This window comes from Eumetopias jubatus, unplaced genomic scaffold, assembly GCF_037043125.1.
Source record: "Eumetopias jubatus isolate StellerSeaLion01/CBP00866 unplaced genomic scaffold, mEumJub1_p1.0 scaffold_4, whole genome shotgun sequence".
Taxonomy (NCBI): Eukaryota; Metazoa; Chordata; class Mammalia; order Carnivora; family Otariidae; genus Eumetopias; species Eumetopias jubatus.
In genome coordinates, this window is record NW_028274810.1 from 84,145,207 (window position 1) to 84,289,057 (window position 143,851).

Sequence of the window (143,851 nt, forward strand, 5' to 3'; positions counted from 1 at the left end):
GGAGTCCAAATCCAGCGTCTACCACCTACTACTAGCTGTGTGACCCTGGGCATATTACTTAACATCTCTGAACCTTATTTTCCTCATCTACAAACTGGAAATAATAACATCCACCGAAAGGGTTGTTGTGAGGGTAAATGAGATCAGACATGGAGAATGCTTAGAACAAAGTCTGATGCTTGCAAGCTCTAGGTATGTGCTGACTCAGGAATATGTTTTTCTTTTTGTCTGTTCGGCATTTTTTTTCTTTGGAGTCAGGCTCTGTTCCCATCCCTGCCTGTCCATCTTCACAGCCCAGAGCCAGTGCATTTCCTTTTATGCTCAGCTGCAATGAGCAGGGTTCAGCCAAATAGCCTTGACCCACACCAGCCTGGTCTGCCTCTGCGGCTGAGCAGGTCCCTTCCTGCTCTTAGACCTGAACTTTCCACTGCAGCCCCACTGACTGGTCCCTTGAATACACGCTATTCCTAACCTTATGCCTATTTTTCCTCGAAGTCGTCTCTCTCTGGAACGGCCCCCTTCCAAATTCTTGTTCTGCCCAAATGCTGCACATCCTTCAGGGCCCCAGTAAGTTCACAGACCTTGACCCTTAGGTTGGGGTTTCTCAGACTCAGCCCTATTAACATTCAGGCTAGATTATTCTTCTTTGGGGGCCAGCAGTCCTATGCATTATAGGATGATTTGTAGCATTCCTAGCATCTATTTCCTACATGTTAAGAGCATCCCTGAGTCACAACAATTGAAAATATCTCAAGAATTTGCCAAATGTCCTCTTGGGGGGTGGCAGAATCCCCCCTGGTTGAGAGCCACTGTTAGAGGGGATATAAATCTTTGTCCCTGTTCCACCCCTTACTTGCTGTGTGGCCACAGACTTATTTCTGAACTTCTCAGAGACTTGATTTATTCATCAGGCTGGTGCAGATGGTAGCATCCATTTCACAGCGTTTGGAAACGCACTACATTGATCATTCAAGAGAAGGCCTGGTGCCGAGTAGATGCTCAGTAATTATCAGAGGTTGTGATGGGCTCACAAAAGCCAGTGTTGCCATGGGGCTTCACCTCCAGAAGGGCAGGCTCCAGCCCCGACGAAACCTCAGCCTGCAGCCTCGCTCTGGGAAAGAGAAATAGACAGTATTCTAATTCCAAAGTGCAAATGGCAGAGGCTTGGGAAGATTTCTGGAAATAAACACTGTATGGTAGAGAGGAAAGGAAGGTGGGAGAGAAAGGAGGGGATGGAGGCAGGCCCCATGTTTAAAAATTGGGATCTCACCCATAAAAATCAGATTTCCTTTTCTCCTAAAAAAATCGGGAGATCTGACCCGCCCTGGGTATGAGGGGGCAGTGGGCTGCAGCTCCCTCCACAGAGACCCCCCCTTGGGCTCTTTGCTTAGACCCCACCACTCCCGACAGCCCCTCGGCTCTGCGACTGAGCCAGCATCATGTCTTCCCTGCTGTGCTCCTGTCACCTGAAAATGTCACCCCCTGACCTTGGGAGGATTCCAGGTGGTGAGGCTGGGCTGGAGAATCAACCTTGAGATCTGTCACTGTCTCAGCTCAAATGTCACCTCTTCTGCCCGTCGTCCCGCTGCTCCTCCAGGACGTGGCCACAGCGGATGGGCTGGCTGCCCCTGTGTCAGGCTTCGTGGGAGCGGAGTGGCTGCTGGAGGACTGTCCCCACACTCAGGGCAGAAGAGGATTCGTTCCTAGCCGAAGGCCGGTGACACAGCACAGAAATCAAGATACTGTTTCCTACCTCTCTGGAAGCTGGTCTTGCAAAACCCTCTGACGGATACGCATTGAGCCCACAGTGCTTTAGCTTTTTTGGCTAAAATACGCAGAGTCCAGACATCCCCACAATCACATTCCGTTGTCTTTTAAACACACTTGGGACCAGACCACGGGCTCCAGGGGGCTGGGGGTCACACAGAACTGGGAGGACTGGCGGCTGGCATCATCCATCCACGTTTTAGTTATGACCTGATGGTGCTCGAAGGATGCTCACCACTACCTCTGTTTCACTTTCAGAAAAAAATAAATGAGCTCGAAGGAATCCAGTTTGGGTGGGCTCAGACTCCCAAAGGGCAAAAAGGAACAAGAAAATTCCTCAGGCTGTCCCTTAATGGTTCAGAAAAAGAGACTCAGGTTCTTGAAGAGGCAGGAAGCAGGGGCTTAGGAAAAGCAAGGAGGAAGTAGGTTTTAATTTTCTGGAATGTAAAGAAAATATTTATGTAATTTTCTGGACTGTAAAGAAAATATTCAAATTCTTGAAAACAAAAGACAGGGCATTGAGGGACTTTAAACTTTCTCTTCAAGCTGATAAGAGAATCCAAGCCAAAAGTTTAAAAAACTTCTGTTAAATTTCTTATTACAAGTCATACCCCAAATTTCAAACAGTGTATGGATTATTTTTCCCCACCCCAGTCCTGCAGGGAGGATCATTTCCCATTCAGAATCCAAGTGCCCTTTAAGAACCATGGACTTCTGTTCATTATTTTTTAAATTTTCACTGTCAACAGTCTATAGTCTTTTTTTTTAAAGTAATTTCCACTTTGGTTTATTCTAGCTTGAGTTCCACCCCCGCACTCTTCAAGAAAACAAACCCCCCCAAACCCCCCCTTCCCCCACAAATTACTAGTTCAACCTCCATAGGTAAACTCAGTATAGAAAAGTGGGAAGATACAAAAATCTTATCACTTAGAAACTACCAAGACTAACACCATGATGTGTTTTCTTCTCTAAGAATCCAGAAGAATAAAAACCAAACAAGATGGGGATAAAACACACTCAGACAGTTTGGTGTGCAATCTTTTAAAGAAACTATGTTTTTTTTTTTTTTTTAAATTATAAGTGACAGGAAAATTGGTGATTATATATGTTAAGCCAAAATTCTGGGTAGGAAACCTCTCCTGTGGGAAAGCATGTATACAGACTGTATAAAAACACACCAAATATCCAGAGCGATTATCTCTGGGTACAAACCGCGTCATACTCTGTACTGTTCACCTTCAACAACAAATAGGCTCTATTTTAAGGATCAGGAAGAAAATAATGCTCCTTGGAAGACAGACAATGGGAACCTTATATTTCCAAGTAATGGGGCTCAGAAGTTCTCAACAAGTTCTAGATGTTTTGTTTCCAAAGCCAAGTAATGGGCAAGGAGGGGGAGAGGGAGCGGCGCGCCTGCCGCAGGGAGCATCTGGGGCGGGAGCACAGGGGGCATTGTGATGCGCATGGGCGAGTAAGGCCCTCGCCAGTGGGGCGGGGAGCGCGGGGGCGGGGTCGGCATTGGCATTGTGATGGTTGCTGGCGCTGGCGTGTCCTGGCCCATCAACGCGGGGGACACTGTGACGCTCCCTGGTATGTAAGGTCCTGCTGGGACCGCCCTTGCCATTTTGCTTGCACCCGCCTGGAGCTCACGGTCCTTCATTCCCCGGAGCACAGAGCGCGACAGAGGGACCATGGGAAGAGGGATGTTGATCAGGCTTCAGTTGGGGCTGCTGTTTCTGGTGCTGCTCCTGTCGCAGGAAGTTTCTTCCCAAGCCCAGTCGGCCACCACCCCCGCCAAGGCCCCCAGCACTACCACCACGTCCGGCGTCTGCGCCCTCCAGTCTACTGTGAGTGTGCTCATGGTTTCGCTCTTCCTTCTTCTACGTCTTCACTGTTGAGAAACTCAGGCCGAAAAACATTTTCACTTTCCCAACTCATCTTTAAAAACCCAATCCCAATGGCTCCTGCATATCTAGTATGGTAAGGAAAGTAACAGGCCCTCGTGAAATCTACGAATTCCACTCCTTATTTTCCTGGCGCAATGTTAAGAATTGTCAAATTCGGTTTGAAGAGCATCTGAGGAAGTTGACTCGCTATTCAATCTGTGGACCTTTGTTAACAAGACTGAAAGGATCGCTAACAGCCAAAATTAGTGAACAACCTTGTGAGTGGGGGCTTAAGGAATATGGACTCTTAAAATTCTACTATGAAAATAAGAATTTCACCTTGATCTAGAAAAAAAAAGGGATGAGGTGTGGAGTGGAGATGTTTCATTTCGATTCACTGAATCTGCAAGGCCATTAAAACAATTTGGTAATACCAAAAGCTTCTGTGATTCTTTTTATGAATGTTGCAAGGGGCCTCCGGATGTTACTGGAAATTAGTGCTAATTTGATGCCATAAAGTTTTACATTGTTAAGCGTTCACCATTTCCTTGGGAACTGAACTCTTTCCTGGGTGGTTTTAGATTTAACATTACATCTGACTTTATGTGGAGCGATTGCCATGTGTCAGAGCAATGATGGATTGGAATCTACCCCAAATCCAAGCATTATGAGTACCTCTCGCTAAGGCCCTTATAAGATTTTTTTTTTAAATTTACTTATTTGAGAGAGCATGAGCAGGGAGGGGGTGGGGGGGCAGAAAGAGAGAGAATCTCAAGCAGACTCCCCACTGAGTGTGGAACCCAATGCGGGGCTTGATCCCAGGACCCCGGAATCATGACCTGAGCCGAAGGCAGACGCTTAACTGACTGAGCCACCCAGATGCCCCGCTAAGGCCCTCATAAAGGCAAATTGTAGACACATGCCATCATATAGTTCCATCCAACAAGAGTGCCAGATTCATTTAGCTACCATATTTAACCTGGTTCTAAAGACTAGAAGTACATTGACTTTCACTAAACTTAACATGCTGCTTTTCATGAATAGATAGGGCCCTGCTTTCTCTGAGCCATGCTAACAAGAGTCATACACCGTGGAGGTAGGTGGTGGTTTTTTTCATTTCTCAGGAGAAGTGACACTTATTCCAAACACCATCTCTAGTCATAGGGTTTGATCTGCAGTGTTTGTTCTGCTGAGCAAAAGCCTGGGTGAGAGTCCAGAGGGGCCACGAAGTGGGCACTAGGCAGTAACCAGACAAAACATCAATATACAATTGTGGGATCCCCCCCATTCATGAAGCTGTAACCTCACATGCTGCTCACAAGCCTTCTGTGACCACATCACCAGACCCATGGTCTTTCAACAACCCTTTTATGAGGGTTTTTCTATTAGTTCTGCTTTTTTGGATGTAGTTTTTAGAGGTTCCTCTATGGTTTACAATATGGGACTTTAACATAGTATGGTCTGTCTTCAGATAATATCACACCACATCACAGGTCATGGAAGAACCTTATAGCAGTACACCTGCCCTTCTGCCATTCCTCCTGCCCCTCATGTTCCTGCCTTTACTTTGTCATGTTCTAGATCCTGCAATACGTTATTACCACTTTTGGCTTTTAAGGGTTATCTTTTCAGGAAATTCTAAAAATGAGAAAAATATCTTTTATATTTATTCACATATTTACCATTTCCAGTGTTCTTCCTTCATTTGGTAAATCTCAGATTTCATTTGTCGGCATTTTCCTTCCTTATCTATGTCCAGTCTGCTGAAAAGCCCACCAGAGGCATCTCATTTCGGTGTTTTTGATCTCTAGCATTTCCTTTTGGTCCTCTCTCAGGATTTTTCTCTCTCTGCTTTATACTGCCCACCTGCTCTTGTGTGCTGTCTACTTTATCCGTTAGAGCCCTTAGAATAGTCTTCAGACCTGTTTTCAATTCCTGGTCAGATAATTCCAACATCCCTGCCGTGTCTTGTTCTGACGTAGGTTCTGTCTCTTTAAATTGTTGCTTTTGCTTTTTAGCATACATTGCATTTTGGTCTTGACAGTCCAGTGTGATGTACTGGGTAAAAGGAACTGCTCTCAATAGGTCTTTAGTAAAGTGGTGGTGAGGGGTGGGCGGAGGGGAAGGTTCTGTTGTCCCATGGTTAGGGCTCAGTCTGTTAGTGAGCCTGTGCCTCTGGACCATGAACTTTGTAAGTATTTCTGAGTTTTTCTTTCCCCTTATGGGTGGGACAAGAAGGCTAGGGCTAGAATGGAGGGAGCTGGGTGTTTCCATTCCCCTATGCCAGGCTCTGATAGTACCTGCTGGGGCAGGTGAAGCTCTGGTTAGTTTTTTGGGAGGGTGGGCTTTGTTAATGGAGTTCCCCAGTGTCTTTCAAGATGGGTCCATTTTCCCCTCCCCCTGCCAGAGGCATGAGGGAATTTTTCTCTGGTATTCACTGTGAAAACCCGGGCTGAGCACCTGAAGGTAAGACTCATGAAAGTGTGGATGCCCTCCTATGGCAGGGTTCCCCTGTAGCTTTTAATTCTCTGAGTTGTCCACACTCAGCTGTCAGCAATTCATTACAGTTCAGCTTTTCCTACCCAGGCACTGGTTTCCATAGCGGTGCCCAACAATGAGTCCCTGCCTGGGAAGCTGTGATCACCTCTAATCCCTCTCTGTCTTTCCAATCATGGGGGCAGTGGTTTGCCCTATGTTCTCTTCTCTTTTACGTCTAAGAAAAATTGTTGATTTTTCAGTCTGTTCACCTTTTTGGGGGGGGATTTTGGGATGGAATAGGGACATCTAGTCTCCTTACAATGGAGCAGGAAATCCCAACGTTTTCCTTCAACCTAAAGAACTTTTTTTTTTTAGAGAGTTTATTTATTTATTTGAGAGAGAGAGCGAGAGAGAGACAGAGAGCATGAGCCGGGGTGGGGAGAGGCAGAAGCAGTTTCCCCCTGAGCAGGGAGCCCGCTGTGATGCGGGGCTCGATCCCAGGACCCTGGGATTATGACCTGATCTGAAGGCAGATGCTTAACTGACTGCGCCACCCAGGTGCCCCAACCTAAATAACTTTTATTAACATTTCCTGTAGGGCAGGTCTGGTTGCAAACCATTCTTTGGTTTTCGTTTGTCTGAAAGAGTTTTTATTTTGCCTTCATGTATGAAGGATATTTTCTCTGAAGTTGGAATTCTAAGTTCTTATGTTATGTATTTATTTTTGTGGCACGGCAAAGATGTCATTCTGCCTTTGCTTAGATTTTTTGGCTTGTGTTGTTTCTGACACAAAGTCTGTGGTCATTCTTAAACTAGTTCTCTGCATATAAGGTATCTTACTGCTCTCTCTGCTTAAAGTTTTTCTCTGTCGCTGTTTTTTCAGCAATTTATAATGTGTGTTAGTGTTGTTTTCTTTGTATTTACCCTGTTTGGGGTTTTTGAGATCTTTGGGTCTGCGCATTTATAATTTTCATAAAATCATATTTTATTAGACAAAATTCAGCCCTTAAGTACTTCTTCTATACTTTTCTCCCCTTTCTGGAACTCCAGTTTCACAGATGGTAGACCTCTGATAGTGTCCCACAGGTTACTGATGCTCCATTCCATTTTTTCTTTTAAGTTGTCTTTTCTAGGTGCTTCGGTTTGCATAGCTTTTATTGCTTTAGCTTCATATACGTTCAACTTTTCTTCTGCAGTGTCTCTTCTGCTGCTATTCCCATCTAGTGAGATTTTCGTTTTGCTTCCATTGGGCCCTTTTTATTTTTTTTAATTTTTTGATTGTTATGTTAATCACCATACATTACATCATTAGTTTTGGATGTAGTGTTCCATGATTCATTGTTTGTGCATAACACCCAGTGCTCCACGCAGAACGTGCCCTCTTTAATACCCATCACCGGGCTAACCTATCTCCCCAACCCCCTCCCCTCTAGGACCCTCAGTTTGTTTTTCAGAGTCCATCGTCTCTCATGGTTGGTCTCCCCCTCCGATTTCCCCCCCTTCATTCTCCCCCTCCTGTTATCTTCTTCTTTTTTTTCTTAACATATATTGCATTATTTGTTTCAGAGGTACAGATCTGTGATTCAACAGTCTTGCACAATTCACAGCACTCACCATAGCACATACCCTCCCCAATGTCTATCACCCAGCCACCCCATCCCTCCCACCCCCCACCACTCAGGCAACCCTCAGTTTGTTTCCTGAGATTAAGAATTCCTCACATCAGTGAGGTCATATGATACATGTCTTTCTCTGATCGACTTATTTCACTCAGCATAACACCCTCCAGTTCCATCCACGTCGTTGCAAATGGCAAGATCTCATTCCTTTTGATGGCTGCATAATATTCCATTCTGTATATATACCACATCTTCTTTATCCATTCATCTGTCCATGGACATCTTGGCTCTTTCCACAGTTTGGCTATTGTGGACATTGCTGCTATAAACATTGGGGTGCACGTACCCCTTCAGATCCCTACATTTGTATCTTTGGGGTAAATACCCAGTAGTGCAATTGCTGGATCGTATGGTAGCTCTATTTTCAACTGTTTGAGGAACCTCCATATTGTTTTCCAGAGTGGTTGCACCAGCTTGCATTCCCACCAACAGTGTAGGAGGGTTCCCCTTTCTCCACATCCCCGCCAACATCTGTCATTTCCTGACTTGTTAATTTTAGCCATTCTGACTGGTGTGAGGTAGTATCTCACTGAGGTTTTGATTTGGATTTCCCTGATGCCGAGAGATGTTGAGTACTTTTTCATGTGTCTGTTGGCCATTTGGATGTCTTCTTTGGAAAAATGTCTGTTCATGTCTTCTGCCCATTTCTTGATTGGATTATTTGTTCTTTGGGTGTTGAGTCTGAAGATTATTTATTTATTTATTTATTTATTTGAGAGAGAGAGAATGAGAGAGAGAGAGAGCACATGAGATGGGGGGAGGGTCAGAGGGAGAAGCAGACTCCCCGCCGAGCAGGGAGCCCGATGCGGGACTCGATCCAGGGACTCCAGGATCATGACCTGAGCCGAAGGCAGTCGCTTAACCGACTGAGCCACCCAGGCGCCCTGGGTGTTGAGTTTGATAAGTTCTTTATAGATTTTGGATACTAGCTCTTTATCTGATATGTCACTTGCAAATATTTTCTCCCATTCTGTCCATTGTCTTTTGGTTTTTGTGGACTGTTTCTTTTGCTGTGCAAAAACTTTTTATCTTGATGAAATCCCAATAGTTCATTTTTGCCCTTGCTTCCCTTGCCTTTGGCGATGTTTCTAGGAAGAAGTTGCTGCGGCTGAGGTCGAAGAGGTTGCTGCCTGTGTTCTCCTTTAGGATTTTGATGGACTCCTGTCTCACGTTTAGGTCTTTCAACCATTTGGAGTCTATTTTTGTGTGTGGTGTAAGGAAATGGTCCAGTTTCATTCTTCTGCATGTGGCTGCCCAGTTTTCCCAACACCATTTGTTGAAGAGACTGTCTTTTTTCCATTGGACATTATTTCCTGCTTTGTCAAAGATGAGTTGACCATAGAGTTGAGGGTCCATTTCTGGGCTCTCGATTCTGTTCCATTGATCTATGTGTCCGTTTTTGTGCCAGTACCATACTGTCTTGATGATGCCAGCTTTGTAATAAAGCTGGAAGTCCGGAATTGTGATGCCGCCAGCTTTGCTTTTCTTTTTCAAGATTCCTCTGGCTATTCAGGGTCTCTTCCGGTTCCATACAAATTTTAGGATTATTTGTTCCATTTCTTTGAAAAAAGTGGATGGTATTTTGATGGGGATTGCATTGAATGTGTAGATTGCTCTAGGTAGCATTGACATCTTCACAATATTTGTTCTTCCAATCCATGAGCATGGAACGTTTTTCCATTTCTTTGTGTCTTCTTCAATTTCTTTCATGAGTATTTTATAGTTTCTGAGTACAGATCCTTTGCCTCTTTGGTTAGATTTATTCCTAGGTATCTTACGGTTTTGGGTGCAATTGTAAATGGGATCGACTCCTTGATTTGTCTCTCTTCTCTCTTGTTGTTGGTGTATAGGAATGCCACTGATTTCTGTGCATTGATTTTATATCCTGCCACTTTACTGAATTCCTGTATGAGTTCTAGCAGTTTTGGCGTAGAGTCTTTGGGTTTGCCACATAAAGTATCATATCATCTGCAAAGAGTGAGAGTTTGACTTCCTCTTTGCCGATTTGGATGCTTTTGATTTCTTTTTGTTGTCTGATTGCTGTGGCTAGGACTTCTAATACTATGTTGAATAGCAGTGGTGAGAGTGGACATCCCTGCCGCGTTCCTGACCTTAGGGGGAAAGTCTCAGCTTTTCCCCATTGAGAATGATATTCACTGTAGGTTTTTCATAGATGGCTTTTATGATATTGAGGTATGTACCCTGTATCCCTATACTCTGAAGAGTTTTGATCAAGAAAGGATGCTGTACTTTGTCAAATGCTTTTTCTGCATCTATTGAGAGGATCATATGATTCTTGTTCTTTCTTTTGTTAATATATTGTATCACGTTGATTGATTTGTGGATGTTGAACCAACCTTGCAGCCCAGGGATAAATCCCACTTGGTCGTGGTGAATAATCCTTTTAATGTACTGTTGGATCCTACTGGCTAGTATTTTGGTGAAAATTTTTGCGTCCATGTTCATCAAGGATATTGGTCTGTAATTCTCCTTTTTGATGGGATCTTTGTCTGGTTTTGGGATCAAGGTAATTGTGGCCTCATAAAATGAGTTTGGAAGTTTTCCTTCCATTTCTATTTTTTGGAACAGTTTCAGAAGAATAGGTATTAATTCTTCTTTAAATGTCTGATAGAATTCCTCTGGGAAGCCATCTGACCCTAGGCTTTTGTTTCTTGGGAGATTTTTGATGACAGCTTCAATTTCCTTAGTGGTTATGGGTCTGTTTAGGTTTTCCATTTCTTCCTGGTTCAATTTGGTAGTTGATACAGCTCTAGGAATGCATCCATTTCTTCCAGGTTATCTAATTTGCTGGCATAGAGTTGCTCATAATATGTTCTTATAATTGTTTGTATGTCTTTGGTGTTGGTTGTGATCTCTCCTCCCTCATTCATGATTTTGTTGATTTGGGTCCTTTCTCTTTTCTTTTGGATAAGTCTGGCCAGGGGTTTATCAGTCTTGTTAATTCTTTCAAAGAACCAGTTCCTAGTTTCATTGATCTGTTCTACTGTTCTTTTGGTTTCTATTTCATTGATTTCTGCTCTGATCTTTATTATTTCTCTTCTCCTGCTGGGTTCAGGCTTTATTTGCTGTGTTTTCTCTAGCTCTTTTAGGTGTAGGGTTAGGTGTAGTTGAGACCTTTCTTGTTTCTTGAGAAAGGCTTGTATTGCTCTATACTTTCCTCTCAGGACTGCCTTTGCTGTATCCCAAAGATTTTGAACAGTTGTGTTTTCATTTTCATTGGTTTCCATGAATTTTTTTTAATTCTTCTTTAATTTCCTGGTTGACCCATTCATTCTTTAGTAGGATGCTCCTTAGCCTCCATGTATTTGAGTTCTTTCCGACTTTCCTCTTGTGATTGAGTTCTAGTTTCAAAGCACTGTGGTCTGAAAATATGCAGGAAATAATCCCCATCTTTGGTACCGGTTGAGACCTGATTTGTGACCTAGGATATGATCTATTCTGGAGAATGTTCCATGGGCACTAGAGAAGAATGTGTATTCTGTTGCTTTGGGATGGAATGTTCTGAATATGTCTGTGAAGTCCATTCGGTCCAGTGTGTCATTTAAAGTCTTTATTTCCTTGTTGATCTTTTGCTTAGATGATCTGTCTGTTTCAGTGAGGGGGGTATTAAAGTCCCCCACTATTATTGTATTGTTGTCAATGTGTTTCTCTGCTTTTGTTTTTAATTGCCTTATATAATTGGCTGCTCCCATGTTAGGGGCATAGATATTTACAATTGTTAGATCTTCTTGTTGGATAGACCCTTTAAGTAGGATATAGTGTCCTTCCTCATCTCTTATATACAGTCTTTGTTTTAAAATCTAATTTGTCTGATATAAGGATTGCCACCCCAGCTTTCTTTTGGTGTCCATTAGCATGGTAAATGTTTTTCCACCCCCTCACTTTCAACGTGGGGGTGTCTTTGGGTCTAAAATGAGTCTCTTAATGACAACATATTGATGGGTCTTGTTTTTTAATCCATTCTGATAGCCTGTGTCTTTTGATTGGGGCATTTAGCCCATTTATGTTCAGGGTAACTATTGAAAGGTATGAATTTAGTGCCATTGTACTGCCTGTAAGGTGACTGTTACTGTATATTGTCTGTGTTCCTTTCTGGTCTATGCTGCTTTTAGGCTCTCTCCTTGCTTAGAGGACCCCTTTCAATATTTCTTGTAGGGCTGGTTTCGTATTTGTAAATTCCTTTAGTTTTTGTTTGTCCTGGAAGCTTTTTATCTCTCCTTCAATTTTCAATGACAGCCTAGCTGGATATAGTATTCTTGGCTGCATATTTTTCTTGTTTAGTGCTGTGAATATATCATGCCAGTCCTTTCTGGCCTGCTAGGTCTCTGTGGATAGGTCTGTTGCCAATCTAATGTTTGTACCATTATAGGTTACATATCTCTTCTCCCGAGCTGCTTTCAAGATTTTCTTTTTGTCTCTGAGACTCGTAAGTTTTACTATTAGATGTCGGGGTGTTGACCTATTTTTATATATTTTGAGAGGGGTTCTCTGTGCCTCCTGGATTTTGATGCCTGTTTCCTTCCTTACATTAGGGAAGTTCTCTGCTATAATTTGCTCCAATATACCTTCTGCCCCTCTCTCTCTTTCTTCTTCTTCTGGGATCCCAATTATTCTAATGTTGTTTCATCTTATCGTATTGCTTATCTCTCGAATTCTGCCCTCGTGATCCAGTAGTTGTTTCTCTCTCTTTTTCTCAGCTTCTTTATTTTCCATCATTTGGTCTTCTATATCGCTGATTCTCTCTTCTGCCTCATTTATCCTAGCAGTTAGTGCCCCCATTTTTGATTGCACCTCATTAATAGCCTTTTTGTTTTCGATTTGGTTAGATTTTAGTTCTTTTATTTCTCCAGGAAGCGTTTCTCTAATAACTTCCACGCTTTTTTCAAGCCCAGCTAGTATCTTTAAAATCATGATTCTGAACTCTAGGTCTGACATCGTACTAATGTCTGTATTGAGTAGGTCCCTGGCAGGCGGTACTACCTCTTGTTCTTTTTGCTGAGGTGATTTTTTTCATCTTGTCATTTTCTCCAGAGGAGAATAGATGAATGAAAGAACAGAATGCTAACAGGTTAACAATGTCCCCAGCAAATATACTCTATACAAATCAGGAAAGACCTGAAACCAGGGGAAAAGAAGGGAAAGAAAGAAAAAAGAAAGAGAGAAAAAAAAGGAAGAGAAAAAGATAAAAACAAAATGAAAAACAAAAGATAAAAAACAAAAGAAAGAAAAAAACAGAATATGATCAAATATGATCAGGCTAGTGCATAGATCAGTGCCACACACTAGATTTTGGGTGTATTTTGGTCTGTTAGAAGAAAGTGCCTCCTAAAATTTTAAAGGAAGAAAGACTTATATATGTACAAAATAAGGGTTGATACAATGAAGGGATGGAAGACGACTGTAAAGATGAAAATTATAAAAGATTTTATAGAAGGAATTGATAAGAAGTTGTTTGAAAAAAGAAGAAGATTTAAAAAAAAAAAAGAAAAAAAAGGGAGAGAATGTGATCAGGCAGGAGACTAGAACTTAGCCATACACTAGGGATTTAGGGTATATTTTGATCTGTTAGAAGAAACTGTATCTCAAAATTTTAAAGAGAGAACAACTTATATATATATGCCAAAAATAAGGGTAACTACTATGAAGGGATAGAATGTGACTCTAAAAATGAAAAATAAAAATGTTTTTGTTTTTCAAAAAGGGATTGATAAGATGTTGGTTGAAAAGGGAAAAAAAAATTCAAAAAAAAAAACAGGTAAAAAAATTAACTTTGAAAAACCAATGAATCATGGTAAAAAAGCCATGAATTCTATGTGCAGTATTCCCCTAGCGCTGGAGTTCTCCCGTTCTCCTTGATCGGTAAACTTGGTCTTGGCTTGCTGGCTGTTCGTGCTGATCTTCTGGGGCAGGGGCCTTTTGCCGTGGTTCCCAAATGTCTTTGCCGGAGGCAGAATTGCCCCGCCCCTGCCGGTCTGGGTTAAGCAATCTGTTCGGATTTGCTCTCGGGAGCTTTTGTTCCCTGCAATTTCTGGTACAGCTTTGGAGGACGAGAGTGAAAATGGTGGCCTCCCAATCTCCATCCAGAGGAGCCGAGAACTTGGGACCCCGCTCCTCAGTGAGCTCCCAGAGAAAAGCAGTCAGTCACTCCCGTCTCCCCGGTCTCCAGCCGCACTCCGTGCTCACCCAGCCAGTGACCGAGCATTTCTCTCTCTGGCACCCGACCCCATGTGGAGTCTCCAAACCCAGCAGATCCCTGCGGTGCGCTCCTGCGCCGCTACTCCCCAGGGGAGAAAGGGGAGTCTCCACGGATCTGCCGCTTGTTGGCTCCTTGCTGGAGGAGCAGTGGCCTGACTGTCACCGATCACAGTTTATGGCAACCCCGAGCTGAGAGCCCGCGCCTCAGCTCCATCTCTGCAGCCGGCTTCCCCACTCTGACACCTGGGAGCTCTGCCGCACTCAGGCACCCCTGGTCTTTCTGTGACCCTGAGGGTCCTGAGACCACACTGTCCCACGAGGGTTCCACCCCTCGCTTAGCCACTGGAGTGACGTCCCTCAGCGGAGCCGACTTCTAAAAGTTCTGATTTTGTGCTCCGCGGCTCTAGCACTTGCCAGAAGCGGCTGATGGAGGCCCCCTCCCCCGCCATGTATCCTCCCGAATATCGCCTCGGATTCACTTCTCTGCACGTCCTACCTTCCAGAAAGTGGTCGCTTTTCTGTTCAGAGAGTTGTTGCTATTCTTTTCTTCGATCTCCTGTTGAGTTCATAGGTGTTCAGAATGGTTTGATCCCTATTCAGCTGAATTCCTGAGACCAGACGAAATCCAAGTCTCCAACTCCTCCGCCATCTTGCTCCACCCCCTCTCCCCATTGGGCCCTTTTTAATAGGCTTCATTTTTTCTTCATTGTGTACATATCTTACTTTAGGGCCGTGAACTTATTTATATATAGTTTTTTTCCCCTCCACCCTTAGTTTTTAATTTTTTTTCCTCCTCCCCTATGTGGGAAAACCCTTTCTGTAGTTCTAATGTAATACCGCATGTGACAATTATTTTAAAATCCTAGGCTGCCAATTCTATCATTATTATTCTATCTATCTATCATTGCTATTTCTTAGTTGGTCTCTATTGGCAACCTTTTTCTTCTGGTAGTTTTGGGTTACACTTTTGTGTTTCTTCGTATGTCTGGTAACTTATGATTGTATGCTTGACATTTGAATGTTTTGTTTTTGACTTTCTGGATTTTGTTGTCTTCTTTTAAGGAGCATTGAAATTGTTTTGGCAAGTAGTTCAGTTACTTGAAAATCATTTTGATTTATTTGGGCTTATTTTATAGCTTTATTATGATGGGCTAGAGTAGCTTTTATGTAAGGGTTAATTTAGTCTCACTTTTAAAAAAAAAGATTTATTTATTTGAGAGAAAGAGAGAGGGCGAGAGAGAATGAGAGAGAACAAGCAAGTGAGGGAGCAGCCGAGGGAGAGGATCCTAAGCAGACTCCACACTGAATGCAGAGCCCGATGTGGGGCTCAATCTCACAACCTTGAGATCATGACCTGAGCAGACATCAAAGAGTCGGATGCATAACCAACTGAGCCACCCAGGTGCCCCTAGCCTCATTTCTAAGGCATTGCCCTTAAAAGGCTTTACTTATTATCCCAAATATTCAATAAGGTCTCTCTTTACCCCAGATGGTCAGACTCAAGTCCTGCACAGCCCTGTGAACACTGAGATTTGTGCTCTGAAGTTATTCTCTGCTTGATTGTATGGACTTTCCTCCTGTGCCTGCCCAGCTTGGTGTTCAGAAACAAACTCAAGAGGCCATCTCTGCAGGTTTCTGGAATCCTTTCTCTGTGTAGTTCCCTCTTCTCTGCTACTGTCCCTGCAGATTCTAGCCATCTCTGTCTCCCCAAACTCAGATCTGCCTCTTTGACTCAGTGAAACTACCCCTTTCTAGAAAGCTCTTTTACCCCTTCCTGGGCTGTGGCCTGAAAAGTACCTATAGGCTGGAAGCTGGTGTGCTTTTAGGCTCATCTCATTTGTTTCCCTTCTCTTAGAGATCACAGTTCTTCACTGCTTGTTGTCCAATATCTGGCATAGCTGTTTCAATGTGTCTTGTCCACTTCTTCATTTATTTATAGGGACGATGGTAAGGAATGTACAGTAATCTATCATGACCAAAGCAAAAGTCAAAAGCGTAGGTTTTTAGCATCTAACACACTTGAGCTGATTCTGACTCTGCCAGTTACTTGCTATGTGACCTTGGGCATATCACTTGGCTTCTCAACCTGTATTTTCTTGTAATGTTAAATAGTCTCTGCCTCTCAGTATTATTGTAGAGATGAAATGACATGTCAAGGGCATCACATGCCTGGTGCATAGTAGGGAAGTGTTCAAGAGATGAAAAGCATTATTGTGCATAAGAATGGCCCTCAGTTTTCTGCAAGATGCTACAATAGTTAAATCCTGCTAATGAAGCTACCAGAAGACCAGCATCTCTCTTCAGCCCTAACTGGCCACTCAAGTGATGGATTGTACTTTTAAATATTTAAGCGGGCTTGGCTGCTCTGCATTAAAAGTTAATAAGTTTCTATTGAGCTCCTGTCAGCTGATTTTAACATCTTGCCACTGACCCATTCAAAGTGTGGGGTCTTCTCGGGTGGCTCCAAGGGGCCCATGTAAATTCCAAGGTGTTGCTAAAAGCTGTCCCTGGACTCTCATTCCAAGACATGGAGGGCCTCCCTGCTCTTTCCACCAGGCTCCTCCCTCCAATTTTCCAGGAAATCAGAGCCTTTCATGGTAACTCGCTTCCAGTCACGGTTGATGTGGGACGTAGAGTTCCGGAAGGCAGGTCCCAGAGGAGGCATTAATCCCCCCTAGGTCGGGAGCTGCGAAGGCAAACTTTGAGGGGGTGGGAAAGAGGATCAGGAGGGAGAAGTGAGATGAAGTGAGGCCTCCAAGCAAGTCTGTTTACTCTCCTTTGCCCTGGGTTATCTTTAAATGGAATAAAAATATCTCCTAATCCTCTTTGTCTTATTTCAGTGCTTCTAGAAAAGAGATACTTGACATTTAAGGTTGTAGGAGAAGGGAAAAAAGTACCAGTGTGGGAGAACCATAATATTCAGTGGAAACCATAGAATGGCGAAATTTCAGGGAACTCACATTAGGAACCTCCTTAATGTCTCGATAAAAAAACTGATGAGGAGAGAAGGCGAACCCAACCAGGAGCCTTCCTGTTGGGACAAACTGTCAGGACACCTGACATGCAGACCTACTCTGGAGAGAAGGCAGCAGTTCTGCCCTTGGTCCTCACACCGGGTGTCCCCTGTTAGCACCGAGGTGCCACATCCCCTGAGATTTTTTTTTTGCCTTGTTAGCCCTGCGAAGCTCATCCTTTTGTTATCCATCGCCTGTCTGCAAAACTGTGGCTCCCGCCACCTCCTTCCTCCCCCATCTGTGTGTCAGTTTCCCAGAACCAGTGAGAGGTGTGTTGTGCACGCGCGAGGCCAGGTGGGGAGCTGAGCTGACTGTTGAGCAAGCGTGTAGAATGCCGCATCAGCCGGAGGCTGAACACTGGGGAGCTGACCACACTGGGATCCAGGAGAAGGGTCTTGGGTATTGACCCCGAGAAAGACAAGATTCTCAGTGTCTTTAAATGCTCTGTCTCAGAACAGGAGGCAAACCACGTGTGTGACGCTTACATCAGTGGAACCAGGGGCAGATGTCAACTGGTTGGTGGAGTCAGATCATGCCTGGTCTGAGTTCTTAGAAACACAGTGCCAGGGCGCCTGGGTGGGTCAGTTGGTTAGGCGACTGCCTTCGGCTCAGGTCATGGTCCTGGAGTCCCTGAATCGAGTCCCACATTGGGTTCCCTGCTCAGCAGGGAGTCTGCTTCTCCCTCTGACCCTCTTCCCTCTCATGCTCTCTATCTCTCATTCTCTCTCTCTCAAACAAATAAATAAAATCTTAAAAAAAAAAAGAAACACAGCATCATTAATTTTAAATGTGTTGTCCCTGCATCATAGTCCTTCTGTTAGGAGAATTTCCGGGAAGCACATGCATCAAGTCAAATGCTTTCAAAGCATATTGCCAGACTGTCCGGCTCAAATCTTGGCTTCTCCATCTGTAAATTATTTGACTGTGGGCAAAATACTTCACCTCCCTGGCCATCCGTTTCCTCATCTGTAAAGTGGGGAAATTAATAGGATCCACCTTTTAGGGTTGTCTTGAGGATTTAAAGCATTCACCACTAGTATTTTTTAAAATCGTTATTATTGTTGTAATGAGAATGCCTTCAATAGATGTGCTGGTTTATGTGCCCGTGAGCAGATCATGAGAGCATCTTCTGACTGTGGCAGATGACCATGAATGAGGCAGGAGAGCTGGGTTGTTGTCCCAGGTCTGTTTCTGACTCAGTGTATAATCTCGTGGGGGTCTTTTCCTTCATTGTCCATTTTCTCATCTGTTAAAGGGGACCATGGTCCCATGTGACCACTGAAGCCCCCTCCAGGCCAAAGAATTTGTGAATAGAAATGTCCAGAAAATAATGTAATCTTTTAGACAGGACAAACATCTCCTTAACTCTCTTACTGACTCTTCCAAATAGTTCAGCAGGGCGAAAGAATCCTTAAGCAGACTCCCCACCGAGCATGGAGCCCAACATGGGGCTCGATCTCACAACCTTGAGATCATGACCTCAGCCGAAATCAAGAGTTGGACGCTCAGCCAACTGAGCCACCTGGGTGCCCCGAAAGGAGGTAGGTTTTTTTTTTCTTTTAAAGATTGTATTTATTTATTTGAGCAAGAGAATAAAGAGAGAGAGAGAGAGAGAGATCATGAGCCAGTGGGGGGTGGTGCGTAGAGGGAGAAGCAGACTCCCTGCTGAGCAGGGAGCCCAATGCAGGGCTTGATCCCAGGACCCTGGGATCATGACCTGAGCCGAAGGCAGATGCTTAACCAGCTGAGCCACCCAGGCGCCCCAGGAGGTGGGTTTTAAAATATTTTTATACCGGTGAATGAATTGGTTAGCTCTGTAATGGGGGGTGGCACTGGAGACTAAAAGAGTGTGCCATGGGTTGCAACCTTCTGGGATTGAATCCCAGCTCAGCTGGTGTGTGATCAGGGGCAAGTTACTTGACCTCTCTGTGCCTCGGGGGCTAATCTGTAAAACGAGGCTGATAGCAGAATCACAGTCTTGTAGTTACGGCTAAAGCGGTAATCTATGTTCAGTGCCTAGCTTAATTCCTGGCACAGAGTAGGTGCAGCAAAAATGTTGGCTATTACTAGATTTCTGAGAGCTCACCTGAATACAGGTAACAAGGAGCAAGAGCAGAGTGGAGACCAGGTAGATGATGGCTGAGGTCCTTCCAGGCTGGCAAATTTCTGAATAAAAGCCTTGAAAACTATTGGCTTGCTTAAGCAGGGTAGATATTCATACTTCCTGTCTTGTTTACATTATTAAGACATTTAGGTAGCAAAACACCTTTTCTAAGTAATGCAAAGGTGCCCAGAGTTCTGACTAATTTGAATTAATTAAATTTTATTGTACCTTTAAAGACAAATCTCTCCATATTTACCCATGAAAATATAAAAATGTAATTTCAATATTTAGAAACTCCTCTGAGTTTTAGAAGAATCTTACTATAGGGTGTTAGGAAAAATGGTGAATTCAGCAAAATCCTCCTTCCGTCCACCTAGAACCTTCTCACACCCCAAATGCCTGGGGTTCAAATCCCAGGTCTGTCTCTCACTACAGGTCATTGAACAGGTCACCTAAAGCTACTTATCCCATTTTTCTCTTCTGCAAGTTGTGGACAATCATAGAATCTATGCTTTATGGCTTGTAAAGAGAATTAAATGAATAAACATCCAAATCTTAGAAGAGTGCCTGGCCCATCGTAAGTGCTCAGGAAATGCTGGCCACTAATGGTCAGCTTACAACATGGGTTCCCATTCGCTGTCTCTGCGGACCTCTGGGACTCTGGCCCAGATCAGCTGCTTCAGATCCCTAAGGGCTGGCCAAAGAGTGACCCTAACCCTGGGATGTACGTGCCTGCCAAACCATGCCCTTGGCCTCACTGGATCCCTGGCCCTGTCCTGCCCGGGGTTTGTCTAGCACCCCCCTGGTGACGTGATCCCAAGTCCCTCACACAGCCGAGACCTCACTGGTTATAACATAAACATTTGCAGCAATACCGGGCTCCAGGGAGAGCATAATTCTGCAGGTGCGGAGGGCAGTAGTCGTATTATCGTTCGTTTTTCTAAACACCTGGGTACCAGCTTCGTTTAAAATAATGTCAAGGGAATTGCAGGCAACACCAATATTTCTGTGACGGGCCGTTTGGCCTTGTAAGTTAGGAAAGCATGGAGCCAACCCCAGTACCGGGCTTCATCTGCTCTGAGATGGGCATGGGGACCTCTGCCTCCGCTTCCTCCAGCCTCCAGGCTCAGGGACCCCAAGGAGGGTGGGCCGGAGGGTGGGGCTCCCTTGGGGACTGAAGAAAGGGGGACGTGGGGCACGTCAGTGTCCCTACGTGGGGCCAAGGTGAGTGATAGGGGAGCCAGGGAGGTGTAATGACTTCTCTTCATCCTTTTGATGAAACGATGAGGAAAACTGTATTATCGTCCTCCTCGTATAGATGGGAAGCTGAGGCTCAGGGAGACCTCTGGCTAGGGTCGCCGGCCAGAAGATCACGGCAGCGACTCTGACCGGTCGCCTCCGTTCCAGGCGCTTTCCCGAGGGCATCAGTTAACACTCCGGAGTTCCTATAGCATCGCAGATGGAGAAAAAGGACCAGAAGGGCAGGGCGTTTTCACCCTGTATCGCTAAGCCGTACAACGGATGCTCTGTCCCTCCTGCGTTGGTACCAACTTAATGGGGCCACGGCCAGATCTGTCGTGACAACGAGAAGGAAGTCTCAGCCCTTGGAGCCCAGGACAGCCAGAGCGCGGTGCGGGCTGCGCGGCCCCCTCTGGTCGGGACCTGCACGGGCCCAGGTCGTCAGAGAGGCGCTCAACAGGGGGTGGGGGGAAGGCCTAGATACTCTTCCTGCTGCTCTCTTTGGGCGCAGTGCCCTGAGAATCAATAGTCGGCTTCTGAGGATGACCGCCACCACCACTGCCGCGCTAGAGCGGTGAGCACCTTAGAGGATGCACACGTGTCCCCTCCTCCCCCAACTCGCCCCCTAAGCCGCAAGACCCGAACAAGCCGGTGCAGGGGGCGCCTCCCCCTCCAGAGCTGCCCCCCGCCATCCTCGCCTCCTGCGCTTGGCCCCACCGAGTCCACCCGCCCTGCCCGCCCCTCGGCCCGAGTCCCAGCCGCCCTTCCCCTCGACAGGGCTCCGCCTGGAGTGCGGCCCAGGAACCTGATCGAATCCTCTAAAAACACATTTTGCCTGTGGGTCAATCCTTCCCCTCTCCGGCGCTACTCCCTGAGCAGCTCCCAGCAGAGAAAAGGGGAGAGAAATAGGCCCAGACTTAACCTTTACTGAAATAAATATTGGGAACCTGGGAGGCCAAATGTTAAAGATGCATCTGCTTCTGCTGCGGAGGCATGGATGCGGCCCAGTGAGAGCCTTTCCATGTTCTCCAGGGGGCAGCCGTGTGGAGGGAGGGGCTTCACTCTCCCCCTGCAGGCTGGCTGCAGGTTGTAGGACAGGCCCGACCCTTGTCCACCCCAGGTCACAGTGAGTCCTTGCACACCAGCTGGCGCCACGTTTCAGAGTCTGCAGCTGGGTGCCCTTGATTCTCCCTGGTTCTCTGAAGCAGGAAGGCTGACGGGGTACGGTAGCACCTGCTGAGAGCCTCCTACAGTTGGTCCCTTTGCTGGAATATCCCTCAGCATCGCTACAGCCACCCTGCCGGGGAGGAGCTGGGGTGGGGGGGCCCACTCACTCATCCCTGGATCTGTCCACCATCTGCTGGGCATCTCTGCATCCTGGACACTGGACTGGCCTGGGGCATGTGACTGTGACCCAGTAGTCAGTCCCTGCACTTAGAAGCCAAAAGGGGGAGCAGCTGATGACAAGAGGGGAACCCTGGGGTCTGTACCAAACCCAGGCCAGGAGCTTCCTGGGAGGATCCAAAGGGAGTGCCTGGCAGTAGCCAGGTGAAGAAAGGTGGGAAGAGCATCCCAGGCAGAGAGAACAGCACTGCTAAGGCCTGGAGCCAGAAGATCAAAAGGCTCAGCGTACAGAAAACAGGTGAGGCGGGGCCTTTCCCAAGGTCACAGAGCCAGTTAGAAGGGCAAAGCCAGATCCTGACTCAGGCTGCGCTGCTGCAACCCCGGGGCTCACCCCAACCCACCGTAGTGGGCGGGTCATCTTCACAGCAACAATCTGAGAAGAGAGGAGACTCCCTGAGGTCCAGGAGCCCTGGGAGTGGTCAGGAAGCCAGTCACAGGGATACGGCCAAGGGCAGCGTCACTGGCTGCAGCCTCAGATCCTTACCAAGTGAAGCATCCTTGTGTGGCTGGGAGGAGGCTGAATTGGGCTGGGCTCCGCATGGCTCCCTCACCCCAGAGGTGGCTGTGGGGGAGCCCGGAACCCTGATGTCAGGATGCATTTGGCTGTGAGCAGAATTTGGGGATGTCATATCAGCCATAAAGGGGGGCCCACTTCCAAGGCCACGCAGATGTGAGGGAGCAATACTGCCTTTGTGGGTGTTAAAAGCTCCCAAATACTGAGCAGTTGCCATGTGCCAAGCTCTATGCTCGGGACTGGACAAGGGTTATTTCTCTGATGGGCACACACGGTATTCCCTTGTACAGATGAGAAATCTGGGGTTCAGAGAGAGAAGGGACTGGCCTAGGGTTATACAGCATGCATCTGACTCCACTGCCCCTGCTTGTAATGCACTCACTCTTCTGCCTCCCATAATAGGGGGCAGCCTGTCTTTGAGTCCCCAGGGGCATTTCCCCAATGTGACTGTTACCATCCACAGAAAAGTCAGCTCTGGAGACAGGGCTCAGGGACAAGACATGCATTCACATCCACTCATGCCACAGAGCTTTGTGGAGCACCAACTATGTGCTGGGGTCCCGTGCTGGGCCATGGCTAGGGTCGCCGGCCAGAAGATCACTGCAGTGACTCTGACCGGTCGCCTCCGGTCCAGGCGCTTTCCCGAGGGCATCAGTTAACCCTCTGGAGTTCCTATAGCATCGCAGATGGAGAAACTGAGGACCAGAAGGGCAGGGCATTTTCACCCTGTATCGCTAAGCCGTACAATGGATGCTCCGTCCCACCTGGGGCCATGGGGACCCAGGTGTGGATAAGATGCAGCCCTGGAGCTCAGGGCCCATACCCATCTGCCATGTCCCAAGGAAGGGGTAAGTTGTCTCTGTGAGGTGTGACAATCTGGTCACTAGAGAGGGTTCTTTGCTCCACTCAACACCCATTCATTGAGCACCTACTAGGCACCACGCTGTGTGTGTGTGTATTCTGTGGGAATGCCGCAGCGGAGAGGAGAGACTGTCTCTGCTCTCACGAGAAAGCAAACATGAAACCATCACAGAAAATAATCAAGGCAAGTTTGGATGGTGACGAATGTTATGAAGACAGCAAAGGGGGGTGCTGTGTGGGTGGGGGGTGCTCCACTGGCCACAGGACAGCTTAGAGGAGGAGCTCTGTCTTTCTCCAAGACACTTGGAGGGAGAGGTGGAAGCTGGGTGGAATTGGGGCTTCTTTTCTGTCAGTTGGGTCCTGGGGGGTCTCATATCCCTGCAACTTTCAGGGGGAGTCACGGGGGTCAGGGTGGCCCCCAGGGAGCCCACAGCGAGCCAACCTCAGCTCCATGGTTCCTATCCCCTGGCCAGGGCTTCTGCTCTGCCATCCCCTTGCAGGAAGTGACTGTCCTCCCCCAACGCTCCCCAGCAGGGTCTCCCAGGGGCCCCACGCTGCCGTCCTCTTGAAGCCTCATCATTTTCCAGCCTTCCAGGCTATTCCACCAAGTGCCTCTCCTCTAACCCTCCCAGGGCCTGATATTGCCTCTGTGAAGTCCTTCTCTGGAGGTGGCTTTGCAGGCATTCAGGGGTCTCCACACTTGTCACCCAGCCCTCAGGGCATACAGGACCTGGGTGCTCACTGTGCCTGCGTCCCCTGATGCACCTGTGGCCCAGATGCTAGGACTTCTCTCTGGCTCCTGGAATCTGGGACGCTTCCAGCTCAGCACGAAATGTAAGAACTGTAAGAAATGTTCAGCACCAGGAAGTCTCAGATCTTCCCAGGCACAAACTAATTTGTTCCTGATTAAGCAAATGCCATAGGTCACTGTGTGACCATTTTTAATGTTGAAGTTTTTCTGATGACCTCACTCTCACCCCTTGCTCATTTCTGACTGGCTTCTCTCTCTGCCTGCGCTTCTACTGCTGCCTCTGAGGCGAGGCCCCTTTGTTCCCCTCTTCCTCCTCTCAGCCAGGATTCCTGAGCATTGCTGCTAGCTCCGGAATGTTCTGGGTCCAGGAAAGCATCCAGAGCTTCCTGCCTTGAGGGAAGATGACATAAGGAGATTGAGAGGTGACTCTGCCTGTCCTCCAGAGTCTGGTTCCCTACTGAGACCCCAGAGGCGTAAGGGGTGGCCCAGGAATTGGCACTGACAATCCAAGGACACTCCCAGTGGCATATGGAAAAAAAAATGGAGGGCAACCAACCCTTTGAATCAGGGAGGACTTCCTGGAGAATAAGACATCTGAGTTGAATCTTAACAGACATGTGCCAGGGGACTTTTGTCATGTCTAGGGGACTCACCTCCAAGGTCATAGTTATTGTATAAATGAATGAATGAATCTAATCCAGACCCCCTGTTTGGCCATAGAGCTGGGTCTCATGCCTCCAGGTTCTGTCAGAGCCTAGTGAGCCCATCCCTCGGTCCCAACAGCCTCTCTGTCTTCCTGGGAGAGAAAGTCCCTTACCCCTGCCACCAGAGGCTTCAGACCACCTGACATAGATATGCAGGAACCTTTTTGCCTCTCGGGGCTGTCCTGGGCTTTCCATACTGAAAGCCCGAGGGCCTGGGTTTCTCTGTCTGTAGGTTTGCTCACAGCTTCTAAGAGGCAGCAGAGTCCTGGAGAAGGGCACAGACCTGGCTCAAACCTCACTTCTGTCCCTTCATAGGCATGTGACCTCCAGCAAGTCACTGTACTCTCTGAGCCACAGTGGGGCGTAATGGGAATAATGCCTTGCGGGAGGCTGGTTGTTAAAGGACCCTGAGTCTCTCACTGGAGCAGACTTCTAAAAGTTCCAATTTTGTGCTCCACTGCTTTATCACTTGCCGGTGGTGGCTGATGGAGGCTCCCTCCCCCGCTGTCTATCTATGTATGGGAATACATCACCTCGGATTCCCTTCTCTGCACCTCCTAACTTGCAGAAGGTGGTCGCTTTTCTATTCGTAGAGTTGCAGCTATTCTTTTCTTAGATTTCCAGGTGAGTTCGCAGGTGTTCAGAGTGATTTGATAGCTATCTAGCTGAATTCCTGGGACCAGATTAAATTAAGGTCTCCTACTCCTCCACCATCTTGGACACCTCAATAGATGCAGAAAAAGCATTTGACAAAGTACTGCATCCTTTCTTGATTAAAACTCTTCAGAGTATAGGGATAGAGAGTACATACCTCAGTATCATAAAAGCCATCTATGAAAAACCCACAGTGAATATCATTCTCAATGGGGAAAAACTGAGAGCTTTCCCCCTAAGGTCAGGAACGCGGCAGGGATGTCCACTCTCACCACTGCTATTCAACATAGTACTAGAAGTCCTAGCCTCAGCAATCAGACAACAAAAAGAAATAAAAGGCATCTGAATTGGCAAAGAAGGAGTCAAACTCTCACTCTTTGCAGATGACATGATACTTTATGTGGAAAACCCAAAAGACTCCACCCCAAAATTGCTAGAACTCATACAGGAATTCAGCAAAGTGGCAGGATATAAAATCAATACACAGAAATCAGTGGCATTCCTATACACCAAGGAGACCCAAGAAAGAGAAATTAAGAAGTCGATCCCATTTTCAATTGCACCCAAAATCATAAGATACCTAGGAATAAATCTAACCAAAGAGGTAAAGAATCTGTACTCAGAAAACTATAGAATATTCATGAAAGAAATTGAGGAAGACACAAAGAAATGGACAAACGTTTCATGCTCACGGATTAGAAGAACAAATATTGCGAAAATGTCTATGCTACCTAGAGCAATCTACACATTTAATGCAATCCCTATTAAAATACCATCCACTTTTTTCAAAGAAATGGAACAAATAATCCTAAAATTTGTATGGAACTAGAAAGACCCTAAATAGCCAATAGAATATTAGAAAAGAAAACCAAAACTGGTGGCATCACAATTCCAGACTTCAAGCTCTATTACAAAGTGGTCATGTTCACAACAGACACAGAGATCAATGGAACAGAACAGAGAGTCCAGAAATGGACCCTTAACTCTATGGTCAACTAATCTTCAACAAAGCAGGAAAGAATGTCCAATGGAAAAAAGACAGTCTCTTCAACAAATGGTGTTGGGAAAATTGGACAGCCACATGCAGAAGAATGAAACTGGACCATTTCCTTACACCATACACAAAAATAGACTCAAAATGGATGAAAAACCTAAATGTGAGATAGGAATCCATCAAAATCCTAAAGGAGAACACAGGCAGCAACCTCTGGGACCTTGGTCACAGCAACTTCTTGCTAGACACGTTTCCAAAGGCAAGGGAAATAAAGGCAAAAATGAACTATTGGGACTTCATCAAGATAAGAAGCTTTTGCACAGCAAAGGAAACAGTTGACAAAACCGAAAGAAAACCGACAGAATGGGAGAAGATATTTGCAAATGACATATCAGATAAAGGGCTAGTATCCAAAATCTATAAGGAACTTATCAAATGCAACACCCAAAGAACAAATAATCCAATCAAGAAATGGGTAGAAGACATGAACAGACGCTTCTCCAAAGAAGACATACAAATGGCCAACAGACACTTGAAAAAATGCTCCACATCACTCAGCATCAGGGAAATACAAATCAAAACCACAATGAGATACTACCTCACACGAGTCAGAATGGCTAAAATTAACAAGTCAGGAAATGACAGATGTTGGCGAGGATGCAGAGAAAGGGGAGCCCTCCTACACTGTTGGTGGGAATACAAACTGGTACAGCCACTCCAGAAAACAGAATGGAGGTTCCTCAAAAAGTTGAAAATAGAGCTACCCTATGACCCAGCAACTGTACCACTGGGTATTTACCCCAAAGATACAAATGTAGTGATCCGAAGGGGCACCTCCACCCCAATGTTTATAGCAGCAATGTCCACAATAGCCAAACTATGGAAAGAGCCCAGATGTCCATTGACGGATGGATAAAGAAAACGTGGTGTGTGTGTGTGTGTGTGTGTGTGTGTGTGTGTGTGTGTGTGTGTAATAGAATATTACACAGCCATCAAAAATGAAATCTTGCCACTTGCAACAATGTGGTGGAACGAGAGGGTATTATGCTAAGCAAAATAAGTCAATCAGAGAAAGACAATTATCACATGATCTCACTGATATGTGGAATTTAAGAAACAAATGAGAGGATCATAGGGGAAGAGAAGAAAAAATAAAACAAGACGAAACCAGGGAGACAGACAAACCATAAGAGAGACTCTTTATCATAGGAAACAAACTGAGGGTTGCTGGAGGGGAGGGGGGTGGGGGGCTGGGGTAACTGGGTGATGGTAAGGGGGGCATGTGATATAATGAGCACTGGGTATTATATAAGACTGATTAATCACAGGCCTGTACCTCTGAAACCAATAATACATTAGATGTTAATTCATTGAATTTAAATAAAAAATGTTAAAAAAAAAAGGACCCGAGTCTCTACTCCTAGGGTCTATGTCCCTTGCCATGTTAATTTCAGCTCTTCCCATTCAGAGATAGGGTTTCTTGTCCACCCCTAAGGATCTGGGCTGGACTTGGCTTATTCTGGTCAACGGAATATAGTGGAAGTGACATGGAAGCCCAGGCCTCCAAAGGCTTGAGCTTCTGTTGGCTGTTTTGGATCTCTGTGGTCTCCAGGAGGACCAGCTTGGGTCAATGTGCCAGAAGACAAGATCCCACTTATTTCTGCCAAGATCAGCAAAACCTACCTACTGCCAACTCCTGGGCTGACTGCAGGTGTGTGGGCAAGCCAGCCAAACTCAGGATCAAACTGCTCAGCGGACTCACGGGCTTGTAAGATAAGTGAATCCTTTTCATTTTAAAGCATTTTTTGGTGTTGTTTGTTACACAGCACTATATTGGCTGATACATCTTCAGGGTTTTTGTAAAGATGAAATAAACTAGTAGATATAAAGTGCTTTCTATCTTTACTGTGGACACACAGGAAACCCTCAATGGACATTCAACTATAGGAATTACCATGGGGCTGCCTGGCCCTCAGGGGTGCTTGTCTTTGTCATCAGAGTGGAGATGGGCAGTGCCTTCTGCTCACAATAACTCCTCCTCATGCCTTCACCAGGCTGGGCCCTGGGATGCTGTCACTTAGGAGCTGTGTGATCTTGGGCAAGTGACATTACCTCTCTGAGCTTCAGGGTGGGGATGAAGATGTCTGCCTTGCCGAGTTGCAGGGAGCCTCCTTTTGCAGCTGAGACCACCAGGCTGAGCTGTGCAGGGTCCTGCTCCTGCAGATAGGGGATCTCACTGGGTGTGCAGCCCAGTGAGAAGGACACCATCTGGGAGTGGTCAAGATGGATCACATTCCAGCAAAGACCATGGGACCCCCTCAGGGAGTGTGTGTGTGGGGAGAATGAGCCAGATGACTCTCCAGTTCCCATAAGGCCTGGTTCTGCCTCAACTGATCCCCCAACAGCTACTCCTGCCCTTTCACTGAACCCGTCAGACCTGTGCTCACATGAAGAGTTTTTAGCTTGCATGGGTCCCTCCCTGGCTGAGACGGGAGGCCCATCTTTTCTTTTTCACCAGATAAAAGAGGCCACTGATTATCACAGGTTCCTGGTGTTCCTGATAGGTCCAGACCTCCTTGAGGCCTCAGAGAAGGGTCTGCTCCTTCTGCCCCATCGGAATGTAGTTCTCCACAAGGCCAGTGACTCAGTTGTTGTGGTGTGTCATCGGGGCCCTTGTGCCAAGCATAGTAGGTGCTCAGCAAATCTGGGTTGAATGACCCCATGGACATCAGGCCCACGTGGATGCTTATTCTTGTCTCCGGTTCCTCCGAAGCCATTCTTCTCCCTTTAAGCCAAGGTGGTTGCTCCCTGGTCAGGTTTCACTGCTTCTATCACAGTTCACCTCACTTGGCCTCTGGATTGTTCTGGAAACACAACTACTGCCCTACCAATTCTTCTCCCTGACCTCAGGACTTCACTTACCACACTTCAGTGGGATCCTGCTCTTCTTGGGACACAACCCTAAATCCCTTATGTGGCATTGAATGCTCCACACAGTCTGGCCCTCGCCTCCCCCACATGAGACTCATTTCACCCACCCTCTGCCCTCCAGTCATACAGGCTTAGGAGATCTCCATGGTTGCGCAACAGCTGTCCACCCACAGGGTCTTTGCACATGCTGCTTCTGTGCTGAAATGCTATCCCTCATCCCCAAACTCACCTGATAACACCCATTCCTCATATCCCAGCTCTGCCATTCTGGTCTGCAGGGAACGCTCTGGGGTACGCTGACCCAGCCCTGGGCAACCTAGAGTATACTTCTGACCTTAGGCTTTGTGTGATTGATTAATCTCTGTGTCCCCCTCTAGACTGCGAGCTCAATAGGGTGGGGACCGTGGCAGTTTTATTTCCCCTGACACAGTGGCTGTCAAACAGCAGGTGCTCAACAAATGTACTGAAGAAATAAATGAATGTTGTCACTGCAGGGTGTCCCTCTGTTAGTGAACTTCTCTCTGCCAGACGGGGATGCTGGTCGCAGTCGTGCCCACTGCCTGCTGCACTCCAGGGTCTGCCCCTAACTGGCATCAGTAAACATCTTTTGAAGGAAGGGAGGGAGGAAGGGCGGGCAGGAGGGGGCAGGGAGTTGAGATTGAAAGAATCGCTGGCTCAGCCTCCCGCCCGGTCTGGAAAGCGGGCCGGTGCAGGGAAGGGGTGCGGCTCCCACCCGCAAAGGCCTCTGCTCCCCAGATAGTCCCGGCTCCTCCACTCCTCCCGCTCTGCTCCCCGAGGACCCCCCACGGAGCTGCACGGATGTGTGGTTTCCTGCCCGCGGGCGGCGTCGCCCTTCTGCGGGCTCAGTACCGGGAAAGGGGCGTCCGCCGCGGAGCAGGGAGGGCGGCCGACTGTGGACATAACGGGCGTTCTTACCTTCCGGGGCGCTGCTCACTCGGGGGATTTGCAGGGAATCGACGGTGAGGAGACACTTCGGGGCATGGGGTCTGCCCGGTGTGTGGGGCTCACTGGCTGATGGGATGTGGGCTGATGGCCGCATCGCGACGCTTGTGAGACCGCGGTCCCCTCACAGCAGACGGGCAAGGACACTGCTTGACACTCGCGGCCATTCAGGAGCGCCTGGGACAGAAGCCAAGGGAACAGAAGTGCCCAGGAGCTCCTGCTCGCCCTGCCCACCTCCCCCTACCTGGGAGCCGCTTCCACCCCGGGGCAGGACACAGCTCCCCCTGCTCTGCGGAGAGGGTCCCAGGGCCCCTGCCCTAGGAAGACCCTGAACTTCCTCATGGAGAATTCCAGACCCAGAGGCCTAAAGAACTGGGGGCAGCACACTAGGAGCTGCTCCATCCTCCCTGCATGCTCTTCTCCTCTAGTCTGTCCTTCAGGGCTCAGCCTGGGCTCCCCCTCCTCCAGGAAGTCCTCCCTGATGCCTCCAGCCCATGCTGGCCTCTTCCTTTTCTAGCTTATCTCCCCTGTTCTGTGGGGCAGGGTGGAGTGGTAGAAGGATCCTGGGCCTTAGTGGTGGATGCCTGGGGTTTGGACCTGGTCTGCCATCCTGAGCTGTGTGACCTCGGGCAAATCACTAGACTTCTCTGGGACCCCATCTTCTCCCTGTAAAACAGGGGCAGTAATTATAGAGACAACGACCATGCTGTTCCCTCTTTGTTTCCAGGTCAGCCTCCTTCATGGGATGAAGGCTTTCCACAGTGGGGACTGAGTCTGACCTTTTCTGCATTCCCTGGGTCAACAGATGAATAAATGGATATAAACATAATTGTGAATGCACAGTGTTCAAGGGGAAGGTGGGAGCTGACATTCTGGCCACTGTGCACCCAGCTCCCCCACTGGGACCTGCCCTCAGCGTGCTCTGCAGAGTGCCCAGCCCTTCTGGGCATCCTGGGATGCACTTGGTCCCTGGCAGAACATGGGAGACCCCGCAGCCCTCCTCTGCTGGAAGATGCCAGGCAGTCCCTTGTCACCCTCCTCCTGAGAGTCTAAGACACAGTGTGTGGAGTGCTGAGCAGGGAGTCAGAAAGCCCTGGTCCCAGACCTTGCTCTTCCTAGCTCGCCACCACCCTCTGGGGAGGTCACATCCCCGTGAGCATGCTCTGTCTCCTCTAGCTTGGGGCTAGTAATAGTAGGAGCTGCCCAAGGTCACACAAGTGGCCAGTGGCAGATTTCAGACGGGGGTTTTAGGGCAGGCCTGGCGGGCTCCACAGCCCAGCCCTCTCTGTGGGGCTCATCGTCCATACATTGTAGAGTGTTGGGGACACGTGCAGAGCTAATGTTGCTATCCTTTTACTCCAGCATCTTCTGGCCCAGGAGAGTCGAGTCTGGTCCCAGACCAACAACCCTGAGCCCATTTCTGATTGCGGCCTGGGTGCTGCTCCCACGCAGAAAAGGCAGGCCACTTCCGTGAGCCTGGCCGTCCTCCTCCAAAGGTCAAATGAGCCGACACGGGTGCTGGGGTGGGGAGATGCAGAGCTCCCTTGTAAGTCTTCCTTTCATGGGGTAGTTAGGCCCTTTGCAGCTCCAGAGCTCCTGGGGAGGGGGAGAGAGCTACGGGCGGGAGTCAAGAGGGAGAGATTTCTGGGTCCATTCATTTTGCTCCTCGCAGATGCGTGCCTGGCTCCCGCGTGTCCCGGGCACCGTGTTTTCCCCCGTGATAGTGCAGGGGAGAGAACACAATTAGGACTCCCGCGTCGTGGGAGCTGGGAACAAAACTCACACTGCCTGGGACAGATGGCAAATAGGCAAAAGATGCTCAATCTTCTTAGTCATTAGGGAAATATGAATTAAAACCCCAAGGAGACATCATCGCGCACCTGTTAGAGTGGCTGAGACCCTAAAGACTGAGCACAGCAGCCGGTGGTAATGACAGGGAGGAAACGGAGTGCTCCAGCACTGCGGGGATGACGTGGCACGAACCCCGGGAGCCCAGGGGGACAGCTGCTTAAAAACACACCCCTGGTCTGCTGTAGCACGTCCCGTCCAAGGAGATTACTTAAGACAAATGAAAGCATACGTCTATATAAAGACTCGAACATGAACGTCCCTAGCAGGTTTGTTTGCAATGACCCCAAACTGGAAATGATCCAGATGTGCATCAACACGAGTGGCGAGGCCGTGCCTTGTCCCCGATAGATCCCTCCCTGAATGCGCACCACTGGCCGGGTATTGGTGTGAGCACTTGACACGTTTTACCTTCTTTAACCCTTACACAGACCTCTGGCTCTTCCTCCTCTTTCTTCATCATCAGAATTCAGCGCTCAGTGGTTAAGACGATGGGTTAAGTAATTTGTTTTTGTGGCCTGGGGCAACCTGAGTGGGCAGCTTCAGTGTCCCTCCGCGTAGGGGGCCCCTTGATCCTGGTGCCTCTCAGACCAGCCCGCTCACCTAGGCAGAGCATCATTTGCACCCAGCGGGCTCCAACCCAGTTGGGGAAGTTGGCAGTGGAAGGGGCTTCTGTCTACCCAGCATCTGTTCCATGTTCTGTTCTTGATAGTGTCCTGGTTTTCCATTGACTGAATCCACTGACTCCCATGGCAGGAGCTCTCGAAGGGGTTGGTGTGGGAGGTGGTCCTGCCTGTCCACCAGCCAGGGACTGGCCTGGACTCTTGCCCAGATGCTCTCCCTGCCCTGGAGGGAAAAGAGGGCAGGCAGTCGTGGGGCGAGGCCTGTTCCAGCCCGGATCCCACAAACACTGGGCACCGGTTCCTCCTAGACCCAGGAGCTGCCCTGGCTGCTCTCCCTGGGGCCTGAATTGTCCCCCTTTCTTCAGTTCTAGGACCAGCCAGTCATCCAATGCCTATCTTTTTGGTCCCTTTTTCTTACAAAATCTAGAATTCAGTTGTGCTGCTGCAACCAGGCCCAAGGCGAGGGACAGTAGCTCACCCCCAGACCCCCTGCCCATCCACGGGGCTGAGCAAATCCAGCCGGGAGGGCGCCAGGCTCAGCAAATGGAGAAGGATCTGTGAGGGAGCGCCCAGCAATGTGCCGGGTGACAGTCCCTGCTCCGACCCCACCTCTAGTCCTGAAGCATCGACCGTCCTGATCTGGGCCACTGCCAGAATGTGTCAGGTGACAGGTGGGACGCCGATGACCCCCACCTCGACCCTGACGCTATTGGCAGGCAGCTGGGCCTTTGTCCTTGGTTGTTTGATCTATGGGGGACAGTGAGGGCTATGCTGGTGTTCAGCTCGTCATCAGAACAAGCAGGACAAGCTCAGGCTGGCGCTCAGTCCTATCATAATCGTTTTAGAGTCGCTCACAAGCTTGGTGGCTTTGGGTGAGTAATGTCACCTCCGGAAGCTTTGTTCTCACCTGGACAGCGGAGGTGGTGAGAACACTGCCTTCCTCACGGGCTTGTTAGGAGGTCAAGTGAGTCATTCCACAGTCAGCCCTCAGGACAGAGGCCGGCTGCTTTTTCTGTCAGTTGTCATGGTGACAACGATGATGATGCTGATGCTTGATACCTGTCCCCATGGCCCCTCTCCTGTCGTCAGATGTCACGTCCCCAGAGATATCATCAAGGAGGAGCTTCGTTCCTTCTCATGTGCTTCCCTGGTCCTGAGACCCACATCTTGGAGGAGGGGCGAAGTCTATATGGTCTCTGGGCCCCATCTTGCCCATCACGGCATCGTAGCCTCTGCGGGAACTAAAACACCCCTGCGGTCAGTCAGGCCCGCAGTGAGCAGCATGGCGCTCTGACTTTTGCTTTCTGTAATTCCCTGTCATGCTCAGGCTGATGGTTTTTTCCTCCTCTCGCCTCCCGGGGAGAGCTGACCGTAAGCGGGACCTGTGCCAAGCTGGGCGGGACCTCACGAGCCAGAGTGGGGAGCATGCTGGGAGAGCAGACGGTCCAACCTGCTCTCAGGGAAGGGAATCCCAGGTAGAAGGGACAACAGGAGCAGTTGGGGAAACTGAGGCCCAGAGTGGGTCACATTGGTGAATGGGTGACAGAACAGAGACCAGGATTTGAACTCCTGACCCAGGGCTGATGCTCTGTCTGCCTGAGCCACTTGGATCTCAAGCCTGCGGCTGGCTGGGCCTGAATCCCAAGCCTGGGGCAGATGAGGGAGGGCAAGTTTGGGCCAGAGGTGTGGACTTGGGTGAAGGGGGATGAAATGAAGCCCACGGAGTAAATGCCTCACGCTGAGGCCCCTTGGGCTCTGGAGGGGACAGGGAATGAGGGTGTCCCCAGTCCTGATTTGGGCCAGTGGACCGACTTGAATGTGATTATCAGGGCATCCTGGGCTGAGAGGGTCCTAGGCTCACGGTGAAATGAGAAAAATCAGGCACATGGTGTAAGGTTGCCAACTGTTAACACCTCCCAAATGAGTGCCACCTGATCCCAGTTTGGGAAATGCCGTGTGAAGACACTTAAAAGTCAGTGTGATTTATCAAGGAACTGTCACAGAATTGGCTGGGTTTTCCTGAGAGTCTGAGCACAGTGTTAGAAGGTGCGAGCTTGCCTGCCCTATTCCTCTGACACATGACGTAATAAAGGACCCTGTCTCAGACGGAGCTTATATTCTTGGTTGGGGCGGGGGGGACACAGGTTATGAATAAGCAATACGTTTGGACAGTGAGACGTTCTGTGGGGAGATGGAACAGGGTGGCGAGGGTGGGTAGTATACCAGCTGAGGACCCAGCGAGAGACAATCAGGTATTTGAGGAGAGCGTTACAAGGAGCCTGTTTATAAAGGGAAGCAGACAGGAAGAAAAGCCCAGAAGAGGGGCTGCATTCGCCGCCTTTGGCTTAATGAGGTCAGAAGAAGAGTGGTGACTGGAACTGGAGATAGAGCTGGCTGGAGGAGCTGGGCCATGTGACAGCAGATGGAACTCCCAGTCTGGGACAGAGCCAGCCCTGGAGCAATGCAGGAGGGGCAGACCAGGAGGGTAAATGCCCCGGCTTCCTCCCCTCCTGCCCTGATCTCCTCCTGGGGCTCCTTGTTGACCAAACCTGCCTGGAAGTCAGAGGGGTACAGGGGCCCCCAGCCCCTTGGGAGCCCAGAGCAAGGGGACAAGGCTGGACAGAGGATCTGGAAGGGGATTCAAGGGACCACCAGTGCAGGGGAGAAGTGTTACTTCAGCACCATGCCAGGGGGAGGAGAACTTGGAAGAGGGGACATTGAAGTTGGCCTCTGAGAACAAGAAGGATCCAGCCAGAGGAAGGGAGTCCCTGGCACAGGAATAGCAGGGGTGAAGGGCTGAAGAGACAGTTGGGGGCCAGATGTGTAGGCCATGTGGGAAGGAGCTGGAGTGTTATTTTCAGTTTAGGGGGAGGCAGTGGGTGAGTGGGTGAGGAGTGATGTCGTCCTACCCGTCTGTGGGGAGGAATGGCAGGGGTGGTGGCAGGGGTGGTGGCAGGGGTGGCGGCAGGGGGCCAGGCGGCCAGGGGGCTAGAGCAGGTGACAGGCCTGGACCAGGGCAGGAGGTGGAGATGTGGTCAGAGCGGCATGTATTTTGGAGGGAGAAGCTTAGCACTGGCTGGTGGGTCAGATGTGGGAACAGAGAACCCAAGCAATCGAGGGGTGACCGGGCGGGGGGCTTGGGGCAGTGGGGGTGGGGCTTGGGGCAGTGGGGGTGGGGCGGGGCTGTGCACTGAGCTGGGGAAGCTAGAGGAGGAACCAGCACAAGGGAGAAACTGGAGTCCTGTTGTGCACATTCCAGCTGAAGATGCCTTTGTGTCCTCCCGGGGAGATGCCGGAGCAGGCAATTTGAATCTGGGGTTGTCCATTTAGAGAACGGGAGCTTATCTTTGAAAGAATTCCTTTCCTGCTATTACTGTTAACTTTGTTTCAATAGAAGGATTCACTCATTCTTATTCCTCTTAAACGTGTGTATTTGCTAAGCGACCTGCTGCGCTGGGCGCTCCCTGGGAGCCGAGGCTGTTCTTGCTGGCCCTGGGCTCAGGGAGAGAATGGAGGTGATCAAAGGCTGTGTGCTGGGGGCCGGGGCTGGTGTCTGAACGCTTCCGGTCTCGTCACCTCGGAGTTGGGGGGTCTCCAGGGAGCCACTTTTGGGCCTCCTGGCCCTCTCTCAGCCCTGCATGGCCCCAGGTCCCATTGTGGTCTTGCTGTCCCCAGCAAGGTCAGATAGGTCGCTGAGCTATCTGTCCGGGGCCACAGTCTGGATGCTTAACAAAACGTGAATTTTTTTTTTTTAAAGAAAAATGTTTGCTTTATTCTTAGCTCCTTCTCAAATCTTTTATTTAATTGAAGCATAATTAACATAGAGGGTTATATTAGCTTCAGGTGTACAATATAACGATTCAGTAATTATACACATTTTTCAGCGCTCATTACAATAAGTGAGCTCTTAATCCCCTTCACCGGTTTCACCCGTTTCCCCCTCTCCCATTCCCCTCCCCTCTGGCAACCACCGTTTATTCTCTGTATCTAAGAGTCTATTTCTGTGTGTCTCTTTTTTTGTTTGTTCATTTGTTTTGTTTCTTAAATTCTACATGCAAGGGAAATCATATGGTCTTTGTCTTTCTCTGTCTGACTTATTTCACTTGGCCTAATACCCTCTAGATCCATCCATGTCATTGCAAATGGCAAGATCTCATTCTTTTTCATGACTGAGTGATAGTCCATTGTCGATGTATACCACATCTTCTTAATGCATTCATCTGTTGATGCACATTTGGGTTGTTTTCCTTTCTTGGCTATTGGAAATAATGCTGCAGTGAACACAGGGGTGCATATGTCTTTTCAAATTAGTGTTTTCATAGTCTTTGTGTAAATACTCAGCAGTGGATTTCCTGGGCCATAGGGTAGTTCTATTTTTAATTTTCTGAGGAACCCCATGCTGTTTCCCACAGTGACTACACCAGTTTGCATTCCCACCAATAGAGCACGAGGGTTCCTTTTTCTCCACATCCTCGTCAACACTTGTTGTTTCTAGTGTTTTTGATTTTAGCCATTCTGACCCGGGTGAGGTGGTATCTTATTGGGGTTTTGATTTGCATTTCCCTGATGATGAGTGCTGTTGAGGATATTTTCATGTGTCTGTTGGCCATCTGGATGTCTTCTTTGGAAAAATGTCTATTCAGGCCCTCTGCCCAATTTTAATCGGATTATTTAGTTTTGGGTATTCCCTGTATAAGATAACATGATGAATCTTACTAAGGAGAATGGCATGACATGAGAGGCATTTGAGGCCAAGAGAAAGATGGGGCCTGAGCAACCAGCAGCCAAATTGTAGTTTTGGGGAAAACCAGCAGTGAGCCTTTTGTCTTCTGCTCAACTATAAGGGGAAGTAGGCTCCGGGGCTGGGGTCTCTTATGTGTCAGGAAAATCCTGGTGTGGGACAGGCAAGGGACAAGGTGCCAGGGGCTCTGCTGTCCTCACGGTTGGGGCTGTGCCAACTTGCTGGACACTGGAACTCTCTGTGCCTCTGGAACACGGGGCCAAGAAAACTTGTGATGCCCAGGCCGTGTGGCAGGCGCCCAGTGCAGCCCCGTGTTGGTGGTGGTTCTAGTGAGTGTGCTACCATCTACCCCGGCCTCAGAGATGCTCCAGATTGTAAGGTCCTGAGACATCATCTGCTTCAATGCCCTGCACACGCCTAGGCAAAAGCTGAGCCCCAGGCACAGGAGGGGCTTGCCAAGGCCCGTGGTGGAGCAGGACTAGCTCCCGAGCCCCCGACTCCCGGGCCAGTGTCCTTTCTGGTGCCTCTGCCTGTGGGGTCCAGACCTGCCCTCCCCCAGCATCCTGGGGTTTGCACATGACACACGGACCATGTTGATGTGGGCAATGGAGGGTCATATGGGGGACAGAGGAGGGAAAGGGGTGATTTTCAGGCCTAAGAGGTCCACACCAGCTCCCCAGGCTGGCGCAAGGTCTCTGAGTAACTCTGGGCGCCTGGGTGGCTCAGTTGGTTAAGCAACTGCCTTCGGCTCAGGTCATGATCCTGGAGTCCCGGGATCGAGTCCCACATCGGGCTCCCTGCTCGGCAGGGAGTCTGCTTCTCCCTCTGACCCTCTTCCCTCTCGTGCTCTCTATCTCTCATTCTCTCTCAAATAAATAAATAAATAAATCTTAAAAAAAAAAAAAAGTCTCTGAGTAACTCTTCGAGGCTTTGCAGATAGGCCTGGGTCTCCAGGACCCCACATGTGCCCAGCACTGAAGGTGGGACATCCTCGGAACCAGGAGACGGACGCCATCCACACTATTCCCACCCTGGGGCAGAGGAAAGGGCACTGGGAGCAGGAAAACAGAAGTGACCCCAGCTTATGAGCAGTGGGACTATAGAAACTCCCTTCACGAATATGGAGGGTCCAGGCGCCCCAGGGACCTCCCCCGGGCCTGGCGCACAGTTCCAGGGACTGGCAGCTCTGCAGACAGGCCAGGTGTTTGAGCTGGGGGGCTGGGCTGGTGTGGCCTGACACAGGGTGTGTGCCAGACTTAGGCCATCTCAGGAGACAGGGAGCCCTGGCAGGTTTCCAGCGGGTCGCCACTGGGGGAAGGAGGGGTGGGTTGGAGTCAGCAAGACGGGGGGCAGGGGCCACGAAGCAGGTGCACGAGGACGGCAGCCTGAACCCAGGCCGGGACAGACCCCGTCAGAGCATCTGAAGGACGGTGACCCAGGCATCCGTGTGGCCGGTGCTTCCATTACAGAATCTACCCCTTTCCAGGCTCACGAAGCCCGGGCCACGGAGCCTTGGCCTGAGACAAACTCACCCCTCACTGTGGCCAATTAATTTCAACTTGTCCTAAATTTTTAACGGCTTGCTAATCGACAGGAACCAGGCAGCCAGCACCGGTGAGTCTCAAAGTGAAGGGCATGAGAGTTGAAATGATGCCCGCCAGGTGAGTGCATTAAAGTGGGTCCGTGGTTACCACCTGTTGTTTTGAGTGGATTCCCTGGAGGCTGAATGCATCTCCCATACGTCTCAAGCAAGGCTCTTACAATCTGCTCGCGGTCAGTGATTGCGCCTCCCTGGCAGGGGTGTGGGGTGACGGGAACGAGGCGAGACTCCCATCCTCAGGGCTGTGGGAAGCAGGGACTGACATGGTGGGGGGCACCTCACAGCCTCCGAATGGCCCGGCTGCTCTGTAAACCCCGCCAGGTGATCCTGGTGCCCAGAGCGGGGTCAGAGGTCCCAGACTGCTATCTGCCAGTGGGGCCTATGGCCTCAGGAGATTACAAGCCCTTTGTGAGTGTGAGTTTTCCTAAGATGGGGAAATAATACCAAGGTCCGAGGGTTGGTCTTTCCTCCTGGAAAGTGCGTTAAGATTCACTTGGCAGGGGCCAAACTCGAAGGATGTTGCTGGAAGAAGGGAGGAGCGCAGAGAGGCAGCGGGTCCTGAGGTCAGATCCTGCACCACAGTCCCTATGCGCAGCGAGGGAAGATGCAGGGGGTGCAGGGGTGGGGGTCGCTGTGCCCGGAGAACACGGGGCCTGGGCCTTGAAGTGTGAGTAGGAGTTCCCTGGCTGGACCGGCAGGGGGAGGGTGACCTAGGGAGAGGGCAGCATGAGCCAAGGCTGGAGGCATCCCCCGCATTTCCCCGTTGCCGGGCTGTAACCCGAGCATCGGTCCCCGCAGCAGAATGAGGGCCGATCCTAGCCTACCAGTGCTGGCATGTGGCCAATTCCTGGCACCCACCGAGGAGGGTTGTGGGGAAAACGTAAATGTTTTTAAACCTGTTCGCAGGCTTTTAGAGCAACTACCTGCTGTTGGGCAAGATACTCAAGCTCTCTGTGCCTCAGTTTCCTCCTCTGTGAAGGGGGTCACGCCAGCTCTCCTCCCGGGCTGGGCGAGGATACAGCTGTGTGAGACACTCTGAGCGAGGCCTGGCCCCCAGCTAGCGTCACGAGGGTGTTTGCTGTGCCTGATGCTCATTCTGTGCCCCGTGCTAGGGGTCTCCTCCAGTCCCAGGAACCACCAGGCGGTGGGTGGTCAAGACCATCGGTCCCACTGAAGAAACTGAATCCAGGGAGGTAAAGTGGCTTCTTCAAAGTCACACGGCTGAGCTGGTGGGTGGGAGCCGAGACCTGCCCCCGTCTGTCTGACTTGGGAGGCCAGCCAGAGCCCAGAGCTGTGTCTGCCCCATCATGGGCCACCCCACCCCTCCCAGCCCTCTGGGGGGGCAACCCCGCCCCTCCCAGCCCTCTGGGGCGGCTCCTACTGCACCAGCCTGAGTGAGCCCGGACCCAGGGGTTCACGGGAGACCCCAGATGCCTGGCAGAGAACAGCCCCACCTGTGCCCACATGGCCGACCCCAGCTGGGGGGATGCTCTCCCTCCTGCCTCCTCCCACCTGGGCCTGAAACCTCAGCACACGAAGGCCCTTCTCAGTCCCTTCTGCCTCTGTTGGGCTCGCAGCAGCCCCATCACCAGCCCTGCCTTGCAGTGATCGAGGGATTGGTACCCTGTTAAAATCCGTGTCTGGATCAGCCCCTGGCTGGAGGAATTAACTCATGTACACACAGAAAATCTCCGCAGATTTGTCTTCTAATATTTATTCTGGAGACTGGAACATGTAGATAAGGCAAGCGCCTGACTCTGGAACTGCAGGATAAACCGGCATTCCCCATGCCACAAAGAACCACACATACAACACTGGTGGAGTGGGCAAAGGGAAGGAAAACCTATTCTCAGCCAAAGGAAGACAGCCCTTTCTCCAGTAGCAAAGGCTCACATGTGAGAATCCCAGCACGTCAGCACTCAACCGTCCTAAAATCCTAGAGTCTCACACCTCTCAATCTTAGAACTGTCACTTCATAGAATCTTAAAACCATAACTTTTCAAGTCAGAATCACAGGATTTTAGGATTTAATCACTATCTGGGCCAGACCATTGATCAGCATCCATGTTCCCTCCACTATGTTCCAACAGGTGGTCCCTAGGCTTTGGTCCACCCCAGGGCCACCTCCTCAGGGCAGCCCTCTGTGACTCACCATTATCTTAATGAGAAGACCTTTGAGCAGGACCTAAGTGAGAAAAGGAGCATGTTATAAAAAAAAAAAAAAAAAAAAAAAAAGGATTCCGGCCCAAAAGAACAAGAACAGCAAGTGCAAAGGTCCTGAGGTAACAATGCACTTGTGTTTCAGCTGGCTTCTGAATGTGTGGTGGGACAGAAAGAGCAGTGAAGCCAGAAGCTGGAGGAGACTGTAACTCGACTCTCTCCTCTGCTCTGGACTCACTGTGCACCTTGGGTGAGTCACTGTACCTCCCTGACCATCCACATACCCTGTATGACACAGAAAGTCACACCTCTGCTCCTAAACTCCGGGGGTAGGGCCTGATGAAGCTTGGCGTTCCTTCCAAGACCGGGCAAGTGTGAAATGCCCCAGATTCCCTGAAAAGGAGGACAGGATGAGGAGGAAGTGATGGTCTTTCTCAAGCTCTACAGAGAAGCACAGGAGTCCACGCTGATATGCTGAGGAGGTGCCCTATTGGGAAGTAAATGCAGGCTGTGGTTAAGGGCACATGGCAGCAGAGGTGATGGGGCTGGAGCACTTTGTTGCCGAGCACGCTTATGTAAAAGTCATCACAAGACCTGTTCTCTGCAGCTTTTAACTGCAAAACCAAAGACTATTTAAATGCCTAGCTTGTGGTCCAGGGAAGGGAAGGCTGAGTCCAGGTTGGCTTTGCAGACTCTGCCCTTGGTGGTGGTCGTGGGTGGGGAGCCTGCTCTGCCTCAAACTGCTGTGTGAATTGGATGGGTTACTGGCCCTCTCTGGACATGTTTGCTCAGCAGCACAAAGGTTTAGATGGCTTCTGTCTTAGTTGTGCTCCCCCAAAAACAGTCCTAGAAGCAAGATTTCGAGTTGCTGGTGGTTTATTTGGGAGGTGATCTCAGGACACATTAGTGAGGGAGGGAGAGCAAGGGCCAGGTAGGGAGAAAGGCCAGGTAAAGGTGCATCAAGCAGAGATGCTGCTGTGGGCAATGGGGCCCACTATTGCTGCGGGCCCTCAGAGAAACCATGTGGTCCATGCCTCTGCCCTCATCTGCCCCTTATTGGTTGAGGGTCTCCTCTGCAAGTATGAAACATCCTTCCCCTCCAGTTGGCCCTGCACCTGGGCTCAGCAAGCTCCCGTGGGTCAGAGAAAGCCAGAGCAGCCGAGAGAAATACAGTTCTTGCAGCAGGGAGTGGGAGGGTTCTCTGGAACTGTCCACGATGGTGGCTGCCAGTGAACTCAGGCATGGCTCCGGGGGCTGTTGGATGGGGCCTCAAGGGCGCTGCCCCATCTTCCAAACTCCCGCTGCCTCAACATTCTGGATCCTCATGTCTTGCCAGGCAACTCAACTCTAGGTTCCATGCCCAGAGCAGTCTAGATCCTCAAGGGCAAGGATTTGTGCCTGTCTGGTTTATCGCTGCATTTCCAGCATCTAGAAGAGTGCTTGTCGACACGTATTTAGTGGAATAAACTGGCTGCATAATAAGCATGTCTCTTGAGCACCCACAGCGCTCTGGGCTCTGAGCTAGACCTGGGGATACAGCGTTGAATCAGGCTTGGTCCCTGCCCTTAGGAGCTTGCTGTGCGGGGCGGGGCGGTGGGGGGGAGATGGATGCGTCATAATCATTGGCACTTCAACAGCAATGTGATTGCAACCATTGACGAGACTGCTGTGCACACGGGCTTTGCATTTGTCACCTCATTTCCATCTCCAGTAGCCACGAAGGGCCGTGTGGTCATGCCTATTTCATGGGCGAGCAACTCAAAGCTCAGAGAGGTTGAAATGACCTGCCTGTCTCACCACACATTCACCAGCATTGAGTATTACTGGGTTTTCATTTGTGTGTGTTTTACTGATTTGGATTGGCCAGCGACAAGAAGCAGGCTGGAGTGGGCAGCCCTGTGCAGTGCAGAAGAGGAGTGGGTGCTGTCATCATACCTGCCCTCACCTGCTGTGTGCCATGGTGGGTCCTTTCTCCTTCTCTGGGTCTCCCCTTGCCCACTTGGTGCCGTAGCTTCCCAACTGACCCCCTCCCTCTGGCCCATCCAGTGCCCAGCACGGGGCCTGCTACACCGTGGATATTCAGCGAATATTTGTTGAAGTCTGAACTATGAAATGCTTGTTTTAAAAAGACAAGTTAGCTATGTAATTCTCTTGCTTACGTCTTTTGCTCGAGCTCTCTGTCACTTACATTTACTTGCTTTGTCCTCTTCACTCTGTTTCATGCAGGTACATTGTGTTCAGGTGCTCAAGGACCCAGACTCTGAAGCCAGACAGCCTGGATATGGCTCTGGGACTTAGTAGCTGTGTGCCCAGTGCATTGTACTCACCCTCTCTGTGCCTCAATTTCTCATTCTGTAGAATTGAAATAATAATGACTGCTTCATAGGGTTGTGCTGAGGAATAAATAAGTGAATGGTTGTGTAGAATGTTTAAAACAGCTCCAGGCCGGTACATATACCCACTATGTCAATGCTTGCTGTTATTATTTATTATTATGATTATTATCATGCCAAAGTAGATTTGAAGTGCTCTAAATCCACTTCGGTCTGAACGTAGGGCAGTTCTTCTCCTCCTGGAGGCCCCCACAGCTCCAGATTGACCTTACCATTTCCAAGTTCACAAGAGAAATATTCTCTATTTTCAGCAGTTCTAAAAAATTCCTGGAATTGGATCCCTTGGGATAAATTAGAGTCAGTCAACCCAGCAGTTGCTATCTTAGGAAGAGCCCCTGGGAGGCCCTTGTACCCCCTCCCCACCCGCTGCTGGCCCCTCGCCCCTCCAACCTGGGCTGCCAAACCGCGGGCAGCCCCACCTGGCTCCAGGCTGATGGATTCTTCCTTCATTCCCTTGTCCTTGTAGCAATTTTGTCAGCGTATCCCGAGCCCGTGTGCAGCGGGGCCACACTTGTTCCCGAATGGGCACCGTGGACAAGGCTGGCCTTGGAGGACACGGTACTCCATCGTCTCTGACACCTGCTTCCCCACACTTTCTCTAAAAGGGACAGTGCCATTTCCATGCCACTTCAGAACATGAGCAAAGTTTACATCTTACAGATAAAGTGGTGCCAACTGGGAAGTTGGGAAGTTTCGGGCAACATCAGAGCCAAGAGGGCCCCGCACTGGGGACAGGCAAGTGACAGCTCCTCTCCGAGTCTCGATTTCCTCATCTGAAATGGGCCCCTACTCCCCGAGGCTGTTGTGCGGGTGCTGGGAGACGAGAATGTGCAGGTGCACAGTGACTGGCACCCCGATAATCACCACCGTCCTGGGCACGTCCGCAGCAGCAACAGCAGATGCCCACGGGCTGTTGGCTTCCCCAGAGCGACTGGCCTGTCCGCCCCCAGGACCAGAGGCAGAATCGGGACTGATACGGGGGAGAAAATGCACATGACTGAAGCCCACGCTCCCTGGGTGTGTCTGCCCCCACCCCCAGGTATTTGCGGGCTTCCAGCGGTTCCAGAATATGCTCCTCTGCTCTGGCCACCAGTTACACGGTCCCTGTCCAGGTCCCCTGGGGGACCAGAGGATCGGTGGGCAGGGGCCCATTCCCCTGAGGACCGGGAGGCTCACAGGACAGAACGTTTGCTCCTCAGATCTGGGTCCAGGTCCCTGTGGGCCCACGGGGTGAAGCTCCTTCCATTCCCGGGCCTCCGGGGGAGGGTGCAGAGTCAGGGGCCTCCCGCCCCCCCAGTCTCTGGCAGCCCTGTGTGTGTGTGTGTGGGGGGGGTGATGCCCACTTACAGACCAGAACACTGCCCTTGAGGGGTCTGGGAAGTGCCAGTGGCCTCTCGGACACGGTGTCGAATACAAGCCTGTCCCCTCAGACCCAAAGGAGTGGGGGGTCCTCAGGGGCATCTCGGGCCGCAGGGGAGGGTGGGAGAGGTCAGTCGGCAGCGGTCAGGGAGGGAGCACACAGGCTGCGGGCAGCCCCGGGAATTGTGGGTGTGGCCAGGCCCACTTTGGGCGGGGCCGCCACCAGTTGTGGGCGGGGCCATCCCGGCCTGTGGGCGGGGCCAGCCTGGGCCGGCGAAGAAATTGTTTCAGAGCCTGGAAATGGGGTCACAGCCTCTAGTCAGGTAAGAGTCTGGCTGGGAGGACCCAGGCTCGCTGGGAAGCGGGTGGGACATCTCTGTCGCCAGAGACTTAGCAGGTCAGGGGTGGGAGCCTGCGGCCTCCCTTGGCCCAGAACCATCCTCAACTCTCCCCAGTTCTCCCCACCTTGGGCCTTTGCATCCTGTCCCTGCCCCCAGCGGCCATGCAGCCTTCAGCACCGCGTGCGCCTTTCCTGTCTCCCTGTTAGAGGGTGGGCTCCGTGGTGACAGGGCAGGGACATGGCTGTCTGCGTCACGGCTGTGTCCCTGGTGTAGGGCAGGCACACAGTGGGCACTTGGTAGCTTTAGTGATAATTGAGGGCACGAATAACTTAATCCAACTTTGGCGGAGGGGGTGTGATGAAGCGGGGGGCTTCTCGGGGCTTCCGAGGGCCTTTCTGGGTCAGGAAACCCCAGGGAGGAGTGGGCTTGGGGGCAAAGTGGCTCTGGGGCCCCTGGGCCAGATCGGCAGGAGTGAGTCTGCCGCAGCTCCCCTTCTCCCTCCACCTCCAGAGCCTCTGGCTGTGGCCTCACGCCTTGCCTTGCGCGGCCCCTCTGGGAAATGGGGCAGGGGCCCCTTCCCCTGGAGAAGCAAAGCCCTGTTACTGTGGGGTGGTGCACCTCTACCATGCACCCTTCAAGCCAGTCCTGCCTTCCCCCCTTTATTTGGGGACTGCTAAGGAACCTGACAAGTCCACCTTGTCCTTAGGGAAGAAAAGGCAACAAAGACATGTGTGTGTGTGTGTGTGTGTGTGTGTGTGTGTGTTCCGTTTGATAGTTGGGAGCCAGTGTGGCAATTCTGCTGTGGTGTTCCCATCTGGGAGCACCCCTTCCCAGGCACATCCTGCCTCTTCCCGTTCCAGATCATTCTATCATTCCCAGAGCCGCTCCACCCCAGGCTGGGGCAGCAGGCGCAGGGGAAGCTGTGTGGGGCAGGGACAGAGGGGATCCCTCAAGGTGTCTGCTGGCCGGGCTTACAGGGGGGTGGGTGGCTCCGAGGAAGCAGGAGGGGGCAGAAGAGGCCTTGAGATACCCAGATGGAAACAGAATCCATCACAGGGCCTCCCCCAGGGCTGCTGCCACGATGTGCGGTGTCAGCCCATTCTGTCTCCTCAGCCTTTTCCAGGGATCAGCTCCGCAGACACTCTGAGAATTCACTGGGGAGTGGGTGCAGGTTCTAGACCCTCTGACTGTAGTGTGACCCTGTGCAGGTGTGTTGAGAAAATGTCCTGGGGTAGGGTGTGGCTTTAAAACATCCAGATAATGAGGTGGGACCCAGGCCTCAGCATTGCTGGGAAGTCCCAGAAGATTCCGATGGGGACTCAGGCTGAAGAACCACAGAGCTACACCAACTGCCTCATATACAGATGGAGAACCTGAGGCTCCAGGGGCCTGAGTGTCACGGTAAGTCTGATCTCCATGATCCTTCCAACTAAGAGTCTGGGAGGGGCTGATATCTGTGTGATACCCTGGAAAAGAGATGGGGCTCAAACCCGAGTCTGCCTCTCATCAGCTGGGTGACCTTGGGCAAGTGCCTGCACCTCTCTGAGCTCCTCCTCTGTGGGATGAAGATGTTCACGGGACCTGCTGCACAGGTTGTGTAAGGACGAATTGGACCAATGAGTCCAAAGTCCTCACCCCAGAGCTGGGCACCTGGTGGGGCCGGGCACTGTTGGCCACTGTCATTGGGACTCTGGTCACGTGCACTGGGCTGTGCCTGAGCTCCCACACTCGGAGGCCGTGCTCTGCACTTTTCCTGGAGCATGGTGGTCCTCCCTGCCCCTCCTTCCTGTCTCCACTCCCGATTCCCCCTTGGTCTCCTCCTGGGGCCTGCGGAGCCTCCACCCACTCCTCCCTGCCCCTCCCTTGTCTTCTCCCACTTAACAAACAGCTTCACTTAAAAAGCCATCTGGGAGGATGGATGGCGCAGGCAGATTTTGTAGAATAAGTTTTCAGGGAGAAGCACCAAGAAATTAAAGGCACAGCACTGTTAAAATCAAACACAAACGGAGACCAGATCTGAAAATCCCCTGAGCAGACAAAACCAGTTAAGTCATCACAGGCAAAACTTCTTTTAGTTTATTTTGCAAGACAAGCGAAGTTAATTTGACCTGGGTCACTCCCGGCTTATGCCTCTCTGGAAATCAGAAGCGAAACTTAAATCCTTCCTCATATTTTGAGCAGAGGAAACCACTAACTAATTCCTTTTCATTTAAGAAAATTCTAATATTGTCACCCATCACCGTAAAGAATAAAAACTCTCTGCCTGCACATTCTGTGAACTGCTTTATAAGGATACAGCCGGCGCCTCTGTCCATGTTTTGGTTTGAGCTCACTCGGTTTGCAAACTGTCTTTTTGGTGTGCAGCGTGAGCTTTTACTAATTATGACTTGAGTGGTTTGTTGGGGTTGCTTCTGTTTTTTGAGAACTTAGGACGGTTAAATGTGTTAGGATTGGGATCCTTAAATGACGTCTCCCTGCAACCTGGAGGCTGGTGAGCGAGGCAGGTGCTGGCACCCACAGGACACTGTGCTCACTGCTTTCTCTCCGACCCCTGGAGTCATGGCTAATCTCTCCGAGGTCTGAGCTCTGCTTCCTCGGCATTCTGAGCTCTCCAACTTTACTGTGCATACTTGCTTTCTGTTTGTATGTTGAAGCTTCTTGGTAAATCACCCTTCTGTCTGTAAAGGGAGAAAGCTGGGATTCTCTGGTTTAAGGATGGGGTAGGGATACTGGGATCCCCAGAGATTCTTTGTTTTGAGGAATCTAAAGGCAGAGGTGGGCTCTGTTTGCTCTAAATCTCCTCCTCCTCCTCACTTAAAGACTCCTGCCTCTTAGATGTATACTCACTGTGCATGAGGATCTTCTACCTTTCTGGAAGAAATGGGTGAACTTTACAAAGGATAGTCTGGAATTGTAGTGGCCACTTTGGGGAACTTATACTTTAGAAAAGTAATCCGTCTTAGGGGTGCCCTTGCAAAAAGAGGATCCCAAATCTCTTAAAAACAATGGAATGCATTTTTTGATTGGTTTACAGAGGCCTCCAAAAGACAGAATGACTAAAATAGCCTCTCTAAAGATTTATTACAATGAGCCAAGGATAAACTTAGGACAAAACCCCATAGGGTGCCTGAGTGGCTCAGTCAGTCAAGCATCTGACTCTTGATTTTGGCTCAGGTCATGATCTCAGGGTTGTGAGATCGATTCCTGCGTCAGGCTCCCCACTGAGTGTGGAGCCTGCTTGAGATTCTCTCTCTCTCTCTCTCCCCCTGCACCCCCTACCCCAGTCACGTGCACTCTTTTTTCTCAAAAAAAGACAAAAGCCCTAAGACTGAGGACTTGACAGACCCTCCAGCTAACCCCTCTGTCTTTATTATTCTCTGCCACCTGACTATTCCGATTCTAACAATTTATTTGATTTTCCCCGCTTTTCCCCTGCACTTCCTAAGCTCCTGATGCCCTTGAGAGTAAGACCTTCCCATGAACCAGGGGTCCCAGCGACAGCAGAATTTAAACCCTGCTCTAGAGTTGAATGCCAAGCCATTATAAAGGATTTTCCAGACCCAAAAAAGGATCAAACTAAATTTATAAAAGAATTTATGATTCTTCTTTGAGCTTATGACTCTGGGCTCCCTGACTTGTACCAATTTGTTCACGTGGTGGTAATTCCAGGAGACACCCAAAGGTGGCTCCACACGGCAGACTGAATGGACTTGGAGGACCCGGCCAAGCGTGCTACAAAGAGTGGAATGAGAAGAGCAAGAACAGTAGGTCCGTCACTCCTTGAAGCTTGACCCAGGGTTTTTCCTGTGAGAATTAATTGGGCCGTAATATAATCTTGTAAAGAAAAAAAGGATGAATCAGTTGCAGACTTTCAAATTCACTTAAAAGAATTATTTAGACAGCATTCCGGTCTCAGGGACTCTGAAGCTAATACTGCCTTGTCTGCTCACTTTATTAATGGGCTTTGCCCTGAGCTTGTGATTTATTAAAGAAGCATACATTAGAATGGGAGATCAGTCCCCTTTCTGAGCTCCAACATCTCACTGAGAATTTCCAAAGAATTTTAGAACAGAAAAAGGAGTCGCCAAGCAGAGAACTCACGGTCCTATGATTACAGCAACTGCAGGAGCCTTGACCAAACTTTAGAACTAATTTTGTACCTGGATGAGGATACTTGTCAATACTGTAAACAGAAGGGCCATTGGAAAAGGGGCCATCCCCTCAAACAACCTAACGACCTAACAAGAGGGAACACTCAAAAATCAGATCCCCAAGATGATTATCAGCACTGATGGAGCTCCCAGGAACTGCCCAATAAGCTACTCCCAGCAATCCCTATAAATCATCAGGAGGGAAAGAAACTTGTGATAAGTGGAGAAATCTGCACTGGCTAGTAGGTATCTACTAGCTCTTTCCAATTTAAACCCCTCTGTGATACATCAAGACCTTCCCTGGAGCACTACAAATGTTTCTACCGCGAGAGTGTCCATCGAGTTCAAAGTGTTCCTCGAGCAGAGCCTATAACTGTTACCCTCGGCCCCTTCTCTGAAAACCATGCCTTTCTTTTATGTGAAATTGTATCTGTGTATCTCCTGGGAAGAGATCTACTTTCTAAATTAGAGGCCAAATACGTTTTTCCTCAGGAGGAATAAACTTGGAACCTCGAGACACATAGACCCTGATATGGCCCGATACTTTAAAGTGCCAGTACAATATTCAAAAATTATTTTCATCAGGTCAAGGAGGCTTTCAGGGACTTTCCATCTGATGAGGACTTTGGAATCCCAAGGCTGGGTATTCTGGAAGAGACTTTAGTGGAAAACAGCCCTTGAACCTTGATGGAAAGGACACGGCAGATGGGGAGTGTCCAGCAGAGAGACCTTATGGGAAGCAAGCTAGCAGAGAGGCTGAGAACGTGGACTTTGGAGGTGGAGAGCTCTAGGCCAAGTCCTGACCATGTCCCGACCACATTGATTATAAGGCATCTGACCTTCAGCAACGACTTACACTCACCTGGCCTCAGTTTCTTTATCTGGAAAATCAGGCAAAACAATAGTTCCCACTCTCCAGGGTTGTCATGGAGACAAAGGGACATAACGAGGGCTGAGCACTGAGCTCAGGGCTTGGCACAATTTGTGCTTGATGAATAATGGAGATAATCATTATCAGAAGGTATCCACCCTCTCGAGCACACTCAGCTTCCAAATTGCTGTAGTTTTAAAAACCTAAGACTCTGAGATTCTGATGCAATTATCCAAAGATTAAAAAAGACCCCTTTAGATTCTAGGGCTTTAAGATATTATGATTTTATGACTTGTGCTCATGTCCAAGACGGACTGACAGGGACTGAATTTATCCCCCCACTTGAACAACCAAGAAAAAAAGAAACATAAGGAACAGTGGTTTTTAAGACGCTGAACATCAGGCAGTGAAGAATGGTAGGCCTTGAGAAGAAGGGGAGCAAATGAGGTGAGCCCCGTGGTGGCTCCAGCTGACTGCTTCAGGAGGGTTTTCAGTCAGACAGGGAGGGGGAGCCCAGGCAGAGCCTGACTGATTCTGAACTGAGGAGAGGAGCAGAGGCAGCCCAGGCCAGGCCAGTGGACTTGCAAGGACAGAGTGCCAGAGGAAGAGGGAGCTGTATAGAGAGAGGGGGGTCGGAGCTGTGCAGAGGGCCCCTTTGAGTATTGACTGAGTTACTGATCAGTGCAGGTGTCTGAGAGAACACCAGGGAAATGTTCATTTGAGAGGACTAGGGTGATCAGTAGTTAGCACCAAGCACACGGCCGGGAGCAATGCCTGGGCCCACCAACGAGACTGAGAAACCTCAGAATCCATGAGGCACTGGTTAGAGTATTCAGAAGGGTCTTACCTCAGTTGTGGGGACTAATTTGTCCTAGATTAACTGGTGTACTGGTTCTGCCTAACATGTGTGGACTAGTTTCCCAGGGCTACCGTAACAAATTATCACAACCTAGGTGGCTTAAAACAATCTATTCCACTATAGTTCCAGAGGCCAAAAATCTGAAAGCAAGGTGTCAGCAGGGTAGGTTTCTTCTGGAGGTTGTAAGAGAGAATGTCTCCCATGCCTTTCTCCTGCTTCTGGTGCCTACTGGTGATCCCTAGCATTCCTTGTCTTATAGATGCATTACTCCCATCTCTGCCTCCATCCTCACATGACATTCTCCTCTGCTTTCTTATGGCTTTGTAAGGACACCAGTCATTAGATTTAGGACCCACTTTAATCTGGTATGACTTCATCTTAATTACATCCACAGACACCCTATTTCCAAATAAGGTGACATTCTGAGGTTGCCAGTGTACATGAATCTTGGGGGTTATACCATCAACTTACTAGAAATGAAAAGCAACACCCAGAAGGATCAAACTGTTTCCAAATAATTTAACTATATATCCCAGAGCAAAGCTCAAGAATATTTATAGGAATACAAAAGCATCCAATATACAGCAGGGTAGAATTCACAATGTCTGGCACCCAAGCAAGGATTATAAGGCATAAAATGAGGTAGGAAGACACAACACACAATGAGGAGGATAATCAATCAATTAAAACTGATCTAGAACTGACATCAGTATTTGAACTGGAAGACAGTGACATTAAAGTAGTTATTAAACTGATGTTCAAAAAGTTACATGGAGGCATGGAGTACATAGTAAATGTTCCAAATCAAATTCTAGTGATGAAAAGTACAATGTCTACAGTGTAAAAAACACTGGATAAAATTAACAGCAGGTTGGACATTGAGGGAGAAAAAAATTACTGAATATGAAAACATAGGATAGAAACTATCCAAAGCAAAACACACAGAGAAAAAAGAATGGGGAAAGAATGAAGATTGTTAATGATATGGGGCAACTTCAAGAGACTTAGTATACATACAACTGGAGTTCCCAAAGGAGAGAAAAGTGTACAGAAAAACTGTTTGAAGCAATAACAGCTACACCCTCCCAATTTTCTGAAAACCACAAATCCACAGATCCAGGTGCAAAAAGCAGGAAGGACACCACAAGAAGACACAGCATAATCCAGTTGCTTAAATCCAGTGATAATGAGGATATCACTCAAGCAGCCAGAGAAGGAAGACATAATCCAGAGGAAGAAAAAAGATTATGGTGACAGCTGGTTTCTATTCTGCATAAACCGTGGAGCACAGTGGAGCAACATCTTTAACATACGGAAAGAAAAAACTGTCAGTGTAGGTTTCTTTACCTAGCAAAAATATCTTCCTTAAAAATGAGGGCAAAATAAAATGTTTTCAGACATACAAAAGCTGACAGAATTAATCACATCACAATACAAAAAATGATATATAAAGTCCTTCAGGAGGAAGGAAAATGAGACCATATGAAAATATGTATCCACCCAAAGAAATAAAGAGCACCAAACATGGTAACTACATTGGTAAATATAGGATATTTTTTCTTATTATTGAAATCTTTTAAAAAGAAAATTTACTGCTTACATAATTTTAGCAATATATTATTTATATTGTCAGAATGTACATGGATTTATAACATGTGAATTAGTAAAACATATAACAATAGGATCAGGGCTGGGAGAGGAGAAATGGAAGGGTACTGCTGTAAGGTTCTTATATGTGAAATGGTATCATTTCACTTGAAGATATATCTTGAAGATAAAAGTATACCATATAAACCCCAAGGCAGCCAAGAATAAAATGACAAATTATAGATAATAAGCCAGCAGAGGAGATAAAATGGGATAATGAAAACTATTCAAAAGAAGGCAGGAAAAGAGGAAAAGGGAACAGAAATGAGATGGGACAAATAGAAAATGATGGAAAAATGGCTGACTTACACATCACAATGGCAGTGATCATATTAAATATAAGTGGTCTGCACCCCACCAAATAAAAGGCAAAGATTGTCAGATTGGATTTTTTAAAATCTTATAATGATTACATGCTTCCTACAACATACTTTAAATGTAAAGACATGGGGTGCACCTGGGTGGCTCAGTAGGTTAAGTGTCCGTCTCATGATTTTGGCTCAGGTCATGGTCTCAGGGTCAGGGGATCGAGCCCCATGTGGGGCTCTGCGATCAGTAGGGAGTCTGCTCCAGATTCTCTCTCTCCCTCCACCCCCACTTGCAAGCTCACTCTCTCTCTCTCTCAAATAAATAAATAAATAAATAAATCTTTAAAAAAATAAATGTGAAGAAGAGATGTGGGTAGGTTAAATTAAAAAAAGATGGAAACTATATCATGCAAACATTAACTAAAAGGAAAGGGTTTGTGTTAATATTAGACAATGTAAATTTCAGAGCAAGGAGTATCACCAAAGATAAAGAAAGGTCTTTCATAATGAAAAAGTATTCGATTCTTCCAGAGGACATAATAATCCTACATGTTTAAACACCTAATAAAAAATCTTAAAAATACATGAAGCAGAAGGAGCAAGATGGCGAGGGGTAGGAGACCTAGATTTTGTCTGGTCTCAGGGATTCAGCTGAATAGGGATCAAACCATTCTGAACACCTACGAACTCAACAGGAGACCGAAGAAGAGAGTAGCAACAACTCTCTAAACAGAGAAGCGACCACTTACTGGAAGGTAGGACGTGCGGAGCAGTGAATCCGAGGCGATATTCAGGAGGATAGATGGCGGGGGAGGGAGCCTCCGTCGGCCACTTCTGGCAAGTGATAGAGCTGCGGAGCACAAAATCAGAAATTTTGGAAGTCGGCTCCGCTGAGGGACGTCGCTCCAGTGGCTAAGCTGGGGGTGGAACCCTCGCGGGACAGTGTGGTCTCAGGACCCTCGGGGTCACAGAGAGACCGGGGGTACCTGAGTACAGCAGAGCTCCCAGGTATCGGAGCGGGGAAACAGGCTGCAGAGACGGAGCCGAGGCGCGGGCTCTCAGCTCGGGGTTGCCATAAACTGTGATCCGCGGCCCAGTCGGGCCACTGCTCCTCCAGCAGGGACCCAACAAGTGGCAGAGCTGGGGAGACTCCCCTTCCTCCCCCGGGAGGAGCGGTGCGGACGTGCACTGCAGGGATCTGCTGGGTATGGAGACTCCACACGGGGTCAGGTGCCAGAGATAGAAACGCTCGGTCACAGGCTGGGTGAGCATGCAGTGCGGTCGGAGACCAGGGAGACGGGAGTGACTGCTTTTCTCTGGGGGCGCACTGAGGAGCCGGGCCCCGAGTTCTCAGCTCCTCCGAGTGGAGATTGGGAGGCCACCATTTTCAACTTGGTCCTCCAACGCTGTACCAGAGCTTGCAGGGAACAAAAGCTCCTGAGAGCAAACCCAAGCAGCTTGCTTAGCCTGGACCGACAATGGCGGGGCAATTCCGCCTCCAGCAGAGACATTTGGGAACCATGGCAACAGGCCCCTCCCCTAGAAGATCAGCACGAACAGCCAGCAAGCCAAGACCAAGTTTACCGATCAAGGAGAACGGGAGAACTCCAGCGCTAGGGGAATACTGCACATAGAATTTGAGGCTTTTTTTTACCATGATTCATTAGTTTTTCAAAGTTAATTTTTTTAACTGTTTTTTTAATTTTTCTTTTTCCTTTTTTCAACCAACATCTTATCAATCCCTTTTTTTAAAAAAACATTTTTTATTTTTCATTTTTAGAGTCATATTTTATCCCTTCATAGTAGTTACCCTTATTTTTGGCATACATATATATATATATATAAGTTGTTCTCTCTTTATAATTTTGAGATACAGTTTCTTCTAACAGATCAAAATATACCCTAAATCACTAGTGTATGGCTTTGTTCTAGTCTCCTGTCTGATCACATTCTCTCCCTTTTGTTTTCTTTTTTTTTTTTAAATCTTATTCTTTCTTTTTTCAAACAACTTCTTATCTTATCAATTCCTTTTATAAAATCTTTTATAATTTTCATCTTTACAGTCATCTTCCATCCCTTCATTGTATCAACCCTTATTTTGTACATATATAAGTCTTTCTTCCTTTAAAATTTCAGGAGGCACTTTTTTATAACAGACCAAAATACGCCCAAAATCTAGTGTGTGGCACTGATCTATGCACTAGCCTGATCATATTTGATCATATTCTGTTTTTTTTGTATGTTCTGTTTTTGTTTTTATCTTTTTCTTTTTGTTTTTTTTTTCTTTCTTTTCTCTTTCTTTGTTCTTTCTTTCCCTTTCTTTTCCCCTGGTTTCAGGTCTTTTCTGATTTGTATAGAGTATAATTGCTGGGGACATTGTTAACCTGTTAGCATTTTGTTCGCTCATTCATCTATTCTCTGGACAAAATGACAAGATGAAAAAAATCACCTCAGCAAAAAGAACAAGAGATAGTACCGTCAGCCTGGGACCTACTCAATACGGACATTAGTAACGATGTCGGACCTAGAGTTCAGAATCATGACTTTAAAGATACTAGCTGGGCTTGAAAAAGTGTGGAAGTTATTAGAGAAACCCTTTCTGGAGAAATAAAAGAACTAAAATCTAACCAAGTCGAAATCAAAAAGGCTATTAATGAGGTGCAATCAAAAATGGGGGCACTAACTGCTAGGATAAATGAGGCAGAAGAGAGAATCAGAGATATAGAAGACCAAATGATGGAAAATAAAGAGACTGAGAAAAAGAGAGAGAAACAACTACAGGATCACGAGGGCAGAATTTGAGAGATAAGTGATACGATAACACGAAACAACATTAGAATAATTGGGATCCCAGAAGAAGAAGAAAGAGAGAGAGGGGCAGAAGGTATATTGGAGCAAATAATAGCAGAGAACTTTCCTAATGTGAGGAAGGAAACAGGCATCAAAATCCAGGAGGCACAGAGAACCCCTCTCAAAATCAATAAAAATAGGTCAACACCCCGACATCTAATAGTAAAACTTACGAGTCTCGGAGACAAAGAGAAAATCCTGAAAGCAGCTCGGGAGAAGAGATATGTAACCTACAATGGTAGAAATATTAGATTAGCAACAGACCTATCCACAGAGACCTGGCAGGCCAGAAAGGACTAGCATGATATCTTCAGAGCACTAAATGAGAAAAATATGCAGCCAAGAATACTATATCCAGCTATGCTGTCATTGAAAATTGAAGGAGAGATAAAAAGCTTCCAGGACAAACAAAAACTAAAGGAATTTGCAAACACAAAACCAGCGCTCCAAAAAATATTGAAAGGGGTCCTCTAAGCAAAGAGAGAGCCTAAAAGCAGCATAGATCAGAAAGGAACACAGACAATGTACAGTAACAGTCACCTTACAGGCAATACAATGGCACTAAATTCATATCTTTCAATAGTTACCCTGAATGTAAATGGGCTAAATGCCGCAATCAAAAGACACAGGCTATCAGATTGGATTAAAAAACAAGACCCATCAATATGCTGTCTGCAAGAGACTCATTTTAGACCCAAAGACACCCCCAGATTGAAAGTGAGGGGGTGGAAAAACATTTACCATGCTAATGGACACCAAAAGAAAGCTGGGGTGGCAATCCTTATATCAGACAAATTAGATTTTAAAACAAAGACAGTATATAAGAGATGAGGAAGGACACTATATCCTACTTAAAGGGTCTATCCAACAAAAAGATCTAACAATTGTAAATATCTATGCCCCTAACATGGGAGCAGCCAATTATATAAGGCAATTAATAATGAAAGCAAAGAAACACATTGACAACAATACAATAGTAGTGGGGGACTTTAATACCCCCCTCACTGAAATGGACAGATCATCTAAGCAAAAGATCAACAAGGAAATAAAGACTTTAAATGACACACTGGACCAAATGGACTTCACAGACATATTCAGAACATTCCATCCCAGCAGCGGATGCACATTCTTCTCTAGTGCCGATGGAACATTCTCCAGAATTGATCACATCCTAGGTCACAAATCAGGTCTCAACTGGTACCAAAAGTTTGGGATTATTCCCTGCATATTTTCAGACCACAGTGCTTTGAAACTAGAACTCAATCACAAGAGGAAAGTCGGAAAGAACTCAAATACATGGAGGCTAAAGAGCATTCTACTAATGAATGAATGGGTCAACCAGGAAATTAAAGAAGAACTAAAAAAATTCATGGAAACCAATGAAAATGAAAACACAACTGTTCAAAATCTTTGGGTTACAGCAAAGGCAGTCCTGAGAGGAAAGTATATAGCAATCAGATTGGATTAAAAAACAAGACCCATCAATATGCTGTCTGCAATATAAGCCTTTCTCAAGAAACAAGAAAGGTCTCAAATACACAACCTAACCCTACACCTAAAGGAGCTGGAGAAAGAACAGCAAATAAAGCCTAAACCCAGCAGGAGAAGAGAAATAATAAAGATCAGAGCAGAAATCAATGAACTAGAAACCAAAAGAACAGTAGAACAGATCAACGAAACTAGGAGCTGGTTCTTTGAAAGAATTAACAAGATTGATAAACCCCTGGCCAGACTTATCCAAAAGAAAAGAGAAAGGACCCAAATCAACAAAATCATGAATGAAAGAGGAGAGATCACAACCAACACCAAAGAAATACAAACAATTCTAAAAACATACTATGAGCAACTCTATGCCAGCAAATTAGATAACCTGGAAGAAATGGGTGCATTCCTAGAGATGTATCAACTACCAAAATTAAACCAGGAAGAAATAGAAAACCTGAACAGATCTATAACCCCTAAGGAAATTGAAGCAGTCATCAAAAATCTCCCAAGAAACAAAAGCCCAGGGCCAGATGGCTTCCCAGGGGAATTCTATCAGACATTTAAAGAAGAATTAATACCTATTCTTCTGAAACTGTTCCAAAAAATAGAAATGGAAGGAAAACTTCCAAACTCATTTTATGAGGCCACCATTACTTTGATCCCAAAACCAGACAAAGACCCCATCAAAAAGGAGAATTACAGATCAATATCCTTGATGAACAAGGATGCAATAATTCTCACCAAAATACTAGCCAATAGGATCCAAAGGTACATTAAAAGGATTATTCACCACGACCAAGTGGGATTTATCCCTGGGCTGCAAGGTTGGTTCAACACCCGCAAATCAATCAATGTGATACAACACATTAACAAAAGAAAGAACAAGAATCATATGATCTTCTCAATAGATGCAGAAAAAGCATTTGACAAAGTACAACATCGTTTCTTGATCAAAACTCTTCAGAGTATAGGGATAGAAGGTACATACCTCAATATCATAAAAGCCATCTATGAAAAACCTACAGCAAGTATCATTCTCAATGGGGAAAAGCTGAGAGCTTTTCCCCTAAGGTCAGGAACGTGGCAGGGATGTCCACTATCACCACTGCTATTCAACATAGTATTAGAAGGCCTAACCACAGCAATCAGACAACAAAAAGAAATCAAAGGCATTCAAATAGGCAAAGAGGAAGTCAAACTCTCATCTTTGCAGATGATATGATACTATATGTGGAAAACCCAAAAGACTCCACGCCAAAACTGCTGGAACTCATACAGGAATTCAGTAAAGTGGCAGGATATAAAATCAATGCACAGAAATCAGTGGCATTCCTATACACCAACAACAAGACAGAAGAGAGACAAATTAAGGAGTCGATCCCATTTACAATTGCACCCAAAACCATAAGATACCTAGGAATAAATTTAACCAAAGAGGCAAAGGATCTGTACTCAGAAAACTATAAAATACTCATGTAAGAATTTGAAGAAGACACAAAGAAATGGAAAAACGTTCCATGCTTATGGATTGGAAGAACAAACATTGTGAAGATCTCAATGCTACCTAGAGCAATCTACACATTCAAAGCAATCCCCATCAAAATACCATCCACTTTTTTCAAAGAAATGGAACAAATAATCCTAAAATTTGTATGGAACCAGAAGAGACCCCGAATAGCCAGAGGAATATTGAAAAAGAAAAGCAAAGCTGGCGGCATCACAATTCCGGACTTCCAGCTCTATTAGAAAGCTGTCATCATCAAGACAGTATGGTACTGGCACAAAAACAGACACATAGTTCAATGGAACAGAATAGGGAGCCCAGAAATGGACCCTCAACTCTATGGTCAACTAATCTTTGACAAAGCAGGAAATAATGTCCAATGGAGAAAAGACAGTCTCTTCAACAAATGGTGTTGGGAAAACTGGGTAGCCACATGCAGAAGAATGAAACTGGACCATTTCCTTATACCACACACAAAAATAGACTCCAAATGGTTGAAAGACCTAAACGTGAGACAGGAGTCCATCAAAATCCTAAAGAAGAACACAGGCAGCAACCTCTTCGACCTCAGCCACAGCAACTTCTTCCTAGAAACATCGCCAAAGGCAAGGGAAGCAAGGGCAAAAATGAACTATTGGGATTTCATCAAGATAAAAAGCTTTTGCACAGCAAAAGAAACAGTCCACAAAAACAAAAGACAACGGACAGAATGGGAGAAAATATTTGCAAATGACATATCAGATAAAGGGCTAGTATCCAAAATCCATAAAGAACTTATCAAACTCAACACCCAAAGAACAAATAATCCAATCAAGAAATGGGCAGAAGACATGAACAGACATTTTTCTAAAGAAGACATCCAAATGCCACAGACACGTGAAAAAGTCCTCAACATCGCTCGGCATCAGGGAAATCCAAATGAAAACCTCAGTGAGATATCACCTCACACCAGTCAGAATGGCTAAAATTAACAAGTCAGGAAACAACAGATGTTGGCGGGGATGTGGAGAAAGGGGAACCCTCCTACACTGTTGGTGGGAATGCAAGCTGGTGCAACCCCTCTGGAAAACAGTGTGGAGGTTCCTCAAACAGTTGAAAATAGAGCCACCATACGATCCAGCAATTGCACTACTGGGTATTTACCCCAAAGATACAAATGTAGGGATCCGAAGGGGTATGTGCACCCCAATGTTTATAGCAGCAATGTCCACAATAGCCAAACTGTGGAAAGAGCCAAGATGTCCATGGACAGATGAATGGATAAAGAAATGTGGTATATATACACAATGGAATATTATGCAGCCATCAAAAGGAATGAGATCTTGGCATTTGCAACGACGTGGATGGAACTGGAGGGTGTTATGCTGAGTGAAATAAGTCAATCAGCGAAAAACATGTATCATATGACCTCACTGATATGAGGAATTCTTAATCTCAGGAAACAAACTGAGGGTTGCTGGAGTGGTGGGGGGTGGGAGGGATGGGGTGGCTGGGTGATAGACATTGGGTAGGGTCATGTGCTATGGTGAGCGCTGTGAATTGTACAAGACTTTTGAATCACAGATCTGTACTTCTGAAACAAATAATGCAACATATGTTAAGAAAAAAGAAAAAGAAGAAGATAGCAGGAGGGGAAGAATGAAGGGGAGTAAGTCGGAGGGGAGAAGAACCATGAGAGACGATGGACTCTGAAAAAGAAACTGAGGGTTCTAGAGGGGAGGAGTGTGGGGGGATGGGTTAGCCTGGTGTTGGCTATTAAAGAGGGCACATTCTGCGTGGAGCGCTGGGTGTTATGCACAAACAATGAATCATGGAACACCACATCAAGAACTAATGATGTAATGTATGGTGATTAACATAACAATAAAAAAATAAAAAAATACATGAAGCAGAAAACCGATAAAACTTCAAAGAGAAATAGGTGATCAACCACAGTCAGATATTTAATAACCTCTCTCAATAACTGGTGGAGCAAGTAGATTCATAGTCAGTAAGGGTATTTAAACAGCACAATCAACCAACTTTACCTAAATAACAGTTATAGAATACTCTGCTCAAAAATAGCAGAATACACAATCTTTTTATGTGTACATGGAACATTTATAAAGCTAATACATATTCTGGGCCAAAAATTTGAATCCATTCAAGCCATACACTGTACATACTCTGTCCACAGTGAAATTTAATGAGAGAGGTCACAAATGAATGACTTTAGTTTCCACCTTAAAAAACTAGGAAAAAGAGGAGCACCTGGGTGGCTTAGTCAGTTTGGCTGCCAGCTCTTGATTTTGGCTTGGGTCCCAGGGTCCTGGGATTGAACCCTTTGTTGGGCTCAGCACTCGGCGGGGAGTCTGCTTGAGGATTCTCTCTCTCTGCCCCTCCCCCAACCCACATGCGTACTCTCTCTCTAAAATAAATGGATAAATCTTAAAAAACAAAACAAAACAAAAAAACAGGCAGAGGGGGAAATTCAAACCTAAAGCAAGAAGAAGAAAAGAATACGAAAATCAGACTGGAAATCAGTAAAATAGAATAGAGAGAAGAAGAGATAGAAATTCAATGAAACCAAAAGCTCATATTGGAGAAAAATCAATACAATTGATAAACATCTATCCCAACCAAACAGAAGAAAAAGAAACAAATTGCCAGTGTTGAGAATGTGAGAGATGGTATCACTACAGTTTCTACAAGCTTGAGAATATTAAAAGGAATATCATGAGCAACTTTATGTCAATAAATTTAATAATTTAGGGTGAAATAGACAAGTAATTTAATAGATACATATACCAAAATGGACTCAAGAAAAAAAACCTTAATAGCCCTTTATCAATTAGGGAAATTGGATTCGTAGTTAAACATCTTCCAACAAAGAAATTTCAGGCCCAAATGCCTTCACTGGAGAATTCTACACAGTGTTTAAGAATGAAATAATACCAATTCTACACAAAATCTTTCAAAGAATTAAAGAGGAGGAAATGCTTTCCAACTCATTCTATGAAGTCAGTGTTACTCTTTTTTTAGTTTTTTTTTTTTAAGATTTATTTATTTGACAGAGAAAGACAAAGCGAAAGAAAGAACACAAGCAGGGGGAGTGGGAGAGGGAGAAGCAGGCTTCCCGCGGAGCAGGGAGCCCGATGCGGGGCTTGATCCCAGGACCCCGGGATCATGACCTGAACCGAAGGCAGACACTTAACGACTGAGCCACCCAGGTGCTCCTGAAGTCAGTGTTATTCTGATACCAAAACCAGACCTAGATGTTACAAGAAAAAACAAAACAAAACAAAAACTAATATCCTCACGAACATAGATGCAAAAATTCTAAACAAAATTTTAACAGTTGAATCCCTATGTAAATATAAATCTAATATAAAAAAGGATGTATTGAAATGAGCACTGGGCGTTATACGCAAACAACGAATCATGGAACACTACATCAAAAGCTAATGAAGTACTGTATGGTGACTAACATAACATAACATAATTAAAAAAAAAAAGGAATATATATATCACGACCAAGTAGGGTTTATCCCAGGAATGCAAGATTACTTTAACATTTGAAATAAAGGAATGTAATTTTCCATATTAATAAAAAAGGGAAAAATCGTATAGTCAGAAAAAATTTGATAAACCCAACATCCATCCTTCATTAAAAACTCTACCAAAGTAGGACTGATGGGCACGTCCTCAACCTAATAAAGAAAATTTATGAAAAACCTACACCCAGAGTGAAACATAATGATAAAAAACGGAATTGTTTCAGGAATATCAGGAATCAGGAATAGGACAAATCCTATCAGGAAATACCAGGTAAAGGGCAAAAATATCTGATCTCACCGCTTCTATTCAACATTATACTGGAGGTTCCAGACAGTGCAACTGGTATCGAAAATGAACAAAAGCCTAGAAGGCATCCATATTTAGAAGGAAGATGTAAAGCTCTCTTCCTCCTCAAATGGCATGATTGTTTAAATAGAGAATTGAGTGGAATCTACCAAACAAACAAACAAAAAAGCAATAGGAATAAATGAGTTTGGCAGGGTTATAGGCTACAAGATCAATATAAAAAATAAATTTTATTTCTATATACTAAAGATGAATGATTAGAACTTGAAATAAAATACCATTTACAATTGTGCCAAAAGTCAAAGAATTGTTAGAGATAAATCTGACAAAACATGTGCAAGTCTTATACCCTGAAAACTACAGAACATTGCTGACAGAAGTTAAAAATGAAGACCTAAGTAAATGCCATCATGGGTTAGAAGACTCAGTATCATTAAGATGTGTATTGTCCCCAGATTATCTGTAGATTCAATGCAATCTCAACCAACATTCCATGGGGACTTTTAGTAGAAATTGACAAACCGATTCTAAAATTTGTGTGGAAATACAAAAGAGCTAAAATATCAAATACAACTTCGAAAAAAGATTCCAAGTTGAAAGGCCAACCTTACCTCATTTCATTACTTTTAAAACTACAGTAATTTAAAAAAATGTGGTATTGGCATCAAAGGAGATGCATAGATCAATGGGGAAAAATAGAGATTCCAGAAATAGACCCACATGTATGTGGACAACTGGTTTTTGACAAAAGTTCAAAGTAATTCAGTGGAGAAAGGGTAGTTTTCAACAAATGGTGCTAGAAGATTTGGATATGCATATGCAACAAACAAGTATACAACAACAGATTTTGATCCATACTTTTCACCCTACACAAAAACTAACTCAGCATGAATCATAGACCTAAATGCAAAACTAAAACTATAAACTTTCTTTCTTTTTTTTTTAAGATTTTATTTATTTATTTGTCAGAGAGATAGAGAGCACAAGCAGGGGGAGTGGCAGGCAGAGGGAGAGGGAGAAGCAGGCTCCCCGCTGAGCAGGGAGCCCAATGTGGGGCTCGATCCCAGGACCCCGGGATCATGACCTGAGCCGAAGGCAGTCGCTTAACTGACTGAGCCACCCAGGCACCCTAAAACTATAAACTTTCTAAGAGAAAACATGGAAAAGCCATCTTTGTGGCCTTGAATGTGGTAAAAATTTCTTAGATATAACACCAAAGGCATAAGAAAAAAATTAGCATATTGGATTACATCAAAATTACAACTTTTTTTCTTTGAAACACACGGTTAGGTGCATGAAAATATAAGCCACAGTTGCAAGAAAATACTTGCAAAACATAAATTATAAGGGACTTTTACATAGACTGTAGAAAGAGCTGAGTGAATGAATAATTCAATTAAAAATGTGCAAAAGAGGGGCGCCTGGGTGGCTCAGTTGGTTAAGTGTCTGTCTTCAGCTCAGGTCATGATCTCAGGGTCCTGAGATCAAGCCCCGTGTTGGGCTCCCTGCTCAGTGGGGAGTCTGCTTGTCCCTCTGCTCCCCCCTTCCATGCTCTCTCTCTCTTTCTCTCAAATAAATAAACAAAATCCTTTAAAAAATTGGCAAAAGATTTGAATGAATGTTTATTTTTTTTGAATGGATGTTTAATTAAGCAAGATATATGGATGCCAAATAAACAATTGAAATAATGTTCAACATCGTTAGCCATCAGGGAAATACAAATTGAAGCCACAGAGATCTACCACTCCATACCCGTTAGAATGGCCAAAATTAAAAAGACTGACCATACCGAGGGTTGATGAAGAGGGGTAACTACTGGAACTCTCATCCACTGCTGTTAGGAATGTGAGTGATGCAACCATTTTGGAGGAGTTTGGGAGTATATGAAAAATTAAACACACACATACCCACAATAAGATCCATCCTTTTCAGTACTAGGTATTTGCCCCAGAGAAAAGAAAGCATCGGTATATAATGCACACAAATATTCATAACAACTTTTTAAAAATAGCTCAAACAACATTCAAATATCCATATATTTGGTGAATGGATAAACAGAATGTGGTTTATCTATCTACACTGCTCAGCAGTATAAAGGAATAAACTATTACACACAACAACAACAAATAATTATGCTGAGTGAAAAAAGCCAGACAAAAAGAGGACATGCTATATGATTACATTGTATAAAACTCCAGAAAATAAAAACTAATCTATAGGGACAGAAAGCAGATCAATGATTGCTGGAGACAGGGAGAATCTGAAGACGGGAGGAAGGGGTACAGGAAAACTTTGGAGGTGATGGATATTATCTTGAGTGTGGTGGTGGTTTCTAGGGTGTAGACTTATGTCAAGACTTATCAAGTTGTGTGCTATACACACATGCAATTGATAATATCAATTACACCTCATTAAAGCCATGAAAACGGATATGGTTTTGACTGAACAGCCACATGGACAAGAATGAAACTCGACCACTATCTTACATCTTACACAAAAATGAATTCAAAATGAATCAAAGCCTTGAATGTGAGACCTGAATCCATAAAATTTCTATAAGAAAATACAGCTCCTCGGCATCAGTCTTTATGATGATTTTTTTGGATTTGACTCCAAAAGCAAAGACAACAAAAGGAAAAATAAGTGGGATGTTACATAAAACTACAGAGCTTCTGCAGAGCAAAGGAGACCATCAGCAAAATGAAAAAGCAACCTATGGAATGGGAGGAAATATTTGCAAACCATATATCTGATAAGGGGCTAATGTCCAAAATATAGAAAAAACTCATACAATTCAACAGCAAAAGAACAAACAATTCAATTAAAAAATGGGCAGAAGACCTGAATAGACATTTTTCCAAAGAGGATATACAGGTGACCAACAGACACATGAAAAGATGCTCCACAACACTAATCACCAGGGAAATGCAAATCAAAATCACAATGAGATAACGCCTCATACCTATCAGAATGGCTGCTATCAAAAAGACAAAATACAACAAGTTCTGGTGAGGATGTGAATAAAAGGGAGCCCTTGTGCACTGTTGCTGGGAAGGTAAACTGGTGCAGCCACTCTGGAAAACAGTATGGCTGTTCCTCAAAAAACTAAAAAAAAAGAACTACCATGTGATCCAGCAATTCTACTTCTGGGTAGTTATCCAAAGAAAAGGAAAACGCTAACTTGAAAAGATATATGCACCCCATGTTCAGTATAGCATTATTTATAATAGCCAAAGTATGTAAACAACCTAAGTGTCCATTGATGGATAAACTGATAAGGAAAATTAAATTAATCATATGTATAATATAATATATTATATATACCATAATAATAAAAATATAATTTTACATATAATTAAATGAATAATATATGTAATCAAATAATATGTGATGGAATATTATTCAGCCATTAAGAAGGAAGGAAATCTTGCCATTTGCAATAACATGGATAGACCTTAATGGCATTATGCTAAGTGAAATAAGTCAGACAGAGAAGGACGGACACTGCATGATCTCTGATAAAAAACAAAAACAAACAACACACGAGCTCATAGATACAGCTGCCAGAGGTGGGGAGTGGGGGGTGAGTGAAATGGGTAAATGGCATCAAGAGGTACAAACTTCCAATTATAAAACAAATAAGTGCTGGGGATGTAGGGCACAGCATGGTGATACAGTTAATAATCCTGTATTGCGTATTTGGAGGTGGCTGAGAGTAGATTTTAAAAAGTTCTCTTCACAAGAAAAAGAATTCTATAGCTGTGTATAGTGATAGATATTAACAAGACTTATTGTGGTGATCATTTTGTATTAAAGCTGCATATCACATCAATGTTGTACGTCTGACACTAATATAATGTTATTTGTTAATTGTACTTCAATTTAAAAGAAGATACCATTTTCTTATTCTACTGTCTAAAACTTATTAGTTATCCGAGGCTGTGTGCTTTAAATAATACACTCTGAACCCTACCCTCACCCCTCTCTCCCAGACATGAGTGCTGGTTTTAGCCCTGGGCTGTCTGATGGATCTGGAGCATTGATGTCTGTTCTTCTGTCCTGTTCAGATGTTCTGTCTTTGCTCTCACCAGCACTTGCTATTCCTCCGGGGTCCCATTTTCCTTAATCCAGGCCCATCTATTGCACTCTTCCCCCAGACACATCAGGCCCCTCAGTGTTCCTGAATTGTGCCCTGTACAATGTCCTCAACTCGACTTCTGCTTGTCCTGTCTCCACACTGGACCCCATCTCTGCCCTTTGAAATCCTAGCCCATGATTAATGCCCAGGTCAAAGGCAGGGTTTCCATGAAACTTCCTTTGACTCCTAAATGAAATGAACATTCTTCACCTCTGTGCTTCCCATGTGCTTTGTTTAAACCACTACAGTAACAACTATCACTGTCTGACTCATTAATATTGTTAAGGAGAAAACTTCTGACTTTCACCCCACGGCAGACCCATTTCTGGTGTCCTTCTGAGACCTCTGCATGGTCCCTAGGGAAGGAAGCTGCGTGGACCTGACTGCTCAGAGGCGCGACGCTGATGGGCCACACTCGCTAACGGGCAGGGTCAGCACACGGAAGGCGATGGCGCTGGACCTGCTTCCTCCTGCCCCCTCCTCTTCTGCTGCCCGCAGTCAGGAGGTTGCCCAGCTCTGTGGACTCAGCCTTGTTCCTTTAAATAGAGCAGAAATAAAGAAATAGCACAGAGTGTCAATTATTTTTATTTGTTCGGGGGTTATTTTATTTTTCATTAACTCACAGTGAATCATCAGAACTGGCAATTAGTTTCCATCATGAGTTTTTGCATCCTTGCCTCTGACCTTGAGGCGAGGAATCATCTCATATCCAAGCGGGAGTGGAACTGAAATGCTCTCAGGAGAGTAGGCTTATGTTGGGCTGTAGAGTTTAATTATCCCCAATGTTAAGTAGATTAGGGAAGCAAGCTGATCTCAGAGCAGGGCAGTGGTCTTCCATTACTGTGTCAGGGAGGCTGAGCCTGACCTGCTACTGTATCCTGCCCACTTGCATCTCCCCAGTCTCTGCACCCAGACTTTCCCTGGGAGGAAGAGCAGTGGCTGGTCCCCAGAGATGTAATTAGCCAAGCCCTGAGTCCTTCTCAAGGGGATTCAGAAAAGTCAGGGGCTTCCTGGATCCTCTCCGACAGAGCAGGTGGTATGGTAGCAATACAGACTGTAGGGGGCAGGATGCAGCATCTGTAGACTGACAGCCTCATCTGCCTTCCCAGTGGGAAGAACTTATATCCTAACCAAAGTTCTCCCTGTTAAGTCTCTTCAATTCAACCAGTGTTTCTTATTTTCGTTACCATCCTCATCACTGTCACCATCATCACCATCATCACCACCCTCATCAACATTGTCACCATCATTACTGTTATCTTCATCACTGTCCCTGTCACCATCATCACCATCATCATCATCATTGCCATCACTGCCTTGTTCTTGTCCTCTTTTGGGCATCCCCCTGCCTCCAAATTTTAGAATTTTAGAAACAAATCTGTGCTCTCCCTCCTCATAGTTCATGCTTTTTCAATATTTGTAGCCCCTGTAGCCTGGATTTTTGACTAAATAAATCCTACTGATAGAGTGTTGGAGACCGAGGTCCATCCCATAAATCCTGGGGCAGGACAAGATGGGAAGGTGGACCCTGAGGGCATCTCCTGCAAAACAGGGGGAGAGGATAAGCAGAGCCTGGCCACTGGAAGCTGTCTTCAGTTACAGTCTGCTGGGGCTGCCACAACAAAATACCACAGGGGAGGTGGCTTAAACAGCAGAAATTTATTTTCTCTCAGTTCTGGAGGCCAGAAGTCCAAGATCAAAGTGTCAGCAGGTTTGGTTTCTCCTGAGGCCTCTCTCCTTGGGTTATAGGTGGCCGTCTTCTCTCTGCATCCTCACTGTGGCCTTTTTTCTGTGTGCACACCCCTGGTGTCTCTTCCTCTTCTATAAGGACACCAGTCCTATTGGATCAGCACCCCACCCTTATGACTCATTGAACCTTAATTACCTCTTTAAAGGCCTTATCTCCAAACACAGTCACACAGGGGGCTAGAGCTTCAACCTATGAATTTGCGAGGGGGGGGCATATTCAGTCCATACCAATCATCATCATCTTTACCACTGCTACTCTCATCTCTATCATCATCGTCTTCTCCACTATCATCTCCACCATCATCCCCACCATCATCTCCACCATCATCTCCATCATCATCCCTACCATCATCCCCACCATCATCTCCACCATCGTCTCCATCATCTCCACCATCATCTCCATCATCATCCCTACCATCATCCCCATCATCATCTCCACCATCATCTCCATCATCATCTCTACCATCATCCCCACCATCATCTCCACCATCATCTCCACCATCATCTCCATCATCATCCCTACCATCATCCCCACCATCATCTCCATCATCATCCCCACCATCATCTCCACCATCATCCCTACCATCATCCCCACCATCATCTCCACCATCATCTCCATCATCATCCCCACCATCATCCCCACCAATATCTCCACCATCATCTCCATCATCATCCCTACCATCATCCCCATCATTATCTCCATCATCATTTCCATCATCATCTCGACTATCATCATCTACATTATTCTCATCAGTACCCTGATCACCATCATCATCATGTCCACCATCCCCACTATCATCATCACCACCACCATTGCCAACATCTCCACCATACTGTCATGGTCACCATCATCATCACCACCATAACTATCATCACCACCTCCATCATCTAACTCATATTGAACACAGAGTTTTACATGGTCATCTCTCATTTCACCCTCTTGACAACTGGTGAGGCAGGTACAGCTGCTGTCCTCATTTTACATATGTGGAAACTGAGGCATAGAGAGTACAAGTCACTTTCCCACGGTCTTGTGGTGATAAAGAGGGGGAGCTGGACTTCACACCTACCTTCCTAACCACTAAACTTACTGTCTTCATAGTAAGAAAGTTCTCGGTGTCTAACTGCTCACTCCCCTGCGGCAGCCATAGTCCACTTGCTATTTCTGACTTCAGAGGAGTCCATGCACAGAATCTAGCTAGCAATTCCAGGGCTACCCTTGGTGCTGTGTTTCCTTCATCTTCTCCTCCCACACTCTCTCTTGGGGGCCTCCTTCACTCTTGAGACTCAATTATCGCCTTCCTGTTACTAATTCCCAAACCCTTTACACCCCAAGGAGCTCTGCCTGCTTCCAGGCCCTCAAACAACAGTCACGTGGACACCTTCTCTGAGCTCTGGTGCTTTGCTGCTTTGTCATTGAGATGCCCAACGGCCCTGCAAGGTGAGTATGACCTCCCCACTTATAGATAGGAAACTGGGGCCCAGAGAGGGGGACTAGAGCCAGGGTCAGGGTCATTCCCATGGGGGCTCAGATTGTGCACCATCCCTGCACCTGCTATCATCCTACCCACTGCCTCTGGGCTCTGTGACCCTGGATCACTAATGTCACCAAGCACTGCCTCTGGGTACCTCTCAAAATGGTGCCCTATGGGCTAAGTCCCTCAGTCCTCACAGCACCCTCCGGGAGGGACCATCAGGGTCCACAGATGAGGTGTCACCCAGCACTGACCACCAGGTGCCACCTCGGCTGCGTCGCTCTGGTGCCTGCGCTCCTAACCCCGAGCTTCACTGATGCACCTGCTGTGTCTCTCAGTGCGGCCTGCACCAGCCCCACAGCATTTCCATCAGGAAAAATACACTCTTAGTTCAAGGGCCAAACCAAGCGCCACCTGCTCTGGGAAGGCTTCCCTGATCTCCTTTCCAAGAGCACCCCAACCCAGGGCAGTCTCTCTGTAAAAGCATCCACCTCCCCCTTGCTTAGGGTGCATCCATGTGTCCTTCTCCCCCTCTAGACCATGGGTCCCCAGAGTGTGGCCAAGGTGGCATCCATCAGCCCTGATGGGGGATCTCGTTGTGTAATAGGAACTGCACGGCTCTGGGGAGGGGGCTGGTTGGGGGTCTGTGGAAAGTGGGGAGAGTAAACCCTGAGCTGCCCCCAGGCTGGGTTGATGGCAGGGGTTGGGGGATGTAAGGGATCTCCTGGGATCTTTTCCAACATGGGGTTTACAATCTGTTCTTTCTGCAAAGTGCCCATCCGAGAAGAGCTGCAGGGGGATACGGTAGGAGGTGGGGGGTAGAGGAGAGGTGGCTGCAGGGGTAGCAGGGCCAGACCTTGGAGGAACATACATGTCAGGCTGCACAGCCAAGCCAGGCCAGGCCGGTTCTGGAGCGGGGCAGGCACACTGCCACCCACCTGACTGCACCAGGGAAGCTGGGGATGAGAGCGGCACCTCCATGCCCTGCGACGGGCCCAGTGCCCCGGTCACACAGCTGGGGGGAGTCTGCTAAATGGGAACAGCCGATGGGACCTGGCACGGAGGCCCCGAGTGAAATCGAGCCTGAAGGTGCAGACCCCGGTCCCGACTTGCTGACTTGCATCTATAGAGCCCTTTGCTGTGTCCCCTTTGGCCCTTGCCACAGCGTGGTCACAGGGGAGGGGACGGGCCCTGTGAGGTCATGCCGGTGACAACTGGAAGGCCGTGCATCAGGAGGTGTGAGCAGGACAGTGCTGGCCAGGAAGAGTGGCCTTGGAGGGTCTCCCACATGAGGAGCTGTGTCCCCAGGGCTGAGAACAGCGCAGGCCAGCAGGAAGATGGTGACCACATGGCCCCAAGGAGGCCCTGAGCATGCATGGACCCCAGGGTATGGACCAGGAAACCGAGGCACAAAGGGTTTAAGTCTCCTGCCCAACATCACACTGCCGCCCATAAGTCGTGGACCAAGCCTCCCTCACCCTACAACTCTCTCTCCAGAGTTGCTGGAAAGGCCCTCCATGACAATCTTGTCCTTCCCTTACTTTGCAGAAGGGGAAACTAAGGCCCAGAGAGGGCAAGAAACCCATCCAAGGTCCCAGAGCAATGTCAGTGGCCAAACCAAGCCTTCAGTTCCCTCCCAGAGCTCTTCCCTCTGCAGGCCACTCTGGCCATCTTCTACTCGGGCACTGCAGGGAGGTGGCCCAGAGGCTGGAGAAGGCCGGGCCCAGGGAGGCCCGGGTAGCTCAGGAGGGCCCTGCAAAGATGGGCGGTGCCCACAGTGGCTGGCATGTCACCCCTTCCTTCCACCCACACACCGGGGAGAAATATGGGCTTTGAAAATGAAAGTCAGCTCGAGGAACAGATTAGTAGTGGTTATTGCAGGCAGTTTAATTAAGTGTCCTAAATACATTGAAACCTGGGTGTTTAATTTAGATTTATAGGGCTAATTTAGATATAAGACCAGTTATTATGCATTAAGTATAAAAAAATTCCCTTTGATTTTCATAGGCAACATTTCTTGAAGTGTAGAAAGAATACTTTGTCAACTTTAATTTCCCCGGGGTCGAAGCTGAGAGCTGACAGGGAGGTAGAGGGGTTGGCGCTCCTCACCTCCTTGCCCTGCCTTCTCTTGGGGACCCTAGGTTCCTTCCCCGCATGGTTATTTAATCAAACACAGACACGGCACCACAGTTAAGGATGAGACCACGAGAGGCTGCGTCCAGAGCAGCTTGAGAGCTGATGGGTGGGGGTTGGGAGGCCCAGTGGGAGCTCCCAGGACAGGAGTCTGGAGCCCTGGCTTCTCGTCCCCCTGTGGCACTGCCTGGCCCGTGACCTTGGGACGCTCATCTCACCTCTGTGCACCATCACCTCCAGAGCTCAGAACCAGGCGGGGCAGGGGCTGATCGTCCTGAGGGTCAGCTTGTCCTGATGGCGGGGGGATCGGGCCCCACATATGTGTGGGGATGACTACTTGGTTCCCATCGGTTGATGGGTGCGGTGGCCATGACTTCCGAGCTGTCTTTCTCTGTCACACACGCATCCCCTGTAGTCCTGGGAGCTCTGTTGTCATGATTCTGCAGGGGACCCAGCCTCCAGCGACCCTACGGGCGCTGTATCGAGCAGGCCTCCCTGCAAGTGGGATCAGGCCCAAGCTGCAGAGCACTTGGCCAGTAAAGAAATGGGAAGACGCAGGCCTGTGCTGCAGGAGCCCCTGGTCTGGGGGAACGTGAGAGGCCAGCTCCCAGGAGAGCTCTGAACATGCCTGAGATGGAGGCGGATATCCGGGAATGAGGGGAGGGCGCCTTACTTATCATCCTTTCCTCAAACTCCCTGGATTCCAGGTGGGGGCCCTGCACAGGTTCACACAGCATTCTGGGGACAGGTGGGGAGAGCAGGAGCTGGGGAACCACTTGAAGGTGTTCACTTGGCTCCTGCCAGCATCTCTCTCCTCATACTTGGACTCCTGGCGTCTCACACCCAGCTCCCGGAGCTCCCAAATCTCCGGCTTTGTTCTTTGTACCTGATCGCGCTTAAGGATCCTGAGAAAGGCTGGGCAGGGCTGTCAGGCCCTAGAGTCTGGGAAGGAAGGCTCTTCCCAGGACCTCGGATGGCCATTTTGCCTGAAGAGTGGGTAGACCAGAAGTGCCAGGGAACGGACAACCTCTGGGAGCAGCTCTTGGCCAACAGCCGTTGGAGTTGGGGTATAAATGTCCAGCTCCCTCGCTCTTCAGGCGGGCTGATTCTTGGGGCTTGTATCGGACCATCTGCCACGGTTCCCCCACGGGACTGACTCCAGTTGCCTCCTGTGGCATCTGCTTTAACTGCTCACCCTTCTCTTCCCTGCCTTACTTTCCTGTGCCCCTCCCTACCAGAATTGGCTACACCACCCAAATAAATACTTGCCCCTGTATCTTCTCTCAGATTCTGCTTCTGGGGGGACCCACCCTGTCTTAGGTTGGGTGAAAACCGGACAGTGGGCACATACACACGTGATGATAAGGGCTCCAGAGAATAATAAAGCAGGACAAGGGCTCAGATGGGGGACTGGAGGGAGGGGACATGTTTTAGCCAGAGCGACAAGGGGAAGGCTCTCAGGGGGCATCACATTTGGGCAGAGATCTGAGATAGTGGAGATGTTGGGTTGGGCTGGGGAATATTCCAGGCTGAAGGAAGAGCAAGGGACAGGTGTGGGGAATGGTGCATTTGAGGACTAGCAAAGAGCCCAGTGATGGGGCAGGTGGGCAAGGGCACGGGTGACAGGCGAGGAGCAGGAACATGACAGGCAGCGCTAGGAAGCAGACAGGTGCAGGGCTTGGAGGCATGACCTGAGATTCTAATCCAGGTTATGGCGTGTAAGGGACTTGGTGGTGTCCTTGTCCAGAGAGTGACGTGGCCCAGAGGAGAAGGGTCCAGTGCTTGCTGTTCTGGTTCTATCTCTGCCCCTTGGCTGCTGTGTAACCTCAGGCATCTTTTGAGCCTCGGTTTTCTCTTCTACAAAATGGAAGTAATGATGCCCACTGGCAGGGCTGTGGTGAGGCAGGGGTTTGGCTCCCAGGCATCATTTGGCAAGTGCTGACTCCTCCATTACCAACTGCATAATGACTGGAGAGGTTAATGAGGGGTCAAGTTCATCAGGCATCCACGTGAAGGTTATTCTTACAGCCCTGGGAAACATACAGCTAAACCTCATTTCCCACATTTGCCATAGAAGCTGAGGACATGGAATCTATGGGAAAAAATCCTCCCTGTACCTTGGGCAGCCCACTTAGCCTCCCTGAGCCTCAGTGTCTCGTTTGTAACATGACATCATCATGGTTCCTCCTCGGAGGAATCACGTGAGGATTAAATGAGATCATGTGTGAATGTAAGTTATTACCTGACATTTACCATATGTAGCTCCCGGAGGGTGGGGACTAGGTCAACTGTGTTCTCTGACCGTCGTCCCTCCTGGAGCATTGTCTGGCCAAATCCATGTGTCCAGCATTCTCAGCTGAGCCTGGAGGCCCCTCAGGGCAGTGGCTGAGCTCTATTTGAGTACATCCAAACTTTCCCCCAATTTCCCATCCTGTTTTTAACCACAATCCTCATCGTTTCTCCAATCTGCTAGGTGCTGCCCTTGAACCAATGTAGATCTCTATCTCTGGCCATCTGTCTGCCGAGGCAGAGTGGATACACAGATGTGCTGCTCCAAGTTCTGACCATGAGGAGAATCATCCCTCCTTGTAGTTTTTCAGGGAGAGACTCCTGAGTGGGGCTGAAATGCTTCCGGATGGGGCGGAGTACCATGGAATCATCTGCACAATCACTTTCCCTCATTTGACTTGTCACCAGGAGCCTCACATGAGGTCACTGTTGTGAGTGGAGGGAATAGCAGCAGGGAAGGGGCAGGTGCTGGGAGCACATGAGCCGTTTGCACTTGCAACTTAGTTGTGACTTTCAGGTCTACTGGAGGATGACCTTGTAGACACCAATTCTATCTGGTGAGAAACAACCGTTGTGTGTGTCCAACTTTACGGCTTAGTGGATCAGGTAACACCTGCTTCCTGATGAGCCTCCAATGTGTCAGGGTCACCTGATGCCACATGGAGACTATCTTTTAAGGGTGCAAGATGTACTCCAATTCCCTGAGGGTCTGGGCTACTGGGACCTGCTCCAGGTTCCATACCCACCCTGCTCTATCATAGACACTTTGGGGATTATTAGAGACTCAATCATGAGGCACTAGTGGTACGGCAGCCTAGACTTTCTATAGAGCCTTTCTTGACTTGGATTCTACTCAGAATCAGTAAAAATATTTAGAGCAGCGCACACTACAGGTAGTGAATGTTACTTCCAAAATCCAGAGAAGTCCCCCAAATGTTGCTCCTCTTACCTAGTGGAAGGCAGTGCAAGGAGGAGCATGTTGTCTGTCGTCATAGAGGCAATATTCAAACATGCCTGACAATATTGGACCCCAGCAGCTTCACGTAGGTGTCAGAGCCCTGAACTTGGTGGGGTTTGCTCCCACCAGCTGGTATGCACATGTCTTATTCAAGCCTCTAGGCTGTTGTCTGCTTCCTGGCAAGCAGGTCCAGTCGGCATGATGTTATCAGTCTGGTGAGTTAGCACAATGTTGTGTGAAATGCTGAGTCCCTCTGGTCTAGATTACATCCTAGCAGGAGAGGAGTCCTGCTATCCCTGCTGAGTTACAGTGAACTCCTGGGATCACCAGGAGCTGTGCTGCTTTTCTCCTCTAGGGGAGATACCACATCTGGGCCAGCAGGTGCATTTGGAAGCATCACCTGAGTGAGTTCATAACAATTCATGGTCGTTCTCCAAGATCAATCTGTCTTCAGCACACAACACACAGGCAAGTCAGATGGAAAATGTAGAGTGTAGTAGGACTCTCCACCTCAACATCTTGTAGTGTGACTGGGTCTTCAAGCCGGGGAAGGGTACTTTCTTTAAATCGGGGGGCAGAGTCTGCCATAGATGGTGAAGGAGGCTTGAAGAGACCTGGGGGTTCAAGGTTCTTAGATTCATCTGAGTTCTCGTGCCAATTCCCAGGACTCCTCTCTTTTCCAATCAATGCCTTATTGATTTCACATATGGTATTTGGCAAGGTTGGGAGTCAAATTCAACTTATGCTGTAATTCTGCCGTCCACGGGGCTGGACTGCAGTGCGCCATGGATTCAGTTTTGGGCCTGATTTTCAGCTGTTTCTTCCCTGTGGCCACAAAACGTAAAACCTTTCTTTAGGGCCTCCATAAATCTCTTTTTCCTGAGGATAATTTGATCTGAGAGTTCAATGTCCTGAGCTTGTCATTTTCTTTCCACACTCTCCCTGGAAGAGTCAGAAGTGGCCGTCACGGCCACAGTTCCAGTCCCAGTCCTGGGCACCAGTACTAATGGTCAAGTGCAGTGACCACCTGCTCTGAAGCTATGGCTTCAGATGACATTTCATCCCAGGCAGGCCGGACGTCCATTCAGGAAAACAGAATCTCCAACAAATCCACAGAGAGAGGAGGGCCCATAGAGACACTGGTTGTGAAGGGCTGACAGGGCTGACGGAGCCGGAAGGGAAGGGAAGAGAAGGGCCCTCAGAGCTTAGTAACTCAGGCCCTGCCACCCAGGTCTGAGGACCCCAGAGATGAGCCCTGCACCTGCTGCTCCGGTGGAACCAGGCGCCAGAGCCGCTGAGATCCCCAAGTCCCCACTGCTGCCAGAGCCCCAAGCCGCTGCTGAAGGGAAGAGAAAGGGAGGAAACAGCTTCTCCCCACCTCCGACCTCCTGGTCTTCTGCCAGCACCTCCCATCGTCTGGAGCTAGCTGGAACCCACGGTTGGGGGAGGCCGGGAACGGCAGCTGGCGGGGCCCAGCATCACACAGACGGTCACCAAGCGGATGGCAGAGACGACTGGATAAAGGACCAGCACCGTGGGACTTGACTTTTGTACCAGACAAACCCGTTCAAAACCAGCTCCATTGCTTCCTAGCCGTGGGATACTGAGAGAGGGGCGCTCTGAGACTCAGTTTCCCCAAGAATAAAATGGGAAGCATCGCAGATTGAAGACTGAATTAAGTGAAATGCCATTAGTGTCTAGCCCAGAACATGCCCTTCCCTGGTGCTTCTGGCTTCACCCCAGCTCACTCTCCGACCCTCTTGGGGCTCCGATCTTGCCCGAGCGCTGGGCCTCTTGGGGCTCTGCTTCCTCACCTGTAGAACAAATGGAGTTTGGACTGAGGTTCAACTGTGCTGTGTCGTGCAACATCCCTTGACTGAAACGGGCAGGTTGGAACTGGAAGGAGTGGTCAGGGAGGCTCTGGAAAGTTCTGAGCTGTGCACTTCACTGGAGAACGTGCTTAAACATTCGACAGCTCACACTTCGACCACCTCCCCCCCGCTAATGTCGCTCTGTTTGCTGTGCTCATTCTCAGCCCTGCTCAGTGGACAAGAAATTGCCACAGGCAGCATGCTCTGTGCACTGTGGTGGTGGGTCAGGGGACGGTGCTGGGGACTTCATATCGGATCCGTCCTGAAGATTAGATCTGTAAGCTCCAGGGCCTTCCAGGAGCTTGAGTGTCTGAGCTTTGGGAATTGTCTTGTTTGAGCTGGAATTATGAGTTTAAACCTTTTGAAGCTCAGCTTTGGGGGGTGCTGGAGAAGCGGCCAAAGCCGGGAGTCCCTGGGAAGCCCTGTAGTGTAGCAATTAGCAGTGAAGGGCTTTTGGATTTCCTGTCCTGCCACCCACTAACCTAGTGGAGTCATTTAGACTCTTTAAGACTCAGTTTCCTCCTTTGTAAAGCAGGATTGATACTATCCACTGTATTCTTTGTCCCCTTGTCACCCCTCCCCTCTCTGGGTATAGCACCCTCTCCCCTTCCTTTAGGGAATGAAGTCTCCTGTACCCCCCAGGCTTCCTAATCACAGCCTCCCCCTACCCACCTCCTCTCCTTAGAGACAGTTAAAGGCCTGGCCAGACCAATCCTAGTATTTTGATCCCTGGAAATGGCAACTGATTCAAGGAATGGGCCCAGGACCCAAATTAGGCCAATGGGAATACTTGCCTGGGCTTTGATATCTGGCTACTGGGAGGGAGCAGCACTTTCTTCCTTAAAGGGTCCCAGACAGGGGATGCAAGCTTGCAGCTGCCAATGGTTATGACTCCTTCCCCCTCCCTTCCTTGCCTGCCCCTTGATGAATTCCAACAGTAAGGGGGAAGAAAGGGCCACCCCAACTCTCATCACAGATAGAGGGAAGCACAGTAAAGAGATGTTAAGAAAAAACAGAGACCCAGTGCTCTATTTTGAGCCCCTGGATCCAACCATGCCTGAGGCTGGTCTATCTCTGCTCATCTTAGTTCTATGGGACACTGAACCTCCTCTTTAGTTTGACCACTTTGGATTTAGTTTCTGACAAAAGAATCCTGACCAACGGACCTACTTCTGTGGAGCCTGGGCGGGGGTGGTGGTTACGTGGAATGTGTAGTAAAGGGTTTCGCAGAACGCTCAGGTACCCTGGCTTTTATGACTGCCTCGTCACAGTCATTTGTGTGTTTGTTCTGAGCACAGGACTGGTTTCTGCTCACCTCTGTGGTCCCTGTTCTTCGCACCTCTTACCTGGGAAGGAAACAGAGGGCTTCCAGGAGAGGGGAGCAATGTGAGCAAAGGTGTGGGCGCCGGCAAGCGGAGACAGACCTGCAGGCACTCGGAGCCACGGCATCCCCTCCCTGAGGGACCGACAGGTACATCCTGACCAAACTTCTGAAGGAGACAGAATGGCCTGTTTGTTCCAGCTGCTGTGTGGGGGAGATCCTAATTGCGCCGACCACCCGTCAGCTGGCCGTACGCGGATGTCCGGCTGCTCATGTCACGTACCCCTGTCTGAGCTCCATGCCAGTCCCACCACAGGGTGCAGGCGCATGGCCCCCCTCCACCTCGGGGAGTTGCCCAGGCTGGTGGAAGCAGCTGGGGTCTCCCAGCTCCTCCTCCTGCCTCAAATGCAGGAAGCTTAGTACGGTGCGTGGCCATGGTCCTTCAGGACCGACACATTTGTTCTACAGTAGGGGCAACTAAGGCCCAGGGAGGGCAAGGAGCTTGTCCAAGGTCACATAATGAGATGGGGGCACTGTCACTAAGGTGCTTGGCTTTCTTGTGGTCTCTTCCCCTTGGCTCAGGTCAGAATTTATTAATCTCTCCATCCATCCATTCAGTGATGACTGAGCTTCTGCCGGGAAGGTGAAGACGCAAAGGGCCCTGCCCTCCTGGGGCTCCAGGCTGGTCTCCTGGGGCTTGCTAGCTTCTGTGCTTCTTGTTAGATCACATCTCACCATCTGACCTGAGCCGCACTGCCGAAAGGCGGGTTTATGTCCCCGCCGGACTGGGGGCGCCTGGCCTGCACACCCATGTCATCCCTGTGGTCTGCAGACAGCTTGGTTCTCAGTTCAGTTGGTGAATCGGGAACCTGAATGTGAACAGATTTGAGGGCAAAGCCATGGAGTTTGGTGTCGAGAGGCCTAAGCCTCAGTTCCCCCATCTGTCAGATGGAAACAGTAAGCCGCACCCCAATCATGATTTGCAATACCACTTATAAACCATCTGGGGCCCAGCAGGAGTCTGGGGGCATGATGGTGTCCCTCACCTGGCTGAGACTTTCTTAGCAGGGGCAGGGGTCTGATGGGGCCAGCACTTAGTCCTACCCAGGGTCTGGTGCTCAGGAGGTGCTCAGCAAACATCTGACAGGTGAGAATGAAGAACGGGGGTTGGGGGGGCAGTTCCTGTTGTAGGTGGAGCCCAAGCAGTGGCCAGGTTGCCAGCCAAGTTAGCCCGTACCTCTTGGGGGTGCCTTTTTCAGGAACTGGTCTGGCCCCTGCCCCTGTCCCTGCCCTTCAGGGTCCAGGACAGCCAGGGCCTGCAGAGAACCCAGAGGGCAGGACCTTGGAGAGTATACCCATTCATTCTTTCTTTCTTCATCCATTCACTGCTGATTCTGGTCCAGGCCCCGTCAGGCAGCTGGGTAGGAGGCAGCCATGATGCCCTTTCCTGAGGTTCCCAGGGATCCAGGCAGAGTGTGGTGAGCTGGGGGAGGGGCGAAGTGAGAGAAGGGGTCCCCTGGGGGTTGGTGGGGACTTGGTCTGGCCCTGCAGCAGGAAAAGACCCAGGTCCCAGTTCCCACCAGATCCTGTGCTGCTTGAGTGCCCAGGTCCTTCTCATCCCCCTCCCTGGCCTCTGCTACAGAATATGAGACTCGGGGATCTTGGCTCAGTCCCCACACCCAGGGAGCCGTGCGATAGTCTGTGGCAGGATAATGAATTATCTAGTTACACTGTGGGGCGTGTTGGCACTGCCACCCCACTGATCAGGCTCACCTTGGGAACACACACGGTCAGGTTGCAGACAGGCCTGAGTCCATCATGTGGACTAGGCAGAGAGTCATCAGTCCCACTGGTGACAATGGCAGAGGCATATGGGACGGGAGAAAGAGCAAGCACAGGCTTGGGGGGCATATAGACTGGGCTTCAAATCCTGGCTTGGCCATTTACTGTGTGACCCCAGCTTCATCTCCCTGAGCCCGTTTCTCCAACTGCAACATATGGGTAATAAATCCACTCATCTCACAGACTTATCCTGAGGATGATACTGAATAGTTTACTCTGAGTTGTCTATGTGGAGGCTCTTTGACTCCTTCCTTTTGCCTGTAATGCCCACCCCCTTGTCTAGCTCAGGAACTCCTATTCAACCTTCAAAACCCAACAAAGCTATCCCCTCTTCTAATGACATCTGTTGTTTCAGTCTGCAACATCCATTCCTCTTATGGGAACAGTACCTTGGTTTCTCCTGGGGAATCAATCACCTCTCGCCCCACAGTGGTGGTCCTGGGGAGGCCGACAATGTCCCTTAGAGCTCCCCGGGAGACCCACGTGGCTGACACTCACTAAGCTCTCTCACAGGCTAGGCTCTGTTATGAGTATGTTACATGGGTCAACATATTTAAATGTCACTAAAAGCAAAGTGAATGGTAACATTGATTACCATGAAAAGAGGTGCAGCAAGATCTCATTTGGATAAGCCACAGTGATGGATATTTACGTGGAGGGCTGACGTATCAGTCAGAGCCCCCGCAGGAAGCACATTCACCCTGGGTGGTTCAAACACAGAGGCTTTGACACAGGGGCTGCTTGTAGAGGGGACGGTGGGGTTAAGGGAGCAGACAGGGAGGGGAGGCACCCCCCAGGGCAGCGGCACCAGGCAGCCATGAGCCCCCGCAGCTGACGGGACAGGGACAGCGAGCAGTGCTTCCGGAGCCCCGTGGGAGCGGGAGCTGTGGAGGGGCCGCCCCGGGAGCGGGGGTCTCAGGAAGGATGCAGGCGGTGGGTTGAGGTGGGGACAGAGCAGGGAAGAGAGACCCTGACCCCCTCTCCTCCCACCATCTGGACTCCCGGGGAGCCTCCCACTGGTCCAAGAACAAGAAAGCCAGTCCGCCGGGAACCCCCACTACGGTGGGTCCAGGCCTCCTCCCCGCGCCCAGCAGGGCAGAGCAGGTGGAAATGAATGAGGGGCGGCAAGTGGTGAAGGCGAGGGCCAGGCAGAGAGTCTTCCTGACATGTTAAGTGTTACTTGGGGTGCATTTTAGGGATTTTAGATTCTTTGTCTTTTGGTGTTACTTTTTTGCAGCAAGAATGAACCACAATGAAGTTTGAGAACAATGAAGTTTGTTATTTTAAGTGATCAGAAGAGGAAGCTGGGGAGCCCTACAGAAACCCCGTAATGCCTCTGTACTCGGGGCCAGAATGTGGGTGGGGAACCGGTGAGCTTGACCTCATGACCCCCACTGGGAAACAGAGTCTCAAAGGCTCACTGAGGCTTGGCAGGTGAATCAGGCTGCGGTGACAAGTGGGCCCAGAGACCCGTGTGGCCTTGAGCAGGGCCCGCCCCGCTGGGCCTCAGTTTTCTTGTGAACAGAGACTAACGACTTGGAACCTGTTTCTCATGAGGACGAGAGAACAGACGCGGGGCCCCGGAAAGTGCTTGCAGTGCTTCCAGGATGATTCACGCCCAAAGGTGAAGACTCAGAATCAGCGCTCTCTGAGACCAGTCAGAAAACCGAGGGCAGGTGATGCTGTGGGGGTCTGGGTGGGGCAGGGGAGCCCCCGGGCAGCAAGGGGGATCCCGGCAGCTGCAGGAGACGCAGAGACCAGGCCTGCGGCTGAGGTAGAAGCCCCCCTGTTTCCCCAGCTTTAAAACAAAGTGGTTGAACAGATAATCCCTGTGGTCCTGTCCAGCTCTGTGTCCATGTCCAGTGGGGAATCCCGTAACAGGTAAAACTCAGGGAACTTTACTATATCCAGAGGTGACCCCTCATAAGATTAGTTAATCCTGGCTCCAGGCGCACCATGAGATTCATTTGATAGAGAAATGTCCAGCAAGTGGCAGGGAGGTCAGGATGCCATCGGGGGTCCTACTCGAGGGCCCGGACCCAAGAGTCAAGGCCTGGTCTGAAGCAGATGGCAGAGACACAGCCCACCCCCCCACCGACACCAGTAACTCGGGGAATCCCTGACTGGGAAGACTCACCTTCGGAGGCGAGCACACCACGTGTGACCGGGACGCCAGTTCATCCAGGAATGCAGGGGGCTCCAGAATCGGGCTGCTCTCACCCAAGGTCCCCCTGGGAGTAGGGAGCAGCTCCAGGACCAGGAGCCTAGTGCCCTGGTGGCTCACAAGGTTCCAAATCTGTCCCCTTGGATGGAGAGCTGTCCTTGCTGTGGTCTGCAGCCTCCGCCTGGGCTCAGGTGAGGAAGAACGGCCAACCTCACATCATGGTGGCCGGGGATCCCCAGCAGCTGAGCATCCCGGGAGGCCAGGTGTCTTCTCCTTGGACGCACCTGAGCCATTGGGATGGGCTTTGGAAGTGAATAGAGCACGTTCAAGTCCCAGTGCCTCCTGTCACCAGGAAGTGTGCCCCGGGTTCCCCCGCTCATCTTGCTGACCCTCAGGTTCCTGTTTGCCAGATGCATTCAGGACACCTGCCTCCTAGGCTGCCCTGAGGACCAACGAGAAGGCATCCTCTCCTCCAACCAGAACCATCATTTCTTGACACGGTGCTGATGCTCCTTGTCCCTTTCCCTGAATCCTCCAGACAAGGCAGGTGCTATGATCTGCCCCCCTTTGCTGACGAGGAAGCCGAGGCTCTGTGAGGTCCGTAACACCCTCAAGTCCACGGCTATGGGCAGAAAGGCCACGACACCCACGGCCAAACTTCCTGCAGCCCCGCCTGGGCACCCCCTGCCCTCAGCCCTGGCCTCCTGCAAAGACAAAAGGCCCGCCTGGAGGGACCTTGTTTTTAGCAGAACGAATGCAGAGATTTGGACAAGTGTTGAGTTGTGCAAGGTGCGGCCGCAGGCAGCTTGAAGGACTGTCCTTGCTCGAGGGGACTGACCGTCCTGACATATTGTTGGTGGGAGGTGGGGTGGAAAGGAGAGAGAGAGAGACAGAGAGACAGAGAGGATCTGCACACACTGACCTGTCCAGAAACGGTAAATACTGAAATGAGCTGCTTTCTGTGAGACTGGACTATAGCAGGAATCTCCCAGATCCCCCCCCCCCCAGTGGGGACAGGCGGACACAGGCTGGCGCGGGGCCCTCAGAGGACAGGGGCTCCTGCAGAGCGTGCGGGCAGGGGACCCCGTGGGGCCCCATCTACAGCGAACAGTGACCCAGGTAAGTAAGCCACGTGCACAGGCAGAGGTTGGGCAGAGCACAAGATGGTGCCCCCACTCTCCTCTCTCCTATGAGGGACTCTGGTCATCTTCCAAACATGGAACAAGATGGGACAGGTCTGTTAGCTGGCTGATGGGTGTGAGGCCCCTGCCTACCTCGTGGGTGTGAGGGATGGGACTGGGAAGATGGGACCTCTCTGTCCTTCCCTTGCTTTCAGAGGGTCACCTGCCACGCACCCCAACCCCGCCTTCATGAGTCCATCCCGGAAACATTTGCATGGCCTATGCTGGGTGCGGAGGATGGGGTGAACTGACATGGTCCCTGCTGAGTTCCTGGGCTGTGGGTGGGGCCTCGGTGACCGCTCAGAATTCCTCACAGCAGGGAGGTGTGTTCTAGGAGCCGGTGTCCCTTCATTCTGGGAACGAGGGAACAGAGGCCCGGGAAGGCACTGCACTCACTCAGGGTCACAGCCATTGTACGGCTGAGCTGGGGCTCCAGCTTGACCCCACGTTAGGCTGACCCCAAAGCCTGGGCCTCTCACTGCTCTGCTCCATGGCCGGTCTGGGTGGTGGTGAAGGCCGGAGGGTCCCTTGGTGCAACACCAATGGCTGACCCGTGGCCAGGGCACTGATTTTCAAATGCTCTGAAACGTGTCAGCGGGGGTGGCCTTTTGCACAAGGCGGCCGGTGGTATGAGAAGACGGACGGCCCAGCCTGGCTCTGCCCGGGGTCGCAGGTCTTGCACGTGTGGGGTAGAAGCCCCCACCCCCCAGATTCCCGCAAAAAGGGTTTCTAGAAGTGCAGACCGGCCGGCTGTCTCCTCGGGCCGGAAGCTGAATTTGCTTCTTGTGTCGTCATAAATCGGGCCGTCAGAGCCGAGGCCATTAGTGCTTCTCACGACCTCTGCGGCCGCCCCTGATTGGGAGGGGCTGCATGGCCTGGGCACCGGGGAGACCGAGCCTCGGTCTGATGGCTATGAGAGCCGCCTGCACGGCCCTCACTGATTGCGGCCCGTCTCGGGGCCCCGCCCACCTCCCCTGGCTGGCCTCGGATGGCCGGGAGCCCAGCAGACACGCCGGGGCCAAGGGCCTGGCCGGAGTCCTGGTGTCCGTGCCGGGGCAGAAGCTGCTTTGCCATGCGGCGCAGACGGCAGCGAGTCTGGCGTCCGCGGCCTGGGCCCGAGGACCTCCTCCTCGCGGGGCGCGGAGGCCGTCCTCACCTTCCGCGGGCCTCCGTGCCTCATCTGAGCCGTGGGAGGAGAAAAAGCCATGGGCCGTGGTGCTCCCAGGGCCGGGGAGGCCGGGAGGTGTGGACGGGGGGCAGGGAGCCACGGTTTCCACAGGTGTGGGCCGGGCTACACCCCGGGGGTGGAGGACAAGGGCTGTGGACGGGGTGGGGTCGCAGAGCGCGGCTTTATGTGGCGCTCACCAGGCCCGGGGCACGTGGCCAAGAGCTCCGTGTGGATTGTCACGGCTCAGCTTCCAACGAAGCCGGTGAGGTAGGTACTGTCATCCCCACTTTACAGATGGAGAGATCGAGGCTCAGGGAGCCTGTGACCTGCCCAAAGTCACAGAGCCACCAGGTGTCACACAAACTGCGGTAGCCACAGCGACCATTTGGAACGAGTAAGCCAGATCACTCAGCCTCCAGTGACCTACTGCTCTGTGAGTAAAGGCTGAGCGCCTGGCTGTGACCTCGAGGCCCCGCCCGACGTGGCCTCGGCCCTGCCTCTGCCCGCGTCCCTCCTGCCCGCTCTTTGCTCGCTCTGGCCTCATTTCTTCTCATCTACCCGAGCTCTTTGTCTGGATGCCCTTCGCCACTCTCTGCTCGGCTTGTCCTTCTGGGTGTCCAGGTCCAGCTCAGACGGCGCGTCCTCGAGAGGCCCTCCCTGAATGCACTGAGGTGGCCTCCCACCGCACTGTCCCTGTCACTCTCAGGGCCCTGCCCCATGTAGGCCCCTGGTGGCCTTCTTGTGTGGGTGACTAGCTGGCTCTTCGTGGGTTGGTCATTCACTGCCTCCCCCGCCAGCCTGTGAGAGGACAGGGGCCATGTGCATCTGGTCCCCCTGGGTCCCCTGCGCTGAGACAGTGCCTAACAGGCCAGGCACTCAGTGACAATTTGTGGAGTGAATGACAGGGGCAGAGCCAGGACTCAAACTCAGTCAGGTCTGTCTTATTCCCAAGCCATACTTAACATTTTTTTCCAGCTTTATTGAGATATAATTGACGGCTAACATTGTGCAAGTGTAAGGTGTACAAGGCAATGATCTGATGATGACCACCGTACGGTTAGTTAACACATCTACCACCTCAAATAACGTCCATTTTTTTTGGTGTTGTGATAAGAACATGATCTAACCTCTTACTTTCTTTTCTTTTCTTTTTTTAAAAAGATTTTATTTATTCATTTGTCAGAGAGAGCACAAGCGGCAGAGGGAGAAGCAGGCTCCCCGCTGAGCAAAGATCCCGATGTGGGGCTTGATCCCAAGACCCTAGGATCACGACCTGAGTGGAAGGCAGACGCTTAACCGATTGAGCCACCCAGGTGCCCCTGCTCTTAAAAACTTTCAGGTATACACTACAGTGGAGGCAAGTACAGTCACAATGCTGTATGTTCGGTCCTCAGAAGTCACTCACTTTACGACTGCAAGTTTGCCCCCTTTCCTCAACCTCCCCGCGCCCTGCAGCCTGGCAGCCCCAATCTCCTCTCCGGTCCTATGTGGTCAGCTGTTTGAGATTCCACATGGAGGTGAGATTACACAGCATTTGTCTTTCTCTGTCTGACTTACTGCCTTTGGCAGGATGCCCTCCAGGTCCACCGGTGTCATCACAAAGAGCTGGATTCCCTTCTTTTTATAGCTGAATTATATTTCACTGTATATATGTTTTCCTTTTCCATTTACTGGTTGATGGATGCAGTTTCTTCTCCCATGTTTCAGCTCTTGTCAATAATGCTGCAGTGACCATGAGGGTGTAGCTCTCTCTGGGATAGTGATTTTGTTTCCTGAAGGTATATACCTAAGGAGGGAGACTTGCTGGATCACATGGTAGTTCTATTTTTATTTTGTATTTTTGAGCAAACTCCGTCTTGCTTTCCCCAGTGGCTGAACCAGTTTACATCCCCACCAATGGTGCACAAAGATTCCCTTTCCTCCACATTCTCGCCAACACTTGTTATTGCTTGTCTTTTTGATGCTAGCCATTCTGACAGGTGTGAGGGGATCTCTCATTGTGGTTTTGATTTGCAGTTCCCTGGTGATGAATGATGTCTGTCATTCTGATGCCTTTTCATGTGCCTGCTGGCCATCTGGATGTCTTCTTTGGGAAAAATATCCATTCAGATGCTCTGAGTAATTTTAATCCGATTATTTCTTCTTTTGTTGTTGGGTTGTATGAATTCCTTGTATGTATTTTGGATGTTGATGCCTTATCAGATATATGGTTTACACATATTTTCTCCCATTCTGTAGGTTGCCTTTGCATATTGTTCTTCACTTCTTTTGCTGTGCAGAAACTTTTTAGTTTGACGTAGTCCCACTTGTTGATTTTTGCTTTTGTTGCTTGTGCTTTTGGCATCATAGCCAAAAAATCATTGTCAATGATTATTTTTTTTATTTTTTGCCAAGGTTCATGTCAAGGAACTTTTCCCTTTTGTTTTCTTCCAGGAGTTTTATGGTTTCAGCTCTTATGTTTAAGTCTTAAATCTGATTTTTGTGAGTGGTGTAAGGTAGGGGTTCATTGTATTATTTTGCATGTGGATATCTAGGTTTCCCAGCAGCACTAATCAAGAGACTGTCCTTTCCCTGGTGAGTATTCTCAGCTCCCTTGTCAAATGTTGGCTGACCACAGATGCATGGGTTTATTTCTGGGCTCTCACTTCTGTTCCATTGGTCTGTGTGCCGTTCCCGCCAGCATCAGGCTGCTTTGATGAGGATCGCTTTGTGATATAGTTTGGACAGGAAATGTGATGCCTCCAGCTTTGTTCTTTCTCAAGATTGTTTTTGCTATTTGAGATGTTTTGTAGTTCCATATAAATTTTAAGATTTTAAAAAAGATTTATTTATTTATCTGAGAGAGAGAGAGAGCAAACGTGAGTGAGCACATAAGTGCGGGGAAGGGTAGAGGGAGACAATCTCAAGCAGGCTCCCTGCCGAGCTCAGAACCTGACGCGGGGCTGGATCCCAGGACCCTGAGATCATGACCTGAACTGAAACCGAGAGTCGGCCGCTCAATGGACTGAGCCACCCAGGCGCCCCCTTTTTTCCTTTTTTTTCTTTTTAAAAAAGATTTATGCATTTATTTTAGAGAGAAAGAGAGAGCACAAATTGGGGGAGTGCCCTTCACCTGGCACATTCCTCGGCCCATGCCTGGCCAACAAGTGTTTGTTGAGTGAGTGTGTGAGAAAGTGAATGGACGAACAACAGCTATCTCCAGGGCGCCCACACGGGGTGACAGGCCCTGCAAAGCTAGCCATCCCATCAATATGGCCCTCTCAGCCAAGCTCTCCTCTCCCAACAGGGGGCCGATCCCTGCCCCCTCCCCTCACTCCGAGGCCCCTCATCGGCTGTCCTCATCCATTCTGTCCTCCCTAACACAGTGGGCTCCCAGGACCCCTCCTGCCAGGAGAAGTCCCCAGACAGGGAAGTGGGCCTCTCGAGGGGAGATCCCGCCTCCAGTTAAATAAAGGTTACCGGAACCGGGAGAAATGCTTTTATCATGTGACTTAATTCAATGCCACCTTCCAGCAGATGTCGCTTTGGAGGGTTAGATTTGTCCCAGCTGGACTCGGGGGCTCATTCAGAAGCACTCGGAGCACCCACCTGCTGCTTCCGATGCGAGCAGCCCCAGGAACTGGTAATTCCCACAAATAAACTTATTCAGCCCAAGTGCACGGAGCCAGGTTTCCAGCAGGAGGAATTAAATTCATGGCCGGGGAAGTGAAGCAGTTGGGGTCAAGCCAAGCAGTTGTGTCGACCGCGTCCAGCTTTGAAACCCCTGGGGGAACGGGATGTTCAGGGCGCGTCCAGAACGCCAGCGATGCAAACTCGGCTCCCTGGTTCTGTGAGCGGTTTCACGGACAAGAAAACCAAGGCCTGTGGGGGCAAAGGAGGGGCTGCCCAAGGTCACACAGGCTGAGGCCGTGGCGGACCTGGATCAGAATCCGGACAAATCTGCCCCCACCCCTCCAGCTTCTCGGAAGAGCACGCAGGCTGGGAACCGTGCCGAAGCTAAAAACAAAACCAAACAAAAAATAACCCACATCCCAGACTGACTCACAGGTCACGCCTGCCATTCTGTGTAGGCAGCAGCCTGAGAACAAGGGGCCCTGGGATCGGGGGCTGGTTCTGCCACACACTCTCTGGTCACTGCTCTCTGGTTTCAGCTTCCTTATCTGTAAATGAGAAGACGAAGGCTCTCTAGAGTCCTTTGGCTTCAAAAATCACTCTGAGCCCGTTTTCCCATTCAAGGGGCCTAATGCTCTCCTTCTCAGGATTTCCTGATGGTCACGTGAGGCCCAAAGATACTCCCCGGTACAAGGGTGTGAAAATTACCCCACAAACAGCATTGTCATCACTCACACCTCTGCAGCGAGGTGATGCTCAGGGTTGCCCTGCGTGCACATCTGAGCTGCTAGGAGTGAAGGGAAAACCAGTGTATTAACCCCCTGGGCAGGTGGTTCCCAAACCAGGACGGGACTGTGGATCCTAAGGGCCCTGGATCCTCTCCCCAGAAGGTTAAGGTGTCTCTGAAGCCAGATTCCTCTCATGGTCCCTGTAGGTGACATGGCATCTCAGATCTCCAGCTGCCTGTCCAAGGGACCTTGGCAGAGCTGGGCTGTGGGGTGAAGAGCTGGGGGAGGAGGGTGAAGGCACAGGAGAGGGAGCAGGACTTCTGGCTCCAGATGTTGGTGAAAAAACGTGAGCCCTGGAATCAGGAAGACCTGAGGCCAAGGGCTGGGTCATCACTCAGTATTTGCAGGATTCTGGTCAAATTACTTGCCGGTCCTAACCTTGGGTTTCAGGGAACATCTCCCGATGGCAATGCTGGCAAGGCACCTGGCACCACGCCTGGCCCAGGGTGAGTGCCCAGGACCCAACAGCCAGCAAGGCGGCAGCAAGTCCCTAGAACCCGCCCGCCAGGGGACTGGACTCTGCAGAAGCCGCCCTGGGGATTGGACCGCGGGGACAGGGGCACCAAGGGGCAAGTGCACGGGTTGCTGCAGAAGGCTAGATCCCCAGACCACAACGGTATCACAGGTTGCATTTGCCGACTTGTTGGCACGTTAATGAGAGCAGGAATTATTTGTATCTAACACCAGGTAGAGAGGAGAGTGCGGTCAGGAGTTCACTGATGAGCGGTGATGACAAAAATTATGGTAACAGTAAGTCAAAGGCAAAAGTTAGTGTCAACAGATCAGTCTGGAAGAGATGTCAATGTTAAGCATGAGTAAATGACTGTCACATGCATAAACAATGGGTGTGACCATGAGGGGGTGTGACGGGCACTGACCGTGTGGGGTCATAAGGGATATTGTTCCGTCGTTTACGGTCTGTCTGCTTTTGGTTCAGGGTAATACTGGCCTCATAGAATGTACTGGAGAGTGTCTGCCCTTCTACTTGTCAGTGCCATCTGTCCTAGTTGGAGAAAAGATCAGTGGCTCACAGCAGTTAAGGCTTCGCCTCCTCGCTGCAGAATAGATACTTGCCCTTCTTCCTGTGATTCTGAACTTGGTTGCCCCTGCCCACAGCTGACACTCAGGGCTAGACCCCCAGGCAGCCTGGGTTCCACCCTCCCCTACCCCTGCTCTCCTCCGACCCTCAGTGTAGGGGCTGTTCTGCAGGATGTCTTTCCCTCCCCTCTTCCCGGTCCCGTCTGCCCCCTCCTGCTCCTGGGCCTGCTCCTTCCTCCTTCCCCCAGGGGCACTAGTGTCCCCACCTCTGGTCCCTGTGCAGGGACAGTTTTCTAAAACCCCCATGGGAGCAAATCATGGCCCTGCTCTTTTTTCGGATACTCCATTTCCTGAAAAGTAGGGATTCCCAAATGATGCCCCTGGGGCACCCCTCATGTGGAGGGAGGGTTTTTGGGTCCCTAGGGTGTCTGGGGGCAGAGGCTGAAGCAACCAGCTGCTGGCATCCTTGTTCTTTGAACTTCCCAGTTTAATTAGATTTCAAAACTATGCACATTTTATCCTGATGTATCCATGGTATGTTTAATATAAAATAAGGGGCACTTTCCCAGATCTTGGAGTAAAGATGACACTCTGGGAAGATGCCCCTCCTGGTTCCATGGCTCACTGCTCTGCCTGTCCTGGTGAGGCCAGCAATCAGAGCACAGGACCCAGACATCTTCTAGGGTTCCACTTTACTCCAAGTTCAGGGAAAAAATGCCCTTTATTTCGTATTAGAACAATCATGAATGCGTTGTGCCAAGGGTCCCCAGAGTCACACAAGCCCCAGGCTCCTCTGGGTGTGCCCCTGACTCACTTCCCCACATCACCACCTGCCCCCTGCACCCTTTTCCTCTCGGCCTGGCCCTCAGATCTCAAACACAGCAGAGGTACACAAGCATATATATGGGGCAGCACACACCGTCCTCACTGTGCACGCACACACACGCACCCCACTGCTCAAACAACCCTACCCCACCCCCCCATTTGTCACCGTTCCCCAGACAGGGCATAAAGATCTACGCAGTCCCCTGGAGTTGGGGGAAGGGGGCTTGTGGGCCAGAGGCCATACTGAGCCCTTTGAATGCACTGTCTCCCCTGAAGATTTCCCCAATGATGAAACTGAGCCCCGGAGAGAGACGGAGCCACCATGCACCCAGCGCACAGTGTGGGCCCCGGGCCTGGGATGGAGCTCCTGTGTTCTAGGGCTAGTCCCTGGCCCCACCCCCACTTTTTTGCTGAAGAGAGATTATCAAAGGAGCTGAATCTTCTAATGATTAGCTGAGATGAATGGAATGAGTGGGGAAGGAGGCAGAGGTGATCTCACCACAGAGAGGGGCCCTGGCTCAGCTGGACAGGGAGGGGGCGGGGTAGCTTCCTGGGCCTCTGAGCACCTCCTGTAAGTGTCTGTTTCCATCCCAAGCTGCTTGTGCTGGCTGGGGCAGCAGAACTTCCCACGCATGCATCCCACTCCCTCCTGACGCTGTGCCCTGCTCACACCAACCTGATAGTAAGCTGTCTTTTCAGAGAAAAATTTCTCCTAGGCGATCTGGACGAAGAAGAGGAGACTAAGACTGGTTCCTGAGTTCTCTGGGTGGGAGCCCCCTTCTTCTCTCTGTGCTTCCGGGGTCCCCTGCAGAGAGGGGCCCAGACAGGGTTCTTCCTTCTCTGAGCCTCAGTTCCCTCATCTGGAAAATGGGATGCTAAGAGTCCCCTTCACTGTGGGTCACCGTGAGGCATATGGGAGGATGGACTGAGTTCCCAGCACATACAATATAATGCTGCTGCTGTTACTTTCCTCTATAGCATCTGACATGCCAGACTTTCTAAGCTGGGCTCTGGCCCCTGGTCCCAGATGATAGTTGGGGTCTGATGGCTGCTTCAGAATCATCTGTGAAGCTCTCCAAAATGCAGATCCCTGAGCCCCATCCCAGGAGAATCTGGCTCCTTGCTCTGGGGTGGGGGGAGAGTCGCCCTCTTGACTGTGGCCCTGGTGTCTCTAATGTCTCACTGTTGGCAGGCTAACGTGGGGGCAGGGAGATAGGGGCAGGACAAGTCAAGAAAGGGACAGACTAGGGCTCATTCACTGAGTGTTGGGTCCACAGCATCAAGGCTGGACAGCCTTTCAACCCGGCTCTAGCCCCATCTTAAAGAGGGGGACACTAAAGCTCAGCAGGGGGACAGGACTCGCCCTGACCACACTCTGAACTGGGGCAGAGCTGCCACCAGTATGTGTGTGTGTGTATATGTGTATGTGTGTATATATGTGTGTATTTGTGTCTGTACGTGTGTGTATATGTGTGTATATGTGCGTGTATATGTGTGTGTGTATGTGTGTATATATAAGTGTGTGTATGTGTGTCTGTATGTGTGTGTATGGATATGGGTATATGTGTGTATATATGTGTGTGTATGTGTGTATATATATGTGTGTGTATGTATGTGTGTGTGTATGTGTGTATATATGTGTGTGTATGTGTGTGTATATATATGTGTGTATATATAAGTGTGTGTATGTGTGTCTGTATGTGTGTGTATGGATATGGGTATATGTGTGTATATATGTGTGTGTATGTGTGTATATATATGTGTGTGTATGTGTGTATATATGTGTGTGTATGTGTGTATATCTATGTGTGTATATATATGTGCGTGTATGTGTGTATATGTGTGTGTATATATGTGTGTATGTGTGTATACATGTGTGTGTTTATATATGTGTGTGTGTGCAAATATATTTGTGCATGTGTATGTGTGTGTATGTGTATATGTATGTGTGTGTAGGTATATGTGAGTGTGTGTATATGTGTGTAATTGTGTGTATGTGTGTACATATGTATGAGTGTATGTGTGTATATGTGTGTGTATATGTGTGTGTATGTGTATATATATGTGTATGTGTGTACATATGTTATGTATATGTGTGTGTATGTGTGTGTATGTGTGTATATATGTGTGTATGTGTTGTGTACATATGTGTATGTGTGTATATATATTTGTACATTCGTGTATATGTGTGAATATGTGTGTGTATATATGTGTGTTGTGTATATGTGTGTGTTATATGTGTGTGTACGTGTGTATATATGTGTGTGTATATATATGTGTGTATATGTGTGTATATATATGTGTGCATGTGTGCATGTGTGTGTATATATGTATATGTATGTTTGTGTATATATGTGTGTGAATGTATATGTGTTGTGTATATATGTATATATACATATGTGTGTATATATTGTGTGTATATATGTATATATATGTGCGTATATGTATGTGTGTATGTGTATGTATACATGTGTGTACATGTATACACGTACATGTGTGTGTATGTGTGTGTGTGTATACATATATATATATATTTTTTTTTCTTAAGAGAGAAAGAGAGCAGGAGTGGGAGGGGCAGAGGGAGAGGGAGAGAGAATCCCAAGCGGACTCCGAAAGGAGCATAGAGCCTGACATAGGACTTGATCCCACAACCCTGAGTTCACCACCTAAGCCAGAACAAGAGTCGGACACCCAACCAATTGTGCCACCCAGGCGCTCCTGCTGGAACATGTTTTAATCTTCCATAATTGCCTTCCATCATGACCCTTATACAATCGGGCCATTATATATTTTCGTGGGATTCTCTGCTTACTGTCAACTTCCTCACCAGCAGCGGGAAGCCCCCTTGCTGGGCATATGAGAGACTGAATAAATGAAGGAATGAGTGATGGAACGTTTCATGGGGGTTCTTCCTAACCTTAGAACCCTCGCAGGTCACTATGCCCCACCCAGGGCTCTGCCCCTCTGCACTCTGCCTGCCTCCCACTGCCCTCAAGAGAGGAACCCGGGTCTTACGGAGGCTGGAGACAGGTCTGAGATGGCCCAGACCCACTGTGTCCCCTGCTCCAGCCTGTGGAGAGACACACGTCCTGCACTCTGATGCAGCCCCCGCCACCCAACAGCGCAGGGCAGTGGCTCTGCCATTTTAAAGGACTGCACTTGGGCTGCCCCCCACTGATTTCTTTCTTTCTTTGAGTCTTGTCCCCAGGCATGGGCCCTCATTATGACTTTCTCCTCCACCCGCACTAATGAGCAGACTGAGCAGAGAATTCCAGAGCTTGGCTGACCAGGTCAGCTGCAGCTAAAAAATAAATGGCTGAGCTTTGAGGTGATTTTTCTCACCCTGCACTATAAAACTGTGGCTCAGGGAGGCTTGAACAGCACTGGAGATTCCGTGTGAGCTGAGGCCTCTATCATGCAGCCTGCGTGCTAAATCTTTTCCTGCTAAATCCCTTTCTGCTGCACTAACATGGGGCTGGGGTCTTCAGGAGGCTCTTGGGGTGGACAGACGAACAGCAGCTGGTCCCTGTCAGCATCACACATGGTCCTGACCATGGGAGGTTAGTGCAGGAAGGTACAGTTCCTGCACTGATCGGTCAACAGCCCCATTGACACCTGTTCTGTCCTCTGTTCTGGGGCTCAGGGCTGGCTTGGTCATCACCCCTGCCCTGGGGGAGCTCAGTCTAGGGGCTGGTGGATGGATCACCAATGGAAGACCAGAAAGGTGCATGATTCCACTGGGCCTTACAGTCAGACAGGCGGCTGGGTTAGGATAGAACCCAGGACCCCTAATGCCGGGCTGTCTGCCCAGGACTTGAATCCAGGTGTCACGCCAGTGTCAGGAAATGTTTCCTGGGGAAAGACCTTCCCTCATGATAAGAACTGTACATGGAGGCGGAATCCACAGGAAAGGGATTTGGCCAACCCCGCGCCATCCAGGTCCAGGCACCGCTAGCCGCTCCTTTTCCAGCTCCACCCAGTGCTCTCCCCCAGAAATGCCCTGCACCAGTGAGGAACTTTTTACTCAAAAGGAACAACAAATGGGCTGAGCAAATGGGAATTTGCTGGCCCAGCTGAGGACAGCAGGGGTGGGTCTACCCAGACCCCATTTCTCCGACATTCTCGCCTCTCTGCCCTCCTCCCCACGTCACCTTCACCCCTGGCCTCCAACACCTCCCTCCCTGGAGCCAGAAGAAGAGTGCAGGTGTACCTGGGAGCTAGCCACCTTGAAGGAGAGGGGAGGGTCCCGTTCCCAGAAACCCTGGCAAACATCTGGCCTTTCATTGGCCTGAGCTGGGCCACGTGCCCTTTCCTGAACCAATCAGGCACCGGCAGGATGGGCGTAGGCAGACTCCTTAAGCCAATCAGGCCCCACCCCTGGGGCTGGGGGGTTGGGTCATCCAGACCACGTGACTGAGAGGGGCACAAGGCAGCTTCGCAAAGGAGAGTCTGGTGGGCTTGGTGGGAGGAGGTGAGGGGGAAGCAGGGGAGGCAGCAAAGCGCTGGGACAGAGGCCATCCTCTGACATGAAAGTAGTGTCCAATCAATGAGAAGCCCTCCCCGCCACTCCCGTCCCACCTGCCATGTCCTACCTTATGTCCAAGGCCGCTGAGTGGCATGTAGTCCCCGTACCCCGCCATATTGGCTCATGACCCCATTCATTTGCCCTGGCTGTGCCCTCCCGCTGGGATTCTCAACCACCCGCCACCCGCCCTTCATCTGTTAGATTGCAGCTCAAGCTCCACCTTTGCAGCTATGAAATAGGTCACCTCTGCTGGGGGCTCCCACCACCATCATTCACCACTCCATTACGGTCAGGGTTCCTATGGTCCTCCGCCGCAGCCCTCATACACAGAGTTTGCTAGTTCCTTGAAGGTGTGGAGGATCTGGACACGTCTTAATTAATGTCTCTATTCCCAGCCTCTAGATACTGCACGGCTGAGGCCAAGAAGTCAATAAACATTTATTGAGTTAATGAAAATAAATCTGTGTCGAAGGCATGACTTCTGTGAAGTTTGCGTTTTAACAAAGGACAAAGCCTCACGCCATAGGAATGAAGTTCCAATGGTAGAATTTCAGGCACTAGCAAACCGGGGACAGAAGCTTCCTCTATTCTTTAGCGCCTGGAGGAGGAACGGGAGGTGGAATTTTCCATTCATGGCTTTCCAGTGCAAAAACAATCACGCGGTTTCTTAAAAAAATAGAAATGTGTCATGGAAACGAAAGTGTTTCCCCTTTGCCTTTCTGGTGGGAGCAAACTTCTCTAGTCCTGTCAGGGTTCCTTGCGTGGGTTCTGGTTGACTTAGAACACTGCTTCTTCACATTTTTCCTTCCTCTCCTTGTGGCAAAGCCCTGGCTGACCTTCCCTTCATCCCAGCTCTTCAAGTCCATGGCCACTGAGCCCTGCCTCTCAATGCTGCTCTACGGGTCGGGGAAGAGCCTCAAGTAAGTTGGGAGTTTTGGAGAAGCTGTTCTGCAGCTCAGACATTTCCATGTCAAGCCCACGGGTCTGGCTGCCTATCCTGAGCTGACCTGGGGCCCGTCCTGACCGCGGGGCCCCTCCCTGGTCCTCTGGGCGAGCCCCCCTTGCGCCCTGACTCTGTGTCCTCAGCATCTAGCAGCAGAAGAGGTGCTAGTATGTGTTCGTATGAATGAATGGATGGATGAATGAATGAATGATTGTGCGAACCCACTTACCCTGAAGATAATAACAGCAACCCTACCCTGGGAGGTGGGAGGAAAAAGCCTGGAGGTGGAGCCAGGCAGGTGGGGCTTGCGCTCAGCTCCACCCTACCTGCCTGTGTGACCTTGGGCGGATCCCTGTCCCTCTCTGACTCTCATCCCCGAGGTGGGGGAGGTGACACCCACCGACCAGTTGGTAGCCGGACTCTCAATAGGCACATAATAAATGTTAACTTGATCATGTCCTCTTAGGAGAGTTTCTTCATTACTTGGGTGTCCACAATATTTCTGATGCAAAGTGAACTCCTACAAAGTAAGCACTGTTCTTGGCCATTTTTCTTTGTTTCTTCATTAATGTGGTGCATATTGTTCATATATTCGCCCTGTGCCCGGGGGTGAACCCCACCCCAGCCCTTTTGGGCCTCACAGGTCTGTGTTTAAGCAGATGGGAATTAGGGAGAAGCCTCCAGAACTGAGGCCTCCATGAGCCCCCCACCTGTGCAGGTGAGAGTTTACCTAACTACCTCACAGGGTCAAGGCAGGGCTGACAGACTCAGCCAAACCCACCCTACTTCCTTGAATATCACAGCCTGAAACAGAAGCTCGCGTACCAGTCAGGAGCAGGTACTTGCAGACAGATCTACAATTTATTCAAAGCAGAACAATTCAAGCTGCCCCTAATGACCCCATGTTTTATCTACTCATTTATGCTGCAAATAAATACATTTTAAAGAGCCATATCTTCTCAAGAGTTCATGACTTTTCGGGGTGCCTGGGTGGCTCAGTTGGTTGAGCGGCTGCCTTCGGCTCAGGTCATGATCCTGGAGTCCCGGGATCGGGTCCCACATCGGGCTCCCTGCTGAGCAGGGAGTCTGCTTCTCCCTCTGACCCTCCCCCCTCTCATGTACTCTCTCTCTCTCATTCTCACTCTCTCAAAATAAAAAATAAAAAAAAATCTAAAAAAAAAAAGAGTTCATGACTTTTCTAGATTCATCTCTCTTAACAGATCTTCCATAAGAATGAATGAGAAATAGTCATTTAAAAGAAAAGCAGGAAGAAAAGGTTATCAGCTAATAGAGACGAAATTCTGACTTTAACACAATATGCTTAAAAGAAAGTGCTGTGTTTTGCCAAAGAACTGGCAATGAACCTCTTGCCACTAATGGTTCATAAAAGCTGAAGGGGGGACGCAGGTGCCCCACCACTAACCAGGTGGACAAGAATAACGCTTTCCGTGAGATTCTCAAGGTAAATGGACGGCGTCCATGCGCACAGAGAATCCACTTCTGTAGACTGAGTTCAGGCCAGACCCACTTCTTCAAAACCCGTCAGATGTGTGAGACGTCAGGGGGTCAGGAGAGGGACAGTCAGGGACCCCCATGTGGGATTCTGGAAAAGATACCTGGAGTGAATGATGGTTGCAGGAATAACAACCCTCTTTACGTCCAGAGCTCCACTGTCTAGAAGGCCCTAGAAGACTGTTCCACGGAGGCTGCACCAATTGAATTCCCACCAACACAGCACGAGGGCTCCCTTTTAGCCATTTTCTGGGCAAATAATTGTTGTTTCCTGTCTTTTTGATTCTAGCTATCCTGACAGGTGTGAGGTGATTTCTCGTTGTGGTTTTGATTTGCATTTTCCTAATGAGTGGCGTTGGGCATCTTTTCATGTGTCTGTTGGCCATCTGGATGTCTTCTTTGGAAAAATGTCTATTCAGGTCCCCTGCCCATTTTTAAATTGGATTGTTTGTTTTTTGTTATCGAGTTGTATAGTTGCTTTATATATTTTGCATATTAATCCCTTGTTGGGTATGTCATTTGCAAATATCTTCTCCCATTCAGTGGGTTGCTTTTTCATTTGCTGATGGTTTCCTTCACTGTGCAAAGGCTTTTTAGTTTGATGTAGGCCCATTTGTTTATTTCTGCTTTTGTTGTCCTTGCCTGAGGAGATTGGTCCAAAAAAATATCCCTACGACTAATGTCAAGGCTTACTGCCTGTTTTCTTTTTCTTTCTTCCTTCCTTCCTTCCTTCCTTCCTTCCTTCCTTCCTTCCTTCCTTCCTTCCTTCCTTCCTTCCTTCCTTCCTTCCTTCCTTCCTTCCTTTCTTTCTTTCTTTCTTTCTTTCTTTCTTTCTTTCTTTCTTTCTCTCTTTTTCTTTCTTTCTAATTTTTATTTGACAGAGAGAGACAGCGAGAGAGGGAACACAAGCAAGGGGGAGTGGGAGAGGGAGAAGCAGGCTTCCCTCTGAGCAGGGAGATCCATGTGGGGCTCGATCGCAGGACCCTGGGATCATGACCTGAGCTGAAAGCAGACGTTTAACAACTGAGCCACCCAGGCTCAATTTTCTGCCTGTTTTCTTCTAGGAGTTTTATGGTTTCAGGTCTTGTACTTATGTCTTTAATCCGTTTTGAGTTAATTTTTGTGTGTGGTGTAAGAGAGTGGTCCAGTTTCATTCTGGTGCATGTGGCTATCCAGTAGTCCCAACATGATTTATTGAAGAGATGGTCCTTTCCCATTGCCTCCTTTGTTGTAGATTAAGTATTGTAAACATGGATTAACATGTGAACATGGGTTTCTTCCTGGGGTCTCTATTCTGATCTATTGATCTATGCGTCTGTTTTTGTGCCAGTACCATACTGTTTTGATGATTTTAGCTTTATAGTATGGAGGTTCCTCAAAAAATTAAAAAGAGAACTACCGTATGATCCTATAATTCTACTTCTAGGTATTTATCTGAAGAAAATAAAAGCACTAATTTGTAAAACTACAAGTACCTCTGTGTTCACTACAGCATTATTTACAACAGCCAAGACATGGAAGCAGCCCATGTCCATCGATAGATGAATGGATAAAGAAGGTGAGAATATTACTCAGCCATAAAAATGAAATCTTGCCATTTGCAACAACATGGACGGACCTGGAGGGTATCATGCTAAGTGGAATAAGTCAGTCAGAGAAAGACAAACTCCATATGATTTCACTCATATGTGGAATCCAAAAAACAAACAAACAGAACAGAAATAGACTCTTAAAGACACAGAGAACAAACTGATGGTTGCCAGAGAGGGTGGGCATAATAGGTGAAGGGGATTAAGAAGTACAATCTTCCAGTCATAAAGTAAATAAGTCATGGGATGTAATGTACAGTATAGGGAATATAATCAATAATATTGTAACAACTTTGTATGGTGACAGTTGGTAACTTATTGCAATGAACATTTTGTAATATATCTAAATAGGGAATCACTATGTTATATACCTGAAACTAATACCATGTTGTATGTCAATTATTATTCAATAAAAAGGTAGAAAAAATAAAAGTCCCCTGTGGGCCCCCTGACTCAGGGTGACACTTGCTGCCTGATCTGGCGTGTCTTCTGTGCCCCGCCCTGGGCCAGGCACTCTACTTTTGGGCTCATAGCCTCGGTTTCTCTCTTGAACCTGAATCTGAGCCTGGTCTGCCTTCCCAGCTCCAAAGCCCCTCCTGGCACTGACTGTGACTCACTTCTCTCTCTCCACTCCATCTTAGACCCCAAGAGCCCCCACACCAAGCCCCCAGCACAGGCATCAGAGGAAAACCCAGCACTCTTCTCACTTGAGCCTGCACACAGAGGAAATGACACCAGGGTCCGCCCTGGAAGGCGCAGCTACCACGTCTCAGCACAGTGGGGGTTTGCCTCCCTCCCCGCCAGCAGATTCTTCATTTCATGAGAACGGCAGCCTGCTCCCCGGCAGGTATGTTCAGCTTCTGCTACATTTAATTCACTTGCCACCGTCAGTACCCCATCAGTGCTGGGACTCCTGCTCTCTCCTGGATACATCCTTTCCTGTTGCTGCAAACAGTTTTCAGTTCCAGCAAAGTGGGTCTCCGGCTTTACAAAAAGTCAGAGTCTCTGGCCCTGGAGGAACAGCTTTCCACCTTCTTCCCACCCCTCCTGCCAGACACTGAGTTCTCGTCGTCGAGGCCACAAAAGGAGGTGGGATGGGGCCCTGGATGTGACAGAAAAGTCTTTCCCTGCACAGATGCCACTGTGATGATGTGCCTACCTTCAGCCCCCGCAGCTCAGAAGTCACTGGGGAGAACCAAGTGGCTCTGAGGCCTGGGCTGGGTGAGCAGAGGTGGGCAGGTGTCTCTCCTTCCATCCGCGCGTCGGGTTCAAGGCGAAGCAGCCTCTGTCCAGTGCAGACAGACGACGCCTTAACATGCTCTTCGTCAGGGGCTCTGGGGGGGAAGGCGGACCGCGGCTGGAGCGCTGGGCCCTGGAGAATTCTCTCCCCCCGCTGACATGTGGGGCTCCTGTGAGCCGGGTCAGCAGGTGGTGGAGGAAAGTGGGGTGGGGGTGGGGGGAGAGGGGTGCGAACCTCAGACTCTGCGGCTCTCTCTCGCTGCCTCTCTCTCTGTGTATTAATCTCTCCCCCGCCTCTCTTTTTTCTGTCTTGCTGTCTGTGTCCCTTTCTCCTTTTTTGTCCCCACATTTCATTTTGCCCCACATTCCATCCTCAGCCTGGCTGTGTCTGTCCCTCCCCACCTCTGTCTGGATTCCTATATTGGGGCAGCGGTGGGGGGTGGGGGTTATTCCTCTTTGTCTTTACGCCTCGTCATGTCTCACTTCCAGCCCTTGTCCCAGAGGCTCCTTCATCTGGGGGGTGTTTGCGGGTATATGTGCCCGTGTCTCCCCCTTCATAGGTACGTTTCTGCCTTTATCTCCCTCTGGGTGCCCCCCCCCCCGTAAATCTCTTTCCTTTTCTCTCCCTACTTTCCTCTCTGTGCTGGTTGCCTCTGTCACTCCCCTACTCATCCCTCCTTGGACTTGCTCCCTCTTTCCATGCCCCCACCCCATATTTGCTGCTCATATTCGCAGAGAAACCTGAGAGCCACTGAGGACGAGGGCCTCACATTCCAGCGAAGAATCAGCCATGATTTGGGGCAGGCAGACAGCTCTCAGCAGGTACTCAGGAAAGGACTGTGAGCCGCAGAGACCCACTGGGGGTCAGCACGTCAGGCAGACTCAGAAGGCCTGGGCTCCTTCCTGCTCTCTCTCTCCTGGCTCCTCCTTTATCTGGGCCTCAGTTTCCCTCATGTGTATGCTGGGGGGCTGCTTGGCCCAGATGATTGTTAATACTACTACTAACTGGCAGCTAGCACGTCTGGCACCTGCTGGGCCTGCCCCTCACGGAATCTTCTCCATGGCACTGTTAACCAGCCTGTGCCGAGAAGGGCCAAGCCCCAGGCAAGTGAGAGAGCTCAGCCAAGGTAGACTGCAGAGCCCAGCGGGCTGACTCCCCAAACCCCAGAGCCTGCCCGTGGCACCCCAGCCCCTTCCCATTAGCCGTGGGACCCCTCAGCAGGCCTGAATGATGGTCGTCCACCCTCCGTCTGCACTCACGCTGCCCCGTAAGCGGCTGAGGGCTGAGCTGTACTGAGCATAGACGGTAGAGGGCAGGGGACGGGGCAAGAGCAGGGGAGGGGGACCTTCCCAGCGGGGGTCCTCAGGTTGGCATCTGAGGCACCCCGTCCCATACCCCACAGGGTCTCCCCACCCCATTCTGCAAATAAGAGTTGGCAGAGCTCACCTGCCTTCCGGGCGGCCCTGTCACCTCCAGGCCCGGCAGCCCCTCCTCCCTGCCCCTCTGCCCCTCGGGGCTTCTGTCTCTCCCCGGCTCAGGAGCCTCTCTGCTGCCCTTCCTCCTTCTGGGGGCTATGGGCCTCTGTTAGGGTTCTTCTCTCTCCATCTCTCCCACTCTCTCTCTCTGATCTCTGCGCTTTCTCCCTCTTTCTCCCCAGTTTCTCTCTTTTCTTCCCTCCCCTGGCCTCTCTCACCATCACATGGGCCTCCTATCGTCTTGGCCTATTTCTCTGGCTCCAGTCTACTCTCCGTCTCCATTTTCCTTGTCACTGACTCGCTTTCTGTCTCCCTCAGGGTCTCTCTTGGAATCCGTTTCTCTGATGTCTCTGTGTGCACATGTGTGTGCATGTTTCCCTCCCTGTCACATGGCATGCGCACGCGGACACACACAGGCAAACAGCCTCCCCACCCCCACCCCCCGGCCTCTGGCTCCCGTCCCAGCTCCTTCCTGCTCGCTCACAGACAAGGCCCAGCTCCGGGCAGCAGCTCCACAGCAGGCCAGGCTCCAGGCATCTGTTCAGGGCTGGACCAGGAACAGAAAACCATCAGGAGCCCCTGCGTGTGGGGAGGACGAGGGGCAGAGAGCCAGGACCAGCGGGAGGGGCCACCCTGGACCCGGGAGGGAAAATTTGATTTTCAAAGCACAAACGTGTGGGCATTTAATCCTGGGTATTCTCTGGCTCCTTCCACAGCCTCATATCTCCCTCCTCATTGCCTTCTTCCTCCAGATTTGTTCCCAGCATGACCCCAGTAAGTACCTTGACACGGCAGGCAGGGCTGGGCCGGAGGTGGAGGGCCTGGCAGGCAGCGTGCAGGGGGAGTCTAGAGAGGGGGATCTGCCCCTTCGAGGCCAGGCCTGCCTACCCCCTCACCCCCTGGGCACTTATGGGGCCTCCCTGTCTGCTCCCCAGACTGTCCCAGCACCTTCCTTGGAGACCCCAGGCCCCTGAATCTAAAACTCCTCACCAGTAAAACGAGGTCAAGAGTGGTCCTCACCTCCCAGGCGCTCGAGGATGACCGAGAGCACCATGAGCACAAGTGCTGGCTGGCCGGGGATGGTGGCTGACGCAAAGGAAGGAGCGGGGCGCAGCTCGGTGCCCGGCACATGGTGGGCACAAGATACGCAGTGTGGTGAACGAGTGAACACGTGGATAAGATGTGTCTGTAACACCCCCTCCATTCCAATATTCTCAGGACCTCTTCAAGTGCGATCATGCCTCCATAATGATCTACAGTCTGGTGCAGTACCGTATTGGCTGCCTCTGATCACTTCCAGCCAGGCCTGGCAGACAGAGCGCAGAGGAGGGGGAGGAGGGGAAGGAAGATCAAATCGGCTTCGTCCAGAGCCCCAGGACACTGCCTGCTGGATGCCAGGAAGGGGACCCAGCCAGGCCATAGAGGCCCCCAAGAGGTGGAGCCTCTCTTAGGCCAGGCCCGGGGTACTGAAAGCTCAGTCTGGCTTCTCTCTGAGGCTCCTGGCCCAGGCGCCGCCAGCTTCCCCATCCTCCAGCTCCAGGACAGAGGCTGCACCCTCTGCAGGGCACTGCCAGGCCCTCCTCCACGCAGCCCTACCAGCCTTTTCTCCTCTGTCCCAGGCCATGACTGCCTCTGAACCTGGCCAGTCCCTGCCTGTGCCCTCCTCTTTGATTTCACCTGTCCTTCAAGACCCACCTTGATCTCCCACCTCCTCCAGGAAGCCCCCCTCCTTGTTAGTCTCCTCCAGTACAGACCCTCACAGTCAGAAAGAGTCAAGAATGGAGGGGTCAGAAGGCCAGCCCAGGGGCAGGTGGAGCCTCCCAGAGAGGTTCACCAAGTTCCAGTGCAGGCTTTCCTTACTCCTGCCATGTGCTCTGCAGGAGGTTCCCTTCCTCACTGAGCTTGCTTCCCTATCGGCGAAGCAGGGACGATGGCATGCTCTCCCTAGGCAGCAGGAGGGTTCAGTGAGATCCACCAATGCGATCTGCCAGCACACAGTAGGCCCTCGATCTGGGTATGTCCACCACCCCCAGCCCAGTCTGGATGAGGAAACAGAAGTCAGGACAGAGAGAACTTTCCACCAGGGGAAAGAGCCTGTCTTTGGTGATCCTCTAGTCACGACTCTTCCCCAACACTCGGTGGCTTCCAGAGCCAGCTGGGCCTCCTGGGCATGGGGCCCTGGGAAAACCTTCATGTTCTAGAGCACACAGTAGGGGCTCAAAAAGGCCCATTGTTATTCCTACATTGGAATCATGACACACACCAACCACACGTTGAGCCTTGGGCTAAGGGTTCACTGGCTGGCACAATGCCGTAAGCTCTCCCGGACTCAGTTGCCCATGTGCACCTTGGGGTCTTGACCCTCCCTTCATGGCTGCTCTGAGCTAAAGGAGTGGGATCATGGTCTGCACATGACAGGTGCAGGGTCCATCCATACAGGGTCACGTCGGCATCTTGGTCGGTTCCCTGGCTGTGCCTGTTCTGGACCTGCCACGCTCAGAGCCCACGCTGGGCCCCTCTGCCCTTAGTGCTGAGATTCTGTTCCTGCCCCCAGTGCTCCGGGACCTGCCTCAGATGCGGCCGCCCGGTCCCCCACCGGGTGAGCTCACCTGGCTGTGAAGCTCTGTCCAGAACTGCCGCAGCCTGAATCTGGCTCCAGGAATGACCATGATGACAGAGGTCACGGTCAGAAGGGAAATAAGGGGTGATGTAGGCAGAGCGGTCACTCTACCGGGCACCATGGTCCGTGTCCTTCTGGCCCATCTCACTCGCTCCTCACCATACACGTCTATTACTGTCTCTGTTTCAGAGCTGATGCCACCCAAGCTCAGAGAGGTCATGGCTGCCTGCGGTCACACAGCCTGGAGGTGGCTGAGCAGGGCCTGGGGGGGTGGCCGGGTCCCCTCCCTCACGCCCCTCACCCACGGGCTCCTGGAGAACAGAGTCCGTACCCATCTACCTCCGGTCGATACCAGCACCAGCTAAGCCACTGAGGCACAAGGCAGGGACCGGGGGCCAAGGGAGGGTGGCCTCCATGCTCTGGACTCCATGGACTCAGGATTCCTGGATGGGGCATGAGGAGACCGGATTCCGGCCCACATTGGGCTGCCACTTCTCTGGGTGCCTGAGCAGGTCACCCCTGCCGCTTCAGGCTCAGTTTCCCCATCTAGAAAATGGAGGTCTTAGAGTCCAGGATATGTTCCTTCGTTTTCCAGGTTGAATACTCAGGTCCCTGCCCTAGGTGCTGGCAGGTGACACCCCGACACTCCCCTTTCTCCCTAAGCCTAATCCTCCTGAGCCTCTGACAACAAGTCAGGTGGCCACCCCCCCCACCCCTGGCACATTCTCCCCCCATCCCAGACAGTGCGCTGTGTGCTGCTGGGACCCCCAGTCGGGGCTAACTCACCTTGGGGGTCTGCACTGCACCAGAGGCACCTGAAGCTATAGAATAATTACTTGTATTTGTTTATTTATTTTTGGTCTCAGGTGGCAAGGGATGTAAAATGCATTTTTGGACTAGAATCAAGATAGATTGTGAAGTAGATTGCAAAAGTCACATGACTTTTAAGAAGCATTGGAGGAAAAAAGATCTTTGGAAGCACAGGGGCAGGGCCTCACCCCCGTCTCTACCCCTCAGCAGCTGTGCAGGCTTGGGCAACTTGTGACGCCTCCCTGAGCATCAGTTTCTCCATCTGCTAAATGGGCAGAGGTGCTCTGGGTGGATAGGAACGGGGCCTCAGTTCTTTTGGTGTGTAGTCAGGTATTATCCTGAGTATTTGTTGATCAGAGTTAAATGTGTGGGATGAAAGGAGAGAGGAGTTTATTTCAGGAGGCAGGAGCCTGGGCAGAAAGAGGGAAGTGATGGAGGTGGGTAGGGATGTGTGCATGATGCTCTTTCCCTTCCCGTCTCCGGGACAGGGTTCCGATCCCCTGGGCAGAGGGGTGAGGACCAGAACCTGGCTGTGTCAGGAGACGCTGCGTGAGGCCCAGCACCCAAGCACTGCTGTGTAGGGTCCCGGGTCACATCCAGGGTGGAAATGGGACCTTCTCCCCAGAGCAGGCCACAGACCCAGCCCCGCCTGGGCCTTCTGGGGTCACTGGCTCTCCGACAGGGAGAGCCCTGGACACCGGCGGCAGGGGTAGCAGGCCCCACTGAAGGCCTGGAGGGGTCGGCGGTCCACAAAGAGGGCAGTGTGGACGGCTGAGGGTGGACGGAGGTCTGAGCGTGTGTCCCCCACCGCTGGACGCTCACAGGTAACGGGAGAGACCCGAGCAGGGAGTGAGGTTCTGGGCTCATCAGGTGGGTGAAGGGATGTCATCTGACGTTAGCCAGGCCCCTTTATGTCTTGCTGTGAGACATTCTGATTCCAGAATAATCTCCCCTTCACGGAGCTGCTGGCTCGGAGGGATGCTAACAGGTGTTTCCAGGAGAAGAACTTCATCATGGAATCTGCTTGGGTGACCGCATTAGTTCCTTTTGTTTTTATCTTTGATTTTCCTTCATAACAAGCTCAAAATCTCAGGGGCTTATAGCAGCACACATTCCTCTTTTTCACTCACGGGCCTGGTAGGCGGAGCTGCTTGGGGCTTCCGCGGAGCTGCTTGGGGCTTCCCCGGAGCTGCACAGCTGTCCCCAGGAGGCTCCACGTCCTCATGGCCCACGCCCCAGATGCAAGGACGCCGGGCACATGAGTGACAGATGCCTCTCAAGTCCTCAGCTCAGAATTGGCAACCGTCACTTGTACCCCTGTTCCTTTGGCCAACATGAGTTACACAGCTGCACCCAACATCAGGAGGTCAGGGAAGTACGCTTTGTCTGCGGCATTGTCGTCCGCAGGGTCACATGGCCGAGGGCACAGGTGGGGGGAGTTGGGAACAGGTCCCATCTGCTGCCTTAACACTGTGGCCTCGGCTCCTTCTGCAGAGTCACGGAGCACCCAGACCCTGCGTATCTCCAGCGCGTCCCCGACTCCTTCCTTCTCCTTTATCCTTCAGAGTATGTCTGCTGCCTGAGCCCCATCCCATGGGCTGTGAGATGTCCTGTCTAAGCGTCAGCCTTTCCCTGGGGCTTAGGGGCCCTCTGGTTTCCTAGTTCCGCCCCGTGTAAGCCCTCTCCCCCCACTACCGTCTCCCCACCCCCCTGAACTAGGTGTGGGGCCCAGGCTTGAACATTCAAATCCTCCCTCCTGCTTGGCCAAACAAAGACCATCTGTTTTGAGTTTCTATCCTTCAGTATTACAAAACACTACTGAAAGATTATTATTATTTTTATTATTCTTGTTGGTATTGTTTTGCCTCAAACATAAGGACATTCTCTCCCCCACCTGTCTGTAAGCCAAAGAGAACTCTATGAAGCTTCACCTCCCACCAGCCGTCCTGCTGGGACTGGGCTCTTCTGTCCGCTGCGTGCATCTGCACGAAGGTGGGCTTGGCCCGAGTGGCCTCTTTCTCGGCGCATCTCGCACCTGTCACCCGACAGTGGGTTAGGTGGAGGGAGCTGCGCCAAGGCCTCCGGGCACTGAAAGAGCCCCCAGTCAGTGCTAGTTCTCCTTTTCTTTGGAGAACACCCACCTTAGGCTGACCCATAATTACTGTCCAAGCCAGGACATTTGAGAGCACAAAGGGACACTGCTATGAATTACATACATCTAGACAACAGGATAAACCGGGGCTGCCCCAGGCCAAGTGGGACTTGTGGTTGCCTGATCCCACCCTGGACCGAATCAGGGACCCTGGCTCCCCGCTCCCAGCCCCGCCCTCCCACTCCATGGCCCCACGGCCCACCTGGAGCAAGGGCTGCCTCCTGGCCCTGGGTGCGGCCCTGGGCTGGGCGGGGGCCATGCAAGCCAGTCAGGACTCAGACTCTGCCAGAGCAGCCGGCCCTGTGTTACGCCTGGGTCAGTCTGCACTCAGGGCTGGAATGAGGACATGCGTCTACCGGACTCCAGCCTTCCACTGCTCTGCCTGAAAGCTGTTTCCTGGCCCTTTTCAATAGTACAAGTAAGGCCCCTGGGAGAGGTCTGTGTCCCCAAGGGCTCCTTCTGCAGAGCCTCCCTGGTGCATAGAAGCTGAGTCCTCCAGACCTCTGCGGACAGGGGACCTGACTTCCCCAGAGAAGCTGGGGTGATGGAGAGCAGTGTGACCTCAGCCAGATCCTGGCTTTGCCACAGTGTAACTTATGGCAGATCACCCCCTTCCCTTGAGCCTCAGTTCCCTCATCTGCAGAGTGAGCGCGATTATGCCTTTTCCCCAGATTGTCATGAGAACTAAATGCCCTTTGATATCACAGAATGTCATTTCTGCCCCCATAGGGCTCATCCCATCCATGTCTAAGCAAGCACACACACACACACACACACATACACACGTATGCATACACACACACATGCACTCCCACACATGTGCACGCGCGCACACGCACACACACACATATGCTGGTACCTCTAGGATATTCCCCTCTCCTCTGGTTCCCAAGTTCTCTCAGTCCTTCAGGGGCTCAGTTTAGACCTTCCCCTCCACGAAGTCTCTCCCAAGACTCTTCTGGAGCATCCCACCCCCAGCTTACCTTGGAGAAGGTGACCCCTTCCCATACTGCACCCCCAAGGCCCGGAATGGGCCATTGTGGCTCATGCATCCCCTTCTCCATCAGTTTCACATACATAATTTATCCGATTATGCAAGACATATGTAATAAGCCCCAACAATGTGCCAGCACTGTGCTAGGCTTTGCGGATCCAATGTGAATGAGGTTTGATTCCTTTTCTCAGAGATCTTGGTCTAAGAAGAAGAGATATCTGCTTCACTTTGACCTTTAACCCTCAATCACTGAACAAAGACCCATCTAGAAGGGTCTTCTGGTGGTGGATCCTGGGCTAGAACAGAAAGAGGATCCCACAGCACTTAGAGGCCTTGCCTCACCTGCACTGGTTCCAGCAACTTCCAGGCTGGAGTCCTAGGGAGTTGGTGGAGTCAAAGCACCTCCTTCTCCAGCTCAGAGTGCTAATCACAGCTCACCTGCTGCTCTGGGGAATGATTACCTGGCAAGGTTCATTTGAGCCCTTGGCTCCCAGAGCCCTCCCCAGCCCCCCATCCCCTCGCACCAGACAACCCTGATGGCAGGTGAAAAGCTGCTCCCCTGGGGGTGAGGGGAGAGAAATTACTTCTCCCCCACTTCCTTGTTTGATCTAGCAGGTGGGCACAGTGACATCTCAGTCCTGCCAAACCTAATAACGGAACTGTCACGGTCACACTGGCCCTGAGGTGAGCAGTACGGATTCCAAGAAATTGTAGAGATTGTCTGCAACATGGGCCATCTCAAATTAGATTGGCTCGGTGAGCAATTTCAGCCCTGCAAATTGCATTTTGAGCTCTTCTTCCCCTGACCCTGAGCAGGGACTGTCACTGTACTTCTCTTAGACTCTGGCTCCTAAAGCTCTCTCCAAGACCATCACCATTAGAGATAGCTGGACCTGGGCTTGAATCCCTGTAATTGGGCAGTAAGTGACCAGGGTGCAGCTGCTAGCAGGTTACTTCATGGCAGTGTGGGAAAATGGGGATAATAATTGTTTAAATTGGGTTCATTTCTATTCTAAGGGAGACATCCAAATTTCTGTAAGCCAGAAAAGAGAATTTCTAGGCTTCTGTAACTGAGAAATTCAAGGGAATTCAGGTATGGCTGGATCCAGGTGCTCAGATGAGGTTGTCAGGCCTTGACAGGCTCTGCTTTCCATTGAGTGAACTTCCCTTTCAAGCAGCCCTTTTCCTGAAGGCCCCCAGCAGCTTCAGCAGAAAAGAGCACTTTGCTTGTCCAGTATTCCAGCCAAGTCCCAGGATGAAGTCTCATTGGCCAGGCCTGAGTCATGTGCTCACCCCCGAACCAATCACTGCTGTCCAGTTCCCACGATACAGCATGCTGGTCTCTACTGCACCTTTGCCCATGCTGTTCCTGCCCCCTGGAGTGCCCCCTTTCTCCTTCATCTCCTGATCTGCATCTCCTAATCTTCAAAACTGAGTTTGGTCCCCCTCCTCATGGATGTTTTTCCCACTCCATCCGCCAGTCGGCTTCAGGTTTCCCCGTGCGGAGTCCCCATTTGCTTCTGTCTCAGAATGTCCCCTGTGAGAATCATGGGTTTATGTGCTGATCTTCATTTCACTATGAGCGCAGTGAGACTGATGGTAAAGCCTCCGTGTTGCCCACCGCTGGTCCCTCAGCACCAAGCACAGGCTCAGGTACACAGCTGGGCACCATAATTGTTTGCTGAAGGAGGGAATGGTGAGTGGGGGGTGGGGAGGCTCTGGCATATGTTCAGACGGCCGAGAATGAGGGCTGGAACTGGGCAAAAGCCATGGGGAAGGGAGGGCTCACATAAGACATGTTCAGCAGGAAATGCGTGCCCCCCCCCAGCCACTCCCCCTCTCTGAGCACTCCAGGTTCTGCTCCAGGAACCCGGGCACTGTCCCCGTCACTCCACCTCGCTCAGCCTTGAATTCTCAGGCACCCACCTGCCATCCACACTTGAGTAGTCAATAAGGTATCAGCCTCAAAACTGCGCCAGAGTTCCCTTTTGCATTCAGGAGGGGAAAACAGATCCTTTCCTTGCAAGGAAGGGAGCTCTGGCAAGGACAGCAGCTCTCCCTGGGCCCCACAGGAGCCCACACCGGAGCAGCTCCAGCGGGAGAGCAGTTAGGGCCGTGGCTCCTCAGCCTGGGGGACCTTGGGCCAGGCCTGGCCCTCTCTGCGGCTCAGATTCCTCTTCTCAGAGGTGGGGGACAACGCCAAGCTGGATCAGTTTCTCGGGGCTGCCCTAATGAAGTGCCACATCTGGGTGACTTAAAACAACAGAAATTGCCTCACAGTTGTGGAGGCCGGAAGTCCCAAATCAGGGTGATGGCAGAGCCACACTCCCTCCGGAGCCTCCAGGGAAGGAATTTTCCTTCTTTTTCCAGCTTCTGGAGCCCCAGGAGCTCCTTGGCTGGTAGATGCCTCACTCGGGTCTCACCTCCATGCTCACACAGGCTTCTCCCTGGATGTCTCTGGGTCTGCAGTTCTCTCTTCTTACAAGGACTCTGGTCCTGCTGGATTAGGGCCCACCCTGATGACCCCCTAGTTTGATTATATCGGCAAAGACCCTATTTCCAAATAAGGTCTCATTCACAGGTATTGGGGATGAGGCTTCATCACACCTTTTTGAGGGACAAAATCCAACCACAGCCCCTCTCAGTTGGGCTTTGAGATAACTAGTGACGTAATGAATGTGAGAACACAGCACAATCGGGGGCCGTCGTTGAGATGAGCGGCCTGGACGGGCCACCATTCTGGGGTCCCCGCCAGGCCCATGACTCTGTGCCTTTTGCTTTTCTGGCTCCAGAAGCCTCCTGGGAAGGTGGCCCTGGTCGCTCAGAAACATGAACACCCCTCATGTTAAGGTGACATGATGAATGGGCCGTGTCTCCTGGCTTGTTTGCTGTCACGTTTGATGCAGGCTCCAAGCCTAGACCCTCGGTCACTGTCATCGAACACCCCACTCAGAGCCGGTCCCCGGATCCTTCCCACTAGTGAGGCTCTTCTCGGGGACTCCAGCCTTCACCCCAATCTGGTTTCTCTTTCCCTTCCTGTCACATCCTGGAGAAAGGTGGCATTCAAGTTGTCTGTCGGCCAGAGGACATGCTAAGCCTTGCCGAGGGGAAACTCTCTAAGGGACCGTCATTCTGGTTTGACCCTCTCTGGGCTCCGGAGTCTTGACTATGGTCCTTACGTGCTGCCTTCCCCATCCCCTGGGCTGTGTGTGGCATGGCCTGCCCTGGCTTCTTGACTCAGATTTGATAAATGGACTGAAGAATCCTTGAGAACGACGAAATCACGACGAAATCAAGTCCGCCCAGGGGAAGAAAACTATAGACAATTCACCATATGGATTATTGAGTGCAACGAACTTTGAATAATACTTGGTGGTGTTGGTGCCCAAACCAAGATACATCAAATAGCCCTGTTTGTTTTCCCCAGCATCCCCTGTAGTTATGTGGTCACCCTGGGACTAGCTCTGGCCTGTGGAGATAGCGGAAGTCACGTGAGTCACTCCTGTCCCGAGGCAGTGAAGAGGGCATGTGATGCGTCCGAGCCTCCCTTGCTCTGCGGCGCTTTTCGCGGGGACCACATGTCCTGGGTGGGAGAGGCAGACCTTGTCCACCTGGTCCAGCTCTGGCCCCAGCGCATAGGAAAGTAGGAGGCACACGGAAGCTCCCTAAATGCACGATGCAGAAAGAGGTGAATGAATGCAGTGTCTACATCCAGTTCCAGTGTTTCTCCAGTAAGCAACTAAAAAACCAAAAAAATCAACAAATAAAAAGAATCTTCAGATGTGGCTTGAAAGAATTTTCTGTCTTCTTCTGTCTTTCCTGGTTCAAGTTTCATGAACCCTTTCCTGGGGAGTCCCAGCTCACACTCTGTGTCCCTGAGTTTGCTTCCAATGACAAAGGCCCTGTTCATACTGTCAGAGCCACAGTCTCCCATGGGCTTCTACAAAAGCACAGTTTTTATTTCCAGTGAGGTCCCGTTTATCAATACATCTTTTTTTATTTTCATTTTTTTTTATGGATCATACTCTTTGGCTTCAAATCTAAGAACTCATTGCCTAGCCTTAGATCCTGGAGATTTTTCTCCTATATTTTCTTCTAAGATCCTCCTATCTTCATGGGTTTCATTTACATATATGATCTGTTTTGATCTGTTTTATGTATAAAGATGTGTTGAGGTTAATTTTTTTCCCCCCTCTGGGTGGGTAATTGCTCCAGCACTGCTTGTTGAATAGATGATTCTTCCTCCACCGAATTGCTTTTGCACCTTTGTCAGAAATCAATGGAGTGTATCTGTGTGGGTCTATTTCTGGCTTCTCTCTTCTGTCCCATTGATCTATGTGTCTGTCCTGCCACCAACACCTGATTAATGCAACCACATTGTAAGCCATATGACACGTAGAGTGATTCCTCCCATTTTCTTCTTTGTCAAGATGTATTCGTTGTCCTAGGGTTGGTGTTTTTCCATACAAATATCAGAATAAACTTGTCTATGTGTACAAAAGCTCTTGGTGGGATTTGGATAAGAATCATGTGAAGCCTATCTATCAGTTTGGTGAGACTTGACAGCTAGCTTTACTAAAGCTGAGGGTTCAAATCTATGAACGTCGTTTGTTTCTCCATTTATGTGGGTCCTTTAAAATTTCTTGTATCAGTAATTTCTAATTTTCAGCACACAGGTTCTGCACAGGTTTTGTTAGGTGTATAGCTGAGTATTTCATTTCTTTGATACAACCGTAAACGGAATTGTGCTCTTTATTTTGGTTTCTGCATGTTTTGTTAGCTTATGGAAACATGACGGGTTTCTCGGCATTGACTTTGGATCTTGAGACCTTGCTGAATATACTTAGGTCAGGGACGTGTTTTTGTAGATTTCCTTAGAATTTTTCTACATAGATAACTGTGTCATCTGCAAACGGTCTTATTCCTTCTTTCCCAAACTGTGTGCTTTTTATTTCTTTTTTCTGGACTTATTGCCATAAATTCCAGGACCGTGTTGAATAAGAGAGGTGAGAGCAGGCATCTTTGCCTTGTTCCTAATCTTGGGCAGAAAACATTCACTTTCGCCACTAAGTAAGTTAACTGTAGGTTCTGTGTAGATGTTCTTTATTTTCTTGAAGGGATTGCATCATCGCTGGTATGAATCCTTGAAAAAATTGGTAGAACTCTCCAGTGAAACCTGAGGGTTCTTTTTTAGGACTTTTTAACATTGTAAATGTAATTTGCTTGATGGCTATAGAGTTACTGAGACCATTTATTTCATCTTGGGTCAGCTCTCGTAGTTTGGGGTTTGGGGGGAATTGGTTGGATGCTTCTAATTTGACTGTGGGGCTGTCCATCTGGGGCTTTCCTGGCAACCGTTGGCTTCTGGTGGGGCTGCCTGAAGGCGCACAAGGGGCTTCCAAGGGCGGGGCTGCTAGGGGTCTCCTGGGGGTGGATTTCCATGCTGGTGCCATCTGCCCACCTGGTGTCTCTGGGCTGGGGAGGGGAGTCTCGAGCCCTCAGGGATGGAGAGAACTGACGTGAGATTTGGACTCAAATGTTAAGAATCTCTAGGAAGCTCTGGAGTAGGAGAGGCGCCACGCTGATGCTCCACGGCCCACGCCCATCCACTTGTCCTCCCTCTCCTGACAGATGGCAGCCACTTGCTGCTGAATGGTGTGATGGGCTCAGCTCTTCTGACCCTCAAATCTGGTCCCCAGATGGGCCTTCAGAGCCCTCCTTCCGAACTCCAAGCTTGACCCTTGTATTATTCCTCCTGCTGAAGAACAGTGTAGGGACTGACAGCTTGGGCTCCAGAACCTGTGCTCCCAGGTTCTAATCCTAGTTCCTCCACGTAATGGCTGTGTGGCCTTCGGTAATTTACCTAACCTCTCTCTGCCTCTGTTTCTGCATCTGCTAATGGGGAGGACAGTGAGCCCTACCTCCCAGGCTTCTTGTTGAGTGAGTTCATGTGGATAAGGGGTGAGGGCGTGCCGGGGGCACAGCAGATGTTCTATAAATACTAGGGAGAAACAATACTCTCCCTGGCTTTGGGAACATGTCAGACTCTGGCCTGGCGTTCATGGCTTCTTATCCTCTGGCCCCGCAGACTGTCCACCTTCCTTCCTGTTACTCCACGAATTCCACCTGACCCTGTGGCTGCCCTCTAGTTCCTGAAACATCTGGTCTCATTGTCCCCTCGGTCATGACTGGTTTCTCCTGCTTCCCCTTAAAGATTCAGCTCTGGCGCTGGCCTCCCAGGAAGTCCTCCCCGGCTCTCTCCTCTCCCCTCATACGAGTTAGGTGCCCCCGCTCTGTGTCCCCTGAGCCCCCTCGTGGTGGGAAAATTAACTTGCTTAGCCTCATTTATTGAACATCTCCTACGTGCTGGTCTTGATGCTGGACTGAACTTGCACTGGTGGAGGTGCGAGCCGTGGTGCTCGCCTCCAGGGAGTGCATGTTCTAGAAACACAGACCTGATGTCAGCTACTTTGTCTGTGGTGTCCAAAGCTCTCAGCCCTTGGGATAGTAATGCTGGTGCTTTAGGGGGTGTGATAGAGACATCTGCTGCCCTGATTCTGAACCAACCAGAGGACTCAGGGTGTGACGGGTGGAGATAAAGCTGGCTGGAGGTTGGGGCTCATAGCTACGGGCATGTGGACGCTTATGGTGGACCCTAGGATTAAACAGGGGTGACCTTAGCATCAGAGGCAGCACTGGACCCCCACAGGCTTCCCCAGTTTCAGGGTGTGGGTGTATCAGCCTCTCGCAGTGGGAAAGCAACACAGATGGCCGGCATCCCCTGCCCCCACCCCAGCAGCCAGGCTCCCAAAGAGAGAGCAGAAGGGTGGGCCACTCTTGCTCCTCCTGAAACTCACTCCGCTCTGTGGGAGGGGTGGCTGAGGTATCGGGGGGACACTAGGGGGTGGGAGGAAGCTCTCCCAACTCTAAATAACAAGCTCATAGCATGACCACGCGCCGAGCATCGCTCTGTGCTAGGCACGGCTGTCACCGGCTCACAGAGGAGGAAACGGGGAGTCAGGGGCTTAGAAAAGTTAACTCACTGGTCCAAACCCCTGAGAGGCATGAGTCAGAAAATGAACCCAGATATGACCCACCGCTCTCGATCTTCACCGTCCCCCACAGTGACCACACCAGGCTCTCTACCCTGCCGGCTTGGTCCCTGGCCTTCTGGGGGCGACTCACTTGCTGCCAACTGACTCTGACATCAGAAAGGGCTTCTTCCCTTTGAATTCCATCTACCTTCTGGAAGATTCTCCCATTGGTCCTTGTTTTGCCCTCTGGAGCTGCACAGTGAGCTTAATCTTCTCAGTAACTGCAAAATAGATTTAATAAACTCCATTAAAGTGTGTAATCTCATAGACAGGGTGAAAAATTTCTGTGCTTCAGACTTTTTTCCTAATTACTAGCACCATGGAAATTGCAGGGATTAGAGACTTGGCTGGAGACAGGGATGGATTGTGTCACCAAGAAAGTACAGATGAACTGAAACCGCTGCACGATAAAGTACACTGGGATTTGCATGAAATTATGGAGGCAGGTCCGTGCCCATTAACTCCCTGGGGACAGACAGTGACCTTCTGGGGTTTGTTTAGGAAATGAAGAAGGTGGGTGGGGGCTGTGGGTTAAATGTGGTGATTTGGTGGCAGCCCATCTTTAAAATATTGATTTGTCAACTGTCTGAAAGGAACATCGGAGATCTAGGCTGATCCCATTTTCCATGTGGGACAACCTTCCTGCTCTACCATTCCTCCCTACCCCCACCCTCAGGGGTTTTCTCATGGAACCCCCTTGACAGTCCTCTGTGATACCAATCACCCCCTTTTACAGAGGAGAAAACCAAGGCTCAGGGTGACAAAAATCCTTGCCCAAGGCCACCGCGCTAGTCATTCCCAGCACTGGAATTCAAACACGGGACTTTCTGCCCCTGCCACCATTTGTTCCATTTGTTCTGAGAGAAGGCACTTGTGTTTAAGTGACCTTGGTTGCCTTTGAGGCTTTGGATACCTTCAGGTGGGCTGCTAAGAATTCCCCGGTAGCACAAACCCCAACACATGGAGAAGCAGTGCTCGGAGCCCCAGTGACCTTGGCGGGGTCGAAGCCCTCCCTTTGCTCCTCCTGCCTGGGCTGTCCCGCTGCAGGCGGCCGGAAGTCCTCAAGGGCAAGGTGACCCTGCGAGGGCCCCTCCCCGTGCTGGGCGCCCTCCCGCGCCCCCCTCTCCTCTGTTCTCCATTCCAGAGGTTCCTGGAGGCCTGGAGGGAGGAGCGCAGGGGAAATCGCTGCTATGCTTTTCTCCTTTGCCTTCTGCCCCCTCATCCTGTCCTCAGCCAGACCGCAGGCCAGGGCTCGGGGCTCCTAACTTCAAAGTCCTTTTCATGTTTCTAGGCCAGAATTTTATTGCTTTTGGCCAAGGGCCACTCAACATTTACAGAGCACAGCGTGGGCCCCACACAAGCTTAGAGTCAGTTACGGGTTCGGACCGGCGATCGTGGGTCCCAGTTAGTGGCTCTGTCGGAAACGACTTTCACCCGAGCTCTCGTCCGGTGCCAGGACCCCAGGTGCAGACACGTCCGTGGGGCCGTTGGACGTGACCTCTCGTTCCCAGGTGTGCTCCCGGCGGAGCCCCGAAGTCACTGCCCCAGAGCTGGTGGCGGCTCCGGGCCCGCAGAGCAGGTGGTACCGGGGGCGGCGCTGGGGGGCGGGAGGTCGGAGCCACGGCCTGCTGGTGGGGCGCCAGGATCCAGACCCCTCCTGCCTCGGCTTCCTCATCCACGGCGTGGGCGGGTAGCAATACCCGGGGGGCTGTTGTGACAGTTGGGGGAGGGGAGGCAGAGGAAGTCTGTGTGTCTGGCACAAAGCCAGCTTTCAGGGATTGCAGACTCAGGCATTCCAGAACTTTCCATCAGACCTGTCTCCTGGTAGTGGACAGTGTGGAGGCAAATAGGACAGTTGACTTTGTCTCTCACTGAACTGTAAACCCAGAGCCTGAAGTGAGATCTGGGAGCGACAATGGGTGGAAGAGGCTCCAGGTGGGCTCTGACTGCCGGGGCTCCCACGGTCTGCTGGGGGTGCAGTCCCGTGGCTGGACCGGGGCCTGGCATGGATGTGGAAGGTGGATGGGCGGGTGACTCACTGCGGGGTCAGCTGACTTACAGACACATGGGGTCGGGGGGCTTCTGGATTCCTTCCTGCTCCTGCAGGACTGAAGGTCCTGGCCTGGGGGCTCGAAGCCCGACCCCCCAGTCCCTCCTAGGCAGCCGGTATGAGACCTGGCAGGGCCTCCCCACCCAGCGCCCCCCAGAGGCTTCACCTGTCTGTCACTCAGGCCTGGGGGTTGGGGTTCCTGGGGGAGGGACAGGGTGATGGGGCTGGAGCCAAGGGCAGAGACTGGACAGGTCCTTCTGCCCTGAGCCCCATCTGGCACCCTATGGAAGGGCGGTGGCGGGTTGGACCCAGCGCTGCTGGGGGGATGGTGTGGGGCAGCGTGGGCCGGAGGTCAGCCCGGGCCTGGCACAGATGGGGAGGGTCTGGGGGGAGGTGGGCAAGGAGTCAGCAAACTCAGACAGTGGTTTCCAGGCACTAGAGAGAGTCAGACTCACCCAGGGAGGAGGCTGAGTACAGATCCCCTGCTCCGGGTCCTAGTTCTGGGGTCTGGGGAGGGTCCTGGGGGTCAGCATGTTAACAAGCCCCTCCCCCATTCAGGAGGAGGTCAGCCACACTTTGAGGGGCCCCAGGTGTCATCTCAGGCCTAGGGCTGGAATTGGAGGACACAGAGTGGCCAAGGGCCAAGGCCAGTGATGAGTGAAGGTGGTGGGGGCAGTGGTGACCCAGGGCAAATCACTGTCCCTCCGAACCTCACTTTCTTGACCTGAGAAATCAGAGATAATGCCCTCCCTGAGGGGCGGTGTGAGGATTAAATGCAGGTCAGTCGCCCTTACACCCAGTCCAGAGCTGGTGCTCAGTGAAAGTCAGCTCTTTGTGTTCTTTATAAATGCCCTCCCTCTCTGCCCGAGGTCAGCCAGGGACAGCATGGCCGGTGCCTAGCTCTGGCACCTTCTGAGCCCTTCCAGGAGGGGAGTAAGTGGGGCCAAGCACCGGCCAGCCCACCCCAGGCAGTGTCCTTGAAAATAAACCTAGTTTCCTGGTGAGCCAAATGAAAAGCATATTGCTTGGAAAGTGATGTTCAAACAGAATTACATGAACCTTTTACTGTCAGAGCTGGTGTCACATGGTAGACATCTGGTGAAGGTGTCAATGATCGTAATTAATTAGGCCTTCCCCAGATGCCTGACAGGATGGTCTGTCAGCAGGAGCCACCTGCCTGGTCTTCGGGGATGGGGACGGGGACAGACTGACCCCGCGCACCTGGACTCCCCCTCCGTGGGTGGGCACTCGGGGCGCTCGGGCTCCCCCCACAGCCTGGGGGGTGGGCAGCTCCATCCAGGGAGACAGTGCTCACCCCAAACACCCCTCTTTGCGGGTTTCTGAGACTTTGAGACAGCAGGTGGCCGGGAAGCCCCTGTGGGTTCAGAGGGAAGGAAGCAAAGTGCATGGTGACAGCTGTGAGGATGTCACAGCTCTTGTGTCCTGGTGCCGACTGACCGCGGGCCACCACGGGGTCAGATTCGTGCACATGAGCTCGGCTAACCCTATTGGCAGAGGCGACCTCCCGACCTATGTCACACCTGGGACACTTTGGAGAGCGAGGGCCTCGGTCAATAACGACATTCACCCATCCCCAGCTCCTGGGCACGTTGGCTCCTCCACTTTCCATCTCAGCTCAGAAGCCCCCCCTTCCCCCGGGCCCCTCCTGACCTCTGCCTGAGGTCGTGGCCCCTCCGGTCACGCAGTGACCCCCACACTGTTCCACGTCCCCATCCTGTCCACGGGGCTCTTCTCTTCTCCGTCAGAGTCCTCCCCCCACGCTCCTCACCAGCTGGCCTGTCACGGAACTGGTCAGTCCCGTTGGTGTGTCTGTCACCTCTCCCCATGACCGCGCGGGCCGTGAGGAGGGGCTGGGTGTCTTCTGTCCCCTGCCTGCCCCTCCCGTGCCTCGAGCGGCGGAGCCCAGAGTAGCTGCTCATCAGATGATGGGAGGACGGAAGGATGGGAGGAGGGGAGGAGGGGAGGGAGGGAGGGCTGGAGGATGGGGGGTGGTGGGCGGGTGAATGCTCACCAAAGGGAATCTACTGTGCATGAGGTCCCAAGTAATCAGGGGGACCAAAGGACACTTTCCACACAGCCTTTTCCCCCACAGGCGCCCCCCCCCCGCGTCCAGTGCTTGCTCAAGGGGCACACGGGCAGAGTGGGCACGTGGCAGAGCTGGAGGCCAGGCTTGGGCTCTTCGGCCTGTGCTGCCCCTCCCCAAGGCTGACCCGGTAAGGCTCGCGGTGAGAGCCTGATCCGCCCCCGGCGGGGACCGGCACTGGGGCCCGGGCATTGTGCTGCGTCCCACCCCGCGGCAGGTTGGTTACATGGCAGCTGTTCATCACGGAGCGGGGCGGAGAGTCATCATCATTGGAGCAGACGCGTGTTCTGGACGTGGATTTGTATTCCCCGCCCACAGTTCCTCTTCGACCTCACCATCCATCAGCTCCCAGAATGCGCTAGCCACCATCCTGGCGCTCCTCGGGGCTTTGCTTCTGATCGGGGAACTCAGGTCACAGCAGGGGAGGTGCAGTTATCGGCTCGTACCCGCGGAATTAACTGATTTTATCAGTTATTTGGCTGGCCTAATTGAAAGGTGGAACAGCTAGTGGAGATTCCGTTGTGTTCTCTCTTACAGGACGCAGAAAATGTTGTGAGTCTGAGACCGTTCTCTGGGGCAGTCTCTCCATAGCCAGGACACCCGGGTTCAGGAGACAGGGAGAATCTCCTGTCACTATCACGCCGAATAACTCACCCCCAGGGTTTGTTGTCATCATGGCAACTTGGTTCTCTACTGGCTGGGAGGGTTTGGTTCTCAAGGCTTGCCCCAGGGGAGACATCAATGGTCCCACTGACTTGGAAGATGAAAACTGTCCCCGGGCCACTCTGGACTTACGCTGTTGAAACCTCAGTCAACAAAGAGGTTCATCTACTCTCTGGAAGGACTGATCTCAGCTGCCAAAGGGACCCTTGGGCTGCTGCTATGAAATGGGGGGGAGGAGGGAAGGAGAACTTTGGGTCAGGGGTTCTGCGAGGTGTCTCTTACTGATATCCCCACCCCATAGTGAAGGTTCATGGAAAACTATGGTAAACCCTCCCTGAAAAGAAAGGCAGGACGATGAGGGGCTCAGACTCTTCAGTACCAAAGACTTGGGTCATCCCCCCAGCTGAAGAACCCTGACCCTCTGAGCGTTTGGCTGAGACGGGGCGGGTGGGGGGGCATATGGAACAAATGACGGGAGAAGGAAACCAGAGGTACCCACTGTGGCCCCAGGGCCAGTTGGAAAAATGAGGATTGTGGGAGATTTGCATATTTTCAGTGTACTTACTACACACACGTCCCTGTTTACTTCTGTACGCTAGCCACTTCCTTCTTCTCCTTTTCTCCTTTCATTTTATACACGAGAGGTTGCAAGTTAACTTGGCAATTTAGTCTTTGGTCAGTGAACTGTGATGCCTTTGAGGAGTGAATAAGTTAGAGCTAGCGGTGGATGCAATGAGTCTTGGGACTGCGGGTCTCCTCATTTTGGAGGACAAGTGCGGTCACTTGTAAGACACAGCTGCCTCTCGTTAGGTGCAGAGGTCACGTTCTGTTGCTGTGGCGTGGAAGCTCCGAGGTGTGCACACGCGTGCATCCGGGGGAGGAGTAACCGAAGGAGTGGACCCTCCCGCTTGCAGAGTTAACTGCTCTCAGTTCCAGTTCACCCTCTGATGCCCGATTTGTGGAAATGGAAATGGGCCCCTTTCCCTTTCCCAGGTGGCATGATGTCACCAATAGGGGGCAGTGGAGAGACACCGCTTCCCGTCCCGTCCGCCCTTGCTCAACAGGCTATTTCAACAGCACTGGCTTCCTGGGAGCCCAGGTCTCTTAGGGCTCATGGATCTTTTGTGGGACACGTGGCTTCTCTGGCACTCACTGTGGCGTAAGCTTCCCGGGGGCCGGGCGGGGAGTGCAGGGGGCTTCTCAAGGACCCAACACCAATAGCACACAGGGGCCCCAGCACCCAGCAGCCAGCTATTTCTCCCTGAGGTGATGTCTTATGGGGGCATCCAGAGTCACCTGCCTAGAAACTGCTTTTCCTGGCATCTGCTAAAGAGTGGATTTCTGGTAAGTTCTGGAGGGCAGGTTTTCCAGCAAGTGTCACGAGCCTGGCCTCACAGTGACTTTCTTGCCACTCGGTGAGCCACAAGTGAGCTCTCTCTGTCTGGGCTGAGATCCCAGCCGTGGGGCCTCTTCCTTGGGTGCCCCCCCGCCCCCGCCCAGCCTGAGCTAATGGCTGCCCCTTATGTTCGAGTTTTTGGATTCTCGAGTGTTCACGTCTTACTAGCTAATCACTTGTTATTCTGACCCACTGTTGCAGTTAAAATTCTTTGTGTTAAAGTTTCCCTGTTCGTAATCCTATGTGGTTTCTGTCTCCTGGTGGGACCTTCACTTAGCACATGGACTGGATGACAGGCGGAGTGCCCTCCAGGGTGGCGGGGAGGGCGGAGACACACTCAGGGACTCTGAAATCTGCGCCGTGTTCAGCCACCTGCAGTGTTGGGTGGAGGGAAGATGAAGGATGCCCCACGACTCAGAGGAGGGGACGCAGGTCCCAGTTCCACCTCGGGCCTGTGACCTCCCCTCCCTGGGCCTGTTCACGTGTAAACACAGAAGAGCCCGCTCCAGGGAGGCAAGAGAGGAGGTGGTACTTGGAGCCAGTGCTGGGGCTCCAGGAGGGGGAGGGGGCTCCCTTTGGCTGTCCCCACAATGCAGGGCTGATTACAGGGCTCAGCCCACCAGGCAGGCCCCATGGAATCCTTCTGGTGACTTGGGCCATTAACTCCTTCTGTGTCTTAGCAGCGCCAGCTGTGGGCAAACAAGGAGTGGGAGGTAGCTGCTAGGGGGCAGGACGTCGAGGGGCCATAATTCCCCTGGGACACTCAGTTTCCCTAAGAGGTTGCATCCTACCCCTTTCTCACAAATTTTATTGAGCTCCTGTTCCACGGTGGGCACTGTGCAGGGCACTGGGGTATTGTGGGCGGGAAGCAAACACGGTTACTGGCCACCTGGGAGGTGGCAGGTGTGTGGGGGGGAGATGTGAATTAATCCCCCGCAGTGTAGAGATGCCCCTAGGGGAGTAGCAGGCTGTCATGGGGGTGACCCTGGACCAGCCCCTTCTCTCCCTCTGTGACACGGGCAGCATGCATCCACCCAAGGAGAGGCTGAGGGTGAAGCGAAGTCTCACCTTAAAGTGTCCAGTAGGTGCCCCCACACTGGTTATTATTATGATTATTATTTTAAGTGCCTTCATCAGAAGCATACACATTAATAAGAACTAACTGTCACCAATTTGCAAGCTGCCGTCCTCACGGTCCTGCTTCCCTGTCTGGACCCAGAGGGGTAAGGGAGCTCCCCGCTCAGCCATGGGGTCAAGCTCTGAGTCCTGGCAGGTCTCTGGGCTCCTCCCCAGCCTGGGATTCCCACAGGGCGAGGTCCCAGCAGCTCCAGAGCAGGAGGTCGCTGGGCTGGGTTGGGGGGGGACCATGCCTGCTCTTCTCTGGAAACTCTCATTTGTCTGGGGGTGAACTCACTTGGGAACCACCACCCCTCCTCGACCTGCCTTTCCTCAACCCGCTGCAAAGACATCTGTCAGCCCTGGCTGCGCCCTCAGCCTGGCCTCAGGGAGTCGTGCTAGATGGAAGGCTCTGGGCTGGCTGGAGAGCCCCTGGACCATCCAGGAGATGCCCATTTCAGAGGAGGACACTGAGGGCCAGGGTCCGGCTTTGCTCACCATGGTGTCCTTGCATCTTGCATGATGCATGGCACACTGTGGGGGCTTAATAAAGACCTGTAGAATGGGCTGGTGAATTAGCAAATGACTGAAGGGACACCTGCCCAGGCTGCTGAGTGATGGAGCTGGGCCCGGAGCTCGGTCTCTCAGCGCCCGCCCACCCCGCCCCCGACACCCCCAGTGCTCTCATGTGGGCACAGCGCCCTGCAGTTTGCCAATCCTGTGTGTCCACTGTGCCAGTTTTATCCTTCGTTTCATCTCGACTCTCAGAATGAGCATCACGGAGCCCATTTTACAGATGAGGAAAGGGAGGCTCGGAGAGGGGAAGGGACTAACCCATTCAGCTGGGCCAAGAGGGGCAGGAAAGGAGAGACTCGACAGGTGAGCCTCCCTGCTGATCCACCCACCAGGCAGGGAGGAAATGGGGCAGGTCCCTGCAGGAGCCCCTGCTGCTTTCTAGCCCACTCTAACTCCCGCAGGGGCCTCTGTTAATCCCCAGCTCCAGCTTTTCCTCCTCACTGGCCAGCTGCCTGCACTGGGCTGGGCGAGTGTGCGGGTGCGTGCACGTGTGCGCGTGCACGTGCGTGTGTGTATGTGCGTGTGCATGTGTGCATGCACATGTGTGTCTGGAGAGGTACAGCAGCAGGCATCTGGCCTTGTGTGCTGCCAAACTGGAGGTGTGTGTGAGATGGGGGGCATTGAGAGGGGGCTCTATGGACCTGCTTGCAGGGGGCAGAGATGCATTCCTGCAACAGGGTTGTGTCCCTCGGGCCTCCTGTACACACACACACACAGGCATAGGAGTGAGCTGCCTCCTCCAGGAAGCCTTCCTTGACCTCTCCTTGGGCTCCCTTCCAATACCTTTGCCCTGCCTGGTGTTCCCAGCCGGCTGGCTGTGCCTGGGTGTGGTCCCCATATCGGGAGGGGAGGCACCCATGACATGCCCACCTCCCTCATGGTGGATGGGATTTTGAATGAGCGCCAGTAAGTGGACATCTCTTCACAGAGCGGGAAGCAGAGGCTCAGAATCTGAGTGACCTACCTGCCCAGGATCGCATAGTGTCAAGAGCAGAATCAGGATTCAGCCCCGGTTGGGCTGACCCTGAGGCCTGGGCTCTGACCCATCATAGTAACAGCCACTGAACTGAACCGCTAAATTAATCATTTTCAAAAGGGCAACAACTTCTCATGGGGGCTGTGAGACAGGTGGGCTTCCTAGAGCCCCGGCAGATCAACTCAATCTTCAATGCCAGGCAAACTCCCGCTTGTCCCTTAGAGCCCAGCTAGCTGAGGCCATGTCCACGTTGCCCCTCCAGCTCCAGGGCCCAGTCTCAGCCTGGTACACAGCGGGCACAGGAGGGGGTGGGCCTTCCTTCCTTTGTCCCTCCCTCCCTCCCTCATTCATTCAGAAGTCTGCACTGAGCACCCAGGCCATACACAGGGGCTGTGGCATGGAGCCAATGGGATGAAACCCTCCCACACAGGAGTCTATAAAGCAAACCCACAAATTTGTATGTCATCACACTTGTGACAAGGGCTCTGAAGGAGAGGAAAAGGGTTTGAGAGAGAATCTGAGGAGGGAGAAACTAATTTAGAATGGGGGGTGGTGGTCAGAGAAGGTCCTCTGAGGAGGGAGGTTTAAACAGAAAAACCTGAAGCATGAGGAGGTGTCAGCCAAGCCAGGAAGGGAGTCAGAGCCCGGTCCCCCCGGGTCCCAGTGGCTGCAGAGGGCGGGGACCTGACCTGAGAGCAGAGGGAAGCACAGAAGTGCTCCGAGTCAGGAAATGACGGGGCAACATTTGCACTTGGAGACCATGACTCTGCCCGTGGATGGGGCATGACTGGGGGGCAGCTGTGGAAGTGGGGAGACAGGTGAGGAGACTGTGGTCGGGGTTGGGGCGATGGATGACAGGGGGAAACATGTCAACGCAGCTGTTGGCTGGGCTCATATCAGTGGTCACGACGGAGGGGGCGATGGCGAAGGTTGGGCCTAAAACAGTGCCTGACCGAGCAGGGGATGGAGGAATAGCGGCTTCTTTATTAAAAGCATCACCAAATGATGGTGAAGAAGTCCCACGCCCCCATCCCTCCACGACCCTTGTCAGCCCAGGTCCTGCGATCATCTGGGGTCCCCGCCCTCATGCCTGCAGGAGCCCCGGCCCCACGGGTGGCCTGGATAATTCCAAGCCCTGGACCATCCCCACATCATGCCCCCTCTCAGCCATGCGGCCCCCATCCGGGTCGGGCTGGAGGCGGGTCAGGAAGGTGCAGGCCTGGGGGATGAGGGGCGGGCGTCCCCTGACTCTGCCCTGATGGGGAAGGTCACCTTGGGCAATACTCTCTTCCCAGACTGCCCGCAGGAGACCGGCTGCAAGAGGGCAGGGGGATCCGGGTCAGGTGACCCCAGGGAGGCTCTGCGTGGCAGCCTGTGTCCCCCCTGCGGGGCCTCGGTGAGGAGCAAAGTGTTAATGTCTGAGCTGCTCTGACGGCTGCTGGAGCCCGTCTGCCCCTCCCCACCCGTGATTAATTCAGTTTGGTAAAGTGGTATTTACACTGGAAATTTAATCATCATTTCTGATGGTAAAGGAATTGAAAAATAAATTGAAAGTGTCAGTCGATGCATGAGGGTGGGTGATGGACTGGAAGCGGGGCCGCCCACCTGGCCTCCCCATTGGGTGATTTATAGGCCCCAGAAATTAGCCAAGTTGTGATCCCCCCACAATTGCAGGATCAGGAACCAGGGGAGATGGGGTGAGAGGGTTGGGGGCAAGGGGACGTGAGACACGAAACGAGGAGAGGAGAGAGATTCCAGCGTGGAGGTGGGGGCGGCATCCTGCGTCACCCAGCCCAGGTCACAGAGGAGAAGATGGGCCTGGAGAGGGGCAGGGGCCCATCCATGATGACACAGGATGCTGGGGGCACAGTGGGGCTGCGGTCTAGGCTCCCTTCTTCCTCCACCAGGCCAGCAAGAGGATACTGCTGGGGCCTGTGTCCCTGGGAGGAGCTCTGTTTTGGGTCCAGCACCCGGGAGATTTGCCTTTGCACCTGCAGTATGCCCCTGTGCCTCAAGCCCAAAGTCCAGGGAAGGGGCGTGTCCCCCTATGAGAGGGGCCACCTCACCGATGGTCTCTGTCGGGACAGTATGAGCTCATGTCTCTGTGAGTCTGCAGGGACCTGGGTCCCCTCAGGGGTTCCTGGTCCTTTCCAGGGGGCTCATGACCCCAGTGAGGACTGGGACTCCCCCAACAGACTGCAGTTTCTAAAGGCAGGACCGTCTCCTCTAGCAGACAAGTGTTTTCTCAGAACAGGCCCTGACTCCCCCAGGAGCTTAGTGGGGGCGGCCTCCTTAGTGTAGGCCTGTGGGTGAGCCGCCCTCTTGGAGTTTCCTCTTCAGTCCCCCCACCACTGGCTGGAACCCAGGTGGGCAGTCTGTGGAAGTCCCAGCGGCCCCGTCAGCCCTGGCCAGGCCTGGGAAATCTTTAGGGGAAGCACAATGATATATGGGGAAGTCTGTGCCAGGAGGACTAGAACCCAGGTGGTTCCCAGAAGACAGGTCCCCATGGCGTCCTCCAGGCCCTGACCAGGGCCAGCCCCTGACCGTGTTAAACCCACAACAATCTGAAACAGGGAGAGCCCAGTCCTGGAGGCAGGAGGTCTTGGCTCTGGCCCAGTCCAGCTCATCCACTCATCCATTCATCCATCCATCCAACCATCCATCCAACCATCCATCCATCCAGCAAGTGTCTGGTGAGCACCGACTAGGTGCCTGGCCCCGTGCAGGGCGCTGGGGATGCAGCAGGCACAACACAGACAAGGTCCCTGCCCCATGGAGCTTGTAGCCTTGTGGGGGAGATGGATCAGAACCCACCAGTGAAGGAATAATTTCCAAAAGTGGTAGATGCTGTGACAGAGATAAAGCAGGATGATGGGGTGAAGAGTTCCTGGACTGGGGTCCTTCCACCAGGGGGTCTGGGAAGGCTTTGACTCCAGGCTGAGGTCTGTGGACGAGATGGTCATCCCAGGCATTGGGATAGTGAATATGAAATCCTTGGCACCATCTAGGGGTGTCCCAAAGTGATGGGCGCTGAGCCACGGTACCCGAGGGACTGTGGGACAGGAAGAGGCTGTAGACGTGGCTGGAGACAGCTGTTGGCTCACACACAACCCCACGGCCATGGTGAGGATTCTGGGGTTTATTCTGGGAGCAGCGGGAGCCCCTGGAGGGTTTTGGCAGGAAAGCGATGGTTGTGTATGTTTTTAAAGGTCATACTCACTGCTGTGGGTAACGGAGTGTGGAGGGGCAAGGAGCAGGGGCCCCTGGTTGGAGCCACCACAGGTGTCCAGGAGAGAGCTGATGGCAGGACCAGGGTGCGGGCAGGACAGGTGGAACACAGATACCTCCAGAGATCGCAGTTACCGTCATAACGAAGTCCAAACTGGCAGATCTAGCATTTAGGGCCTAGGAGTTAACAGCTACGGATCCCCTCTCCTGATCTCTCTCATACAGCAGGAAACCCCTCAGCATCAGCGCATTTTCATTTTCCTGCTCAGCTCAGGGTGGAATGAATGAAGTGGGGCCGTGGACCTGATCATCTACACGCTATCTTAGGCAAACCCCTGCGTTCTTGCTGCTGCCCGCTTCCCTCGGCCCCACCGTGGTCTGCCTCCGCGCCCCCCCCCCCCCAGTGGGGAAGCTGCCACCTCCCAGCGAGGCACTGGTGAGCTCAGGGGTGCTGTAGGTGCAGGCGAGAGCTAATCAGCGCTGAGGCAGGAAGGGAGCTCAGACCGAGTGTTGCCCCTTGTTTCTAGAATTTAGGGTGTGAGGCTAAGGGAAGGGAGGTTGGGTGCTGGGAGGGAAGTGGGGTCCGCAGGTAGCACCCAGGCCCGGGGAGAGCCTGTCCTGGCGGGAGGGGAGTAGCAGGGACAGTGGCAGTCCCTGGGCACGTCCCGAATAGCTCGAACACACATCTCCTTTCGGTGCTGTAGAAGTGCCAAGTCCAAGTCCTGTTAGCAGGTGTACTTTTCATCAGAGTGCCGTCATCATAATAAACCAGGATCTTTCATTCTTGCACCTGGCCTTGATCTGTGTCGGCTAACAGCTGACCCTCAGCTCCCCTCGGCATCAGGGACAGCTTTATCACGCTCCTCCCTGTTTGACAGCTGAGAAACCCTGTGAGGCAAAGCAACCAGCTCAAGGTCATGCAAGGTGTGCTGAGGGCCAGGTCTGCACCCAGGCCATTGGGCTCCGTGTCCCAGGTGTAACCACTGCACCGCACTGCCTCTGTGTAGACCCCGCTGCTCCCAGGGTGGGGATCCTCATCCTCATGGGACAGGTGAGAAGACCGACGTTAAGAGGAGGGGAGGGACCCACCCCAGGTCACACTGGAAAGTCCCCTGGTGGAATCTGCACCCTGATGGGGAGGGAGTCCCTGACCTCCTCAAATCTCTCCACCACCCTGACCTTTTAGCAGGAGGGGGGGCTCACCCCAGGACCCTGAGGGAGTGGTCTGGAGTGGTCCTGGAAGAGGAGCGGGCCCCTGATCTCCGACAGACCCAGGATCATGTTCCTGTCCTGCCACTCAGTGGCTTGTGGCCCTGAGCTGCTCTGAGCCTCAGTTTCCTCCTCTGTAAAATAGGGCAGCAGCAGCTTGTTGGGAGGATGGGAGACGAGGCAGGCACAGGTGTTTAGTGCACAGAGGCTGCTCAGGGATGGCTGTGCCTTCCCATTCCCTTTGGAGCTAGGGCTCTGGCAGGCTGGGCTCTGGACTTGGGGCCTGCTGGTCCCTTTTCTGGGGTCTTAACCTCCTGCAGGGAGATGCTACGGGTGGGAGAAGAGACTGGACTGGTTGTGTGTCCCTGTGGCCTCGGGAGGGCTCCATCGCTGCCCTGTGGCTGGCTCAGGACTGACTCAGGTACTTGGGATCCAGGTACTGAGCCCTGTGGCACTCCCCAATGAATTCCCACTCCACACAGTTGGTCCCATGTGCAGTACTGGGGCAGGATGGGGACTGCCTGTCTACCCCCTGGGGGATGGGCAGGTCTCCGCAGGGGACAGCAGGTCCCTGGTCAAGGCAAGTACCAGAGGCCTGAGGGCTGGACCCTGCCACCTGGACCTCAGGACCTAAGTCCTCATCATCCACAGTCATGCCCTGTCATCTGTGCCATCACCACACTGACCCTCCCTCCTGCCTAAAATACTAATAATTAACCCTCCCTGAGCACTCACCCTGCGGCGCGCGCTGAGTTCACGGCCCAGTGCACTTTCCCTGACAGCTAATGGTCCTGTGTGGGAGGAACCAGCACTGTGCCCCATTTGCAGGCGAGCAAAATGAGGCTCGGAGAGGGGAAATTGACAACCAGGAAGTGGGGGACCTGCTGGCCTCCAGGACCCCTGCTGACACCTCCAGGGACAGACCTGCACCTGCACCCCTCCATCTTACACCTTACACCATCACCTGTCACCCAACCCACGTTCTGGGCCCATCCGATTAGGCGCTGCCAGCCCCCTGCCTCCCCCTATGCCCCAATCACTGCACATGCACACACGTACCTGCTTGCAGAGGCACCCGCGCACACGTGCCCTCATGCACAAACTCACGAACCCTCACGTGCACTCAGACCCACACGCGTGTGCCCCTCACCCTCAGGTGCGTGTCTGCATCCACATTCACCACACAGCCTCCGTTCAGCAAGAGTGTCCCCCTGAGTAACCCTTATTTCCAGGTGTGCTATTAAATTCACCATCAGATTTAAAGCTGTGAGGAGAGATGGGCAAGGAGGCACCAAATCTCATTTTAATTATCTGTGGCAGGACCCAATTTTTCAGGTGATAATTATATTAATTAAAAATTCTGTTATCGGCTCCGGGGGTTGGGGGAAGGCACTACCTGCGCAGCCCGCTTGGGATGGTGAGTGGGCAGAGTGTTCGGATAATGAGACCCAGCTCCCCACGCCCCTGCTCCAACCCTGTCCCAAGGTGATTCTGCTGGATGTTCTGGAACTGGCGGGGAAGGACAGTGAGCTCAGAAAGAGGAAACCAAGGATTACTCTTCCAGCGGGACCCGCATGACCAGACAACCTCCCCTGTACGGCCTGAGAGCCCGTGTCTGCGCCCAAGGAGGCAAGGGGACCCAGGCCACTCAGCCTTCACCCTGAGCTGATGCTTGCCGTGGGACCTGGCTGTCCCTGCATAGGGGGCGTCCTCACTGGGTTGTGGGTCTGGAAATCCACCCGTGGGTCCCCTGGCAGGGGTGAGTCCCGGGTCTGCTCTGCTGTCAGCCTGGCCTGGGCTCTGACCGTGACCCACCCTGTGACTCTGGGTGGGTCACCCTCCCACTTGGCATGGCCCCGGCTCTTGGCCGCCTACAGACCCTTTCCCGGCCGGTGCCTCCCCACGGCCACCTGCCAACCCGCACGATGGGAGCTCGGAGAGAGCAGAGCCTCTTCTCCACTGCCCACCTCCCTGTCTTCAGCTCCCAGAACAGGGCCTGGCACCCAGGAGGCCCCCCAGAAACGTGTGTTTAAGGACCACAGGGCTGTGTCCGTGAGCAGGACAAATCCATGAGGTGGGCATGCGTATCCCCATTCAACAGAGGAGACTGAGGCTCAGAGATGTGAAGGACTTGCCCAGCGTCACAGGGCAGGTGGGGAGGTAGGGAGAGGAGGGGAGGGTCGTGGTGGGGTCGGGGGAGCAGCTTGGGTCCTGGGGAGACACAGTCAGAGAGGTCCTGCATTTAGACAATAAAACCAATGTTTTACCAGGGTCCAGCCGTTCCTGGGGACACAAGCCAGCACGTGTGAGGTCCCAGGGCTGGTGGCCTTGGGGGAGGGGGGGAGGGCAGGGAGGGAGCAGCCTCTTTCGCACAAAGGCTCCGCCTCCTCCAATCAGCTGGGCTCTCAGGGGCGGGGACGCCAGGGCCTGTCCAATCACCAGGAGGCTGGGAGCAGAGGCAGGTGGGGCAGGGCCAGGCCTGGCCCCCCCCCCCCCCCCCCCCCCCCCGTGCTCCTGAGGGCCCTTCCTGGCCGGCGCTTCCGTCCTGGACCTCCGGCAGTCCTCCCAGCAGCCCCATATCCAGGGCAGGAATGGTCATCCCCACTGTGCGGATGAGACAGCTGAGGCCCAGAGAGGCCATGTGACTTGCCCAACGTCACACAGCGGGTCAGGCCCAGAACCGGAACCCACCCAGGCTCTGACTCCTAGCCCAGGGTGTGGAGTCCTGCCCCTCTGGCTTCCTTCCTGCTGCCCTGGCCCAGGACCCCCGCTGGGCACACCGACCCCTGGGCCTGTCCCCAGCGGCCACCAGCCCCCTCTTCCCAATCGCCCCCACCCAGGGCTTAGCTCGGAGATGCTGCCGACCCCAAGGCCCCTGCCCAGCCTCATCCCTGAGCCCAGACCCTTTGCTCCAGCTGCCCCCGACACGGAGTCAGGGACCCACAGAATGTTGGGGCCGGCTGTGGCCCCAGGAAGCGTCTGGCCCATCCCCCTGGGGGCACAGGTGGGGGCCATGGTCCCTCAGTGGCCATGCTGTGCCTCTCCCCTCCAGCCCAGAAGCCCCCCAGGGCCTGACTGGGGCTCTGCTCTTCTCCCTGCATTTCTCCCCTACTTCCTGCCTCACTTCCCAGAAACAGGTGCTGCAAATCCAGGTCTAGGGCTTGATTTACAAACTTGCTGGGGAGGGAGGGTGGTTCCTGCACCTGGTGATTTGCTCTGCCAGGAAATGTTCACTTCTCAGGACGGATCTTGGCCCCTCCTCACTGAAGGCTGGGATTTACTGAGGCTTCTCTTTCCCGGGAGGTGGCCCGGTGGCTTTGGTGAGGCAGCAGAGGTAGAGGGGCCGAGGGGAGCCCCATGCAGTGAGGAGCAAACCTAGATTGTGTTTGGGAGGGGGAAGATGGACTTAGGTGTCCCTGGGGGCATGGCTTTGAATCCTTGCTCCACCATGGACACACTGTGTGACCTTGGGCAGGTCATTTAACTTGTCTAGGCCTTGATTTTCTCATCTGCAAGATGGGCACGATCACATAGTAGCGTTAGTGACAACATCTGCCTCCCAAAGCGATGCAGCTTGAGCTAGGGGGTGTGACACATAGTTAGGTGCTTGGGAAAGTTGAACTCTCCCCTCTAGCCCATTTGAGACTTCCCTTTCCCTGCCTAGATCACCTCCTTCAGGTCTGCCACCTAGATTTCCTTCCGTTTCCTCCCCCTGCACCTGACTGCCCTTAGACAGAGCAGGCTCTGTCCATCTTACAGGCTCCCCGTCTTTGCAGCTCAGGAAAGAGAATGAGGAGACCCCACTGGCAGAACTGGCTGGGCTGTGTGCCAGGGCGCCGGGCACAGATGGCTCATATGCCTAGGAGTTGTTGGCAGTGCACCTCCTTTCCTGCTAATGTGCTAACACATCTTGCCTCTGGAAAAGGCCCTCGGCAGAGAAAGGAGCCTCTGGGGCCCAAAGTTCCGCTGTGATCCAGAGGTCAGCAGAATTCTTTTGTGCATCTAATTTCTAATAAAGCAATGAGGGTCTGGGGAGGCACTGGCCTAGTTAGTTCAGGTGGCCTGGGTCTGATGGGGCTAGGGCAGGGCCTGACCACCAGCCCGGGAAGGAGTGGGAAGTATTGTGATGGGGCCCAGGGACTCCAGCCGGCTCCAATCTCTCCTGAAGTCATCTCCAGCATCCCCAGATCTGATTAGAAATGAAAACAACCCCCCTCTTCCATTCTGTAGGTATAATGCAGGGAGGTGGGGGCTCTGCAGTCAGACCTATCAGACCCCAGAAGACCACTGGAGACCTAGGCTGACCCTTGAGAAGTCCCAGCAGCCTCTCTGTCTCCTGAGCCTCTGTCTTCTCACCTGTAAAGTGGGAGTGGTGGTCCCACCCTCACTTCATTGTGAGGGTTTAGTGAGGGGGGTAAAGCCCCCGCGTGGTGCGGGACACATAGTAGGTCCTCCCTAGAGGACAGCTGTTGTTACACTGCAGTAGGCCGAATAATGACCCTCGAGGATGTCTGCGCCCTGGTCCCTGGAACTTGGGGACGCAGTACTGGGTGATACTACGTGGCAAAGGGGAATTAAGGTGGCAGATGGAATGAAGGATGCAAATTAGCTGACCTTAAAGTACCGCATTTAGCCTGGATTGTCCAGGTGGGCCCAGTGCCATCACAAGGGTCCTTAAGGGAAGGAGGAGGCAGGGAGGGGTCGGAGCTGTGCGATGTGGGTAGGATCTGATCTGCTTTTGTTGGCTTCGAGGATGGAGGGAGGGACTGCAAGCCAAGGAGCAGAGGCAGCTTCTGGGAGCTGGAAAAGGCAGGGAACCCCCGGGTTCCTCCAGGGAGCCTGCAGAGGGGAACAGAGCCCTGCAGGCTTTCTCAGCGTAGCCCACTGAGATCCAGTTTGGACTTCTGATCTCCAGAACTCATTTGTATCGTGTGGGCCACTAAGTTTGTGGTGCTTTGTTACAGCGGCCATAGGAAATGAACACATAGGTGAAACCATATGCCCACTCTAGGAGGGGCAGAGCCAGGCCAGGTGTGGATCTGGAGGCCTGACCACCAGATTCAATCCCTGCGTGGTCTGTGTCACGGATGTGCATTGAGGAAGCGACCTGACCTTTCCACGCCTCGGTTTTCTCATCTGTAAGGTGGGGTCATACTAATGCTTTCCACGTAGGGTCTGTGTGAGGATTAAATGAGATAATATGTGTAAAGTTCTAGAAGAGAGCTGGATACACAGAAATCCCTTAATGGATGCCAGAACATTTGGAATGTAAGGGCACATTTTAAAAAATATTAATACAAGTATTAGCTGTGCACTGTTCATCTAAGTGGGAGGGGGCAGGGAGCCCCGGTGAGGCTGTGGTGTCCGCAGACCTAAGACCAAATCCTCCCCTTGCCGCATCCAGGCAGGGGCAGCTCCGGACACAGCACCCAGCTCTCTGAGCCTCAGTTTCCTCACCCATACAATGGGGGTAATAGGCGCACCTACCCCCAGGAGGTGTGGTGAGGATCCAGGTCAGGCACTAAGCCCAGCGCCCGGCACACAGTAGGTGCTCAGGGAGGGCAGTTGCTGTTACTGTCACTGCCCCAGCCTCCACTAGGAGATCCGGCGACGGGGGACATGCACCGTGGACGGAGGCCACCGGGATGCGGAAATGCTCCGTAGCTCTCTCTGTGGTTGGAATCACGACAGCACACGCGTGTAATACGATGGAGCTCGGCTACGGGCCGGGCCAGTGATTCCGTCTACACACAGCGCTTGGCACATAGGCAGACTCAGGGGCCCCTGGCAACAAGCACCCCCAGGAGCTCTCGGCCCCCAGGTTAGCAATCTCGGAGGTGGCTCTGGTCAAAGCCCCAGGGATTTCTGCCCTTGGAGGTTCGGGGGACAGTGCAGTAATGGCCCAGTCTCCCCTCCACACGCCAGCCCCAGCCAGGGCAGCCCGGGGCCTTCCCCAAGTGCACCCTGCCCTCCGCACACCCCTCCCGCCCAGGCACTCAGGTTTGTGGTCTCTGTCCGCCCACTGAATACATAATTCGTTCCCAGCCTGGGCTGAGACGACGGTTGTAATAAAACCAGTTCATTACGTCCCTCTGCACAGAGCTGTTTAATGAACACGCACTGCTGCTCTGTGGCCCTTTTGAACGAAATGCAAATGAAATGCATTCCCTGGTATCATTTAATTAGCATCGGAAGGTGGAGAGGGATGGATGGGGGTGGTATTATGGGATAGAGGCAAGGAACGAGGAGAGGGTGAGGGAGAGGAAAGAAGGGGTGAACAAGGAAAGCTGAAGGAGAGACGGGGCTGTTGTTTGTATTTGACTCTCCACAGCGTCCGGGAAGGGAGGGCAGGGTCGGGCGGCTTCGTTCTTCCGGAAAAGTGAGGACACCAGGACCTACTCTGTGCATTGTGATGGGGGCTGGGCGTCCCATGATGAACAGGACAGGCAGGGTTCGGTCCCCCGGGGCTCACAGTGGACTGCAGGAGGCGGGCACGGGCAACTCTGCACTCATGTTTGGGCATGCGAGGGCTTGTGTGTGTGCACATCTGGAACTTGGCGTATGTGTTTGTGCGTGGGTGTGTGAGCGCTGGGATAGGAGAGTGTTTTTAAGAGCGTGTGTGTGTGTGTGCGCGCGCGCGGATATGCAAATGTGTGTGAGAGCCTATGTGTGTATGTGAGAGAATGTGTGTGCACTCGTGCGTGCCCTTGCTATGCACACGTATCTGTGTGCATGTGTGTGTGAGGATAGAATATCTGTGTGAGGTCATGCATGTGCAAGCGTATGTGTGTAAATGTATGAGTGTTTTTGAAGGAGCATGAGAGTATTTGCGTGTGCGTGTGTGCAGGTGTGTGAGTGAATGTGGATGATCGTGTGAGTTCCTCTGAGTGCACACAAATGTATATTTGTATGTGTGAGTGCGCGTCCACACACAGCAGTGTGACAGTGAATGCACAGATGAGTGTGTACACGTGATAGTGTTTGTGTGTGTATATGTGTGTCTGAAGGCATTGATAAACATGTGCTAGATTATGTTTAGGTATGTGTGCATATGTGTGTGAAGTCATGATTTCCCATGTGATTATGTTTCACAAGAAGGAGAATATAGTGGTTTGGAGAAAAGTCTGGACTGAGAAGTGACCCTGGATGGGAATGTCAGCTTTGCTGCATCCTGGCTGTGTGCCCTTGGGACTCTTAATCTCACTGGCCTCACTTTCTTCATCTCTAACATTGAGAGTAAAAAACACATACCTTGGGGCCCCTGGGTGGCACAGTCGGTTAAGCATCTGACTCTTGGTTCCTGCTCAGGTCGTGATCTCAGGGTCCTGAGATGGAGCCCAGAGTCAGGCTCTGTGCTCAGCAGGGAGTCTGCTTTTCTCCTTTTCCCTCTCCCTTTGCCCCTCCCCACCACTAACGCACACACTCTCTCTCTAAAATAGATAAATAGAATCTTAAAAGAAAAAACCCCACACCTACCTTACAGGGATGTTAGGAGAATTACACATTCATCCTTCTGCTTCTGGTAAGATCACCCCCAGTTTGCCTTTGAACACCACTTTCTGCGCACTCTCAGTCCACGCAGGTGGGCTGACCCATCCTGGCTGCTACCCCTCCATTAACTTCACCCCCTGGCTACAACTGTTTCAGGAGTGAGCCGATGACTCAATTCAGGCCAATGAGAATCCTATCAGAGGCTTGGCTAAAACTGTCAGGAAAGAGGGATGTGTAGCCAGTAGGACAGAAGCCTGACGCCATCTGTATCCATTTCTCACCTAAAGGGGAGAGACTATGAACGATGCCCATACAGAAGAGATGGCAAGACCATGTTCTGAAATGATATCATTTGAGTCCCTGGATCCAGCCATGCCTGAAGCTACCCACTCCTGGATTTGTCAGGTGAATGAACCAACTAATCCCCCTGTTAATTTATTTTGTTTAAACTGGTTTCAGCAGGTTTTTGACTACCTGCTAGGACTCTGAGTGATACTGTGTATTCCTGGCAAAGAGCACAGCATGTGAGAAGGTGGAGGGAGAAGGACTGTGGTCAAGTCAAGAAGTTCAAACAACGGCAATATGGCCAAAGTGAAGCGTGAAGGTGGTGAGAGCTTGCGTATCAGGGCTCAGAGGGGCCAAAGCCTGAGCACAGGTGGGCCAGCGTGTGTGTCTGCGAGAGTATCATAAGAGCCAAAAGGCGTGGCATGCTCCATTCATTCTTCTTGACCACTCTTTAGGGTCAGGGTCCTCTCCCAGCCGCCCCGTGTTATTCTCACTTCTCATTTAACCACCTTGCCTGGCTCTGTCTGTCCTCAAGTCCTGAATGCAAGACCCAGAACAGGTAGGGACCCTAAATGCCACCTGGTCTACTATTTTTCACATTTTGTTATATTAATCGATTTTATTGTTTTATTTACTTTGCCAACTGATCTACATTCTCTTGGTACATTCTTGGTACAAGTACATTCTCTTGGTAAAGCGATAAAATCTGGTAATGTGGAAAAAGTGAGTTACTTCATTGTGTGGAATGGAAATGGGGGCTGGTATGTTACATAGCTCGCCTGAAATCCCATAACAAGTGTCTCAGACAGTAGGGTCCTAGAAATCTCCTGGATCCTTTCCATCTTGTGTAAAAAAGAAAAAAAAAAGTTCCTGGGGATAATAGTATGGATGAGAACAATAATAGGAGCTAACGTTTTAGCATAACCATGTACCAATTACTATGTTACACTCTTTACCTTCCTTATTACAAGTGCTTGCTCAGAGGGGTTTCTTCTTCTCTTGCTGTACTTGGACACCTGGGAATGAACGTGAGCCAGACTGTGGGCATGAGAGCCCAGGTGGAGGACAGTGGAGGTCCCCCAGCTGATAGCGGCTACCACGACTGTGTGAGTGAAGCCAGCCGAGATCATTCCGCCACCATCTGCATGGCTAGCCAACCACAACCCCGTGAGGGTCAGCCTCTGAGAGAAGCGGAGCTAGCCTAGACCCGATCCATGGCGCAGACAACCAATAGACTTGGGAGGTAAAGAAATGGTTGTTATTTATCACCAAATTTCTGGTCCGCTGCACAGCGAGAGCTGATAGAGACAGCTCTATGGTAAGTCAAGAAGTCAAGGCAAGAAGCATGGTCAGAGCCCCGAGAGGGTGGCGAGCACCTGTGTGGCTGTGTGTGGCTGTGTGTGTCTATGCAGCCCCTCCCAGATCAACATGTAGCACATTTATAGTACCCTAGAAGGTTCTTTGTTCCCATTCTTACTTAACACCCCAACCCTGAGAGATACCTGTTATTCTGGCTTCTATCCCATTGATGAGTTCGTATTAATGGAATCGTGAAGTGTTTTTTGTTTTTTGGTCTGATTTCTCATTTTTTGCTGACCTTGTCTGTGATATTCATATGTAGTTTGTGTGCATGAGTAGCTTGTTCTTTTTTTTTTTTTAAGATTTTATTTATTTGACAGAGACCCAGTGAGAGAGGGAACACAAGCAGGGAGAGTGGGAGAGGGAGAAGCAGGCTTCCTGCTGAGCAGGGAGCCCGATGCGGGGCTCGATCCCAGGACCCTGGGACCATGACCTGAGCCAAAGGCAGACGCTTAATGAGTGAGCCACCCGGGCGCCCCTAGCTTGTTCATTTTTTTAAAATGCTATGTAGTTCTATTTTTATTGGTTGACCACAATTTATCATTCTCTCATAGGTGGGCATTCAGGTTGCTTTCTTTTTTGACTATTATAACTAAAGTTTCTCGGGATATATAAGTGATTTGTGGATATGTGCACTCAATTCTCTTGGATGGGTACTGTGATGGGTTGAATTTCCCTCTCCTTCCAAATTCTTGTTGAAATTCTAGCCCCCAGTACCTCAGAATGTGACTGCATTTGGAGACAGGATTTTTAACAAGAGAATTAAATTAAAATGAGGTCCCATGGGGGGCCCCACTCCAGTATGACTGGTGTCCTCATAAGAGATGAGGACAGATGCACGGGCGGAAGGAAGACCACGTGAAGACAGCCTGAGAAGATGTCTGCTTCCAGGCCGAGGAGAGAGGCCGCAGAAGAAATCAACGCTGTTGGATCTCCATCTCAGAAGGCTAGCCTCCAGACTAAGAATACATTTCTGTTGCTGAAGCCTCCAGGCTGCGGTATCTTGTTAGGGGAGCCCTAGCAAAGGAGTGCAGCCTGTGATGGACAGTAAACACCCACTAAGCACTCGGGGCTCGGCTGAGGGTCTTACACAACTCGCTGGGGCCTCGCCACGCCCATTGTATGGATGAGAAAATTGAGGCCCCAAGAGATTTACCCAATTGCCAGGGTTGTACAATTGGTATTGTCAGACTTCTGCTTGGCTGACATTATAGCTCAACACTCACTACACACACCTTGTGTGGCTTTGTTTAAAGTTGGGCTCCTCATTATCCAGTGGGCTCCCTGGGGGCGGGGACTGCACCCCCCAGTGTCCAGCACATAGTTTATGCTGACTTGAATTCCAGAGGTTTCCACCCTCCCACCTGCGTCCACCTCCTGCGATTGGAAGCAGGACACCTCCTTGAGGGAGGGCGGGGAGGGGGCCTGCCAGGGAGGCTGTGCGCTTCTCTGCAGACAGTTTGGGGAAGATGGTTTCCAGAAAGAGCAGCTGAAATTAACTCAAATGAACTGTAAAATTGTTTTTGGTTTAACGGCTTTGCTTACTGAGGTATTGGGTGGCGGGAGGAGAGGGAGAGAGAGGGAGGGGCTCAGCAGTCAGTGGGGCTGCGGCCCCCACTCCTTGGGGGATGTTCCCTGGCCAAGCGTCCTCCCCAGGCCTGGCCCTACGCAGGGCCTGGGGATCAGAGGCAGGTGTGACCCAGGGTGGCCGTGGGGGTCTCACAGCCCAGGCCTGATGGGGAGATGGAGAAACGGTCAGGCAGATGCTTGGGGGACACACAAGAGCGTGCAGGAGGGGCCCCTAACCTGGGAGGGGTGGGCGGGACGGGGAGAGTTGACATCACACAAAGGACCTGGGTTCAAATCCCAGCTCGACCACTTCCCAGCCTAGTGACCTCGGCCAGGAGCTTCATGTCTGTGAACCTCCATTTCCTCTTCTGTAAAATGCGGATAATAATTTCCCCCAGGGCTGTTGGGGTATTAAATGAGACAGTCATACAAGGCCCATAGCCTGGAGCATGGTCACTGCTCTGGGCACGCCAGCAGGTAGTACCGACGGCTGAGCGAAGCTGTGGGGAAAGCTGGTGTGGGGCGGCCGGGGTGGGGGGCAGGCCTGGAAAGGCGGCTCCAGGAGGGAGGACCGCACATGCAGAGGCCTGCACGCCGCTGGGGCTGGGGGGGTCAGCGTGTGAGCCGGGGATAGGGAGAGATGGGGCTGGGGAGGTCCGGGAAGCAAGCCCACGGGGGCCGGTAGTTCTCGTGAATTGTGGGGATTTTTGTCCTCAGAGCAGGGGAGCCACGGAAGGTGTTTGAGAGGGGGCCTGGCACGTTCACCTGAGCTGTGGACTGGGCGCTGGAAGGGGGTGCAGGACACCAGGTGGCTGTGCCATGTCCGAAGAGGGAGGGTGATGCTCTGGGCTAGGTGGGGACCGTGGGGACTGGGGACAGAGGTGGGGGAGAGACAGCAAGGAGGTGGGGGCTGCAGGGAGGCCCGGCTTTCTGGCTGGGGCGGCGGAAGGGAAGGAGGTGCTGAGCTCGCCGGGACCGCGGGAAGGCGCAGTGTCTGGGGCCAGGGAAGCTCAGCCGCAGGCCCGTGCGGGTGGAGGTGCCCAGCCTGGGCCACGGGAGGACGGGGCAGCCGGGCCTTCAGCCGCCCTGCGCCCCAGCACAGGTGGCCCGGCCGCCCTCGGAACTGCCCAGACCCCGTTCTCGCAGCTGGTGCGGCCCAGCCCGGCCCCGCAGGCCGCCCTCTGCGCGCGCTCAGGCCGCCTGTGGGTCCAGTGAGCCCCGCCCCTCAGTCCCCCCCCCCCCCCCCGCTGCCAGGGGAGGTGCCCTTGGGCGAGTCCCGCTGTGCCTCTTCCTCCTCTTCATGCAGAGGGAGCATCACTGCAGGGAGTGTGGGGAAGCCCCCAGCTCAGCTCCTGGCTGAGAGAAGGGGTGCATGAGGGGGACCCCGGCACAGTCAGGACTCACACCTGGGGCCGCAGAAGCCCAAAGCAGGAGAGAGCTGGGGACAGCGGCGGACAGAGACATGGGAGAGACTCGGGGACAGAAAGAGCAGGTGACAAGGAGAGAGGCAGAGAAAGGGGAGGCCGGAGGGAGGCCAGGGAGGGCTTGGGGAGCCAGGGGGTCACCAGGCCTCCAGTGGCCCCTTCTCTGGGGTTCCTATTCTCAGAGAAAAGAAATCACTCTCCACCCAATTAATCTGATTAGAAGTCACCACGTTGTAGAGATGTGTGTGTGTGTGTGTGTGTGTTGGGGGGGGCGGTGATTAGGAAGAATTACCTCCCTGCAGAGAGTTTAAATGTAATTTTCGTTCCCTAATCTAAAAGCCAAATAAAGGAGAGTGGGCTTTCTGCCCTCTGCTCCGGGCCGGGCCCCGCCTGCCGCCAGCTGAGGACCAGAGAGTTCCCCGAGAAGGGGCACCAGCTCAGACCCGGGGCCGGGCTCCCCCCGCACGGTGACAGTTACGTACCACTCGGGACAGCCGTGTGCTCACCTGACACGCACGCGCACACACCATCTCACGGGGCCGCGGGCACGCGCACACCAGCTCGCGGGCACGCGCGCACACCGCCTCACGTGGGCGCGGGCATGCGCGCACACCATCTCACGGGGCCCGGCGGGCGAGCCACAGGAGCCCCGGGTTAGTTCTGGCTCCGGCGCTAAGGGGCCTGTGTTCCGCCCACAGCAGTGAGAGCTATGACCTGGGGGCTCCTTCCGGCTGCGGAAGCTTGGGGTTCGCTTTCCTCTCTGTCTCAGCCTCTCCTTTTCCAAAGCCAGGCTGACAGAACACGAGGTTTAGGGGGCAGCCCCGCAGAGTCCCGGAGGTGACGCCCCGTCTCCCGTGAGGCCTCCATCAGCGCCCTGGCAGCGCTGCGCGTCCAGGGCCCGGAGGCAGGAGGGCTTCGCTGTCCCCACGCGCAGCCACCGCGCACCCACGTCTCACCCGGGGACGCGGGGCTCCCAGCGACGAGGGGTGGGATCTGTCACCAGCGCCAGGCCCGGAGCCCGGCCTCGCCCGCCCCTGGCCCGGACCCGCAGCACCCTCCGTTCCTGAGACTTCTCGAGCGTTCGGCGGGCGAGGGAAGGCCGAGGATAGCGCAGCTGGAGCCCGGGCCTAACGTGCAGTAATTTACAGCCCGCGGCTCCTGGGCCAGCTGGGCCCTGGGGACAGTCCCGGGAAAGCCGTAGTCAGAGAGGGGCTCGGAGGCCCAGGTAGGAGCGCAGCCTGGAGGCCAGGCTGGGAATCCACAGAGGTGGTGAGCATGTCACTGAGGGTGGCAGGGCCCCTCCCATCCCTGAGGGGTGACCTAAGGGCCCCACATGTCACTAGGGGCCATGCCTTGCCGCGCCCTGTCCTGCCCCCTGCTCTGCGTAGCTGTGGCCACCCCAGCCCCCCTTGTATGACCAGACAGCTCAGGCGGGAGCACCAATCCTGCCCCAGCCGAGGGGGCTAGAGAGTTCCAGGGCAGGTAATGGGGGTGGGGGTGGAGTCTGGCCTGGGTTTGCGTCTCAGCCACTGACTCACTGTGGGACCTGAGCCACCTCTCCTGTCTCTGGGCCTGGGTCCTCATCCTCCCAACAGGGCGAGGAACCTGCCTGGACCCCACGTGGGCTGACCTGGCCGGGGACATCTGCAGGTGGTCAGTGGGTGTTTATTCTCATCCCCTCTGTGGCCCCCACAGTGCCTGGCTCCAAGCCAGCACCCCGTAAATATCGATTAACCCGAGGAGATAATGAGAAGAGCTGATGTTTGGGTCTGGGCCTCACAGCACAAAATCTAAAACTGGGTTGGGCAGTGAAACAACCATAAGGTCAGCTGGGTGGAGCCATGAAGGGTTTGGCTATGAGACATCAGGGAAGACTTCCTGGAGGAAGCAGGCCTTGGGCTGTGTAGGATTTGGCTAGAGGAGGGGAAGGCATGAGAGAAGGGGAGACTGCTTGTGCAAAAGCAGGGAGGGAGGAGAAGAGGGGTCATGGTGAGGCCTCTCTCTCTTGTGCTGTGAGGCTGGCCCTGGGCAGCATGTGTGTGTGTGTGTGTGTGTGTGTGTGTGTGTGTGTGTGTGTGTGGTGGGGGGAGTCCCAGCACAGTGCTGGGCTCCCAGGGGATGCCGGGTAACAGGGGCTCCCTCCCCTCTGTCAGCCCA